At 40.6% G+C, this 136,568-nt stretch overlaps 22 protein-coding genes and 1 long non-coding RNA gene across 34 annotated transcripts; 10 read left to right on the forward strand and 13 right to left on the reverse strand.

Moving 5' to 3' along the window:
• Positions 1-2,063: 2,063 nt before the first annotated feature.
• Positions 2,064-5,125, forward strand: LOC115763414 (protein ref(2)P-like). Of its 2 annotated transcripts, XM_030705970.1 has the most exons (3): positions 2,064-2,319; positions 2,734-4,074; positions 4,497-5,125. In XM_030705970.1, the coding sequence occupies exons 2-3, from the start codon at positions 3,897-3,899 to the stop codon at positions 4,988-4,990; spliced, it is 672 nt and encodes a 223-aa protein (XP_030561830.1). In that variant the 5' UTR covers positions 2,064-2,319; positions 2,734-3,896; the 3' UTR covers positions 4,991-5,125. The 2 variants fall into 2 exon arrangements, with proteins under 2 accessions (XP_030561830.1, XP_030561831.1); XM_030705971.1 differs by lacking the exon at positions 2,064-2,319 and having other exon boundaries at positions 2,686-4,074.
• Positions 5,126-6,676: 1,551 nt separating this feature from the next.
• On the forward strand, positions 6,677-8,029 carry LOC115763335. The gene is made up of 3 exons (XM_030705841.1): positions 6,677-7,117; positions 7,175-7,397; positions 7,475-8,029. Exons 1-3 carry the CDS (start codon positions 6,821-6,823, stop codon positions 7,771-7,773), a joined length of 819 nt encoding a protein of 272 aa, XP_030561701.1. The 5' UTR covers positions 6,677-6,820; the 3' UTR covers positions 7,774-8,029.
• LOC115763334 (protein ref(2)P-like) lies at positions 7,860-11,145 on the reverse strand. The gene is made up of 3 exons (XM_030705840.1): positions 10,607-11,145; positions 8,278-9,915; positions 7,860-8,213 (listed from the first exon to the last, which is right to left on the reverse strand). Exons 1-3 carry the CDS (start codon positions 10,782-10,784, stop codon positions 8,065-8,067), a joined length of 1,965 nt encoding a protein of 654 aa, XP_030561700.1. The 5' UTR covers positions 10,785-11,145; the 3' UTR covers positions 7,860-8,064.
• A 1,170-nt stretch (positions 11,146-12,315) lies between these two features.
• LOC115763572 lies at positions 12,316-12,932 on the reverse strand. The gene is made up of 2 exons (XM_030706191.1): positions 12,664-12,932; positions 12,316-12,370 (listed from the first exon to the last, which is right to left on the reverse strand). The coding sequence occupies exons 1-2, from the start codon at positions 12,930-12,932 to the stop codon at positions 12,316-12,318; spliced, it is 324 nt and encodes a 107-aa protein (XP_030562051.1).
• A 941-nt stretch (positions 12,933-13,873) lies between these two features.
• Positions 13,874-15,586, reverse strand: LOC115763420. The gene has a single exon (XM_030705978.1). The coding sequence runs from the start codon at positions 15,229-15,231 to the stop codon at positions 14,035-14,037; it is 1,197 nt and encodes a 398-aa protein (XP_030561838.1). The 5' UTR covers positions 15,232-15,586; the 3' UTR covers positions 13,874-14,034.
• Positions 15,587-15,791: 205 nt separating this feature from the next.
• LOC115763602 (ethanolaminephosphotransferase 1) lies at positions 15,792-23,007 on the reverse strand. Of its 3 annotated transcripts, none has more exons than XR_004017920.1 (6): positions 22,411-22,848; positions 22,266-22,334; positions 21,561-22,183; positions 21,322-21,502; positions 16,818-17,294; positions 15,792-16,753 (listed from the first exon to the last, which is right to left on the reverse strand). XR_004017920.1 is itself a non-coding variant. In XM_030706229.1 (6 exons), the coding sequence occupies exons 2-6, from the start codon at positions 22,486-22,488 to the stop codon at positions 16,983-16,985; spliced, it is 1,263 nt and encodes a 420-aa protein (XP_030562089.1). In that variant the 5' UTR covers positions 22,489-22,759; positions 22,896-23,007; the 3' UTR covers positions 16,048-16,982. The 3 variants fall into 3 exon arrangements, 2 of the variants coding, with proteins under 2 accessions (XP_030562089.1, XP_030562088.1); XM_030706229.1 differs by adding an exon at positions 22,896-23,007 and having other exon boundaries at positions 16,048-17,294; positions 22,411-22,759; XM_030706228.1 differs by having other exon boundaries at positions 16,048-17,294.
• Positions 17,473-18,173, reverse strand: LOC115763604. The gene has a single exon (XM_030706232.1). It carries the CDS (start codon positions 18,114-18,116, stop codon positions 17,682-17,684), a length of 435 nt encoding a protein of 144 aa, XP_030562092.1. The 5' UTR covers positions 18,117-18,173; the 3' UTR covers positions 17,473-17,681.
• Positions 23,008-23,193: 186 nt separating the features above from the next.
• LOC115763600 (centrosomal protein of 104 kDa) lies at positions 23,194-28,888 on the reverse strand. 3 transcript variants are annotated; one of them, XM_030706227.1, is made up of 8 exons: positions 28,687-28,888; positions 26,604-26,771; positions 25,509-26,547; positions 25,133-25,247; positions 24,075-25,072; positions 23,873-24,018; positions 23,710-23,811; positions 23,194-23,648 (listed from the first exon to the last, which is right to left on the reverse strand). In XM_030706227.1, exons 1-8 carry the CDS (start codon positions 28,724-28,726, stop codon positions 23,506-23,508), a joined length of 2,751 nt encoding a protein of 916 aa, XP_030562087.1. In that variant the 5' UTR covers positions 28,727-28,888; the 3' UTR covers positions 23,194-23,505. The 3 variants fall into 3 exon arrangements, with proteins under 3 accessions (XP_030562087.1, XP_030562085.1, XP_030562086.1); XM_030706225.1 differs by having other exon boundaries at positions 25,133-25,271; XM_030706226.1 differs by lacking the exon at positions 28,687-28,888 and adding an exon at positions 26,904-26,980.
• Positions 26,992-28,382, forward strand: LOC115763603 (cytochrome b561 domain-containing protein 2). The gene is made up of 3 exons (XM_030706230.1): positions 26,992-27,295; positions 27,443-27,635; positions 27,697-28,382. The coding sequence occupies exons 1-3, from the start codon at positions 27,122-27,124 to the stop codon at positions 28,017-28,019; spliced, it is 690 nt and encodes a 229-aa protein (XP_030562090.1). The 5' UTR covers positions 26,992-27,121; the 3' UTR covers positions 28,020-28,382.
• A 170-nt stretch (positions 28,889-29,058) lies between the features above and the next one.
• On the forward strand, positions 29,059-30,019 carry LOC115763448 (probable dolichol-phosphate mannosyltransferase). The gene is made up of 3 exons (XM_030706017.1): positions 29,059-29,211; positions 29,266-29,476; positions 29,549-30,019. Exons 1-3 carry the CDS (start codon positions 29,108-29,110, stop codon positions 29,957-29,959), a joined length of 726 nt encoding a protein of 241 aa, XP_030561877.1. The 5' UTR covers positions 29,059-29,107; the 3' UTR covers positions 29,960-30,019.
• Positions 30,020-30,093: 74 nt separating this feature from the next.
• On the reverse strand, positions 30,094-36,694 carry LOC115763447. The gene is made up of 10 exons (XM_030706016.1): positions 36,625-36,694; positions 35,147-35,263; positions 34,850-35,082; positions 33,489-34,782; positions 32,957-33,062; positions 32,099-32,898; positions 31,315-32,041; positions 31,055-31,245; positions 30,522-30,997; positions 30,094-30,461 (listed from the first exon to the last, which is right to left on the reverse strand). The coding sequence occupies exons 2-10, from the start codon at positions 35,215-35,217 to the stop codon at positions 30,238-30,240; spliced, it is 4,122 nt and encodes a 1,373-aa protein (XP_030561876.1). The 5' UTR covers positions 35,218-35,263; positions 36,625-36,694; the 3' UTR covers positions 30,094-30,237.
• Positions 36,695-37,461: 767 nt separating this feature from the next.
• Positions 37,462-45,163, forward strand: LOC115763442 (protein lev-9). 3 transcript variants are annotated; one of them, XM_030706008.1, is made up of 16 exons: positions 37,462-37,673; positions 38,084-38,386; positions 38,458-38,637; positions 38,699-38,890; positions 39,792-39,968; positions 40,399-40,581; positions 40,634-41,424; positions 41,481-41,688; positions 41,749-42,674; positions 42,727-42,834; positions 42,887-43,203; positions 43,269-43,414; positions 43,474-43,588; positions 43,644-43,762; positions 43,821-43,980; positions 44,036-45,163. In XM_030706008.1, exons 1-16 carry the CDS (start codon positions 37,622-37,624, stop codon positions 44,964-44,966), a joined length of 4,908 nt encoding a protein of 1,635 aa, XP_030561868.1. In that variant the 5' UTR covers positions 37,462-37,621; the 3' UTR covers positions 44,967-45,163. The 3 variants fall into 3 exon arrangements, with proteins under 3 accessions (XP_030561868.1, XP_030561867.1, XP_030561869.1); XM_030706007.1 differs by having other exon boundaries at positions 41,481-42,674; XM_030706009.1 differs by lacking the exons at positions 40,399-40,581; positions 40,634-41,424; positions 41,481-41,688; ... (6 more) ...; positions 43,821-43,980; positions 44,036-45,163 and adding an exon at positions 40,048-40,280.
• A 607-nt stretch (positions 45,164-45,770) lies between these two features.
• Positions 45,771-56,463, forward strand: LOC115763609 (monocarboxylate transporter 13). The gene is made up of 5 exons (XM_030706237.1): positions 45,771-46,132; positions 51,371-51,479; positions 53,651-53,878; positions 53,944-54,070; positions 54,127-56,463. The coding sequence occupies exons 2-5, from the start codon at positions 51,374-51,376 to the stop codon at positions 55,652-55,654; spliced, it is 1,989 nt and encodes a 662-aa protein (XP_030562097.1). The 5' UTR covers positions 45,771-46,132; positions 51,371-51,373; the 3' UTR covers positions 55,655-56,463.
• An 89-nt stretch (positions 56,464-56,552) lies between these two features.
• On the reverse strand, positions 56,553-58,557 carry LOC115763612. 2 transcript variants are annotated; one of them, XM_030706239.1, is made up of 4 exons: positions 58,400-58,557; positions 57,664-58,143; positions 57,293-57,524; positions 56,553-57,165 (listed from the first exon to the last, which is right to left on the reverse strand). In XM_030706239.1, the coding sequence occupies exons 1-4, from the start codon at positions 58,479-58,481 to the stop codon at positions 56,952-56,954; spliced, it is 1,008 nt and encodes a 335-aa protein (XP_030562099.1). In that variant the 5' UTR covers positions 58,482-58,557; the 3' UTR covers positions 56,553-56,951. The 2 variants fall into 2 exon arrangements, with proteins under 2 accessions (XP_030562099.1, XP_030562100.1); XM_030706240.1 differs by lacking the exon at positions 57,293-57,524 and having other exon boundaries at positions 57,082-57,165.
• Positions 58,558-58,600: 43 nt separating this feature from the next.
• LOC115763610 (guanine nucleotide-binding protein subunit alpha homolog) lies at positions 58,601-61,967 on the forward strand. Its single transcript, XM_030706238.1, has 6 exons — positions 58,601-59,554; positions 59,996-60,134; positions 60,199-60,404; positions 60,965-61,096; positions 61,162-61,301; positions 61,370-61,967. The coding sequence occupies exons 1-6, from the start codon at positions 59,168-59,170 to the stop codon at positions 61,728-61,730; spliced, it is 1,365 nt and encodes a 454-aa protein (XP_030562098.1). The 5' UTR covers positions 58,601-59,167; the 3' UTR covers positions 61,731-61,967.
• A 614-nt stretch (positions 61,968-62,581) lies between these two features.
• LOC115763381 (ras-related protein Rab-30) lies at positions 62,582-64,253 on the reverse strand. Its single transcript, XM_030705919.1, has 2 exons — positions 63,932-64,253; positions 62,582-63,754 (listed from the first exon to the last, which is right to left on the reverse strand). Exon 2 carries the CDS (start codon positions 63,721-63,723, stop codon positions 63,046-63,048), a length of 678 nt encoding a protein of 225 aa, XP_030561779.1. The 5' UTR covers positions 63,724-63,754; positions 63,932-64,253; the 3' UTR covers positions 62,582-63,045.
• Positions 64,254-64,513: 260 nt separating this feature from the next.
• Positions 64,514-69,555, forward strand: LOC115763400 (RNA-binding protein 39). 2 transcript variants are annotated; one of them, XM_030705945.1, is made up of 6 exons: positions 64,532-64,606; positions 64,672-64,768; positions 67,181-67,323; positions 67,392-67,787; positions 67,875-68,439; positions 68,510-69,555. In XM_030705945.1, the coding sequence occupies exons 2-6, from the start codon at positions 64,715-64,717 to the stop codon at positions 69,146-69,148; spliced, it is 1,797 nt and encodes a 598-aa protein (XP_030561805.1). In that variant the 5' UTR covers positions 64,532-64,606; positions 64,672-64,714; the 3' UTR covers positions 69,149-69,555. The 2 variants fall into 2 exon arrangements, with proteins under 2 accessions (XP_030561804.1, XP_030561805.1); XM_030705944.1 differs by having other exon boundaries at positions 64,514-64,768.
• A 358-nt stretch (positions 69,556-69,913) lies between these two features.
• On the forward strand, positions 69,914-87,614 carry LOC115763599 (trafficking kinesin-binding protein milt). Of its 3 annotated transcripts, XM_030706223.1 has the most exons (6): positions 69,914-70,278; positions 72,292-72,547; positions 72,626-72,835; positions 83,312-83,590; positions 83,660-85,244; positions 85,309-87,614. In XM_030706223.1, exons 2-6 carry the CDS (start codon positions 72,379-72,381, stop codon positions 86,384-86,386), a joined length of 3,321 nt encoding a protein of 1,106 aa, XP_030562083.1. In that variant the 5' UTR covers positions 69,914-70,278; positions 72,292-72,378; the 3' UTR covers positions 86,387-87,614. The 3 variants fall into 3 exon arrangements, with proteins under 3 accessions (XP_030562083.1, XP_030562082.1, XP_030562084.1); XM_030706222.1 differs by lacking the exons at positions 69,914-70,278; positions 72,292-72,547; positions 72,626-72,835 and adding an exon at positions 77,331-78,711; XM_030706224.1 differs by lacking the exons at positions 69,914-70,278; positions 72,292-72,547; positions 72,626-72,835 and adding an exon at positions 81,238-81,748.
• A 1,781-nt stretch (positions 87,615-89,395) lies between these two features.
• Positions 89,396-91,779, reverse strand: LOC115763578 (protein tyrosine phosphatase type IVA 1). The gene is made up of 4 exons (XM_030706197.1): positions 91,652-91,779; positions 91,425-91,591; positions 89,670-89,801; positions 89,396-89,591 (listed from the first exon to the last, which is right to left on the reverse strand). The coding sequence occupies exons 1-4, from the start codon at positions 91,757-91,759 to the stop codon at positions 89,480-89,482; spliced, it is 519 nt and encodes a 172-aa protein (XP_030562057.1). The 5' UTR covers positions 91,760-91,779; the 3' UTR covers positions 89,396-89,479.
• A 2,409-nt stretch (positions 91,780-94,188) lies between these two features.
• On the reverse strand, positions 94,189-94,331 carry LOC115763579. Its single transcript, XM_030706198.1, has one exon. It carries the CDS (start codon positions 94,329-94,331, stop codon positions 94,209-94,211), a length of 123 nt encoding a protein of 40 aa, XP_030562058.1. The 3' UTR covers positions 94,189-94,208.
• A 10,449-nt stretch (positions 94,332-104,780) lies between these two features.
• LOC115763577 lies at positions 104,781-106,154 on the forward strand. Its single transcript, XM_030706196.1, has 2 exons — positions 104,781-104,936; positions 104,997-106,154. Exons 1-2 carry the CDS (start codon positions 104,850-104,852, stop codon positions 105,990-105,992), a joined length of 1,083 nt encoding a protein of 360 aa, XP_030562056.1. The 5' UTR covers positions 104,781-104,849; the 3' UTR covers positions 105,993-106,154.
• Positions 106,155-107,372: 1,218 nt separating this feature from the next.
• LOC115763576 (cdc25-like protein phosphatase twine) lies at positions 107,373-109,440 on the reverse strand. Its single transcript, XM_030706194.1, has one exon. It carries the CDS (start codon positions 108,998-109,000, stop codon positions 107,693-107,695), a length of 1,308 nt encoding a protein of 435 aa, XP_030562054.1. The 5' UTR covers positions 109,001-109,440; the 3' UTR covers positions 107,373-107,692.
• Positions 109,441-129,347: 19,907 nt separating this feature from the next.
• On the reverse strand, positions 129,348-133,420 carry LOC115763480. The gene is made up of 3 exons (XR_004017912.1): positions 133,078-133,420; positions 129,603-129,756; positions 129,348-129,544 (listed from the first exon to the last, which is right to left on the reverse strand). It is a non-coding gene; the product is annotated as an uncharacterized LOC115763480 (long non-coding RNA).
• Positions 133,421-136,568: the final 3,148 nt, after the last annotated feature.

Genomic DNA, 136,568 nt, shown 5'->3' on the forward strand with positions numbered 1-136,568 from the left:
AACCTAGCTTTCGACCGATCGTTCCTATGGCAGATGTATGATATAGTGGTCCGATCCAGCCGGTTTTCACATACATGTTGATACTGATCAACAATATATATACTTTATGGGGTCGTAGATGTCTACTTCTATGCGTTACACATTTCACGACAAAATTATAAATCACCCTTAATACTATATACTATAATACTAACCTTTATGTAAAACTCAACCTAACTTTTGTATAGTTTAAGTAAAGCTAAATAAACATTTTATGATTTGGAGATTAAAATTTGAATATCAAAATTAAGAGCTTTTGGTTATAGCATATTTATAGTTACTTCAATATTTTAAATCAGTTAGGAGTTTCAAGAAGTTCCAGCAGAGTTCAACAATTTCACAGGTATTTGTAAACAAAAGAGCTGATAATGTGAAACTCATCTTTTTGTTTTACTTTTTAGTCTTTTTATCATGAAATAAAAGAAAAACTGTTATCTTAAGTATGTATCAGGTACTTCATATATCATACATATCATATAGGTATATACGTAAATCTTGAAATAAATGAAAAACTTTTATCTAAAGTTTATATGTGTGTATATTCCAACAGATTAGTCAATATAGTCGTACAAACTTATCTCTCAATTGTAAAACTTTGCAATTGGCCGGATCGGAACACTATATTATATTAATATGACCCTATGAAAATTTAGTTTTTCGATGGTTATTTTTTTTTTTTAGACAAGCTATCTTAACTGTTGCGATTACGAGTTCTCTCATGTCTTATGAACATCTGGCTTTATCATATAGCGTTTTTTTTTAGAAAGAACTCACAATTCGCCCACATACATATCTGAAAAACCGTTAGCCATAATTCTACGTGATTATTTAGTTCTCGGCGTGCCGTAGATATTCTATATATACGTTGTTATATAGAAAACTAATCTGTAATAGAATTCATACACACGACTCAACAGTAATAACAAAAAAATATTATTCATTTTATCTATCGCTGGAATATCATGCAAATGGTTAATTAAATTCCTAAATTCGATGCGGTTGTTTTTGTGTTGATAAACTTAATTTCTGCTTTGTTAATTAACACTTTAATTGTCATAGGTTTAGCGTTCATTAAAGATTTAGTTTTAATCGCATGCACAAACCTATTCACGGGGTTTTTTTGTATATAAAATATTTAAATATATATGTGCACTGAACACAAACAATAATAATAAATTTCGTACTTTTTGTGTCGGGGGGATTCCGTATCTGAGAAATGCAAAATGTTTGCTGTTCGCTTTACAAATATATTTGTTTTCGATTTACAAAATATCTTTGTTGACTTATTGGGCCTTTATTTTGTTTTATTTATGAAACACTTAGCACACTAATGGACCTTTCGAACGGGAGTGTCAACGGAACTGGCCGACAATCAGCTGTAAACTGAACGATTCTCGCTGCGTTCTCTTTTGCTGTGCTGCTTCGCGCTGGGACTTTTTTGGAGTAATGACGTCATGCAGTTTTATCTATTTCACATTGCCACGCAAAACAATCAGCTGTTAGCCGAACGTTTCGCGCTGCTCTCTTTCTGCTTGTTGTGTTGTGCTGCTTCGCGTGGGTACTTTTTTCTTCTCTGAAATGACGTCATACAGTTCTATTCACACTGGCACGTAAGACAAGCAAAAGTGCGCAAAGCAATGAGTGAGAGCGAGGCACACTCTGCACATGCATGCACACATATGTACATATGTATGTATTTGGGCTGTAAGGATTTAAAACTAACATACATATGTAAGTATATTAAGAAGAAGCATCAGCCGCAACGACGTTGTGCGCCGAGCGAGATGCGACTTCATACTGATCGTTCGGCTTTCGATGCCGGCGTTAGGCTTCCACTCTCAGCAGTTCTACTCTCTCTGGGCAGTGGTTCATCAAGTTTCGATTATTTGCCTGTTTGACGTATCTACATACATGTATGTATTGTATGATTAGTGGTATCACTTCGTAAGCAAGTAGGTGGCCAGAGAGTGATTTGGCAAAGCCAGTATAAAAGCAGAGCCTGCTGCCGTGCGATTGCTTACACAAAGAACGAGTGCGATCCAATAGACGACAATATAAACTAAAATTACAAAACAAAATAATAAAAAAAAAAAGGTTTAAATATGCCTGAGGGATTCCTAAAAATCACCTACCACTATGCACCAGCTGGTTCAACGAAGAAGCTGAATATATTTGTACCACTGCTATTCGATCAATTTAGTCATTTGCATTCAGAAATTGAGAGGTACCTGTTTGAGGAGCGCGATCTGCCTGTTTGCAATTTCAGGATATATTGGATTGGTAAATATTAACATACATACATAGAGCCGATGATATAATAGACAAAATGCGAAATAAATTAAGTGCACTGTGTGCCAGCTACATGTACTTGTATAAGCACAAGTGTGTGTCTTAGCTGTGTATATGTATGTGTGGTATGTGTGTACATCTTTATCAAAAGCCATGTTGTGACAAATTTGAGTTTTGTGTGTACCTAAACAAACTTTGTACTAATGCACGCCCACACATTCACTCATATGAAGCGAATGATCCATTTTGTTTGATTCTGCACATAAACTAGCTTTGTATCAATAGTATTTTGCTTAACATAGCAACATTTGAATTTAAACTACATCACGGATGTATTTCTATGAATTTCGCAATTGTTTTTTTAAAATGGGAAATATTTGAACTTTTTATCTCTCTCCCGTTTAGATTCGGATTCTGATGAAATTGATATCTCCAATCAACGTGACTACTCAATCTTCTTGGCAGAATGCAAGAAGAATATGCATTTGCATATTGCTGACTGTGGCATCTATGATGATCCCTCAAATTTCATTACTCATGAGGGAGTAGAGTGCGATTCATGCAAGGCTTGCCCACTGATGGGTTTTCGCTACAAGTGTATGCAGTGTCACAGCTTTGACCTGTGCCAGGCCTGCGAGTCGGCACACAAGCACCCGGAGCATTTTATGGTGCGAATACCCGCCAACCAACAACGGAACTAGTTTTGTTGATGCCTGGATAACTAACTGGTTCCGGTACCAGTTCGCGCAAACAACTAATGCACTTTGATAGGGATGCAGACGCTTGCCAGACATTCTGACCAACATCCTACATTTGCACAATGACAATATATTCATAAAATGATCACTTGCATATTTTCAATTTCAAAGTACAAACGACGGACAAGTGCGGTTCACCTGTTTTCATAGACTGTGTCAACAAATAACGATCCAATTAAAAAGAGAAAACATCAATAGCCTGCAATTAAATTTACTTGAAAAAGAATAAAACCAAAACAAAAACCATAAAAACCAGCGATGCCGTTCTATTGCACAAATCATATGGAAGAGAGAAAGCCAACGCAGTTTCCTGCAGAGTAAGCGAAGTTGTTTCGTTACAGTTACAATGCAATGTCTGGCAGGGAGAATGAGATGAGCAATGAGTGAGAGCGAGGCACACGTATGCGGCATCAGCCGCAGCGCAGCCGCAGTTGTGCGCCGAGCGAAATGCGGGGCTTCGTATTGATCGTTCGGCTTTCGAGGCCGGCGTTCGGCTGCCACTCTCAGCAGTCTTACTCTCTTCGGGTCCCTTGGGGTTTCCTTGTAGCGGCTTATCATGTTTCGATTATCGTATCTATGTAATGTATGATTAGTGATATCACTCTATAAACAAATAGGGGGCCTCAGAATGATTTGGCAAAGGCACTATAAAAGCAGAATCTCATGCCATGCGAAAGTATATACGAAGAACGAGTGCAACGCTATAGACGACATAGACAAACAAGTAATAGCAACTAAAGTTATTTACAATCGCTGTCTACATTTTCTAACATTCAAATAAAGTATTTAAAAAAAAAAAAAGTTGTTAATATGGCTGAGGGATTGTTAAGAATCACATACCACGGACTACCCTCTGGTGCAACGAAGAAGCTGAATGCATATTTGCGAATGCCATCAAATACTTTGGCAGATTTGCGTCGTGAAATTGAGACGTACCTGTTCCAGGAGCGCGAACAGCCCGTTTGCCATTTCAGGACATATTGGATTGGTAAATATTAAACCAATATACACACATATGCACATAGAGCCGATGATATATATATGTACATACATATATGACGAATCAAAATGCGAAGCAATTAAGTGCAATGAGTGCTTGTGAGTGTGTCTGTGTGAGTCAGCTGTATAGTATATATGTGTGTGTGTGCTATGTGTGTACGTCTGTATCAAAAGCCATAAACATACACACATGCATTTCACAGACCCATTCGAGTTTTGTCACACACATTCACACATACATATGCATGCTATAGTGAATATACACTAGATATATGTAACAAGAGGTTATAGTCGGGAGCTCCCTAAATTGAAGAAATCGAGTCAGCTAGTCGGGAGTGCTCGACTTGAGATATCCTGTTTACAGGGCTGCCAACTGCAAACTGATTTAAACTTCTTATCTCTCTCGTTTAGATTCAAATTCTGATGAAATTGAGGTCATCAATCAGAATGACTATGAAATTTTCTTGGCTAAGTGCGAGAAGAATATGCATTTGCACATTGCTGCCTGTCACGTCGAACAGGAAGATGTCAAGCAGGCGCCAGCGCCGAGTCCGGCTGTAGATGATCCCACAAACTTCATTGTTCATAATAAAATACAGTGCGATTCCTGCAAGGCCTGTCCACTGGTCGGCTTTCGGTACAAGTGCATGCAGTGTCCCAACTTTGACCTGTGCCAGGCCTGCGAGTCGGCACACAAGCACCCGGAGCACTTTATGGTGCGGTTACCCAATAACAACGGACCGAAATATATTGATGCCTGGATAACTTATACCATCCTTCATCGTCTCTCAGCCCCTCGCCACCGTGATCAAGCTACAGTTAAACTGATAACAACTAACGAAGAAGAAGAAAACGCTTCCATACTTGTCGCTAATTTGCACTTTGATAAAGATGCAAACGCATGATAGACATGCCTGTAATGAAGCCCTATAAACCAACATTTTTACAATCTCAATAAATAATCCCACCGCAGACATGCCAAACAAGTAAGAGGTTCTAGTCGGGAGCTCCCGACTAGGGGATACCCTGAGCCCTCTTCTTCCAACATCAAATGCATATATATATATTCTAGTTTAGAAGCTATATGTCAAGTTTGGTGACTCTAGCTCTTATTATTTACCAAAATTGCCAAAAAACTGGATATCGATATCGATTCTTATCGATTGCTTGGAAACGGACTAAGTCATCGATTATCGGAAAAAAAACTCGATCTGTGCGGGAACTAGGTGCATCTACATCTAGCATTTCAAGTCTCTAGCTTTTATAGGTTCTGAGATCCTTGCGTTCATAAATACGCACGGACGGACGGACGGACAGACAGACGGACATGGCTAGATCGACTCGGCAATTGATGCTGATCAAGAATATATATACTTTATGGGGTCGGAGATGCTTCCTTCTGCCTGTTACATACATTTGGATTTTGCACAAATACAATATACCCTTATACCCATTTTTAATGGGTTCAGGGTGTAAAAATAAAAAATAATTAAAATGTAACTCATTAGCAGCTCACTTTTAATTTATATATATTAAAAAATAAAGAAATGTATTTAATGACTATCTTCCGAGCCGATTACAGGTAATGAAAATAAAACAATCTGTCTTTCGCTAAACAAACTATTTAAATTCACGTCACGTATTTCTATGCATTTCGCAATTTGTTGTAAAAGGGGAAATATTTGAACTTTTTATCTCTCTTTTTAGATTCGGATTCTGATGAATTTGACTTGACTTGCATTTGCAAGTTTCTCCCAGCTTTGTCGTTATTTTTGAGGGAAAAGTATGCAATTCATGTGGGGCATGCGAGTCAGCCAACAAGCACCCGGAACTGGTGCCGGTACCAGCCGTGATGTATGTCCATTTCAACCGGAAACAACTAATATAGAAGAACCTGTTGCTGCACTCTTAACTCGTTTGCACTTTTTGCACATTCTGATCATTCATTGTCTGTGATAAAACCCTTTAATCCAACATTCTTACAATGTCAATAAATTCATAATTCATCTGACCGATCTAATTAAAAGATGCTTCATTATAGTTACCGTTATGAGAAAACATCAATTAGCTCCACTTGATACATAGTAAATTCATACATACATACATACACACATATACAGTTCTGTTAACATGCTGTTCTGATAACATTTAAAAATAATGTTAAGCTAAATTATAACGGTTAACAGCTCAGGGAACTAGCTTATGGTTTGCGGTTTCTCGTTTATCAGCCATTCGCTTTTGGTTAGAGTTTCGTAACATTGAATGATATGATTCATACGAACCGTTTTAAAGTGGACCCAAATAACTGTGCTCGGTTTTCGTGCCTACTCACTTGTCAGCTGGTGTCCGACGGCAAATTGCACGACTAATTATACAAACCGGTTTACAATGCGCCGAAAATAACATGATAAAATTTGTGTACTTTTGCCAATCGGCAGCAACAGGGGGCTGCTGCCGCCTTTTACGCGCCAAGGTGAAGCACGTGCAAGCAATAGCATACAGCTGAGTCATGCTCCATTTGATTTGAAAGTTTTTGCACACAAAGTTCCCCGAGATCCGAGCCACCCAGCTGTTCGCAGTCTGCGTTCTTTTAAACGTTGTCTGGCATTCGAAGCGCGCGGTCGAACGGAGATCCCCACACAACAACAAAAAAAAAAAACTAATCTACACAACGTGAGCAGCGCACGTAGATAGATAAAAGTTGTTAGACAATAAAAGTTGAACATAACGGAAATATGTTGAATAAAGTTATGCAAGGCTGTAGTGCGTCGGGACTGCGGGACGTTTGCGAGAGCACGAATCTGCTGGACTATATCGGAACAGTTGTGGATCAGATCGAGAATAATGCTACAATTGACAATGCAGCGTTTGGGCTTGACAAATTGGATGCATCCTCGGCGAGGTTCTATTTTGGCTTCTGTGCCCTCATCTCACACGTACTGCTCGCGGGGATTACGCTGGTCGTGGTCCACAAATGTGTTTCCCTAAAAATGGTGCATACCGCCGGACACGCCTTCTACTGCACAGTTGCCGTAAGTATTATTTATTAACCTTTGAAAAATTGAGTATTTACATATTTGCCTCGTCAGTTTGTATTCCTACTGGGCGAAGCTCTGCTTGTGCGCCACAGCAGAGTCTTGGAAATGTGGCTGGGCCTATTCAATGTGGATCTGCTGCACAGTGCTCTCGGCCTGCTGGCCTTTGGCATCGGTGTCGGCGGCGTCGGCATCAAGACCTGGCAAAAGCGCGAGCGCAAGCGAGAAGATCCAAGCGCCACAGTAAAGCATTTCCGCAGTAATCACGGATTCTTTGGTAGGTGCACGCGAACTCGCAGCTGATTTACATATTCATTCTCTCTCTCTCTCTGTCTCTCTTCCTCTCGTTCGCAGGCATTGTCGGATGTGCTCTGCTTCTCGGCTGCGTTCTCAGCGGCCTGCCGCTCTATTTCTATACGAATAAATCGCTGCAGATCATTCATCGCTTCTGTGCTCTCAGCAGTTTTGCAACACTAATGATTTCCCAGATGTTCAGCTACAACACTGGCTTTGCGCGTCGCCAATGGAAAGCACAACACATCCGGCTCTTTAAGCTGTTCACATTTATTGTGACCATCACGACGATTAACTACGAATTCAGAAGATTTGTGCGCGAAGTTTTAACGATTATCTCGGAAAAACTCGGCTATTAATTTGGGCAATTTGGTCATCGAATACATTTTCATTGTTTAGCACATATAGTATATATTTATAATTTTTATTATTTGTTTAATATACGATACCATTGAATAACATAGTTTTGATTAATTGCCACATACACATATACACATACATACATATACTATAGATTATATATATCCGCGTAACTTTCGTTTGGTATAATAAATGATAACAATTCACCAGAAATAAACCAAAAAACTGAGAAATTCTGCCCAAAACAATTATAACTTGTCGATGATTAAAATGGATAATTTTTAATGGAATTAATTGCGACCACTTTGCGATGTGTGCATTATGTCCAATGCGGCAGGTATGTTACCCTCCACCGACTCCAGCAACTGCGTCAGCCAAGCTCCTTCATTGCTAAAACCCATGGCCATCATAGCGTGTACGGCGGCATTAATGCGTTCATCTGTGGGATGGATCGATATTTGAATTAATATCGTTTGCATTCCAAGTCGGAAATGGTTACTTACCAGTATGGTATATGGGCACCTGGCGCTTCTCCTCGGGTGCTGGTGGATTACCAGTTGTCGATGTTGAGGTGCTGTTGGTGGACACACCTGTAGTTGAAGTCGAGGTGCTCACCGTATTCACCTGTGAAGTTTGTGTATGTGCAGTTGTCTGCTCGCGTTGTTGCTCCTCGTTGACGTGCTGGCGCAGCATTTCACCCAGTTGCACAAAGTCGCGAACTGGTGAAACTGTGGCATCTGTTAGGACAGCGTTGGTCGAGCTCAAGTTAATCAATGCATCCGAGTTCGAAACGTTAGCCATCGGCGAAGCACTGTTGTCAATCATTTGCCAGTCCTGGTCTAAGCTATCGGAACTGCGCCGCGCCTCTGGCTCTGCATTTGTAGTTGGCTTCGGATCGGGCACAGCCTCTGCTTCTGGGACAGCAGTTGCTTTTGGAACAGTTGGTGTTTCACTGGTCAATGTCTGGGATTCACGACGTTCAAGAGACTCGGCTGCCGATGTTGGTGGTGTTGCCTGTTTGTCTGGGTTCTGTGCGGTCTCTGCGCCAGGTTCGGACTTTTCAGAAGCTGTCGAGCCCCTGGAAGCCATCGAGGTATCGGCACAGCCAAAAGCAGCTGCCTCACTCGGGTCTATCATTTTAGCAAACATTTCGCTAAAGTTGTTCAAGATTTCAATGCCAGCACGCATATATTCCGGATTAACCATCTGGGCAAGGCTCTCCAGATTGATTACCGGGGTTGTTGGTGTGCTGTTTACAGTTGGAATTTCCTGCGTTTTGGGCTGCTCCTTGGGACTGCGAGGAGCAGCAACGGGCTCTTCTGCATTAGTTGTTTCCGGCTCAACTGATGCCTTTACTGGGATCTCATTCGACTCAGTTGTTTTCTCAGCATCTTGAGCCCCTTCTTTCATAGCGGTTGCTACAGTTGGCTCCTCTTTTGGTAAGGCGGTCTCCTTCTTGTCGTTGGCCTCGGGAGCTGTGGCGGCGGCGGCGGCAGCCGGCGTGGCACTTATAGTAGGCATTACGTGGCCCTCTGGCAAATTCATCATCATTTCCATGATGTTCGAAAATACGCCACCATGACGACGAGCATGACGTCGCTCGCGACGACTCTCTTTGGGCGAATTCGGAGTAGTAGCACAAGGCGGAGCAGTTGCGCAAGATGGAGCTGCCTTTGCCGTTAAATCAGCCGGGGGATAGGCCCATGCAAATGGATTCATCATCATGGGGTCATCACGGCAGCGACGGCTTGCGCGTCGATGAATCCGCGAGCTGGTACCAGGACCAGTTATCCAGGCATCAATAAGCCTCGGTCCGTTGTTAGTGGGCATTCGGGCCATTAAATGTTCCGGGTGCTTGTGTGCCGACTCGCAGGCCTGGCACAGGTCAAAGTTGGGACACTGCATGCACTTGTAGCGAAAGCCAATCAGTGGGCAAACCTTGCATGAATCGCACTCTACTCCCTCGTGAATAATGAAATTTGTGGGATCATCTTCAGCTGGAGCCGAGGCTGGCGCCTGCTTGGCATCTGCCTGCTCGATGCGACAGGCAGCAATCTGCAAATGCATATTCTTCTCGCACTTAGCCAAGAAAATTTCATAGTCATTCTGATTGATGACCTCAATTTCATCAGAATCCGAATCTAAACGGGAGAGATAAGAAGTTTTATTTACCAATATTTTCCTTTTTACAACAAATTGCGAAATGCATAACAATACGTTGTTTTATTTGCATGACCGGTAATCGGTTCGGCTGTAAGTGCTTAAATGTATTTTTTTGTTTCTTTTATAGCGGAAGAAATTAAATTTTATTTTTTTTCGCAGCCCTGTAAACAGGGTATCTTCAAGCTGAGCATGCCCGACTAGCTGACTCTGATTATATTTACAAACAAAGCTAGTTTATGTGCAGAAACAAAACAAAATTCTTAAGCAAAATGAATCATTCGATTTTGGTAGTTTTTATTTTCGCCAACGAATCTATTGTTATCAGTATATTCACTATTGTGAATCACACTGGGTGGAAGGAGGCACCGATATGCATACATATGTATGTCTGAATGTGTGTGCGTGCACTTGTGTAGGTACACACAAAACTCAAATGGGTCGCAACATGGGCTTGTGAAATGCATGTACATATGTGAACTGCATGTATGTATGTAAATTGCATGTATGTATATGTCTTTTGATACAGATGTCCACACATAGCACGCATACATATATACTATACAGCTAAGGCAAACACGCACACACACATGGGCTTATACAAGCACACATTGCATTTAATTTATTTCGCATTTGACTTGTCTATTATATCATCGGCATGTTAATATTTACCAATCCAATATGTCCTGAAATTGCAAACGGGCAGTTCGCGCTCCTGGAACAGGTACATCTCAATTTCACGACGCAAAACCGCAAAAGTATTTGATGGCATTCGCAAATATGCATTCAGCTTCTTCGATGCACTAGCAGGTGCATCGTGGTAGGTGATTTTTAGCAATCGTTCAGGCATATTGAACTCCTTTTCTTTATATTTTATTTGTAACTCAGAAAATGTAGACAGCGACTGTGCGTTTTAACTAATTTTAGTTGCTATTACTTGTTTTGCAATTTTTGTCTATGTCGTCTATTGCGTCGCACTCGTTCTTTGTGTATACAATCGTACGGCAGCAGGTTCGGCTTTTATACTGGTTTTGTCAGTCGTGTGCGGGACACGAAGGTTCTTGAATATTCTTCGCTGCACAAAAATATTGCAAATCACTCTCTGGCCACCTAATTGTCTATGAAGTGGTACGTAAAAACGAATAGTAATGCCAAGCTGGTCTTAAGTACAACGATTTTTGGAAATCGGTGTATGCTTTTCGTGCTGCCAACAGTGTTGGTTAATTGCAAAAAAAATACTGTACGCTGGGTGCATCGGATCAACCCTGATGTTTGTGTTACGTGAGTTTGTTGGCGCAATTTTTAAAAAGTAGCTTTACTTAATTTTCATTAATTTATATATCTTTCAGGAGATAATCTATGTGCAGGTTTAAGTTTCTTTTAAATTTATATTTATTTATATTTCAATTAACCGGTCCAGGTTACTTGATTCAAATTGTGGACATCAAATTTCTACTCATAAGTCGTCCGTATTATTTTAAACATATTGAATTATATATTGCATAGATATTTGAAAATACGTTTTAAGGCTATCGAATGAAAAACCAGAAGTTGAAATCAGCGTTTTCTGCCAGTTTTGCTTCCGTGTTGTGAGTCTTGCAGCTGAAATTATAAATCTTTTTAAAGATCAATGAAAATCACCCAATATTTTTTATAATTAAGCCGATTGGATGGCAATCTCCAATTTACCACAGTTCCGAATAGAATTTCCAAAATCCAAAATTCCAAAAAACGTATTCGTGCGGCTTCTACGTAGGGCTTTGAAATTCAGTTTGAAGAAATTGGAAAAAAAAATCGTTGAACCGCATTATCCACTGAAGATGCTTGGATGTGAAACAGGCTCCAAATTATTTTTCGTAAAGATCTTTGGTAATGTCGGCATTTATACCAAGGATAAATGAATTTTCTATTCAATTTATACAATAGATTTAAATTTTCTTAACCGCAGAATCTTACAAAATATGTAACAAAAGTAAGTTACAACAGCGTCTAAGCGGGAGAGCAAAAGTAACTACCAGTCTATAGCTGACCGGCATTGATACGTGTACTCTGCATAATAGTTAAAACAACATAATTTTAATAAATTTTATTGTAATACTTTTATTAGCGATACAATTTATCATTCGTCAATCTTTCTAGTTTAAAAGGATAATAAAGACGATCGCAATATTGAATTTTTAGGGAACCCCTTTTTTTTAGAAATTATATATTTGTATCGATGCCCAGTATTGGGTAATTGCATAAAGTAGGTCGGAAATCAACCCTGGTGGTCGTTCACAATTAGTTCGATGGCGGTATTTTCAAAAAGTTCAATGAATTACAATTCAAATAATAAACTTGCAATTGTTTTAAACGTTTTAAGTAGTATATCTTATAGCGTTTTAGATCTGCGTCCGCCGGAACATTTGCAGAAGCTGCAGCATGTGCGACTTTGTACTAAAAAAGAAAAAGGTTAATCAGCTTCATTACATTACTGAAGCATTCAATTATCATACAAACCGGGGTGAGCTTGGCACATCATCATTGGCGTGTTGTCGGCTTTCGATTTCCTTTTTTGACGCAGGCATATTTACCACTGGAGCTGTTGTCGCATCTGTTATATTTTTTTCAGCCAAGGTCTCAAAAATTTGTCCAGATTCTGGTGATGCTGGCTTTTTGGGCAGCGCGTTACCTTAGAGAAGACACATTTAGTTTGAAACTTTTTGATTTGTGTTCCCTCACTTAAATACTCTTCCGCAAGTAGATCCAACCAGGATGAATCATCGCGAGCTGGCAATCCAATTAGAAAGCCATCTAGGCGCAATTTGAGATTTTCCTCGCCCTTCTGGCGTTGATCATAGTTAACCTCCTCCAACTGATAGCCATAGTCCCCATAATCATTGTACAAAAGCTCAATTAAATCGCTGGCACTGCTGCGCGCCTTCAGAGGCTTGGCCATGGCCAAGCCAATAAATTGCAGCAAGACCAAGACAAATAATCGATTGGTAAATTTGCACATTTTATTTGGTAGCTTCGATTCGCGTGCAGGACCGTTGGCGTCTGACAGCGGGCGATGAATGAGCCACAAGTCTGGACTTGAACAGAAGAGGAGCCTTTGCCTGATGCTAACAAAAACCCGATTGTGTTCAGTTCAATGGCCCAAAGACTTCCGCATTGTTGTGGGAATGTGAGAACCTTCATTAGAGCAGCTTTTGACCGCAGCCTGAACAATTCAATGCACATAAACAAACGCAAACTATGCAAGTTTTCATCTTATTTGTTCAATTGTGCCTTCACTTATAATTGATAGTTGCTTAATTATGTGTACAAACAACTCTAGCCTAATAACCTAAATTGAAAGAAAAGCGCGAGTCATTGTTAAACGTTCTAATTACTTGTAATAGACCAAAGGCCGGGGTTTGTTTATTCTATGTATTAACGGTAAATTTGTTGTGCCATGTTTGTGCTGTGTGTGTGTGCTTAGCCTTGGTCATTGACCCTGCTCAGCGGTCACCACAGAATGCACCTATTGCTCTAGCCAATTCTCACAGGAAGATGCTGCTATCAGAAACTTGAAATTGCATTTAAGATTTTTTTTACATTTTTCTGTTGCTCTTTTTTTTTTTGTGAGCAATGAAAACAGGTTTTTCAAATGAACATTGCAACGTTGCAAATTATGGCTCTGGCCTTAGTGAATGCATTGGCTGTTTTTATTATTATTGTTGGGCCCCTTGATGTCATCTAACATAGCATTCAATTGGGTTTATCCTTCAGCGCAACGTTTTACCGTTACACTCACATTTAGCACTCTCTCACACTGGCTTCCGGCTACATACACCCAATGTTAACAACAACATTAGCAATTAACATGACAGCTTGGCGCTAAATTTGAATTTCAAGTATTTTTTTTTTATTAATTGTGTGTATGGTTAATGTTAACATTAACATTAGCAATTAACATGAACGTTTGGCGCTAAATTTGAATTTCAATTTTTTGTTTGTTTATTGTATTGTGTATATGTTTGTAGCTTAAATCTAATGCTTTGTAAAAAATCGCATTTATCGTCATGTTTAGCCTAATATATTCGCTTTTGCTTAGCAGTCTGGAAAGTAACTCAGTCTCAGTAGCCCTCGACCTGGCGACAGGCGCCGTAGCTGTCACGCCGTTGTCCCTGCGCACATAATGCCTGTCCGTCACGCAAGAGCGTCTTGGAATTGGCCAGAGCATCGCCAAGCAGCTGGAAGCTTAGCACATCCGCATCAACCAAGTGCTTGGGCAGTATGGGTGTGGGCTCATCGTCCAGCTGCCAGTTGCGCGGATGTGCCTCATTCACAATGTAGGCGGGCACATCGATGGGCGGATACAACACGTTGGCCTGGGCGACATCGCTGCGATAAAGTGGAACACTGATGGAGCGTGCATTGGACCGGGCGACGGGTTCAGGCGTCAAGCGATTGGTATCCAAAAAGCTGTCACCACGCAGGGAGCGTGAATGGCGATAGTACTGGGATCCCGCCTGGTTAAACCCCTCCAGCAGATTGTTGCCAGCGCTGCTGCTGGCACTGGCGGGCACAGGTGGCAATGCCTGGATAAGCTCTGCTTCCGCCTCAAGATGATACGGCTTGATCAGCTGCGGCATGGGAATCAGCTGCGGGGGCAAAACATCTACCTGTTGTCGATGCAAACGCGGCTGCTGCTGTTGCTGCTGCAGCTCTTCACTAGCACCAGAGATGTCGACATGGTAGGGCGTGCGTCCCTCAATAAACTCGGGCAGAGCCACGCCCAATGCTGCCTGGGGCATCTGGTGCTGTTGCTGCTGCTGCTGCAGTTGCTGCTGCCGCTGATAGAAGGACTTCAGGGCAGAGGCATCCGCATGTTTACGCTTGCCATTGCTCTTTGTGGCGCCACGCAAGGATGATTTGGTCAGTAGATCCAACAGGCTCAAACCCTCCTGCGGTCCGGGCGGTATCAGCACAATCATAAAGTTCTCCAGATCGGCTCTTATATTGTACTGTCCCTCCTGCCTCTGGTCGTAGGTGACGAGACGCCGACGCAGTCCATCCTCAGCTCCAAGTGGCGGCTGCAGTGAACCCACCTGTGGCTCAATCAAAGCTGCCTCCGCTGCCTGAGGCGGCGCCACAGCCGGAAAATGTTCCTCCTGCATGGCAGCCGGGCTCGGACTTGGGCTCGGACTCTGCCTGCTGCTGGTGGACAGCGACTCGGTTGTGCTGTCTCGCAAATAGGGCGCCTGCGACGCCAACGCCGTTGCGCTGAGCAGCATCAGCAGCAGCAGCAGCGAGAAAGTCTTTGCAAACATATTTGAAACAATTTTCTAGAGAATTTAACAGCCGCTTGACGTGTTCTTCGTTCTTAACACTCGCGCTTCTGCCTCGCAACTGATTTCAAGCTGGCGTCGCGAGCTTTAACATCGACGTCGACGTTGGCGCATGCGCAACTTTCATATTCTGCAGCAGCGACGTCGACGTCGCTGCTTTGTTGCTTTCTTTTGCATCTGCCTCTGCTCCTTCTCCTTTTCGTACTCGTTCTCGTTCTGGTTTTTCTGTCACCGTTTTTGTTGATTGTTTTGCCTTTATTTATTCGTTTGTAGTTGTGACTTTTTGTTGTTGTCGTACCCATTTCGTATGCGTGACTCGCGTGCGTCGACGTCGACGTCGCTGCTCGCTTACACCCGCGCTGCTGCTGCCGCTGCTGCTGCTGCGCGTAATGTTTGCTTCTCCGTTATTGATAGCCATAGGCTAGTACGCTTGAGGGGGCGGCAGGGAGTGGGGAGGGGGCGGCAACTCTTACGTTCTCAGAGCGCGCGCACAGTGGGCCGTGAATTAGATTTTCACACCAATTAGGCAATGAGGAAGTATTTTGATGTCCAGCTAATCGCCCGAGCACGTACTCAAATTGATCGCCGGATTGTTGACAGCTGCGCAAACCTGATTGGCAGTCGTGTGGACTCGATTAGGTGCATTTTGTGCGCATTAACAATTGAATAGCAGAAGATATGTTTATTTACGAGATTAACAATTTGAATGGAAAAGAACGGTGATAATTTGGGTATGTTTTGCGGTTTGGTTTCTACTCTGCAAAGTGACTAAAGGGTATTCGCCAGTCGAGCTCGCTTGCTTGTTGGTCCATCTAATTTTTATTAGATTGCTTCTAGAAAAACTATTCGCAGCACTACACTCGTTAATCGCGTTTACTAAAATATAGTTTATTATTATTTTTAAATGTTGTCTTGTCTTTTGCACAGTTTCAGGGAGGGGGAAGCGACATTTACAGTTAAACATAATTAATTCAATTTGTGGCGAATACAGCGACCACATATTAAGTAGTATACATAATTATGTGTTTAAATAATAATTACATAGTATGCGATAAAATAATTAGAGGTCTTGGCGGTTGTCTTAATTAAACATGTCATGTCTGTCGCATTCGGCTAGAATTTGTTGTATTTTTGTGTGGGCCTCTGGTTTAAGCACAATATAAAATATAACAATTACAAAATAATTCAAATAAATTAAGCACATTCAAGCTATGCCATTATACTAGAATTGAAAGTCATACGACAATGAATATAAAACATTGGCATATAAATAATTTAATAATTAGATTGTTTACAGGGAAAACGATGCGAGGGTATTTTATGACCGAATCAAGCCTTTAAGAATTGTGTTTAATCTTAAATACAATTTAAATGTAAGATGAGTGTTGATTAACGTGCAAATGATTCGGATAGTTCTCCCAGTTGTAAGCCAAAACCTGTTCCAAGGAGAGTGCTGCAATTAATCGACCGATAATTATCGATTACACATTTAAGATGGAATACTCTGGGATAAGCGAGTTTTTGTTTTCCAATAAACATTAATAAAAGGAATAGCTAAGTCAATTTACAAGTATATCCAGATAGTGTAACTCAAGGTCCTTGCTACCCGAGCATTTGGTTGAGAAAGCGTTAAGTAGCACAAATATTTACGTAGAATCTCACATCGCACACAGGGTTCGACAGCCTCCCGGATAATCGAAACACAGCCAGAAATTTGACCAAATGTGTTTAGCCTAATCCTGCTTGAGTGCTGTCGTCGGAGCCTCCTTGCGCTCCTGCAATGTCTCCTCGGGATTCGTGGCCTGATACTCCACTCGTTTGTGCACAGTGAAGCAAACGCGATTGAAGTGCTCGCACATCTGATTCACCACGCTGGCGCCGTAGTGCCAATGCGTCAAGGTGGTCACAATGAGCAGCGTGTAGAGCAGCGGCCGCTCCAGCGCCGGAAGCCACAAGCTCACCAGCATGGACAGCACGAACATGGGCGTCTGCCAGTGCCAGGCCTCGGCGCGTGTGACAGACATTTGGGACACAATCAGACGGCACTGTAAGATGCATAATTGAAATGGATATAATTAATATTAATTAAAAGGAATTTCACAAAAGTGAGGCAGCATTCGGAGAGCTCCCCAAGTGCTTGATCTTATCGAGGAAGGAGAGCAGAACCCTGAGATAACTGAGGCGACAAATGTCTCCTCCTGGCTCAAGTAATAGAAAGTGTCAAATAGATAGCCATTTATTTATTTTATCTTTGATTTAATTTGATTCCTGAATTGCCGAACTAATATAGATATATTTTCTTTATGTAACCCCCCAAATAAATGTCAGTTTTTACTAATTTTATATAAAATCTGACAATGAATTTCGTGAATAGGAAAAGGAAAGGGTTGTCTTGTCGTCCAAAGTTTTGGAGCTCCTTTTCCAGGCTATGCTTAGCGGGCCATTTGATTGGCAGCTTGGATCATCTTAATCAACGGATCACCTTCGCGCGGAAATACGAAGATGCCGCGATCCTTTTTCAAGTAGCGAAAGGCCCGATGCTGATACCAGCCATAAATTTGATTCTCTGTCAGGGGTTGGGCTGTGGCATGCTTTGGCACATACTGTTTTTCGGCGTCGGTGTCCTTTGGCTTGTCAGCACCGTCCACGTTTCCTTCACTCGGACTATCCCGATCGAACTTTTCATGCATCCGTCGAATCTCCTCATCGGTGCAGTTGAAGTACGGCCAATCGTGCCGGGCATAGAACTTGAGAGTCAGCGGACGCTCAGCATCTGTTGCACTTATCGGAGACCTGGTGTGGCCAGCATCCTGTCCACTACGTTTATCCTTGGCACAGCGCCGACCGCCACAGCAGAACGGTGGCATCTTTTCAAAATTTTCCTTTTGTGTGTGTTATTCTATGTGTCTCAGTCGATACAAAACGAAAATATGACAGCATATTTCCAGGTCTAAACGATCAAACTTTACTCTTGACATATTTATGCGCTTAACCCATTGGAAATGACTTAAAATAGTATTGTTATTTTTTGTGCAAATCATGTAAAAGCAAGTACCTTCCTCCCATAGAGAATATTCATTCTTGATCAGTTGCTGAGGTCAATCTCAAGACCTAAAAAGCTAGACATTTTGAAGGGACGTCCTTCTAGTGCTAGACACACCAAAATTCTAGTATAGTTAATACAAATCATTTATGTTTGATTCTTTGGATAACCCATTCCCAGTCTCAAAATATAAAATATTTAAACTAGACACATGTTGACTTTCTGCGAGCTGCATTTGGTGTTGGTAGAAGTTTCAGGGTATTCAAAAGTCGGTCACTTATGACAAGAACACTTTTAATTCCTTGCTGAACACCATGTCTACATCGTATTAAATCAAAATTCATAATCCGTAACTACAGTCGAGAAAGGTCTGTTCTCCCAGGTCTGTTACAAGTCGAGCCCGTGTATGCCACATTTGTTTTCTAAGCATAGGCAAGTTACATTTGAGCAAATGCTTATCAGGATCGAAGATATCGCATTATATATACGAAGTACAAATATATATTCTCGATCAATATTAACACCCAAGTTAATTGAGTTCTCGTCAGGAAAAGTGGCACATAATTATGTTGGAATCAGCCGGATCGGAGCACAATTATTGAAAAAGGATGGGAAAGATTGGTCAAAATTAAGTTTTTTGGTCTAAAAAAATTGCCATTTACTAGATTCACTATGCTCCCCACGTAAGAGCAAATGTTTAACAAAATCGGACAACTATATCATCTAGCTGGCCTTAAGAAAAGTCAGTCGATGGCCCTTCTCTTTTTTACTGTAATGTAAAATCGGATTGCAAAAGCGGACATCGCATTGTTATTGAATATCCAAGACTTTAAACAAGTAAGAGGTTCTAATCGGGAGCTCCCGACTAGGGGATACCCTGAACCCTCTTCTTCCAACATCAAATGCATTTATATATTCTATTTTAGAAGCTATATGTCAAGTTTGGTGACTCTAGCTCTTATTATTTACCAAAATTGCCCAAAAAACAGGATATCGATATCGATTTTTATCGATTGCTTGGAAACGGAGTAAGTCATCGATTATCGGAAACAAACTCGATCTGCGCGGGAACTAGGAGCATCTACATCTAGCATTTCAAGTCTCTTGCTTTTATAGGTTCCGAGATCCTTGCGTTCATAAATACGCACGGACGGACGGACGGACAGACAGACGGACATGGCTAGATCGACTCGGCTATTGATGCTGATCAAGAATATATATACTTTATGGGATCGGAGAAGCTTCCTTCTGCCTGATACATACATTTGGATTTTGCACAAATACATAATACCCTTATACCCATTTTGAATGGGTTCAGGGTATAAAAAGAAATGCAATTAAATTGTGAGTTTTGGTCTTTTGAGCTGCACTCAACTAATGTGTGGCTAATCTCAGTATATTTTTTCGCAATATACTAAAATATCAAAATAGGTACGTATAAATCGTTAAAAAATGCTAAGAAATTCATATCTGAAGCCTCTTTCTTGTAGTCGCTTGGTAAGCTGTTTGCTTCGATTGCCCTTAACCCTTAGCCATTAAATTGGTTTCCAGGATCAGCCTGATGAGCGGATCAGCTTCGCGCGGAAAAACGTGAATGCCGCGATCCTCCTGCTGGTAGCGATAGGCGCGATGGTGATACCAGCCATAAATTTGATTCTCTGTCAGCGGCTGTGCTGTGGCATGCTTCGGATCGTACGTTTTGGGCTTCTCTGTTGGCTGGGCACCATCTGCATGGCCTGGGCCTTTTTGATTGAACTTTTCACTTATCCGACGCAGCTGGTCATCGGTGCAGTTGAAGTATGGCCAATCGTGACGGGCATAGAACTTGAGGGTCAACGGACTCTCCGCTTCCGTGACGGTTATCGGGGACTCTGCCTGCTCATCCCCATCCTCTAATTTTTGCGTGGCACAGCGCCGACCACCACAGCAAAATGGTGGCATATTTTTAAAATCTTTCTTTCAAGTGTTTTCCCTTAAGGTGTGCTCGTTTTTTGAGAGAATGTGTCACTGAATTCAGTTAGCCTAAACTGACGTCTGAAACTTTGGCTACGAAATTGTCACCAATTTGTATACACTTGTCAAAGCTAATCCAATTGGTAAGGGTATATTGGTTATATACTTAATTATATGTAATAGGGCCCATTTAAGTACTCGCTTGCCTATGGCAGTTCAGGTTATTTCCCTTCTGATAGCTTTAACATCAATAAATATCAATTATCAAATATTGGGAAAAGACTTTATGACTTTGTTATCAGTTTGACTAAATTTGATCGAAATCTAATAATTAACGACACCTGACCGATAGCTTAAGACTTGAAATTGAAATACCTTAAGGTAAATATTGAGTTCTGCTGTTATATGTGTGTTTATCGGAATTATCTTTAGACATACAAATAAAGTTGTCACAACTCGAATGCTCAATATTACACAATGTTTTCCATATTCAAGTCAAGGAGGTCAAAAACGGGTTATATTTTCTAAATAATTTTCATCCCATCTATATTCAAAATTCATTTAAGATATTTCAGCTTTTTGGAAAAGATATCTCTCGATTAGCGAGTTCTGCTTTGAACTGCAGATTTTTAATGTAATTCTTTAATTTCTGTTGCTTTTAGTTGAGTTTGTACTCAAATAACGCATCACGAAATACACCAAGTTAATTCCATGAAAATAATATTTATTGTTGCCCATCGCTGAGTTTTGACTACCTTATCAAAACTAGTTGGAAATATGTATTGGTTAATCTAACCAGCCGGACGGACACCAAAACAATTAAAATGTTTATCTAGGCAATTATTCATATACTCGTAATTTTCATTTTTAGCTGAAAAAACCCCCCAAATGACGAATAGACCAACGCACCCTTATATCTAACATGAGTCACTGTTTATAGACGATAGCAGCGTGGTGATTGGAAGGCAGGTTGGTGGCAAAAATTGTGAGATCGGTAATGACCCACATTGTGCTTGCCAAGTAGTTCCAAAAATAACATTCTAAATGATATGTGTGTGATTAGGCAACAGACTTACGCTAACGTTGGAGAAAATTGTGCCGCTTAGCATGAACATGGCGCGCGGATCCCTTTCCATAATATCGTTGGGCGACAAAAAGGGCCAGAGCAACAGCAGGACAAAGTAAGTTATAAATGGCCACATCGGACGCAGCGCCTCCCATGGCGACAATAATCGGCCGGTGCGCTGAGCATACGAGCTGTAAATAACCACGGGAATATATTGTGGAGCACGGCGTTTATCGATTTGAGACTCACTTGTAGACGTTGATAATTACGAGAGGCAGATTGGCCATGGCACTGACATGCAGTACTGCCTCCATGACATTGCCCAGAGGAATGGTGCCCAGGGCGCCCAACGATAGCTCGAATTTCCAGCGCTCGAAGCCCATCCACCACGTAAACATGTACATGGCCGTGCTGCCCCACATGCTGAGATCATAGCCCCACGGTAAATACAATATGCCCGTATTGTATTTCTCCCAGTGCGACACGAAGAAGTTGAAATAGACCGTTAGGCAGACGTAGTACATGCGCATCGGGCGCACTGAGTAGACTCTGCTCCGGCCAAATATGCTGTAGAGGCATGTGGGTATAATCATGGCCGTGTACGAGTCTAGGCCATGATCAAACAGCTCGCCCAGCGGCCCGGACAGGCCAATGCGACGCGCCTGCTTGCCATCAATGCCGTCCAGGGTGTACGCAACGAATATATTGATGGCGGCGCATAGCCAAACCCATGTTGGAATTGGCGTTGTGCCCTCCTCGCCCGAACTGGCCTCGAAATTCCAGTCGTAGTAGGAGAGCAGCACCAGGTTCATCACACTAAACAGGAAGCCCAGGAACGTCATCAGATTGGGCGCAAACCAGCGCGGGAAGAACTGCAAGCAAAGCGTCATACATTATTTGAATTATTGATTTTTTGTTTTTGCTGCTATGAATATGAATATGCGAACTACTCACCTTGACAAGCCAATCCCAAAAGGGATGCATTACATATTGGCTCAGCGGCGATGTGTCTATGGCGCTGTACTGTATCCATTAATAAAAGAAAGGCGATCGCCATCATTATGGATGTCGTTATTCCCCTCCCGCCCCTAGCGTTTACCTTGTAATTGTCAAAGCCATCGATTTGCTCCCGCGTCAGGTATCGCCAGTCAAGCAGTTGCTGCCGTACGTCCTGCATCTTTAGATTCCAATTGTTGGCGTGGGTAACGTGCACGTGCTCTGTGGGCAGTCTCTTATGTGTACATACGCATCAACTGAATATATCCAAGCGGGGAAAGAGACGACGACGACGGCGGCAGAGCCACTATCGCAGTTGTTGTTGCGACAATCGACTGTGGCTTTTACGTTAATTGTCAATGCTCAGCGCATCGTTAACTGGTTTGCACAGGAGAACTGCTTTCACAGGCAAGCACCAATCAAATGGCCAATTTAAGAGCGTGCACAATTCGCTATTTTTTTCAAAAATACAACAACAAAATATTACTTGCCGGCTGTCTTTTCACGCATAAGGCACACGCACACACGCACACACGCACACAACTTACACGCATTTATACACACGCTGTAATACTGACGCACACTTACACAGATACACTCAGCTGGCTTGGGGGTTGTTTTGCAACACACTTTGACGCAATCACCTATTTAGAGATGGTATTTATGTCTATTAACTTAAATATTTCTATATATTAAAACTATTATTAAATATTCGTCTATTAATATTATCTATTGATGGTTATGCTTGTTAGGAGCCAATTGATTGCCTTGCGATAAGCTTGCTCTTAATGCCACAGTGCTGCCAGATCGGCCAAGAATCGACGTTGTTATCAGTGCTCGATAACACCAAGGGCTCAAATATATCGAATAATTAGCGGACTTTAAATTCATATTTAAAATTACTCTCGATTGGCTTTATTTTTATGTAGGACGTTTGGAAATTCGTGTTATGTAAAGTTAACAAATCACATTGCGTAGAAAACATATAGACTTAAATAAAGTGTAACAAAATATAAAGCATAAGTAATGCTGGCGTTAGCCAGGTCTCATAACAAAATTTGCTCTAAATGCAATGTATGTAATAAAAATTGATTTAAATTACGCTAATGGCCGTTGGCTTGTGATAAACTCGCTCAAAGTTGTGAATATTCCCTAATGAGAGGATGGTTATTGATGACTTTTGTCCTAGGATATTTGTTTAGTTTGCTTTCTTTAAATTCCGTTTACGTATATTGCCTGGACAGCCGCCTGCGCTTAGGAGATGCAGCTTCCAACCGCCATCCAAGGGCAGATGTACATCATCATGGCAAAGTGGACAGCGAGCGGCGCCCGTTTTCAACTCTAAAATAAATCAAATACATATCCTTTATAAATAACAAGCTGACCGAGATAAAGTACGTACCGCGGCAAAAGTCCTCCATCTGATGCAGTTCATAAAGCTGTTTATGCACCGACTCCGTGCAGCGAGTGCACACCACATAACTATCCTTGGCTTCACATTCCGCTGTAGTTCGAGTTGAAAAATTGTAGAATGCGCTTATGCTAGGGATCACAATAAAACTCACTTGTCAAATGGTAGTTGAGTGCAGCTACCTCCAGCACCTGACTGCATTGTGGGCACTTGGTGAGAAATGGACAAGCCTTCCAATAATGCCGATCTAGTTGGCCCGCATCGCTGCCAGAGCAGCACCAGCCGCAGAACGGGCAATTGCTATAATGAATGTTTGGGCAATTAATGAAAATAATTACATCACCGGCTGTACTCACATTTTCGGTGTTGCCTCCTCAGTAGACTCGGAGTTAGTGGCTGATCCCTTGCGCGAGTTCGTTGCCGACTGCATAGAACGCTTCAGTTGCTCGTTGTACTGCTGCTTGCCATTGCAGCTTACATAGCCATTGTCGTTCGCACCAGCCCCACCGTTCATGCTTTTCAATATGCGAGATGCATCTGTGCTGGTCGAGGGCTGCATGAAATCCGCGCCATTGCTTGGATTGTAGCCGTCAACGTATTTACTGCCTTCGAGTAGCTCCTGTTTGCGTTCCAAGTCCAGTTTATCAAACTCCGTGAAGAGCTGACGATAGAGCAGGTTGCGTCTGGTGATGTCGTCGTCTGGTGGTAGCTGCTTACGCACAAGTCGGGGATTTACTTTGTAGACAAGCAGCAAAATGCGTTCAGCCACTTTGCGTACCGGCTCCGCGGGATGATGTATGCCGGAGCAGCCGCAGTCGGACAACGCGCGACAGGTTAATCCGCTGTGCTTATCTGAGCTTATGCCTTGTGTATGAACCAGCTGTTCCAGCATTTGCAATCGGCTCATGGCCAAACGCTGATGCGTACCAGAGCCAACGCTACGCGATAGCGCTGGCGCCACCAGGTTTTGCTCGGTCACCTGCGGACAGGCGGCAATACTGAGTATTGTGTGCTGTGCCAGCGTGTGCAAACGGGCCGAGGGATCACCCGACTTGGCCAGCAGCTCGGGCAGCAGACGATCTACGCACCGCGCCACCTCGTTGGGTGAGACACGGCCTGGCACATATTCAAGGAACAACACACGAACTGTTTCAGTTGCCTGGCTAAAAACAGAGTAAACAGCATCTCGAACGGCGCGATGCAGCAGAAGCGCAGCGCTGCGTGCCACCTTGTTTGGACTGGCCGCATGCTCATTGCCCTCCGCTTCCACTTTTTCCCGCTCTTTGAGAAAGTTGCGCAGGCGCAGCAGACCATCCTCCCGATCCTGAAACTGGCGAGAGTAGAACTGCTCAACCTAAAAAAAATCGATACAGAGATAGTTATTATGAACGTACGGCAAAAGGACAAAGCTTACCAGTTCACTGCCAAAGACCAGGATGGGCAACGCTGCCTGGCGACGCTCGCGATCGTTGAGACGCGAGCGACTGCGATTTGGGTCCGCTTCGAGCAGCGCATTGCCCTGGCACTCCCTTAAAAATTCATTAGTATTTGAGCTAAATGGTTAAGGTAACGGAACGACAACGTTTACGGGAAAAGAGAAATGAAACGAAACGAAAGCACCAAAAACATCGATGACGATTACTCTTACGGTCTTTTAAATGGCGGGTCTATAAGTGTTATGATTATGTTGTTCGTTTATACCTCATGCCGAATCATGCAACATTCTCGCTATTCCTAACCACAACAACAACAACGACAACAACACTAGCTACAGTTTGCTTAAAACTTACTGCCTCAGGGTGGGAATAGCTCGCTCCTCGTAATCCTCGTAGGAGTTGCGCGGTGCACTTTTATTGCGCCGTCTCAGCGATCCTTGTCGACTGGACATGGGTGAGCTGTGCCGCGATGCCATTGGCAGCCGGGGCGATTGGGGCAACTCGTCGTGCGACTTGGCCAGCAGATGCACTGCAGCAGCCGGCGCGACAACGGCGCTCACGACATCATGGCTGGAGACGTCAATAGGTGATTTCTCAAGCTGGGTACTGGTGCGTTTCGGACTGTTGGCAGCCTCGGCCAGAGCATGTGCCACATCCTGCAGGCTAGGTGCGGGCGGCAGACTTGGTTTGCCGCCCGCATAGATTTCGCAGCTCTGATCGTTTTGGCTAAGTGCCCCATCGGTTTCGAGCAGCTTATGCACTTGCAGCTGCTTGAGTACGCACGCGCGATACATTTCGATCTGCTCCTTGCGCAGCTTGGCTGCGCTAAAGTCTTCTTGCTGCACCGCCTGGCGCTTGGCCAGCGCATATCGGCCCAGGCGCTCGCCTGCCGTTCGCAGAGCCGTCATGCAAAGCTTCAGCTTGCGGGCATATTCAAAGCGTTCGGAGCTGACCGCCTTCAGCTTGCACTGCTCCAGCTCGCGTATGTACTGCACAATTGACTCTTCCACGTACATTGAAAATAAAAGGTCATCACACACGGAGGCGAGAGCCAGTTCACCAGTGGCGGTGTCTATAGGCGGCGTCTCGCTGGCCAGATGCTCGTCACCATCGTTTATGGCAGCCGATTCCAGATCCTCACCGAGCACATTGACCGCCATGAGCGCAATCTGTTGACTATCGTTGAACTCATTGCAATGGGCACCAATCAGCCGCAGCTTCAGATGCGTGCCACGCCTTGGATTCACAGTAACGCTCTGGAGCTCACGCGATTTGTAGTTGGTGTTCGCATTGTCGGCGAGGGCGACAAATCCAAGAAAATCAAAATACTGCGAGGACGGAGTGCTGGGTATCGACTTTGGAGAATAGTGTAGCCAGAGCTCCACCTTTTCGGCTGCAATCAGAAACAATAATTTGTTATCCAACATTGTTAGCGGGCTCTCAACTCACGTATCAAGTACTGATGTGCCAAGAGCTGAATGCGATAAATCTTGGCAGGTTGCTGGAAACGGAGAATGATGTCGTGCGTGCTTAATCCGCTGTCCACGGCACTGCGCCAGCCGTGCACCGTGGGGCCATGTGTGTTTAGTTCGCTGGCCGGGAAGCCGGCGTCCTCGTCTGGAAAACAAAACAGTGGCAACAATTTATTTGGATAAACAGTGTTGGTTAACAACGTTTACTGTAAGCAACATCACAACAAATGTTAACTGTTATCAGCTTGAGCAGATGTAAAACTAAGCCGCAACTCACAAACAAAAAAAAACATTCGAATGACGCTATCATTCAGGTACACACATCTACACATATACGTGGCGCTGGCGACGCGTCGACGCTCCGTCTTATCATCTGCCGCACTATTATACGCGTAGCCGAGGTAGCTTTGCGCTAGTCGCGTCTGTAGCCTGGGCCGCAGCACATCGAAATTTGTCTAATAGAGTTTGTAATTTTTATCGGGCAAATTAACAAATATGCCGCAAACTACAAAATTATCGCCGATGTCATCCGCATGGCTGCAAATTCAAAGCATATTGAATAGCATAAATCATATGCTGATCTTTCTAGTAGCTGTCTTCTTCTTCACACTGGCCCGCAGTCTGGACTTTCAGGACACGGCCATGCACATGTTCATGACGGGCATCGGTGTAAGTAACTCAAGACTTTATCAATATCAGGCTTAATAAATGTCCACTAAGTCTCCTGAAATGGCCGTTTCATGGTTATCATGTCGCGCGCTCTGCTAACTGTTAACTTATCATTGATTTTGTAACCTTTATACCTTTATTTTGTAGTTTCATGTACTGATTGCGCAGGCATTGATGTCGCACTACAAGCTAAATCCGATAACCCGCTGGATATCGCACAAGAACAAGTCGCGTTTCCATGGCCTGCTGCAGCTGGTCGGCGGCTCAATGGTGTTGCTAGGCGCCCTGGGCAAGTTCTCCCAGAAGGACGTGCACTTCAATACCTGGCATGGCCGGTTCGGTGCGTGTGCGCATAAATTTAACGGTTCAGTGAACACTTCTAATATTAATTGACATTTCAGGTGTGGCCGCTGCCTTCGGCTGCGCCGCGAGCGTTGTTGGCGGCCTGGTTAACTTTTTCCAGCCCAAAATGGTGTTGAAAGTAATGCCAGCCTCCGAGCTGCGTTTTCGTCATAATCTGTTTGGACTCGTCACCTTTACGCTGGGCATGACCGCAATTTACCTCGGCTACTACTCAAAGTTCTTTACGCGCTATGTGGATCATCAGTTTATACCTGCCATGATGTTGGCCACCGCACTAGTCTACCTGCTGACCATAATTGGACCCCTGGGCTCGCTGCTAACAAAGCTTAGATACAGACGGCAAAGAAATCATCAGCAGTAGCCAGAAGTCCACGTAAGAAGGGTTTCGAAATGGTGGTGGAGGTTATGAGGCTAAAATGGGATGTCCCGGCGTATGAGTAAAATAAATAAAACAAACTTTGTAAAGCTCAATGAAAGCAATTCGAAGAACTGTCAAGTCGGTGCGCTTGGCCGGCTGCCAAAATTCTTTGGCTGCATATTAAATTATATATATGTGGCTCAGACGCCAGACGTATTATGACAATCCGCAATCGGTCATTATAAAGATATATGCTGACAAAACTGTGATTAAAATGCATTATTACAGATGGAAAGTAGTTTGTCATGGATCTGTTTGCAACGCTTTCAAGTATCTTCATACAAAGCATAATTTACATAAGATAAGATATACAAGTTCTATGTCTAAATAAATAAATCAAATAAAAAACATTGTTACCATGCATTTACAGTTTTATTGTACTTTTGAATGTTGTTTAATTAGGCGTTGCACTAGGCGTATGCGTGTTTTATCGATTTCTCAAGTTAACCCTAATGGCGCGCTAGGCTCGGAACTGGACTAGCCCAGCGGTAACTATAACTGGAAGCACAATGTAAATTAAGAGAAATAATACAATGAAAAACAATCATTAAGAAAAGTTGGAGAAATGAAAAGCACAATTCTACAGAGCTTATGTTTTGGACTTGTTTACCTGAGGCGAATACCACATTGAATGGTATTTTCTTGGCCATTATGTAGCAAGAAACACTATACAACTTCACGTGCACACATTTACTTAAATGCAGTCAGTAGTATGTTGCGCGTTGCCGTGAGCAGCGTCAATTGCTTGACGCACAAACTAAGCGTAAATTAAAGAGCGGTTCATACCGAATCTGCGGCCAAACGGCGTTTGCACAGTTGCTGCTCTTGTAGCTTATTGATAACGGTTATCGATAAATATCAGCTGCTTGAAAAACGGTGTTTACCAACACTACTATCTGTTTCGGTTTTAATTTGTGTCGTTCATTTGAGTTCCATTGGAGGCTTAGCGAACTAAATGAACTATTTTACAACCGGTTCGCTCTTCGACCGAACAACTCTGTTTGGCATGTTATTTGTGTAAGCAAAACAAAATGCCAACAAATGGCCACAAATACAGCATTTTGCTGCCAACATACAATGAGAAAGACAATTTGCCAATTATTATATGGCTTATTGTGAAATATATGAAAGCTAGGTGAGCACATGACATACTATTTAGCTGACAACTCGACTAAAATTGTCTTTCCAGCGGCTACGAGTACGAGGTGATTGTTATTGACGATGGCAGTCCGGATGGCACATTGGACGTGGCTAAGGATTTGCAGAAGATCTATGGCGAGGAAAGAATTGTCTTACGTCCGCGCGCAGGCAAGCTCGGCCTAGGCACAGCCTACGTTCACGGAATTAAACACGCCACCGGCGACTTTATTATTATCATCGACGCCGATTTGAGTCATCATGTGAGCATAGACTATAGCCATGACGTGTTACGTGGATGGGGTACAAATATTTGTTTGTTTATTTCGTTGCAGCCCAAGTTCATACCCGAGTTCATAAAGCTGCAAGAGTCTGGCGACTATGACATCGTTTCCGGCACACGATATGCCGGAAACGGCGGCGTTTACGGCTGGGATTTTAAACGCAAGCTCATCTCGCGCGGTGCCAATTATTTGTCCCAAGTGCTCTTGCGACCCAATGCCAGCGATTTGACGGGCTCATTTCGGCTGTATAAGAAACCGGTACTGGAGAAGTGCATAGCCAGCTGTGTATCAAAGGGCTACGTCTTCCAAATGGAAATGTTGGTACGGGCTCGCCAGCATAACTTCAGCATTGCCGAGGTGCCGATATCCTTTGTGGATCGCATTTACGGCACTTCCAAGCTGGGCGGCACGGAGATCATTCAGTTCGCCAAGAATTTGCTGTATTTATTCGCCACAACCTGAGCAGAAATTACAACAGACGAGAACAACAATAAAGCTATATACAGAGATGACTTAATGAAATTTGTATTTGTTATTTTTTTGGTTATTTGTTTAGCCTTTTGTACATGTGGTAAGTTTTTAAGAATTTTACATACAACTAATGAACTATGCATGAGAAGATTCTTTTTTGTGATATTTATATCATTCGGAATTATAATTTCTTTTCATTTGTTTCATATATGTATGTTTTAATTTGAATAATGATATCTAATGTTAATTGATCCAGGTATCTGACCCCATTAATTACTTAAGTTGAAAACTTTGTGCTGGTTGTCGGGATTGCCATATAAGGTGCCACAGTCATCCTCCAGGGCGTTGGCAGTGCTGCTGCCACCATAATTCTTCAGCGCCAGCGTCAGCAGATCATTGCGATCTCGGAGGGCCAATACTACGAACGCACCGTTTGGCAATATCTCGCAGGTGCTGATCTGTGCCGGGGGCTTAAAAACAGCCAGGGACTTGGCTGGGAACAAGAGCGAAGAAGTTAGGCAACAGTGACTTGGAACTCGACCAGTTTTCTCACCTGAGCTCAACTCCCACATGCGTATTGCGCTGTCGCGGCCCTCCTTGTCGAACGACAACAACACTTTGCCCAATGGATCCAGTTTCAAGTATGTGACAGGCGCATTGTGTCCAATTAGCGTACACTTGCAGTTGCCCGTAACCAGATCCCATATTAATATCTTGGCATCCTCCAGGCCGGCAATGACACAAGCGTTCACTTGGGATATGGCCAGGGCAACTGTATTACAGCTGGGCTTCCATTTCTTGAACAAAGTACCGCTCTGCAGATCGTAGACCACAATGAAATTCGGCGTTGTTGGCTCGTTGAGTTCCTTGGCTACCACACACACATAAGAACCCTCATGCGTGATGGCTGACAGCGAGGTGACAAAGTCATGATGCGGAATTCGCAGATCGTAGAGCAATTTACGTTGCGATAAATGCCAAACGAGCAGGGGAAATGGCTTCTGCGTCTCGTCGCCGCAAACCAAAATCCTAAAAAGAATGCAAATTTTTAGTCAAAGTTTATGTGGTCGACAAATAACTGCTCACCGTCCATCGCCGGAGACTAGCAGCGAGTTCAGGAAGCGATCCTCGCCCGCCTTAAAGGTGGTCACACAATCGCCCGACTCCAGATTCATTAGATTCACATACATGCGATTGCGTGAGAGACAAACCAGGTGGTTCTGATCGTGCAGGCCAAAGTAGGGCATCTTCTGGTTCATCACGCCCTTTAACGTGACCTGCCGAGAGTAAAATTGGATGACATCAACAAAGTCTCCAGATGATGTTATCTCAATAGAAAATCTTACCTTAAACTTGCCCTCGTCCAGGTTGATGACCCGAATCTCGCGACGACACAGCACAGCTGCCTCGTAATTACCAACTGGACACATGGCCGTCGGCTGCGGTATGCCCTGAAGTTCGCGTATGCGACAGCAGTTCTTTACATCCCAGATGCAAATCTCGGCACGCTCTGTACACAAGGACGCCACATAGCAGCCCGGTTGCGGCAGATTCATGAGCACATCGTAGCCCCGGACAGAGGCTGAAGCGGCTGGGCTGGAATTGTCGCCGTCAACTGGTCCCTTATCATTGTCATTGGCATCGAGATCGGCGTTGAGTATCTCGAGAAAGGCAAACTCCAGCTCATTGGTATACTCCCACCAGGAGCGTATTTTCTCATCGTCTTTAAGCTCAGACGACTCCTTGAAGCGCGTCTTCAGATAATATTTCATAAGTGTGTAGAATTGCTGGCCGTCATAGCTGAGCTCGTGGAGGTATCGCACCAGGAACTGCTTTAGAAAGTTGATATGCACATAGCCCTTGGATCCCTCCTGGCCAGCCAACCACTCGGCATGCAGAATGTCATGCATTAGATGCGCCGGCCCCGTTGCGTGCACCTTATTGGCTATCCACTGCAAGTCCGTAAAGTAGAAGCAATTGTAGAGTATATCGATTTTGTGCGCCGCCGGCTTATCCTCAATAACCGCACAGAAGTGATGATAAGGCAGTTTTAAGTACTTCTGGTAGTTGTAGCTGAAAATTGTACGTATTGCATTTAATGTGGCCATCAATTGGAGGAGGATGTCTTACGTTTTTGCGCCAGCGCTGCCCTTAAACTCGCTGTCCTGACGATCGAAGTAGTCCCGTAGCGCTTCATGTACCAGCCACTGCTTCTGCGCATACCTCGCCAGGACGGCGCGCCCGAAGCTCCTGTCCGCTATTCTTATATTCTTAAGACCTAAAAGCATTGGTCCCATCAGCCAACAGAACTTGGACCATATTTTGAAGACGACCTGCGCCTCCAGCTGTGTGATCTTTTGAAAAACTCCCAAGCAATCGCTCTCGCGTATGCCCCAAGGCGAGAGACGCACGATCAGAAGCAACAGTTCCACCTGGTCGGCGGCAAACTTGCTCTCCAGCACCTGCAGTATCTTGCTGGATATGTCGCCGATCTCGCTGATCGGCTGCGACACATGGCCCAGCCAGGCCAGCCACCAGAGCGACTTCGCATGGTATGGCGTCTTGCCGTGCAGCGATTTCCAATCGTCGGGCAGTTTGAGCGCCCCGTTCGCCGCGTAGAAGTCGCCGCCGCCGGAGCTGAGTATATCGTGCCACTGGCGCTCCGTGAACTGGCGCAGACGAAGAAAACAACGCTGCGGTATGCCCAGCTGCGCCAGCGCGGCGAGCATATCAAACGAATCACCGCTAGCATCTTCGTCCTCCTTCTCGCTGACAGTCAATATCAGCTTGCCGCAGCTGCCCAGCTGCATCGGCAGCCAATCCAGTGCCACATCGCACTGCAGCTCATCCAATCCATCGATAATCAGCACAAAAAACCGCTGCTGTCTTCCCAAAATCTCCCTTATAACTCCGGCATAGGCTTCCAGTGTCTGTGGATGAGCGTACAAATTGGAACTTTGGCTTTGTGCTAATCTCCGGTCTACTTACGTGTGGCACCTGACATTGTTGGCCCGTCTCGAGCACCGACATCTGATTGGCTATGGACCCAAACAGCGAGCTGATGTCCGAGGAGCGTGCGCTCAAGTTGGCATATCTAAGGCAAAGAAACATGTATTTTGCTTGGATTAGAATTACAATGCACATCAGGTCTTCAACGGGTCGCAGACTATTTTATACTCTTGCACGAAGTATGGGGATCTATTCTATGGGGAATCTCCAAGAAAGTTGAGCTGATATTATTTGAGAAGATTCATTCTGAGTGGGAAATGGGGATTGAAGATTATATCTTCCTCCCAACGGATTAAAGTCATAATTCAAAGATCTACCTACTTAATTACTGAATTTGTGTCTCTTCACATACGTGGTCGGAAAAAGAAGCGGAAACCTTTTGACCAGCTGGCGGGTCAGCTTCAAGATCGTCTTTAAATATCTATTTGGGATATTTATTTACATACTTGGTGACAAATAATTCATCTCGGTGGACATCGCGTTGGGTTTCCCTTTCATTCATTCGACTCACCTCAGTACCAGCTGTGCCTCCGGCTTCCAACGATGCACATTCTCCATAATCTTGGACACGAGTACACTTTTGCCGCTCCCTCGGGCACCCGAGATGACCAATGGCTGTGCGGTTCCATCGCGTATGTAACGCTTGACATCATTCATGATGTCAAAATTGGCCGAATTCTGAGCGAGCAGCTTTGAGTAGTGGCCAATCAGCTGAATCTCTTCGAGCAGGACGCGGTCCACGCCCAGCGTGTTGTAGGGTATGCTCTTTTGCTGATGCTCCTCAAAGATGCCCGCCAGCGATTTGTCCAGCAGGTTTTCAATCACCGCAGACAGTTCGTCATCGAGGATGTTCATGGTGGGCAACAGCCGTATGAGATTCTTCTCGCACAGCTGACTCTTGAGCTCCGCATAGATGCGTGTTATGCGCCGCAGCACCTCGAGCTCCAGCTGGGTGGCGTTATCCGGGGCGCGTGAGTAGTGGGCACCTGTTTGTATCCAAATGCAGCGTTTGGCCAGCTCCTGACTCATCAGCACCGTGTTGTTGATCTCCTGCTCGACGACAGTTGTCAGATACGAATCCTTGACGTCGTCCGAAAAGAGACGCAGCAGCACGGCGAGCAGCTCGTTTAGCTCGGCATTGACCTGCGTGGAGTAGGGATCGATCTGCTGCGTATACAGCCGATGGCACATTGGCTGATACGAGTTATCAATTGTATACCATTTCTCCAGCAGCAGTTTCTCTGCGTCGCTGGCGGCGCTCAGTACCGAGGTGAAGTCCTGGCTCTCGATTGTGAGCGGCAGCATGGGTGTGCCCAGGGTGGAGCCCAGAAATAGCACGGGTATGATGTAGGCTCCGGTCGCATGGCGGGTTATTTCACACAGGCAATTGGCTGCCTCCTCGTGACCGCCCTGTGCCTCCAGCGGCGTTTGCGTCCAGCGCTTGACCTCCTGCAGCCTTGAGAAGTCCTTTTTGGGATTGCCATTCGCCTGCTCCAGCGACGCCCCCGTCGCTGCCGCATCCTTTGCCGTCGACTCGCTATCGTGCACATCGGCAATAATAAAGTCGAATCCTTTGCTTTGGCACTTGCTTTTAAAATGTTTGTACAGGCTGTAGATGACACGCTTGTGCTTCTTGTACTCGGTGCTGTTGTCGGCCAGTATATAGATGACAATCTTCTTGTCGCGCTCGATTTTGCGGCCGGGAGGAGGCTTGCCCTGCAGCATGCTCAGATTGCTCATGCCCGGACTAACATTGGCCACATCGCTAGGCGCCTGCGCCCCCTGCGGTGTCGTGCTGTTGGAGTCTGCAATTATCGAGAAGCTCATGTCACAATGGACCACAAATATATTTGCTGCTAGCCAAGGGCTCACCCTTCTCTGATGCAATGGGCTTCGGCTGAGGCATCTGATGTGGGCGCTGCTGCTGCTGCTGCTGCTGCTGCTGCTGCTGTTGCTGCTGATTGCCATATGTGTCATTGATCTGCGTCGCCTCCGGCAAAGCCTCCACATCGGCCAGCGGCGCTCTCCTCTCCTTGATGTCGTTGGCATCGTGTGTTAGCAGCGCCTCCTTTTTATCTGCGCCGGCTTCCTCGTAGGGTGGGGAGCTGTAAAGCAATCAACATAATGGTCTGAAGGAAATTTCGGGCATGAATTGTGCAATAAACGTACTCATCTGATTTCTCGGATGAGCTGTCCTTGTCCTTCTTTTTCTTCTGGCCGGAGCTGCACACGTTGCCCATGGTTAACCTTTTAACCTTAATTAAGTTAAAATTAACTATTTATGTCCTGCAATTGAAAAGGAAACTTAATTATCCTAACAAGTGGATAAATTGTGCAGAGTGTTGTCAACTTCATTGCATAAAATTAATTAATTGTTGCCAAGTAAATATGTTAATTGCAAATGCATTTTTAAGTTCATTTGCAGCTTGGAATTACGATTTACAAAAATTCTTAGCTCCACTTTTTTTTCATGAATTATAAGTATTTGTTATTTATATGCAGAGTATCTCATGGTGCTTGGGTTCCCGTGGAGTGTCCCCATATCGATTTACATCGACCTGCAGGGATGTGGCATTTGAAAAAGCCTAGGCTTTCATTTTACGCCAGGTACACACTGGTAAAACAATGGAGGGGGGAGGGCAAGCAATTACGCACAGGCGGCAGCTCTTTTTTATAACAGCGCAAAATGCATACAAATATGTATTTCAATATGTCGTTAAAGATTTCCTTTTGTTTCAGCCTAATTGTCGTTCATTTTTCGAGTATTTTGAGTCTTTCACTTCCACAACAGGTCAATGACAAAAACAAAAAAAAGAGAATACTTTGCGTCCTGTGCGAAGAGAGGGCAAGAGCGCAAGAGGCAGAGAGAGAGAGAGAGAGCAGCAAAGAGAGCGAAAGCTCGCTCACCGAACGCATGCTCTCTGCTGAACTTTTATAGAGATTTTCTGCGTTCAAATTGGCATTGGCGTTAATCAAGTGGCCGCCTTATGGGTGGGTGGGTGGTTGGCTGGCTGGCTGGCTGGTTCGTTGCTCTGGTGGTCTGGCCTGGTCTTGGTCTTGGTCTGGTCTGGTCTGGTCTTGGTCTCGCTTTTTGGTTTGGATTTTTGTGTACACGCTTGAAAATTGTTGACGCGCAAGCGGCTGACCTCTTGCGGATTCAATGTCTTCTGCGCTGCCGCTGGCAGCATATAACAATTTTTTTTTCTTATGGTTGAATATTTATTGGCTATCAAAATATTTTCAATCGTGCCACCTTTTTTATTCAGTTGCTCTATAAATAAACTTGTTTCAAATACACACAGCACTCAATACACATGTATGAACAGACATACACACATATGTACATACATATGTATGTGTTTAGAACATTTTGTTTTTTATTTGGCTCTTGGATTCGACATTTTGTCGCGCATTTGTCGCACTTTTTGAAATCTCTCAATAGCAATTAATTTGTCCAAGCATTCCTTGAATAGTAATAATAATGTTATATTTTTTTTTTTTGCGCATATGTCACTTACACTGCTCGCATATGTGTGCGCTTTTGTGTGCTCATGTGTGTGTGCGAGAGGGGGTGGGGGTGTGCTTGTGTGTATGCATCGCTTAGTTGGTTTTTTGATTTATTTTAATACACAAATTCTGGCACTTACTTTTCTTTACGCGCTTTCCGCACGCGCCCCTCACTCCCCGCCGTACACCGCAACCAAAACCCGAAGCCCAAACCCGAAGCCCAAACCCGAACCCGACCCGAACCCTAACCCGAACACAAAGCGAACAAATTTAAAACATTTCCACCCACTGCACTTGCACTTGCCGTTATTTGTTTTTGTTTCACTTTTTTATAACACAGCACTCTCAATTAATTGCTTAATAAAAACGCTCGCCGCACATTTACACTAAGACATTTTCGGCAACACACAAAAAAAAATAATATTGTTTTTGTCCCCACCCCACTTCTTTCGTTTTCGCGCTTCAGATAGTAATTTTCCCGTTTTGTGCGTTATGCTCCGTGCCGTGCGTCGTTCTGCCTGTGAGCGTTGGAAAATTTCTCGACGAAGAAACGTGTGGCGAAAGCTTTTCAAGCGAAAGCTTTCACGCTCTCCCACGTTCTTAGCGAGGGCTGCATTTGAGGTGAGGAAAAGTGTAGCAGCAACTGGAAAAGGGTAGCTAAAATAAGTGTTTGAATCTGACCGTTAAAGTTGGCGGGATAGAAAATGTGAGTTATTTGCAAAGAAAAGCTCGAGCACAAATAAAAGATTTGAATTTATCTAAGATCTTAATTTTCATATGTCTAGAATGAGAGAATGCAACATTTGTTAATATCCAACATAAACATGGCATTCGATGCTTTCGGAGTGTTTAGCATGGACACAAACCCGCAACTTAGCCGGACGCATCCTGTGCCTGTCAAAATGGATGCTGCTCTCGCCTCGCGTCGCACTCCGAGAGCAAAATGTCCAAAATTTCAGCAGCTGAGCTGCATTTCGCGTTGTTTCGCCAAAGTGTGCAGTCTGCAGTTTTGTAAACTCCTCTCAAAATTCGCAATAAATTGCTATAACTTATCAAAATAGCACACCAAATTCTACAGATGTAAAACCCAATTAGGAAAAGAAAAAAACAGAAACAAGTTAAAAAACGGTTTTCAAAATGAATCGTCTGCTGCTGCAATGTCTGGTGACCACGATTCTGGTCTACAAAGGTGAAAACTAATCTGTTACAGTAGCAAATTGTTGCAACAATTACAACAAATACTTAATTCGATTTTTAAATAATTAAATTATATGCTAAAAGTTAGCTGACGGGAAAAGCTGAAAAATGTATATGCTGCTGGTTATATAAGCAGGTGCTCAATGCGCAGGCTCCGAATGCTGCCTGGACAGCCCGACCAACTGACGGACTGACTACGTCAACCTAAATGGGTCAATGTTGTCGAGGACAAGTCGGGCAGCAGAGCCTCTGCTTGGGAGAGGCAGCTGAGCAAAACAGAGAGAAGAGAAACGAGAATCAAAACAAAGGGGCAGATAATGGGGCTGGTTCAGTGACATCTAGATACTTGTTGGAGGAGTGTGTCAAACGCCATATTCAACGTTTATTTTACGCTTTTTGCAGTCATCTCGGTGCCCACCAGCCAGACAACCGTGGTGAGCGGACAGACCACCACGGAGATACCGCAACAGGATGATGACGACGACGACTGGGACGAGGGCGACGATTCGTTGGAGTCCGATGATGATGGGCGCGTCTATAAGAATCCGCGCAATTCACCCTCCACGGAGTGCCCGCGGGATGAGGAGCAGGCCACGCTGTTAGGCCAGAAATGTTTGCGCAAGTGCTCGTCGGATGAGGATTGCAAGAGCAAGAAAAAGAAATGCCTATGCGATGGCGTCTGCGGCAATTCCTGCATCAAGCCGGGTGAGTCTGCAAAATAATCATATCTTAATGCCAAATCAATTGCTCGCTTATAATTTGATCACCTGCCGTAGATCGTGAATGTCCAGAGCTAGCCCAACCCAGTCTGGGACAGGTCACCGTTGCCGGTCGTCATTTCGGTGCTCGCGCTTCCTACTCCTGTCCACATGGCTACCATGTGGTGGGCCTGCAGAGTCGCCTCTGCCAGGCCGATGGCAACTGGGCCGGCGCCGAGCCAGCCTGCAAGCAGAACAGTAAGCCCAGCCAAGCTATCCCAACAAGCAAATCCTTATGGTTATCCTGCATTTTCCATAGTCTACTGCCTGAAGCCGCCGCAGATTGAACACGCACGCAACTCGGCACTGCCCGAGCAGGAAACCTTCGACCTGGACTCAACGGTTCAATACCATTGCTATACGGGCTATGTGACCAACGGGTTTCCACGTGCCAAGTGCCTGGCCATTGACAATCTGGCCAGCTGGTACGGACCGGACATACAGTGCGAACGTAAGTGCATTCAAATCTGGAATTCTTAAATATAATAATATAAAAAGTGCAATTCTTATTCATATTTTTTTCACATTAGTTTTGGTTGCCCAAATGAGTTCGAATTTTAAATTTATTTTTAACACAAAAAAGAATGCGATTGCATTAACAGTAGAGATTTTTTATTATTATTATATTATTATTATTATTATTATTATTATTATTAAATTATATAATAAAAATAAATATAAAAAAATAAAATAAAAAATATATATAATAAAAAAAAATATATAATAAAAAATATAGATAATAAAAAAAAATATATAATAAAAAAAATATATATAATAAAAAAATATATATAATAAATAAAAATAAATATTAAAAAAAAATATATATAATAAATAAAAATAAATATTAAAAAAAATATATATAAAAAAATATATATATATAAAAAAAAAATAAAATAAAAAAATAAATATAAAAAAACAATAAATTAAATAAAAAAATAAATATATATAAAAAAAAAATAAAAAAATAAATATTTAATAAAATATATATAATAAAAAAATATATATAATAAAAAATATATTAAAAAAAAATATATAAAATAAAAAAACATATATAATTAAAATATATATAATACAAAATTATATATAATAAAAAATGACATACTAGAAAATTATATATATAATAACATTAATAGTTCAGCTCCCTCAAAAAAGCAATCATTTTTACACTATAAAATCGAGTCTGATCCTTCAGCTAGGACAATCCCATCCTGTCTAGTCTGCATCCTCTCCAATTTCGAGCCTCTGCTATCTGTGCAAATCTGAAGCGGGTTTTTCCAGTTTCCATAAAATATAACAACGATTAATGTTAATTAAATTAAATTCAACCTGCTTTACTTTACCTCCGTTTCCAGCTCGTTCCTGTGGACAACCTCCGGATCCCGCCTATGGCTGGCACGCCGGCGAGTGCTACACCTATGGCTGCAAGATAACCTACAACTGCGGCACGGGCTACGAGCTGGTGGGCAAGCACGAGCGCTACTGTCAATCGGATGGCTCCTGGACGCCCAAGGAGCTGCCGACCTGTGTCTGTGAGTATAATGCGTCCATTTATCGGCCGGTAGATATTATAATTTATTATGTCTTTATAATTTATCAACCCCCAAAAAGCGGATAACATTAACGCAAATCTAACTACGACCCAACCAGGCCCAATTAGAGCTTCCGAATAGTTTGCAATTTGTTCCGAGCTCAGCTTTTCCGATGCTCCTAGCCAAAATTGTTAATATTGTCGTTCTTCATTCAATAATATAACGAATTGTTCAAATTTTATGCAAAAAAAAGTTGTTGTTGTTGGCCCACAAAATGTTAATTGAATAAATAAAAGTTACCACAAATCTTGAGAATAACTTGAAACCAAACCCGAGTTGTTTTATTTGTTGGCGGTCCATGAGATTTGTGATAGCTTTTAAGCCAGCCCCCAACCCCGCTTCTAATTTCCCCTCATCCTTGTCTTCGCAGTGGTCACTTCTGTGGTCTGTCCTACGCCGGAGAATCCCAAGAACGGCAAGGCTACGTACACAACCTTGGCCTACAACTCGGTGGTTAGCTATGAATGCCGTTATGGCTACACCCTGGTGGGCGAGAGCTCCAGCCGCTGCGGAGCCAGCGCCAAGTGGAGCGGCACCGTGCCCAGCTGCAAGGGTACGTACTTGCAGCTCTTGTATATGGATATCTGTTAGCCAGCTTCTTGCAGAGATCAACTGCGGACATCCGGGCGTGTTGTATAATGGCTGGATCGAGAATATCGAGGCGGGCACGGGCCTGGGCGCCAGCATTATCTTTCGCTGCCAGCCGGAAATGTTGATCAACGGCTTGGGCTCGAGTGTCTGCCAAATCGATGGACGCTGGCGCAATGCCCTGCCCGAGTGTCTGGCGCCTTGCGTTGTGCCCACCATATCACAGGGCTTTGTCATACCCATTGAGATAACAACCGATGAGAATGGGACAACGATAGTCACGCCCACGACGACCACAACGCCATCGCCCACCCAAATTGTGGGCGGCGTGGAGAAGGTCAGGCACGGCACCGCGCTGGAGGTCAAGTGCGATGAGAACTATGAGTTTCCTGTCTCGCTACTGAGTCCGCCAACCTGCAACAATGGCACCTGGAGCATCATACCACGTTGTGTGCCCGCACGCTGCAAGAGCATGCCCAAGCCGCCGAAGCATGGCATGGTAATGGCTCCCAAGACGGAGCACGGCATGAAGGCGAGGTTCAAGTGCAAGGATGGCTTTAAGCTGGTCAGTCCCGAGGGCAAGGACATAACCGATCCGCACGACTATGTGCTTACGTGCTCCTTCGGCAACTGGACCGGCGAGACGCCCAAATGCGATGAGGTCTTCTGCTCCTTTCCTGGTTACATACCCAATGGCAAGGTGCTGCTCGTCGGCAATATGGGACTCTACGATTATCGGCCGTATGTCAAGAAGATTGTCAACAACAAGCAGATTATGTACGACTGCGACAAGGGCTACGTCCTGGAGGTAACCAAAACTCATTCCTTACCATTCCTAATTCGGTTTCATGACCATTTTTTCAGGTGGGCCCGCCTGGCGCTACCTGTGTGGGCGGCAAATGGCGTCCACTGGATCTGCCGCAGTGTCTACTTGGCCAGCATCCGCGTTTGCGCTGGAATCGTCGCCGCCGGCGCTCAGTGCAGCTGCGCCAGCTGCGCTCCGTCTATCTGCTGCGGCGTCAGCGTCAGCTCCAACGCCAATTGGCCGAGCACAAGGATTTCGCACGGCCGGGTGAGTTCGGAGTTCGGAGCTGCTTTCATGTGAATCCCATCAGTAGCATTTTTTTTACAGCTGGAACGGCGGGTGAAAGCAGGGTTAAGCGCAGCGCCCATCCCAATCCCAATCCGTCGGACATTGATGTGGCCTACTCCAAGTACTATCAGAAGATCAAGGAGCGCTACCTGCGCTATGTGCGCAAGATACTGGGCCACAATCGCCTATACAAGCAGATGCACGTCCAGGACGGACGCTGGTACAACCAGTACAACAATCCGGAGCTGGTCATGATGCGCAAGGCCACCCACAAGTGGCGCAATGCAGCCGATGGCGAAGCCGACCTCGATGACTATGGGGACATGAACGAGCATCGTGGCGGTGTCCTCACCTTGCCCAACATAAATCAGAGCTCGCGTCATCGCTCGTCGCCCAGTTCCAATGAGGCACCAGCACCCGACACCAGGAATACGACACGCGCTTTAATCGAACAGCTAAAGTCCCAAATCGTGCGTCGTCGCCGCAAGCGCAGCGGCTCCACGGCGTCCGCGTCCTCGTCCGCCACGCTGCCCGATGCCGACCTGGATACGAGTGATGGCGGCGAGGTGGGCAAGGCTGCCGGCGGCAAGCGGCTACGTGGTCCTTGCGAGGATCTCGACTGGGATTCGTTTGCTAATATAACCACGGTGCGACCGGGTAAGGCGCCGGGCAGGAGCTCGGTAGGCATTATGCTGCATCTGGAGTGCAATGCGGGCTTCAAACTGAACATCAAGGGCGAGAATGCGACGGCTCGTTGCATCCGCGGCATCTGGAAGCCGGATACGCCGAAGTGCATGTCGGCCCCGTGCCTGGTGCCGGCAGTGGAGCATGGCAAGTACTACAAAGTGGAGCCGCACACCAAGCAGCTGAGCGATAAGCCCTCCCTGACGCCGCTCTCCACCTACGAGGAGATCCAATCCAATGAGTTCATAACTCTCGAGTGCGAGGAGGGATTCAACATCCAGGTTAGTTCATGGTCTTCCCACAAGCTGCCCTTATGCCATCGCTGACTTTCAGGGATCCGCCCAGCTGCGTTGCGCCCATGGCTCCTGGTCGGTCAACGCCTTCTCCGAATGCACCTCCCTGCCGTGCACGCTGCCCAACATACCCGGCGTCATCTACGAGGCAAGTTGGCCAATCTTCCAACCTCCCAATCCTTACTCACATTTCTGCACAGGGCGGTTATCGAGCTGGCCTCACCATTGGCCATGGCAGCACGGTCAGCGTTCGCTGTGAACTGTCCACCAATGCCAATCCCATCGAGATGTCTTGTCTGAAGGGCGTCCTAACCCCTCCTAGTATACCCTGCGAGTCGGGCTTGCGCAAATCTCGGGAGGAGCTGGAGCATGCCACGCCCACGTCCACAGCACACACGAAAATCGAGCACGAGCTGGACGAGCTGCAACATCTGCACGATAACAACACGGAGGATCACGGAGATGAGCTGAAAATGTGCGGCCATCCCAGCTTGACGGACGGCGCCCTGGTTTACAAGTGAGTCGCAATGCCTCCGGCTCCGGTCGAGACTCAAGTAACCACTTTCCAACAATCTGCTCCAGAAACGCCGACCATGCGGAGATTGAAGGCGCCTACGAAAGCGGCACAGAGATATTCTTCAATTGCATACCCAATGCCGCCGGCGATCGTCAGACCTGGCGCATCATATGCGACAACGGGCAGTGGGTGGGACGCTCCTACAACTGCGGTAGGTTCGGTTAATCTCGGATCCATGAGCTCCACAATTTTCAAATATCCATTAAACAGAAAACGGCACGTGTTTATTCAAAAACAACGAAGCGAATGTGGTCAGCTTTTACAATGATCTGGAAATTAGAGAGGACGTCGTGGAGTTTCCTCCAGGTGCTACCATTATATCCAGGTGCGTCCCATTGACCAAGCTGGACGCAGCTAACTCTGTGCAATCCATTTTCCAGATGCGTAGACATTGGCAAGTTCTCGATGACAGGCAGCCACGACCGGACCTGCATCCACTCGGAGTGGACCAACACGAAGCCCGTGTGCTCGGGTCTTAATCAGGAAAATGATTATGCGAGTATGTATTATTTTCAGCAAATTTTTGTTGCCGATCATAAAACTTACTTCGACCGCAGTGGAGAAGGCGCCCACCATACTGTTCCGGCATCAGAACGGACCCATCGCCCAGAGCAACGATGGCAAGCTCATCGTATATCCGGGCACCACGCTGCACATGGAATGCCTGTGGATGCGCCGCTTTGGTAATCCCAAGTGGAATGTCAGTCATGTCTACAAGTGGGTATCAGCTGGATTAGCGCCAAAAGTCATTTAATTTATCACGCTATTCCAGAAACTATACCGAGGGCTGGGTGACGGAGGCGGATGAGGGGCGAGATTCAACGCTGGAATATCGTCTGAGCATATTCGATGCGGTGGCCGAGGACTCCGGCACCTACTCCTGCATGACACCCGCCCGGCATGAGCATGCCGTTGAGGTGGTGGTCAAGGAAATCAATTGCCCAGAGATACCCATAAGGCGTGGCTTGATAGTCAATACGAACGATACGAAACTGAGCACACGCGTGCTGTTGTCCTGTTCGAATGGCAACTCGTTGATTGGCGCATCGGAGCTGTTTTGTTTACCCAGTGGCAATTGGAGCGCGCTGTTGCCGGTTTGCGAAAGCGTGGAGTGCGGCGATATACCGCTGATGCCGAACAATGTTAGCTCGCCGCGCGTTTCCGTGCTGTCGCGTGAGGTGGGCGGACGAGCGGCATTCTCCTGCTCCACGGGTTACGGATTGCGCGGCCCATCTGAGGCCATCTGTTTGCCTACGGGCGAATGGGCGACACCGTTTCCAACATGTGTCGAAGTGCAATGCGATAATCCTGGTGCGCCGCAAAACGGTTACGCCCAGGGCTCGGCACCATATCGTGCCGGCGACGTGGTCCAATTCAATTGCAACCCGGAATACATGATGCAAGGTCAGCCAATAATTGCCTGTCAGGATAACGGACGCTGGTCGGGCGGTTTGCCCAAATGTGTGCAGGCCTGTTCGTATCCGGGCACCGCGATCAGCGGACGCATGTCCTCGGTCAAGTTCTACTATGCCATCGGCGAGAGCATTACCTTCACCTGCGACGCGGGCCTCGAGCTGCGCGGCTCGAAGGTACTCAAGTGCATGAAGAATGGCAAATGGTCTAGCGCTATACCGACTTGTGTGGCAAACGATGCGCCCGCCGGCGCCGTCGGTACCAATAAACATTTGGCAACCATGGGTTAAGCGATGTTTGAATTGAGTTTAAAATCAAAGTGATACTAATACATATGTACTTACTAATGCACATTCAAGAAACAGACACGAGTATACTAATTGTGACATACTTGCAATTCAACAATAATTGTATTTGTAATGGTCTTACGTCGTCATTTTACTATCAATAAATGTTCAGTCAAATAAAATACTAAAAACAAAACCAAGCCCAGTTGGCGCCAAAAATGTGCTTGTTGCCTATTGATATTCGATAAATGTTTGGTTCACAGTTCATCTGATCCAAACATCGTGATGAGCGATTTTCAGTTCAGTTAATTTGACATTGACATTAACATTTACTTTAACATTAACAGTGTTATGCGTTTAAAGTTTTTTAAAACTTAGTGTATTTTATTTTCAAATATTGTGAATTTTTCGTTATACTAACAATTTAAAAACTCTATTTATGAATTCACTTAAAAGTTGACGATTTTGAAATAGTTGCATTCGAATATCAACATTTTGTGGTTCATGTATTCTACGAAAAATACATTTATTATATTCCGAACAGATTTTTGTATTAATTATGTTAAATAACAAATCCATTTATATAAATAGCAATTCCATTAAAAACAGATGGAGTGACTGCTTAACATTTAAAATGTTGCACCTAATTTTTTTTAAAATTTGTTTTTATTTAACTTATTGAATGCAAGCATCTTTTCGTTCAACATTTTGCTGTTTAGCATCGGTTCAGGGTAACTAGTTCGTTCACTAACGGAACTGCGCTCTGCTAAGAAACGCGAGCGGACGTGCGTTCATTTGTTTTTCCACGTCCGAGAGTGTGGCACGTCGTGTGGGTGGTGTGCGCGTGAACGACGACGGGAACCTTTCGTTTTTCGCGTTTTGTTTTTGTATATATTTCAAACAAAATACGTCTATAATTGTGTACATAGTGTAGTTAATTTACATAAATTAATTAATTTCAAAAATCGCAACAAAACTGACCCGATGTCATGTAACAGCCAAAATCCAATAAAAACACAAACAACTTATTCATTATAAAACGTGCAAAAAACGTGCGTTAGTGTGTGTGTGTATGTGTGTGTGCATGTGAAGGTGTATGAGCAAGTGTGTTTTTGTATGTGACCCGCCTGCTCAGGACGAATTTATATAGCTAAACAATTAAATTTAAGGTAAGTTAAAGCAGAGATTGAAATGAAAGACGAACAGCTGACGCATACACATATACAAAAAGAACAACAAGCACAATAACCTGCGATGACAGGCAGCAGCAGCAGCTGCAAATAAAAAAAAAACATTACCTTGCCTGAGCCCCAACCCCTTACACAGGCCCCGGCCCCTTTTGGCAGCAGCAGCCAGCGATTCAAGGGCGATGAACTACAACAACAAATATATATTAAGAAGCAGAACAAAAAGCAAACTCACAAGAGTATGACAAAAGCTTTTGAGTTCGTTTTGTAATTTGCTTTGAATTTGCGCTGTTGTTTTTGCTGCATTTGCTTTGCACTATTTTTGAATTTGTGGGCGTTAAACGACGTGATAACAACGGTACCGATACCGTATTAATAACGCTAAGAAAATAGTATGATGCTGTTGTTGTTGTCGTTGTTGTTGTTATTGTCAATGTCAGCCAGCCACCAGCCACCACTCATACCGTTTTTCTGCCGCTGCTCTTACTACTCTGTTACTGCATGTCTCAAGCACGCAGGCCCCGACACGCGCGCAACAGTAGCGTTCGCGTTGGTGTTGTCGTTGGCGTCGACGTCGACGCGTCGTCATTGGCATAAACAGCATAAATGTCAGTGTGTTAGTAGGGGCCGCTATGCCTTTGTTGTTTCTTTTGCTGGTGTTGTTGTTTGCTCGGGTGCTACATATGTATGTATGTGTATGTATTCACGTACAGAAATACGTATCTCAATACAAACATATACTTGTTTGCTCTTATTTCGTGCGCCTTAAAGTGAGTAGTGAGTAAATTAGGTCAATGTTGCCATCTGACCCTATGCCTTGCAACCCAATTTGTTAGTGTCATTCGCAGCAGACAGAAAAGGAGACGAAAAGGAGACATTCAGACGAAATTCGGCAAGAATTTACTGTTTATTAATATTGCGTTGAGTTGTTTTCGCCCTATGCAACATACAACGACGTTTACATTATTGCCGCCCAGACTATATCTCAGTTATTTGTTAATAAACAATACAACTATGACGCATTGGCACGTACAAAAGTCATTAACATGTAGGCCATACTCTAATACATATACATATGTATATTTGCTACTGCTGATTAATATTTACTTGGGGCGCGGTCAGGCCGGCCGAGCATTGCTTATGCAAACATCTGGAGCCCGGCAAATACGCATTGTTTGTTCGCTGCTTTGTTCAGATTGAAAATATTACTTTCTTTAAAGATTTGAAGTAATAATTTGAGTATTAATTACGCATAGAGATAACGCATTAAATAAATCATAAAATGTTATCGATAACATAGCGATCACATAACCGTTACGTTTGCTGTGGTGGTGGTGTGAGTGAGTGAGACAGATAGAAGTTTAAATCATCAATCACAGGGCACACTGACTGTATTTCTGCTTTTTAGTAAGCCACATCTTTTGTTCTTGTTCAACTTCTTCTTCTTCGGTTTCTGCTTTGTTTATTGTTCTGCATGCGGACAGCTGGTCTGGTGGGGCCATTGCACTGACCAACAACAGTATGTAAACATAATTGTGTTTGACAGGCGTTGCTGTTTTTTGTTAATTGACTGCGCTGTTATCGATAAAAGCAGCATGCAGTGCGCATTTCCTTTTCTCTCCCACGCACTTGTTTTTTTTTTTTTTTTTTGTTAATTTAATTTGACGTACAATGCAGACAAAAGGCAATGCCGACTCATTGTCGTCGCCATGTCTGCGTCTTTGTCCGGCAACCGCGCTACCTGCACTTACCCTGAAACACAGCTAGACTCTTAGCTATCACTAATGACCTGTCTCAACATTATTAATCCCCCGTACGCCTTGTTGCCTCTGTAAGCGGCATTTAATGAACATTCCTGGAATTTGTAACGGGAAGACAAATACAGTATCTACGTACACATATCCCAGCACCATAATAAATGTGGTTATCTTGTACTGCGTGCATCGGCAGGGTAGACAGCTGGTCAGCTTATCTGGTTTTTCATTATTTTGACGCGTTCCGAATTGTTTGCAATGCTCTCTGTACTGACTCTGTGGCAGAAGTGCTGTCAATGAACACGTCATTATATGTATAAACAATTTATATATACATATGTGAGCTGGGCAACAATATACTAGCAAACAGATATTTTTTATCAGCAATTAGCAACAAGTGATTGAAGCGTAACGCTTTCCCCCGTCTTCATCTCAACCGAAACGCAATATGCCGGAAACAATGGAATACAGCATAATAAAAATATTGCTCATTGCCAATTGTTTGGCCCAAGGTCAACTTTCTGGAAACATGATGTGAAAGTTTCGAACTTGTCTCTTATTCTCGGCTGATTAAATAATTCATAAATGTGCGCCCTCGATTTTGATGTGAGACCACAGCACAGCTGTTTTATGTCTCACAAGTTTAATTTATTACTACATGGAATATGCCCGGTTACCGATTCGCTCAAATTACAAGGCGGACAAGTAAAAAGCAGTGTGTACCTAATAAATATTTAAGTAACAGCTGTTAATGCAAAACAAATATCGAATGCCGAAGGCCGAATCAGAAAATCATCGAAAATCAAAGCCAGGCTTAACTGTTACGTTTTCAGTCACAATAGTTGGTCATAGTAAACGATGTTGAGCTTTACTTTTTGTTGCTATTAACTGTAAGTTTGTTAAATTGCCGTTGTGTTTTTTCTACAGTTATGTAGAACAACAATCGAATACATATAAATTGAGCACAGATAAATGATCAGCATGGTGATCACTGGGCGTGAAGCCTCCCATCGCAAGCACAATCGACAAACTGGCATAACAACAACGCAGTCCACACGTCCACACACACACACACGTACACCGCGTGTTCGTTTCCATAGAATATACATATACAAATGTACATACATACATATGAGCGTAATTGTTGCCAATACGTTTCAATTTGAAGCGCCAATTGAATTTAAATTTGTAACATTGTTTTGAGGCAAATTCTGTTTAATAAGTGCCCAGGAAACGACCTTCAATCTTGGGGGCAATAAACGCGCTGATTGCGTTGTTCTCAATTCCAAGCAAAAGTTCCATTATACATACATACATACGTACATACTTAAATAATATAAAAATTCACAAAAAATAAACAAACAACGTTTTGCTCATATACATACATACATACATACATAAGCAATAAGATAACTATTATCTAGACCCTACAACTATGACACAATTGAAGTTATCTTGGGATCGTGCAAACCGCTTGACCCTCATAGTATGCCAAAAAGAAAAAGAAAAACAATTAATAGTAGAGAGATTCTTGTCTTTCTGCTTCCATCTAGAGATCCTAGATTTCTACAGCGTATAAAAATTGCTCACAACTGTGAAATTCGCCTTGTTTGTTTTGTTTTTCATTCTCGAGAAATCGTATTTCTATCAACAATGACGTCATGATCCCCAGCTGAAAAAGCCTCATCATTAACGACAAATAACAACGCAAAAAAAACACAAAATATTTACACACAAATAAATTTCTACAAATATACATACATACATATATACATACATGCATACATACATATGTGCATATATAACAGAAGTGGAAAAAATTATGTTATACGCCTCTTGTATGATCCTCGACGCAATTGGATGAATCATTCGCCCGATGAGGAAATGAACGAAATGAACCAAATTTCTACGCTCTGCTCTTACTGCCAAAGGGTTGGGGTGGGATGAAATAAAAGCAGGGCCTCGGATTGTGTAGACTTGCGACCCATTTGCTAGTCCAATTGGATTTTGTTCCCGGCGTCAGATTCCCAATTCCGTCTGGGCTTGGACTATATTAATGACGGAACATGTTCTGCCATTTAGCGTGCAATTACTTTGGCAGAGCTATAAACCGAGATTAGATGCTATAAACAACACGCTCGGCTCAGCTAGCCGCAAGTTTGTGCCAGGCTACAAATGCATACATACATATCAACTAGTATATAAATAAATCTGGGTGCCAAATATAGAAATCAATCATATAACATATGCTTTTGTGTGAAAGTTGGGCGCGTGTTTAATTTTCTATCGTGACACGAATTTTTTGACATTAAACCCAATTTCATGCGTGTGCGTGCATTTTCGTTAACACGGAAACTTGTGAAATATATCAAATTTGGGATAGATAATTAAATTTGCTTGAAGTGATAAAAAAAATAAACAATAAGCCATATAATATAAATATAAATATAAATATAAATATAAATATAAATATAAATATAAATATAAATATAAATATAAATATAAATATAAATATAAATATTAATATTAATATTAATATTAATATTAATATTAATATATATAATATTAATATATATTAATATTAATATTAATATTAATATTAATCTAATATAATATAAGAGAAAGAGAAAAGAGAAATAGAAAGAAAGAGAAATAAAGAGAAATAAATATAAAGAGAAAGAGAAAGAAAGAAAGAGAAGATGAAGAGGAATAGGAAAGTAAGAAATAGAATAGAAGAATAAAGAGAATATTAATATAAATAAAATAATAGAAATATAATATAAATATAAAATAAAGAGAAATAGAAAGATAAATAGAAAATAAATATAAAGATAAAGAGAAATAAAATAAAAAGAAATATAAAAAATAAATAAATATAAATATAAATATAAATATAAATATAAATATAAATATAAATATAAATATAAATATAAATATAAATATAAATATAAATATAAATATAAATATAAATATAAATATAAATATAAATATAAATATAAATATAAATATAAATATAAATATAAATATAAATATAAATATAAATATAAATATAAATATAAATATAAATATAAATATAAATATAAATTTAAATTTAAATTTAAATATAAATATAAATATAAATATAAATATAAATATCGAACGTACGTGATTTTGAGACGTGTATCGTGTGGAAAAAAACCGACACGCGCCCATCTCTAATTCATGTGTATTTCATGTTTAAATATGTGTTCTCGTTTTGTAAATCTCCTGCCTTTCGCTCTATTCTTAGCATTCCCTATACACAATAAATGCTATCGTATTCAACATAAATATTCTTACACAGTAAAAATATTATAAATCGTAACTATTTCATTTAGAACAAAAAGTTAATGTTCAATTCATAACAGAAATCGTTTTTCCTGCTCTCGAACAAAGACAATAACAACAAAACTATTTTTCCTGCTCACTCTAACTCTTCTTCTTACAGACCATGCATAAGGAAAAAGTAATAAGTACACAAAATGCAAATGCAAATAAAGCAAACAACAAAGAGCATAAGATAAATGGAGCGACAAAAGAAAAGAGTGATAAAACAGGTCAGTAATCCACGAAAGCAATTCAAACCAAAAAACAAGCAATTATTAAATGTTATAATAGACAATAGAATTTATAATTTTTGATTGATTGAGAACAAGTTAATGGGCACATAACCTCAATCGATCACGTCAACAACTTGTCAACTATTTGCTCAGACCCTCTTGGATTCTATACTATTTTTTCTAGAATGATATATGGCAATCTCTGACGCATTAGGCATACATATATAAATATTAGATTGAGCCCAAATAGGCCGCATTTAGTGCAACTCTGGGGTACAGTCACGCCAGTGCTTGATTAGGTAAACCCCACGAAGCTGTACCCAGGTCTGCGCCATGGTCGCCTCATGTCTGATAGGAACTACGAACCATCCGCCGCGATCGATCCACATCGACTGTTACCATTTAGATTGTCCGTATCTGAGTTAATAATTTGCCGGACTCTGACAACCCAAATCGCTACACAAATAACGAACGCATTGTATCATATATCGTTGACCCATTCCTTGGTAGTTGTGGCACGTTTCGCCGGCTTCGGCCATATAAATGTGTCGCTATCAGCTATTCGCATTGGCATTCGCGTCCAGACACCAAATGGAGCACTGAACCCGCCTGTCCCGGGCCAAAGTGTGAAAGTGTTCGATTAGAGATAAGATATGCCTGATTTTGGGTTTAAATATAAATACCCAAAACGCCGGACACTTGAAAGATGTTTGCAATAGGCTTATAATCATTTTTAGTACGACACGAAAGGTTTTCTCAAATAAGATTGAGTATATTTTTTGAGAATTGTAAAAGACCCCAAATGTGGTAGGCATAAAGATTTTTTAACTCCCGATCTAGATAAAAACGGGAAAGAACTTTATACTTTTTTTCGGAAATAGGCGAAGGTATCAAAACGTGAAATATGTCTTTTATTTTAATTTTTTAGTACTTAAAAAAACCAAGCCTCAAAATCAAATTTTAACAACAAAAACTGAGTAACTTGTTTTGATTGTGGTAAATAAATATATATAAATATGTTATATTTATAATTTCAAAACTTTTGTTCTTGTGGTTTTCGAGATCGTCCTGCTCAATAATATATACATTTACACAAAACTAAAATACCCGTTTCAATGGGTACAGGGTATAAGAACGCACTTTCGTTTGTATTTTGGATATAGAAAAGTGACATCGTTATATATAGAATAGTCTGTCAATTTATTCCGTAAACTAATCAAAGTAGTTTGTGATTATCTCTTGCAAGACATCTTCCAAGTCAGATACTTCCTAGTAGAGAGCACTGTCAAGAGATGAGAATTATTCCCAGGAATGAAAAACATTTCCGTTTAACGTAATATCTTAGCCCAACTCTGCTATTAAGGGCGTGACTATGCTTCCAACAATGAAAGAAAACCAGTATTACTCCCAAAAACTAATTGTTTCATTTATGAGCATATCGTAAAACCAATTTGTGAGGTATTTAAACATTGGGACCCTGATTAAAACCTCAAAGGGGAAAGGTAAAGGAGAAACAATTTTCGTACTCATTCGAAAGACCTAAAGAAATACCTTACCTAATCTGAATTTTATTTTGTACTCTTCAGTAAATCGGAAAAAAGCTACCTTATAAAAAGCTGTGACTTATATATATAGAAGGCCAAGGCATATAAAACTTTATATCGCTTAAATATATGTTTAATCGGTAGCCGGTTCAAACCATGTCCGTTGAGCTATATAAAAGCGTCGATCTCAGAGCTCGAGATCGAGGAATAAGTTCATTCGATTATTTAGTTAATTCCCTCACTTGTGCAACATAAATATCACTTGCATTTACGAAAACATAATAGTTGCACTTCATTTTAAGTTTTTCTATACCCTGAGACTATTGAAAAAGGGTAAAAAGATTTGGAAGATCGAAGCATTATGACGATCTAGCTATTTCCATCGATTTGGCTGTTAGTCTAGACCATTTGTATAAATATGTAGTATATATAGATAAAGAAAATAAATTAAATGCTCTATTAATGTTCTTAAATTTTCAAAAAGATCGAAGCATAAACAACAGAGTAAATTAGGAAAGTGTGGAGCTAGTGTGGAAGAAGCGTGGGTCCACCTTTTTTCTGTCTAAATATCATTTCTCACTTGTCGCAATATTTTCTCTCATTCCATGTTTTTGTGAACCTCAGTTAGCCTGCTGAGCAAGAAGGATGACAGCGGCGAATATGACCTGGTGCCGCCCGATGGAGGCTGGGGTTGGTTAGTTCTCTTTGGCGCCTGCCTGACGAACATACTCATACCCGGCACCATTAAGAGTTTCGGTGTACTCTTCATCGAGTTCTTGCAGGCGTTCGAAACATCACAAACGCAGGCCTCCTGGATACCGGCATTATGCTACTTCCTTTACAGTTCACTAGGTAAGTGTGGAGTTCATGTGTTTGTCAATCTTCCGATTGTTTAATACGTCTCTGTGCTTTTCCAGGTCCTATTTCGAGTATTCTCTCAGTCAAGTATTCCTACCGCACGGTGACTATGATTGGTGCGCTCTCCGCATCTCTGGGCATGATACTTTCCTATTGGGCATCATCCGTCGGCTATTTGTACATCAGGTAAAGTTCAGATAGAGTTCATTCCATAATTGTTTTTATCACACTCGCCATTCCAGCTATGGCGTCCTCGTGGGCATCGGCGCTGGCCTCTCCTTTCCGCCCACTGTGTACATTGTCACATCGTATTTCGTTAAGCTGCGCGGCCTGGCCAACGGTCTCTGCATCTCGGGCAGTGCTATTGGATCAATTATATTGCCGCCCGTGCTGCGTTGGCTGCTGGAGACTTATGGCTATCGCGGCTCCTGTTTGATCATGGGTGGCGTCACGCTGAACGTATTGGTCGGTGCCCTGTTCTATGAGCCTGTGGAGCAGCATATGGTGCGTGTGCCGCGCGCTCGTCAGGCGCTGGACGATATACCCGAAGAGGAAGACATTGGCATTGTGATGAAATTCGAGAATGTGGACGAGACGACGGCGCGCAATCAGGAGCCGATGGCCGAAAAGCAGCTGTTGCCCTACAACTCACCGCCATCGCCGCTCTATCTGCCGGACGATGACGACGACAAGCAGCAGTTTGTGCGCAGCGCTTCGGCCGCTGTGGTCCAGAGCTATGCCAAGCCCGGTGATGAATTTCAGCCACGGGCCAGAAAGATCAGCACGCCAGTGCGACTGCCGCAACGCAATCAGACATTCACGCCCGGCCAACTGAACTCGCAGTCATCTCTGTACGCCGTGCCCGAGGGCCGTTCCAGTTCGAACAAGCTGGCCATGAGGAACAGTTCGCGTAATCGTCTGTCCAAGCGATCGCCGTCCACTAGCAGCTTTCTGTATATCAGCACGCCATATCATGGCAGTACGCTGTCCTTTCAGCCCAAGGAGTTCTCATCGCATTTATCGCTGCGTTCCGCTGGCAGCGGTGCTGTCACAGGCGAGTCGACACCCCAGGATGCCGGCGCTACTAATGAGACGGAAGGCAAAACGCAGCAGAGTCAGCGCAGCAAATTTTTTGACCTAAGTCTGCTAAAGGATCCAATGTATTTGGTCATACTCATCTCGAACTCGACGAACGCCATCAGCTACACAAATTTCATCATCCTTCTGCCGGCCTTTGGCCTGGCTAGACAATTTGACAAGTCGCTATCTGCGTATCTGCTGTCGGTGGTGTCAACAACGGATCTGATCGGCCGTATTGGCGGCTCAGCGCTCTCCGACATGGGCTTCATACCCAAGACGTGGTACTTTGTGGGCGGCTTGTCGGTTTCGGGCATTTCGCTGGCGCTGCTGCCGTTCGCCTACAGCTACGGTGGCGTGTGCTTCTGGTGTGCGCTCTTTGGACTCGCATCGGGCATTTATGTGGGCATCACAGCTGTCATCATGGCCGATATGCTGGGAACGGAACGCCTGACTTCGTCCTACGGCATCAGCCTGTTTGTCAACGGTATTCTACAGTTGGTGGGACCACCGCTGTGCAATTACTGGACCGAGGCGGTCCAGGACTATAATCCGCTCTTCCACGCGCTCGGCCTGACACTGCTCGCCGGCTCGGCCTTATGGGCCTTTATGCCTTGGATACAGCGCCGCAAAGCCAAAGAGGAGGAGAAGCTGGAAGCCCAACTCGACGAGGAAGCCGTCGATGGCTACTAGGCCGGCTTTTACACACCACGTACAATTACAATTAGTTGTTAGGCTTTAAATGCGTACAAAGAGAAGAGAAGAGTAGTAGAAAATAGAAAGTAAAAGAATTGCGGTAGGATGGGGGAATCTATCAGAGGAGTTGATGGAGTGAACGGATTATATGTTGGAGGACGTCAAATGGCATTGGAAATTTTGGAAATTGTTAATTTGTTTCTTCCATTAGCTTTTTTGTCTAACTGTTAAGTCTTAATTATTACATTGTATAATTATTACAATTATTGTTTACTTAAAATCAATTCATAGCCTAAGCAAATAACAAATGAGAAATGTCTAGCAATGAAAACTTAAGAAATGAAAATATTTTTTCTATAAATATGCTAAAGAAAAAAAAACTCAAAAAAATCAGTAAAACCAACTGAAATATAAAAAAAAAACACCGAATCGTTTTTATTAAAGACTTGCAAGTATACCCCGGCCTTGCCTGTGGTAAAATAAATTCTCTCAAAGATCTTTGAAAATGAGATTGAAACCGATCGGTAAGCCAATGTTGTCAAAATTCTTTTGTAATGCTTTGAATATCAGTTTGAAGCAAATCGGACCAAACCTTAAAACAAGAATAATGTTGCCAGATTTAGATGCCAAATTGATCTAGAGACCAAATCATGAACAAAGAGTCAAACCACGTGAAAATCGGATGGGTTAAGGGAGTGCAAAATTTTGAGAGCGAAAAGCCAGTCGGCTGGCGTGTCGTTTGAAGAGCGAAAAGCCAGACTAGAAATATTATATTGTTTTTGGTCTTGGTATTCGATGCCGTATTGTGCATGCGGCGGCTCGACGCTGGGCTCAGGGACAGTTCTCCAATTGGGACAGTGCCGTCTAGAGCACTCTTATTTTTTTAAATTACATATTTATGTAAATTACATTTAATTTCTCATGTGAAAGGCAATGGCTAGAATTAAAGTTATATGCCCGTTAATAAACAATATATATGGCCGAGATTCTAAAGATAACTGTTTTTCCTGGTTATCAGAAAATTGACAAGAATTTACATACATTGCTATAACTTAAACAAAATTTGTAGTCGTACAAATGAACATTACCTGCAAGAGTATTTAATATTTGTATTACATGTGTAGATGCGAAAATATGAATAATGATACATTTTATATAGAACACGTTGTAAAATTTATATTTGATTATAGTCCAAATAACTTTCGAAGCACAGCTAAGCTTTAAAACTATAAGTTTCTGTGTGTTATATGCGATTATAGTGATATATAATATAGATATGCTTTTTGTTTTGGCACTAAGTGCTTTTGGTTTTTGCTTTCAAGAATCCCTTGGAGCGCAAAAAGCGCACTATGAATGGTGTGGCGCCCAGCGTGATGCTTATCCGAAGTGGAGCGAACACTTTGTGAACAGCGTACGCCGTCACAAAGGTGCTGCCCACAGCTATTTTTTCCGCTATTACAGAGGACTCAATTCCAAGGAATTCTAGAACCGGCATCATATTTATTCCGCTGGAAAATTAGAAGAAAATATGGGCATCTAATTAGTTGGGCAAGCTAACAATAATGGTGAGATGCTTTGGATATTTGTGCTGTGAGCGGTTACGTGTGGATGAGCGCATTCGATTAGTTGTCCTACCTGGAGACGAGCACGTAGAAGCCACCCAGGGATAGCAACGAGATACCCACGTGAAATGCCACAATGGTTGCGCCGTACTCCTTAAAGGCTCTTTTCAATTGCTCCTTCTTGGTCAACTTCTCTGTCTGCAGCTCGGCGTCTACAGTTGACTTTGCCGGTTCGGGTGGTGCTGGTGGCACCAAGGGTGGCTCCGGTGATGGTTTTGCTTGTGTGCTGTAGCATCGCCGGAAGCCTACGGAATTCGAGCAATGCATATGATATGACATGCGTATGCGTGTTAGCTAGAGCGCATGCGCCCGACATGCAACAGGTTTGGTTCGATTACCAAGTGCAACAAGTGCCAGCATAAGTCAGCAGATGCCTTTTCTCACCTTGGCTGTTGCCGGCGACCGTGGCATTCTGATCGTAGGTCACCCAATCAGCCCGTGTGCTGTCGCGCAGTGCCCGATAATGCGAGCTGTGCAAATTCTGCGAAGTGAACTTGTACTCCTGAGACCACTGTCCCCCGGGCATGTTCAGGTGCGAGAACTTGTGCATGCCGCCAAACGGAGTCGGCACGTTGCTCTGCATGACACCATTTAGGCTAACGGCTCCAAAGCAATCATACGATTGAATATGTGGATCCTGCACAAACGAAGCTTCCTGCGACACACTCAAGCTGTTATCAGTGGTTATATCAATCATGGAGATGGGTGCATGGGACATGACTATGATATTGTCCGAAATATCCCTTGAGCGTTGAGGCGAAAAGCGTGTTGTCTCCGCGGCGTCTACATTATTTGGCAGCGGCAGCGCGGGGGCTGGTGCCGCGCAGTTCAACGCCTTTGCACTTGTGTGAAAGGGTTGGATAGCTAGATGAAAGAAAGCATATTATTAATACATACGTATATAATACACAATATGCAAAAGTATTGCGCAGTTTGGCCAGGGTACAAAATCCAACCGAGCCTTGTATATACATTGCGAGTTAATTGAATTAAATCTACTTTCGCGTATGTTTGCCTATTATCTGCAGACCAATCGCCACAGTGAACTTGCCCCGCAAAGCAATTTTAATCAATTTAAACTCGTTGACCTCTAAGAATATAAATGTTTGAGGGAGCTTACCTGTGTACTTTTTCAGGTACTGAATGCCGCCTGGTAGACGTGAGGCACACAGCAAAGATGCTTTGCTGGTATTAATAATCATAGTTAAAATATAATTTTCACCTTGGATTGAAGAGAATTAAACGACAACTTCACCGCGACTAAGCAAAATACAATAAACAGCTGCACGATAGTAACAGGGTTGCTCAAGACTTGTCACATCGCATGCAAACTATCGTCATAGATATCGATAAGCATTACGAATATCGATGGTGTGATATCGGGAATACAACCCTATTCAGTCTTTTGGGAGTGAAAATGCGAATTTATTTACAAAATTTGCCAATACGAGAAAAAGAAGGCGACGCGTAATAAAGAAACTTATCACTTTGTCATCGACGCGAATACCAGATGTTGTAGTGCCAGCGGAACGCAGAAGTGTGTGTGTGCAATGCCCGCGGAGAGAAAGACACAGAGGAAGAGCGCGGCGCTGATGTTGTGGTCAAGATATGATTTGGCTGCAACTACGACGTCCAAACATCGACCAAAACAATAAACCCCGCGACCAGGCTAATTTTAGAGTGCGTGCAACAAAAACAATAACACTAACATACAAGCGCGAGGCAATCAACAAACACACCAACAATAATATCAACAACTGAAACGTACAGCGCGCGCGACTGTGTGCGTGCTGTGTGTGTGTGTGTTAGTGCGTGAGCGTGTGTGTGTGTGTGCCTGTGTAGAAAGTGCGCACGTCAGGCGTTGGCTGTCGTCGCAGCAGTCGCAACCATGTCCAGAATAACGTTGACCACGTTAACACATAACAGCAGCAGCGGCGGCGTCGGCGGCGGCATTACAAGCAGCAGCAACAACAACAGCAACAACGATACACGCACCGGGACGCTGACGCACCTTATGGAGGAGCACCAGCAGACGGTTAGCGGAAGAAGCGGGACATCTGCTGGCCCCGGCGGACTGTTATCGGATGGAGCGGAAAGGCTGCGACGCCAGGGCAGCCGACTGCAAACATCACGATTCGCCTGTATGCGTTGCTGCGGCAACTTTCTCACCTATCTGGTGCGGCTGCGCAGCACGCCCGAAGAGCTCGAGCAACGCTACAAATCCAAAGAGATTGATCGGTTTTTGGAGAAAGAGAAGCACACGTTTCGGCGGCAGGTAAGCCACTTTTTTCGTACTATAACGCTGCTACATTCCGTTTAATTAAGTAATTAGTATTAATTTGCTTGGACCGGACCCACACGCACAAATACACACACACACATACACCATTCATCCGGTTGTGTCGCCCGCATAGGCCGCCCAGGCAAACAAATGAAACGCCAGACGAATTTTCACTTTTCGTTGTTGCTGTTGTTGTTGTTGTTGTTGTTGGGCTTGGCTCTGGGTTTTTATTGTTGCATCATTTAAGCAATCATTACAAAAAGTCTTATTCACACAAAAGGCATTCAATTAACAACTTCTTTGTGCTGCCGCTGCTGACTCTTGTTGCTTGTGCGTGTATTTTTATCGGTCAAGGTTTCAATTTCGCACGTACCTTTGTATTAGAGTAAGCAATCAGTTAAATCAATTGACTAACCGTGACTCAAACATATCTAGGTAAAGCTGCTGCTCCTGGGCGCTGGCGAGTCAGGCAAATCCACCTTCCTCAAACAGATGCGCATCATACACGGCGTCAACTTTGAACCTGAGCTACTGTGCGAGTACCAACATGTGATATACCAAAATGTTATAAGAGGTATGACCTGGCACAATTCTTGTTTGTTTTGCATCAATTTTAAATGAATCCATTTCTTATGCAGGTATGCAAGTCCTTCTCGATGCGCGCGAAAAGCTGGACATATCTTGGGGCAATGATGGACGCGAACAGGATGCCCACGACGCCAAATCAATGGAATGCAATGCAATAGAGGCAGCTAGATTCGTAGAATATGCGCCGCTCATAAGGCGCCTATGGCAGGATCGTGGCATAAGGCGCGCCTACGAACGACGACGCGAGTTCCAAATTGTAAGCGGCCCAATAAACCCATAGTTAGTTTAGTTTCATTAGCAATGAACCCACTAGAAATGGGTAAGAAAGGGTGGTATGAAGTCGTGCAAATGTCTGTAGCAGACAGGAAGAGGATATACACTCTGGATCAGAGCATTAACAGCCGAGTTACCATTTAATATTGAAACAGAATTTTGAAAGCTTTTATCTACTTCCCGTAAATAGTGTGGGCTTGGATATTTTTGGTTACACAGATTTTCTTTCATTTCTCCAAAGCTAACTAATAACAATAATAACAAACTTTGGTAACTTTGAACAAAGTTCATTTAAATGTGGGATGAAATGAAAATAAATTACATCTTTAAGCTTTTCCCCGTGTAAACAATAACTCGGTCAGCTATGCTGTGAATTGATAGAAATATGTATAAAAAGCATTACAGTATATATATGTGCACATTGAATTCTTTCGATTATTTAAACAATATGTGCATTCATTGTTAATGATTATACCCCCAGTTAATCAAACGTTTATTGACACAGAAAACAAACATTGTTCTTGTTAACTTTATACCTCGCAGAGCGATTCGGTCAGCTATTTTCTAGACGAAATCGAGCGGCTAGCGAAACCGGATTATGTGCCCACCCACAAAGATATACTGCACTGTCGCAAAGCAACCAAAGGTGTTTACGAGTTTTGTGTCAAAGTACAGGTAAGCTGCAAAGAGAATGTTCTTGTCTCATCGATTTTGTATTAACAACTGCATTTTTATTGCAGAACATTCCATTTGTGTTTGTCGATGTGGGCGGTCAGCGCACACAACGTCAAAAGTGGACGAGATGCTTTGATACCTCTGTCACTTCTATTATATTCCTAGTGTCCAGTTCGGAATTCGATCAGGTGCTTGCCGAAGACAGGTGAGTTCTGAAATGAGATAAACAATTCAGAGTGGGATGTTTCATGTGTACTTTGCTTTTTTTTTTAGGAAAACCAATCGTTTGGAAGAATCCAAGAATATTTTCGATACGATCGTGAACAACAACACGTTCAAAGGCATTTCAATAATATTGTTTCTAAACAAAACTGATTTGCTTGAGCAAAAAGTACGCAATCCAGAGACTGATATACGCTGGTACTATCCACAGTTTAATGGCAATCCGCATTCGCTTCTGGATGTCCAGAACTTTATGCTGCAAATGTTTATGAGTGTGCGCCGTAGCAGCAGCACCAGCAGGATCTATCATCATTTTACCACTGCCATAGACACACGCAACATCAATGTTGTGTTTAATTCGGTGAAGGATACGATACTGCAGCGCAATCTGAACGCTCTGATGCTGCAGTAAGAGCACTCGGCCACGCGGCCATCCTGATCACAAACACGAATCTCACGCCAGCTCTGACAACACCGTCTACCATTTATCAAATCATATAAATATTTATGTATTTAAATATAAATATACCATATACAGAAAACGAAAGTGCCAGGCTGTCAGGAATGTACAATTTTGTGAAGGGCCGACCCAAATTGTTGTTTACTTTTTAAAATGGTTTAATTATTCATAAATTTTGTATTAAATGAAATTATTATACTAATTTTTAGCATTTACATGTATTATGTATTTTATTTATGCATAAATGTATATAATTTATTGTGTATGTGTTTATTTGTGGCCTGCTAACAGACTCTAATGCAAGCTGAAAACTAACCTGGAAACTGCAGCTACAGTTTTACAAATAATTATACTATTATTATTATAATTATATTATCTTTTTTTTTTTTTTGATTATCCTGTATAACTTTGCCTTTTTGTTCCGACATGACATTATGCAAGTAAATTTACCATATAAAGCCAATACATGCACATACATATCTATATATATATATATATATATATATATACCTTTATATTTTTAGAGTTGAATGTCGAATATACACATATACAAATTGTATGTTAGTTTATACAAAAGAGAGAGCTTAAACTAAGCATGCATTTTTCTCCTAGAGAAAAGTCAGCGAACGACAAATGTACCAATTAAAAAAATATAAATATTTAATAAATGAGAAACAATTATATATTCAAAGATTACACAGTGTGTTGTTTATTTCATGTTTTATACACATTCCCTGTATCTTCCCATCCACTCTTTTGTTATTCATAATGAAAATGCACAATTAAAACTGTATTATGGTTTATTTAATTACAAATAGGCTTATTCCTTTTGACGTTTTCGGTATTTATTTCATATAGAACTACGTTAATATTTGGAATGTCATAAAATCGTCTTATACACTATACAAAATCATTTGAATTGCATACACTTAAATTATTGATAAAAAAGAGTGTAACAAATACGCATTTGCATAAACATATAAAAAATATTGTAAATACACCAGTAATACTCTAGATAAATAAAAACAAAATGTGCATTGCATTGTTGATATTATCAATAGACATTAAATTAAAGCACAAACTGTGATGCATACGATCCAGACTCAGACCCAGATCGATTATAACAAATAATATATAATACTAAAAAAGAAAATCAGGCTTACTAAAACTACACATCCAAAGGAGTTTAACACAAATATTTAGCATCCATAGTCATTGAGTTGATTTCTAGCTGATAGCTGCCGCCTGTCTTTGCTGTCGTCCCTGCTCAGCCGCCTTGACTAGAGTTGTTGCCGGTTCCAGAGCTGTTTAGGCCTCCGCAGCAGTTGCTCTGCGCCGCCTTGGCACTCAAGCTACCCAGTCCAATGGAACCCCCGCCATCGGCCTGGCGCTGTGCAGCCGCAGCAGCCGCACTGTTGCCGTCCTTGCTACGAGCTTGACCGATAAGTTCGGCGGCGATTTCATAGAACAGACGCTCAACGTTTTCCGCCTCTTTGGCGGATGTTTCCAGGAAGTACATGTCATGTTGTTTGGCAAACTCCTCGCCTATTTGAGTGGGAATTTCGCGATCGTCGCGATCTGTCTTGTTGCCCACCAGTATTTTTAGCACCTTTGAGTTTGCATATTCTTGTATCTCTCTCAGCCAGTCCGGCAAACAGTCAAATGTGGGCTGGCAGCTAATGTCATAGACAAGTATCAGCGCGTGCGCCGATCTGTAGTAACTTTGTGTGATGGAACGAAAACGCTCCTGTCCGGCCGTATCCCAAATTTGTAGCTTGATCTTTTCACCCTCGACCTCAACGGTTTTAATCATAAAATCTACGCCAATTGTAGCACCCTGGCCGGGCGGAAAAAGACCCTGAGTAAACCGTCGCACCAGGCATGTCTTTCCAACGCCTGCATTGCCGACGAGCACAATTTTGAATAGGAATTTGTAGTCCTCCATTTGAAGTCGAATTCAGCTTGTGATGCGTGCGCTGAAATTTAAAGACACACAAAATATTAGTATACATAGTTTCCTCTATTATTTAGACACACCTAGTCAGCGACGCGTAACGCGTTTATAAAAGTTAGCTAGTATTGGGGGATGGTTTGGAGGTTTGGTTTGGGTTGGAGTTTCACCCGCAGATGCAACTTACGCAATTGCCTCTCACCTGTAGCTTTATTGGTTGCGCTCCGCGCACGCAATCTACGTATACAGTCTAACGGTCGCCCTTGCCACCAAGGCTTCTTCTGCTGCTTTGTGGCTAGTGTCAATAATTTGGACGCTGATGACTCAACAATTACCACTGCCAGCAGGGTAAGCTTTTATAGATGTGGTTTTTTGTACTGCGTTGCGCCATTCAATTCAGTTGGCACCTGCGGGATACAGCTTATATTTGTTCAACACCCTCAATTCGAAAGGCGCTAAATGCTTGTAACGACATTAATTTTGCAAAGCTAAAAATTCGCTGCGTATATGTAAATATAAACAAATCGATTAATATGGTAGCGATATGGCAACGCCATTTTACAGTAAGCCTGTAACAATATTCGACAAGTAGTCATTTAGTAATTGAAATTCGAAAATAATCATGCGCGTATGAATGAATGGATAATATACGTTTATTATATTTAATATTTATTATTATTCATAGTCAATTTGCAATACATTTATCGGGTCGATTTACAATATATTTATGCACAGAAGTATCGATAACGCTGTGGATATCGATTCGTATTTATTATCAACCCTGCAGCAACACAACATAGCCAGCCACGCTGTAGAAAAAATATTAAGATTAAAGGAAAGTTTGATTTAATTTACAAAATAACAAAAACGCAAGTTCGTAAGTGAGTCTTCGAGTTGCCCTGGGTAAACCATCAACAATTTTGGTTTTTTCAAACGTGCCAGACAACAACTTAGGGCGTTTTTCCCCGTCCCAAAAAAATTCAACATGGCCGAAGACTTTGACGTTGAAGCAATGCTGGAAGCACCCTACCAAAAAAACGTAAGTACACTAATCGACTATAATTTTTAACGCATCATATTAATTAAGAAACGGTTTGTACAAAATATTTAATTCTTGCGAGAGTGGTATATCTTATGAATATTTGTATACTTTTCTAAATAGACACCATCAAGCGCGCCGTATGTGCACGCATTGTGTGCGTTCGCATTTATGTATATACATACATATGTATGTATGTATTCGAGTCGTCTGACACTCACACATGCAAAGTTTGCTTAACACCTTTGTGGATGTGCTTATGCTTTTACGTATGAATATGTGCGTGTGTGTGAACACTGCATCGAAGTGGCAGTCGTAAATCGATTTATAACCTTAATTCCTGAAATGCAATCGAATATCGACAGGCGTAGGGCACTGCATCGATTTGCCACAGTCGGCCTGTCGGCGTTATCGTCTCTCTGGCAACTTCTTATGTTTTATAGCCAACTACCTTGACGCCCAATTAAACACCCACGTGCTACAGTGTATGTGTGTGTGTGCCTTGTTTGCTTTAGTAGTCGCCTGCACGTTATATGGAAAATCGCAGTCGAATCCGACGTCACCTACAGTTTTGTGCGTGTGTGTGTGTGTGCGTGGGCTACGGAACTGTTATTATTCTGATTATAGAGTCATTTTAATTTCTTATCTTTTAGTGTTTGAGGGTCGCGAATCAAAGATATGGAACATTGAAAAGCTGTGTTATTTTGTAAAGGGAACACAAATGTTGAAAATCCTGATTAGGCTTTATCAGAAGTGTTTAATCCATATATTATGTTACTGTTGTATAGTGTGGTATTCCAGATATAATGAACTTTACTTGATTTAACTTTATTAACATTTATTAATGGCAGTCGTCTTATCATATATTTTAAAAACTTATATAGAATATCCAAAATGAAATTGATAAGTTGTGCATATAGACAAATATTATATATGTTAGCACCAAATTTCCAAGTATGTTCCTCAGTTCAATTAGGAATTATGTCTGAAATTATCATCTGAGTGGTTGCTCTACTTTCTCTCTATCTCTTAAAAACAAAAGCAATGTGCAAAAAAAAAATATCACACTACCAAAAACGAAAATAATTAAAAACAAAAAGCGAGAATAATTCTTAAGGGTGAAATGTCTTTGCAGAAATCGTTTAAGCTCAATATTGTTGCTAGTGATTGTTTTGGTCATTCTAAACACAAAAAGCTGGAGACCATTTGGTAAGTTTTGAATGTGCCAGAAACTGCGAAAAAAAAAAAAAGAAAATAAAAACCAAAACATATCTAGGCATTTGTTTTCTGTATGATTTGTTTCTGTTCTTTTTTTTTTTAAATGAATTTGTTTTAAACTGCTAAAAATCAATGAAAACTGAACGTGCACTAAATTTCAGATAAACTCTACCTATTGTCTGGGGCAGCAGGCAGCACTACTACTACTCTCACTCACAGACAGACAAGAATGAAAGAATCACAAGTCCACTTCACTGCTCTTTCAGGAGTCGAGTCTGAAATGCCCAAAAATAAAATAAATACAAAATCGTATAAAAATCACTGAAAATAAGAACAAAAAACAAAAACAAAAAACACCAATATCAAAAGCCTAAACGTAATAAGCAAACTTAAATTATTTCACTACACATATCTTATAACTTATTACTCTATGTATATGTATGTCCATATATAGACGAGAGCGCCTGCGATGTGTTGGCCAGAGTCTTTAGAGTCAAATAAGAGCCAAGGCAACCAAGTCAACAAACCAACCCACAAACCAACCACTAGCCAGCGCTAATACCCAAATATCGAATCGAATCGAATTGCAAATATGTGTGGAGACATTTCGCCGAGGTCTACTTATCTGTGTGTGTTAATCTGCCTACCTATCAGTATCAGATATATGCGTGATATATGTATATATCATAGGTATATATATCTATCTTCTACAATTGTGAAATCGAGCGCAAGCTGTCGTCTGTACCATATTTTATCTTTTATTAATCGCATATGTATTACTACTCTTACTACTGCTCTATTGCTCTAAATTGGCAATGATCTGTAAAGCGATCATTGTTGACTTAAGCATTTCTATTTTATGTACTTGCAGATACCAAAAATTTAACTAATTTACTTTGATTTGCTTTCTCTTATTCAACTACAAAAAAAAAAAATACGAAAAAAAAAACAAAAAAAACCTCAAAAAAAATTTTAAAATGAATACAACAACCACAACCAACTACAACAACAACAACAACAACGTAACGTGCGATCAACAACGAACTAAACGTTATGTGTGTTTGTGTCAAATGTCCCCAACAAAACATGAACAAATGAAAATATCCAATTCTATGTATGTACATTATTGCTTGCGACTTCCAACTCCCATGTCCACCAAACCAACCAAATACCAAACCAAAACCCTATCTGTAGAACGTCAGTGCGGGCAGCGCTGGACGAGGACGCGGGCGCAGCAGCGGCAGCGACAGTGCTGGCCACGATGACAACGATGAGGATTACACTGAAAACGGACAGCGCTCCTCGAATGGCAACAAAAAGCGCAGCCATCGCTCGCGGTAAGTTCACACATCATTTCCCTACGAAACTGGCCAGCCTCATTTAGCATATTTTTGATGCATTGCAGTAGTCGTAGTGGCTCGCGTCACAAGCGCTCCAAGGATCAGGAACGTGAAAAGGAGCGTGGCACTGAACGCAGCAGCTATCGTGACAAGGATAGAGACAGAGAACGTGATCGAGAGCAGCGGGATCATCGTTATCGCGATGCCGCCAAGCGCAGCAGTCGCACACGCGATGAGCGCCCCAGCGATGACAGACGCGGCGGCGGCAGTGGACGCAACGATCGTGATCGTCGTTCGCGCGATCGCCGAGGCGGCAGCAAAACTTTGCAGCGCGATGCCGAGCGCAAGCGCAGTCGCTCTCGCGACAGGCGCCATCGCAGTCGCTCCCGTGATCAGCAACGCAAACGCATGAGTCCCATACGTGAACGTCGGCGAAGTCAGTCGCGCTCCAAAGACACAAAGTAGGTGGAGAGGGGCAAATTGTGTAAACAATCTGTATTGCACAGAATGCAAATTTAGTAATTTATTTGTTTTTATTTCGGTTGCAGTCGCCGTCGGACCAGCTACTCACCACGACCATACGGTGGACGCGGACGTGGTGGTGGCAGGTCGCCACCGAATGGCGTCGGGGATCGCACACCACCCACCGAGCTCAGTCCTGAGGAGCGCGATGCACGCACCGTTTTCTGCATTCAGCTGTCGCAGCGAGTGCGCGCACGCGACTTGGAGGAGTTCTTCTCCAGCGTCGGCAAGGTGCGCGATGTGCGGCTGATTACGTGCAACAAGACTAAACGCTTCAAGGGCATTGCGTACATTGAGTTCGAGGATCCCGAATCAGTGGCGCTAGCGCTCGGATTGTCGGGCCAACGGCTGCTGGGCGTTCCCATAATGGTGCAGCATACGCAGGCCGAAAAAAATAGACTGCAAAGTGCTCCGCCACCGTTCCAGCCCAAAGCTCACACAGGACCCATGCGACTTTATGTTGGGTCGCTGCACTTCAACATCACCGAGGACATGTTGCGTGGTATATTCGAGCCATTTGGCAAAATTGATGTTATTCAGCTGATTATGGACACTGAGACGGGTCGTTCCAAAGGCTACGGCTTTATTACGGTACGAAAGACTTACTTTCCATGTTAGTTTTGTAATTGTGTAAATATATAAATTTCTATTTATCGTGCAGTATCACAACGCTGACGATGCCAAAAAGGCTTTGGAGCAACTGAACGGCTTTGAACTGGCGGGCCGTCCCATGAAAGTGGGCAATGTTACGGAGCGGCTAGACATGAATACTAGTTCACTGGACACTGATGAAATGGATCGCAGCGGCATAGATCTTGGCGCCACAGGACGTCTGCAGCTCATGTTTAAGCTGGCGGAGGGCGCCGGTCTGGCCGTGCCACAGGCAGCGGCCAATGCGCTGCTTGCCACAGCGCCGCAGCCAGCACCGTTACAGCAACAACAGCAGACACCATCCATAGCTACACAGTGCTTTATACTGTCCAACATGTTTGATCCGCGCACCGAGACAAATCCCACATGGGACACTGATGTACGTGAAGATGTTCTAGACGAATGTGCCAAGCACGGTGGTGTGCTACATATACATGTGGACACGGTTTCACCCACAGGCACCGTATATGTCAAGTGTCCGAGCACAACCACAGCGGTACTGGCCGTAAATGCGCTGCACGGACGCTGGTTTGCGGGGCGTGTTATTACCGCGGCGTACGTACCGGTAATCAACTATCACTCCATGTTCCCGGATGCTATCAGCGCAGTCGACTTGATTGCATCGACCCGCAAGAATGCTGACGATTGATGGGCCAAGCGATAGATTTGCAACTATATAATATATTGTTATTATTCGTTAAACAAAAATTTTGTAATAATTTTAACATTTTTTTGAAAGACTCCGAATTTGGGTAATGGCCCTCAGTTAGCTAAAAAAAAAAAAAAAAAAAAACAAAAAAAAAATGGGCACATCAAATTACAATTACATAATTAAATATTTATATATTTAATGTATGCAACATAAAATTAGGCATTCCTAACACGCCAAAAAATTGATTTGGATTTTAATTCTAAACTTTTTGCGACATCCCCTTTTCAATTTATATTTTACCCCCTTTCAAAGCATAATTTAGACAGCGCTACATAATGTGAAATGCTATGTAAACAACAAACAAAACAAATATTTTGTAGACAAAAATATAAAAAGAGAAATAAAAATTCGATTCGGTATTTTCTGTGTGTTTAGTGCTATATGTCTTTGCTTATAAAACTATTTGTCCTGATAAACTAATTGACTTATGTGATGGAGGTGCACGCCAATTCCACTCGCATATGTGGAAAAATCGCGAGTCTCATTTTCAGAGATCTTTGAATTCACTTGAGGTGCGCTTCACATCAATCCATTTCCATTTCTCTCAAATCATTCGAGATCTGTTTTGACACTTTGCAGAACTTAGCTTCCTCTGAAAATTTATTTTCAAAGCCCGTAATATAATCAAGATCTTTGTACAAATTTATTTGAGTTTTTTCACAAATTTCAATTCAAAACTTAAAAACTTTCGGTTATCGGAAGCGAATAGTCGAAATCACGAGAATCTGCCATTAAGAATCATCGATACATTTCAAGAAGCACTCAAAATTATCGAAATATGTGCCATCTTTAGTATGCGCAAGAAATTGGCTGCAGCTGCAGAAAAAAACGAAATTTGTTAGACCAGCAATTATTTAATTTAGTTTAAATCTGATGTGACTATACGAACATAGGCACATATTGTATATTTTATTATCCAAACGTGTTTTATATGTTTTATTTTCAATAACTGACGCGCGCTTGTGCAGAGAAAAGTGGCATGTGGTTTTCGTTTCGATTTTAGTGTGAAACCAGCCACAACACATCGAAAAAAAAAAATGGCAAACACATGCACAACTACAACAAATGTAGGTATTATCCAGCTACAACATTGTGCTGGACATGAAAATTCAATAATTCGTGCATTGTGATAACTAGTTTAAGGTTACATTCAGAAAAATTATGAAATATTAGTAACATTCACACACTTATGAATGAGTGCGCCAGTGCTGAGCAAATGATGACAGTGTTTTATAATCGCGCATTTTTTAGTGGGCGCGCTCCTCGGACAAACACAAACACACACACACACAGGCACGCATAGGCATACGCATAACACATTCCTGCACCCACACAGCCCATTTTTGACCTCCCCTACGGAGCAGCAGCATCCCCCATTCCAAGCTGTTGGCCAGCTGATTCACGTTCAGGCCTTTTGCAGTGCATGCGGAACTCTTAAAATAAATTCGTTTCACAAATTACAACGGTGTCGTCTAATGACCCTGCCCCACTCATGGCGGCGACGACGACGACGTTGTCATCTAGCAGCGCTGCTTATATAAGTGTACGATAAATGTTTGTGTGAGTGCGTATGCCAAAAAAAAAAATTGAGTGTACCGTGAAAGCAGCCCGAAAGAAGCGAGAGAAAAAAAAACAAATTGCAAACAATTTAAGAACCACAATTAGAAGCCAACAAAAGGAAACAAAACTTTAACCAAATTTTTTTTTTTTTTTTTGTTGTATTTTTATTTTTTTGGCAAGCATCTCCAACGCTGCAACCATTGACGCCGCGCACGCCTTTGGCTTTCAAATTTATTTTAGAGCATTATGCCATCCATCCATTTAGTTTCGCTAACAGCAGGCGCTGGTAACGCGCGCTTAACAGTGGACAGTGGACAATAACAGTAGAACAAAAACAGTAACAACAACAACAACAGCAAGCAAAAGCAATTTGCTATTTTTTCAATTCCGTTTCATTAGCTTCGCTGTTGGCATCGCCGGCTTCCATTCACATTCACAAATTAGTTGCTGTTAAGTCTGTTTGTCATATGTGTCTGTCTATATGTAAATTTTTGCTCTCTTATTACGCAATGCAGTTGCAGTAGCAACTGCGCTAAAAGCAATCGCCAAATTCGCTTGCTGTTATCGCAATTATCGAAAGCGTTGTGTGCTTGATCAAACGACGACGGTCAGGGAATACCTTGGCTTTGTACCTTAGCGGTTGGTTTGCTTATCATGCTGCAGGCGTCGTTGTCTCTGTCGACGTCGCCGTCACATGCTTCCATTCGACGGCCTTTGTGCGTCAGCGCCATCGACTTGCCCTGGAAAGTGCTGAGCGGCGGCTGTAGTGCAGTTTTTCGCCGCGATTTTGCTTCCTTCGGCGACATTTTGATTTCGCTTGTTCGCTTTTGATGTTTTGTTTACAGTTTAATTACATGCTGTTGCCCCCGCTTTCGCCTTCGCCGCGTTGCGCTTTATCGCTGCGCTTGCGAGACGCAGAGGTGAGGTTGCCGCGATACGTATACGCCGCGATTGGCACGTAGTCTGTCTGTCTGCTTTTGGCCATCTCTTTGACTCGCAGCTCTTAAATTAGAGGCAACAACTGTTACCAATTGAGCTCGAGTTCTCTTCGCGCTGAAGACTAAGACACAAGTCGAGTGGCTGAAGAAAAATCAGTTAACGCTTGATAATGGTAAATGCTGCATGGTCTAAATCGTGGGAGGAAACTAGATTGAATATTTTGAAAGAGCTGCTTCCCTTTAAATATTCAACAATAATTATAACAATAACTGTTATACGCAAAAATGTTTAATTTGTTTTCACGTGTTATCATTTGTAACGGTATTCGATATGGAATCTGCCCGACTGCGGCCTGTAAAAATATGTGATAAATTAACGCGAAAATCCTTTGACGTTCACTTATATTTATAGTATTAATAATCATCGCTTTGACGTTGACTTTATCGGCGGACCCGAACGGCAGATAAGCGCTTCATAATGAAAACGCGCCCAGTTAGGCGCTAGGTGCTAGGTGTTAACTTGTTAGTTAGTTTCATGTGCTTGCAAGTCAATTAATAAGCCAGTTTACATTTTATTTGCAGCAGATAAACTGACTGGATACTGACGAGCCGAACGGCGGTTATCGAGAAGCCAGATTTATAATTACAAAATAAGAAGTTGCAACATTTATGCTATCCGCAACATTGGGGGCCAATGGCGGCCCAATGCCGCTCAGTCCCTCGGCGCAGGCGACGCTCAGCAAGCATTTGCCCAAGCTGCAGACGAAGCGTCTCATGCAACAGGCGGCGGCGTCGTCGGCCAACAAACCACAGACCGCCGATGCCAGTTGCCTAACTGGTAAGTTGTGTAATTATTTGTACAGTTTGTTAGGCGTTTGCTAATGTATTACTTTATCACACACACACACATACACAGATTTGTGCAGCAGCGAGAACTTGCCGGAGGTGGAAATCTTTTCATTGCTGGAGGAACAAATACCCAAATATAAAGTACGAAATGATTTTCTCACCGATTTCTCGGGCTATGCGAATGAGGATTGGTTTGTGCCAGCGCCAGCTCTGGCAATTCCAGTCGAGGGTCTCGGCTTGACCAAGGAGCAGACTAGAGAGTGCCTCAACTATTTTCGTGAGTACCTTCTTATCAATATTATTACACCTTAAGATACCCAAACAAGTGTCTACGCTATAAATAGTTACAGCGTCAGTTTAAGTATTTATCGGCACTTGGCATGAAAAGCCTATTGTACACTTCCGATTATCCCCTATATAAATGTATATATATATACCCTTTTCTTCTAGCCCAATGGCTATGGTTATACAATAGCACTTGGGTGTATCAGAAGAAAAAAAGGCAAATGAGAATGTGCGTGGCATCATCTTGTTTTAAAATCGCCTTTGTGTGATTTGTTTTTTAAGTTTTATTCATTTTTAAATATCTAAAAAATTGTTTATCTGTTTCGCTTGAGACAAAACGCAATTTTCTTTTATCTGCTCGACGCAAAGCAGATATAAATAAATTCTATATGTATTCCACTTCGGTCATATTGACGCCAACAAACTTGTGGCAAAGTATTATTTATGTGTCTTGGCAGAGTCTGCAAAGAATTTGACATATACATACTTTCTTTTTTCTTTTCAATTGTACCCTGAAAATGAATTTTAGTACAATATTTGCATTTGAGTTTATTATTGTATGCGATAATTATTTAAAAAACGCGCCAAGTTTCGCGTCTTAACTTAACACTTGTTTTCAGTGTTGGCAAAAACTCCATACTGATATTGCTATTTGGAAGTTTAAAAAAAAAAGTTAATGTTTAGTTTCTGATTTATGTACATCAATATTCGTCTGCGTTAATATTAAACTGAATCAATTTATTGCTACTCAAGTTGAATCTTATAATTAAATGCATGTATTACACACGAAGTGTCAGCTCAAATATGTCCATTTTAGTGTGAACGGCGTTGGTCACACTGATTTTGCCATTCACCTCAACGTTTGACATTCACACAACGCACAGCTGTTTTTGGAGCATTCGCCAGCAGATGGGGGCAATTGTCCGCCTTTGTCATTCCGCGTGCGTCGTCGGTGTGTGTGCATTTCAAAAGAGTTTGCCAAGCTACGGCGACGCGCCGCAATAAATGAAAAGTGCTAAAAGAAATTCGTAAGCGTCGTACGCGTTTTCTTGTATATGCAATTTAAAAATATACACACGTTGACATTGGGCCAAAAATTATGTCGGCCTGCTAAAATGATTCGGCGTGTGGCAGTGAAACTGTGTGCGTGCCCCAAAAAGCATAAATAAATTGTAAATGCCAAAAATGTAATAATTAAACAAAAAAAGTGAGGCACCGAGCCAGCCCAAACATAGTTGCTATATTTGTGTTATTTACTTGTGCAAAAACAGCAGCTAAACGAAACATTTGGAATTTCTCCAAGTGCTTCGCCTGCCGACTGGCGTCATGCAACTGTATTTATTTTTAGGACAACTATACGCACACAGCAACAACAACTGAGAGCTTTGTGAATTATGATGAGACCAATTTGTTGCTGGTGTGTGTACAAATTCAATGAATGGGGTCGAAATTCTCTGTGTGTCAGTGTAGAAGTTGTAATTCATACCAGGGCATGGGCAGGGCCTACGTCTGTTACGTCTGTTAGCTTAACATGCTTCGAGTTGTACTTCTGGATGCCATTCAATGTTTCCCATTTGCCTGCTGTCGTTTACATAATCGTTTTTCCATGTGCCGCTACTCTGTCTCGCGTATGTTGTCTCCGTCTACAGCTGATAAGCTGAAAGCGCTCAACAAAGTCGTCGTCTATCGGAATTTACCGTATATCCGTCAAAGACGAGCACAGCTGATTGGTTCGTTTGTCCATCTCGTCTCTTGCGTGGCTTTTGTCATTTTACTATTTACCGTTGCGCACTTCAAAATGCCGCTTATCCAGTGCCAGTTCCAGTGCCAGTTCCAGTTTCAGATCTTGCGACTCGCCCGCTTCCGTTCGCTTCTGGGTAGCTGATTAATAATTATCAGCAATATTGCTGCACTGCTCTGCCATATATCGCATCAATCAGACGCTCTTGTCACCTGTTCGTGTGAGTTTATCTTTGCGTTTAACAGCAAAAAAACGCATTCCGTTGGTTACTCATCAAGAGAGAATAAACCGCAATGCATGTCGTTGTTGTTGTTGGCTATTAGGCACGTTAAATTGCCGATCATTTCCCCCAGACCCAGATAGTTGGCCATTTTATTGGTGTTAAGCTGCCGGCGGACAACGGCAAACAATGCGCAAAGTGGCAAAAATTTGTGTCAGCTGTGTGTGTGTGTGTTTATGTTTGGCTATAATACGGATTATGTCCGTGGGGCCTGCGAACACCTCTTTGTCAAACACAAATAAATGACGGGTAACGAAGTGACACACTTTAATTACGTCATTTCACAACACTAAGACTCGAGCGAGCCAACGGTCTGCCATTTTGTGCCTTGCGTCTGCGTGTGTGTGTGTGTGTGTGTGTGCTCTACTCTGTGTCACTGGCCTATTGATTAGGACATTCACATAGCGGGTCGCAATTACGAGCATAAATTGTTGCCTATGTTATTAGTCAACACACATGTACTTATACCACACTGAACTTCCTTATTAGTGTTGACTAGCGCTTGTCGATGCAGTGCTCCTTTAGGTTGTTCGGCTACAGTTTGACCATATGTAGAAGTATTTAGTTGCGGCTAACTTTTGCAAATAATTAATTATCTACAACTTTTTTTTTTTTTTGTGAAAGTTGATGTGAACCAAAAACATCAAAATTACAACGTTTGTCTTATTTAGCTGCTACTTAATGCCGTTTTCATTTCATTTTCGCGTGCGAGCGATTGATTGGCATTTTTTTTTTAAATTTTATTTTGATATTTGCTTTTCTTTATTAGCTTATATTGTGTGTATATGTGTGTGTGTGTGTGTGTTTTTTTTTTGTTATTTATTCAGCTGTCTTTACATAATTGCAACGCCGCCGGGCCTTTAGTTTGTCAATCAGCCAATTAGCCCATCAACCTAGGCGATTCTTAAGCCCCGTTGAAAATGTTGCTTTTTATGCTTTATTATCAATGCGATAACGAATTTTACATTTACCACCCACTAATGTCGCCTCCGTATGAATGCGTGTGTGCGCCTTAATAGTCGAGGCTTACCTTTAAAGCTTGATTCATAAAGTTGTATACATATAAATATCATTTGCGATGCATGTCGATGAACCTTATGCAGGCCTCTCCACAATTCGTGATGCCTTTCAATATACTCTGTTTTCTGTACCCTCTCTCTCAGTATTTGTTGGAAGTATTAATATTATGCATATAAAATTCTAAGAAATAGTTTCTGTTTTCCTTCAATTCAAATATCACGCCTTGCATTAATTATTTCTTAAGCTTATGTAGCTTACATATTTGTTTTCTTCATTATTTATTTTGTAATTTGTAGGGTATTCAAAGAGCTTAAAAGCATCTCTTGCTTGTGCATCTCTAACTGTGCTGTTGATTCATTTGAGTTTTTAGTGTCCCGTGATTGCCTTACACATTTTTATATTAAATATGTGACGTTCCGAGACTATTGACGAGTTATTATACATAAACAAACTTAATAAAATTGCACATAAAAAATCGTTCGCTTAAGTGTTTCTATAATATTTAATTGAGGGTTGGAGGTTTTGGATAGAAGTATTATTTGAAAGTGGGCAAAAGAAAAGAATATTGTGTTTTTGAGGTCAGGTTTTAGCTATTATCCTTTTGGGTTAGATCCCATTTCGGCAGTCTACAAATTTAGTGTTGTAAAAGGAATTGTAAAAAAAGAAACGTTAATACGTAATATATATGAAACTTTGATGAAGTTCCTAAAATGAAGCACAAATATTGGCGATAATAAAAAGAAGGGTAGTTCGTGTAGGTACTTTCCTTTTTTAAAGACAATTACTTTTCGTTTTAATAGCTGGCGTGACGAAAAGTTATCCGTGGACTGTGATTTGTTTGGATTTTTTCATTTTGTGCTGGTCATCTCTCACCTGAGCAGTTTATTTGGCACAAGCTAACGGCTGTTTGTTTCTAGCTCAGCTCGATTTTCTTTCACTCGTCAGAGCATAAATTATGATCTGATAGTTATTAGGCGCAGCTTCAGCCTTCAGCACATGCTCTTAACTTAATGTTGCATCATTTCCCCATGCTACATTCCGATGTTCCACGTTCCACGCTCCACGCTCACCTGGTCATTATTACATCCTCTGCTCTGCTTAGATCTGTTCTATGCCGAAGCCCACACAGACAGAAAGTGCTGGCCATGGCCAGGGGTAAGGCGCTTCTTTAATGCTGGCTGCTAATTTGTAAACTTGTTTTGTAGCTCGACATTTTCCTAGTCGCCAGCTCCAACCATTTCCCAGGGCCGGATTGCATTCCATTTAGTTAGTCGTTCGGTCCACTCTTGTGTGTGAAGTTGAGTTTTGGGTTTTGAAATATTTTCCACGCGCATTGTATGTAAATGTGGCAAAAAAAAGCGCCAGTGTTATGTTGTTGAAATTGGTATTTTATTGCTAGACAATGCCCAAAAAAAAATGAATGCATATTCGACTACTCAGAAAGTGTTTTGATAAGCAAAAAATAGACCAACGATAAGTGCGCTTTCCTATGAGACACAATAAAGATAATGTGCTTTTGATTATTGAGTCAGTTTAGTGCGAGACTTTAACCAAATGCGCAATAATTATTGTTGGGCGGAAGGACACTGACATTGCGTTTGCCAACACTGTCGGCGGCGCAGGCGCTCTGTTGTCGATTTGGACAATGTTGTGACAATTGTGACAACTCATACACAACTATTTTGCATGCAAATTCTCGGCGAATTGTTGATTGTGCGCGAAACACTGACATTCGCTTGAGTTATATGCATTTGCCAACACTGGCTGCGGCGCAGTGCTGCCACCGCGCCAGGCTCTGTTGTCGATTTTGACAAAACGTGACAACTCACACACAACTCTTTGGCAGGCCAACAAAATCAATTGCTGCATACAAATTCTCGGTGAATTGTTAATAGTGTGCGAAAATAAAAGCTAACCAAGAGCAAATCTTGTGTTCAAAATAAACCAAACAATGCGCTTGCAACCTAAACCAACAACAACATTAAAATGTCACTACTCAACAACAACAACGACAACGCTCTAAAGAGCAAGAATCTACAACAACAACAACAACAACATGTGAAGCTGGCAGCACTAGCTCCAGTGCTGCCCATCATTAACGAACTGGTGCTGGAACCGGAAGATCCGGATGACTATCAGCACAACTTTGCCGCAGGCCTCGAGCCGGAGCTGGACTTGCTGAACAGCACTTCGAAGCTGGCGAACAGCGCCAGCAGCAGCTCCCTCTCCTCCAACTGCAGCTCCAGCAGCTCCATGTGGACAACCACGTCGACGGATTCGGGGATGACAATCAGCAAGCAGCCGTCAAATGCGAGCAAACACTTTGAGAACACATACAAGCTGCTGGGCAAGCAGCTGGAGATCAATTGCCAGCGCACCGCGGACAAGCTGCAGCAGCTGGACCCACAGCTCGATAGCCTGGACAGTCTGAGCGGCTCCTGCGCCTCGATGTCCGCCATTGTCAATGGCACGGAGCCGGCGCCCACGCGCCTCGAGCTCGAATTGGAGGCCGTCGAGCGCATGCGCATCATTGTCCAGCAAATGAAGAGCACACCCAAGGAGGCGACAGCGAACGCCTCTGCGCCGCTGCTGGCGCTGCTGCACGACTTTGCGGCCAAGGGTCAGCCCCAGGCCAAGGACGCCAGCACACCCGGCACGCCAGTTCCCAGTCCCATAACGGGCGCCCTGCCCGCGGATGGGCCCAACTTTGAGCTGCCAACGGAGCTGCTGCAAACGGCCAGCTCCTGGGAGCTCATGTACTACGCCTCCAAGAATGTCGATGGCCAGAATTGTCTGAAAGTTGTGCGCAGTCTGTTGACCAACAAAGGTAAGATTCAACCAAACCCTCCCAGGCCAAAAAATAAAAATAAAAAAAAAATGATCTAAACTAAAGTCACAAAACTGATTTTTACGACCAAGAGAATCAGAAACAAATTTCAAAAATTTTATTTTCAATTTATAATGGAAAATATATATTTTCTTAGTATTTAATTATTTGCCTAGAAAGCTAATTTTAATTAATTAATTAATTAAAGTTAATTTTCTTTATGCAAATTTGGCATCTACGAAATACTTTTGCATAAAAGATTTGCACAAACCAAAAATTAGGCTGTGCTTCTTGCTAAAAACTAAGTGACTAACTTAGTAAAACCAACTAAGTCGTAGCACTTATAATTTGTGGACATTTGGCTTAGAACGACCTTTAAAAAAAAGTACCTGGTTATCTGTGAAGTGCAGTTGCAGTTACCTGTGCAAAAGCACCGCAAGTTAACTTATCTTATCGCTCGTTTTATATTTGTTGTTCGATTAATGTTTTCTCAATTTATTTTAGTTTTTTACGATTCTATTTGTTTTCCATTGTTTTGTGTGGTCGACGTGTGAAGCAGCACGACAGCAGTTTTTCGCATGTTTCTTTTCTTTTTTTTTTTGTTTATCTCTAATTCCCATTTGTTTGCAAGAATTTCAGACTTTGTGTTTGGTTTTTTTTTATACCCTGAACCCATCGAAAATGGCTAAAAAGCAGGGTATAATGTGTTTGGGCAAATGTATGTAACAGGCAGAAGGAAGCAACTCCGAACCCATAAAGTATATATATATATATCAGAAGCTATAAGAGCTAGAGACTGCAGGTCCTTCTGGTGTCTGCGCAGATCGAGTTTGTTTCCGATAATCGATAACATATACTCCGTTATCGATCTGATCAAACGTGATAGGTTGCTTCTAAAGTAGTATAGTATAATTGGAATAGGTGGGTTCAGGGTATTTCCTAGTCGGGAGCTCCCTCTTACTTATTTTTGTGCTGTTTCTTTTAATAAATGCCGCCGTAGTCTTGTTGATATTTGCACAAATCGTTATCGATTTTGGTACAAACATACCTTATATATATATATATATATAAATAACAGCTTTTAGCAAGTTAATTTGAAAAACTATTAATGCTACGAGCACATGATCTCATCTCATGAATCGCACTTTGGGCTTTTTCATTAGGGCTTGCAAGTTTCTGCTTTTTGCTGCGCTTTTTTTTCGGCTCAGGTGCTTCAGATATGACTTGCTGATTATCAAGCTGAGCTGCAGATCATTGTTGCTTTTTTATTTTTTTATCTATCTATTAGCAATGAATTGGACAAAGCCGCAAAGCCCTTAGTTCGACATTTGCAATGGACATCAAATTCAAGTCTAAAGTCATTAAATGAATAGTTTAATGACCGATGATAATTAACGGAATATTACCAGGCATTTTATTTGCTTGAAAATCGCTTTTCTAATTAAGTTAAGAAAAAAGCAGACATACAAGATTATGTGAGGAGCTGTTCCCATGGTCCGAAGACTATTATCCAAACTCTTCTAAAAAAGAAAAAAACATATTTAGACGAGAACTAATTGTGTTTTCACGTTTTATTTTCGGGTCCAAGGCACGTGCTTTAAAGTATTTAACAGATTAGCTGGACTGGAAACATTTGGGCAAACCCAACAATTCTAAAAACTCACAAATTTTGAGCACAATTTCTAATATGCCTACTTTCGATTCGTTCCTCTTACCTGTATTTAGTTGGGCCTAGTTTTCCAGGGAACTTTATTATCCTAATACGCGGAAATTTACCCGCGACGAGTTCCTAAATCTATATATGAATGGGATTAGGTTTAGGTAGACCGTTGCCGTTTTCCTTAATAAAAATAGGATATGAAGAATGTTATATGACAGATAAATAAATAATCGCAGCTTATTGTAAGCCAAGTAAAAAGTAAAAAGCTTTGAAAAAAGCAAAAAATAATTGCAATATGTCTTGCCCTATAATTAATAGTTTTTTAAGTACAATATAGCTAAATACTTTTTTTACCGACTCTTTAGATCTAGCATAGTGAAGCTAGTAAATATCGGGGCTGGTCAAGATAACGTGATAAAAAGGTTTTCATATAACTTCATTTACGACCCATCGTTTCGGTCAGTTTAGACGAATTAACGCTATATTAACTCGACGGTTAATGCTGATTAAAAATAAATTACTTAATGCGATCGGAGAGGTCTCCTTAGATCCGTTAAACCTCTTAAAGGGTATGAAAAAGTTCATATTAGTTCTTATATCTCGCCAAGGGTATGTGAGCGATAGATTTGTTTACGCTGGCAATGCTATCAGGTTTCTCTCACTCTCTGTCTGGTGGATGCCAACTTAACAGAATAGCCACAGTTTGTACATAACAGAGCAATAACAGCGCATTGGCTGGCTCTCTTTACGTGTGGATGTCATCTTTGGTGGTGGATTCCAATGCAGCCAACAAGACCCACAGAAAATAAAATTCACTCTGAGCGTTCGTCGTGTATCTGCTAATCCGCAAATTACACAATTCGTGCCAATTGTAATGCTTAAAAGACTCGAAAGTATTGTCAAAATGTTAACGAGAATTTCAATCAGTGCTCTGTTATATTTTCGTAAATAAAAATCAAACAAGAGAAGCGCGCTGTTTCGATAAAAATTGCGAAAAAAAATAAACGTAACCCTCCTCTGGGCCGTCTAACAACAAGAACAACGACATTTATACACGAATTGTGTGCTTGTGTATTGCGAAGCGTCTGTGTATGTGTTCGTGTGTGTGCGTCAATCTGTCGACTACGTTGCTCCGTCACGAGTTTGGAGCGCCGTTTGCTGCCCGTCTAGCGTTTTTTTTTTTTTGTATACTCTAGAATTCATTTGGAAGTTTTAGCATTCGTTAATGTCTCACAACCTTTGGACTGGCCACAGCCTTGTGGCTATTGTGATTACCAACAGTGTTGTTGTTGCTGCCGCTGCCCAGTGAAGTGAAACCCTCGTGAAGTTCGCTGCCGAAAGTAGCGAAAAACCAATCTGTTTGGATATATTTAGCACGTGAGTTTTGACCATCAGCGTATATTTATTACTCGTATTTCCCGTAGAACCGGCAGCTGTTGTTGCATTACTTTCCACCAAACATTCATGCTGCTCTTCCTTTCACTCGCGTTGTCTTAGGGAAAACGCCTTTTACTTCCAAGCTGAGCGTTGCAGCCTGCAGTTGCCTGCTGCGCTGCCTCTGCCTCTGCCGCTGCCGCTGCTCGTTTCTCTGCCTCAATCCGCTCTGCTGTTAGTGTATGTGTGTACGTCGCGTTTGCAAGAAGTGGCTTTGAATTTGAGAGTTTTAAAGTTGCGCTCATGGCTATAAATATACATAAGTAAATCCAAAATCTTGTTTAAAAGTTCAAACTAGATTTTTACATTGAAACCATTGCGCAAAAACGATATTTTGCGCACATTCAGCGTGCGCTGAGTGGGCGGCGGAGAGGCCAAAGAGCAAGAGAGCGAGAGAGCGCGCGTGAGCGACTGTCTCATGACAGTCTCAGTTTCTCTGGTGACTTCAGACATTTCACATTAATTAAGTAATTCATTTAAGTGTTTCGTCTGTAATTGACAATGCGTTTGCAGCTCAAACTAAAAAAGAAAGAAAGAAAATTATAAAAATAGCAAAACTCATGTGACATATGGAAAAACAACGAACGCAACCCCAAAATGCCGCTTGAGCTCTAGACTCAAAATACAGGCAACAACAACAAGAATAACATCAACCACCAGCTAGAAAAACCAAATGCCTTGGCAGCAAAATTTACAATGAGACTTTTCATTACATAATACGAAAGAGAAGCAAAACTAAAAAAGAACACAAAATATTTAAATATTGTTAAAAAGAAATTCGAAGAATGTTAAAACTGCAGCGTAACTAAGGAAGTATTAATAACAATAACAATAAAGACTAATTTCGGCCATGACACACGTAAACAATGCCGAAGGCGCAGCAAAGACAGGGTGGCAATTGCGGCCTGCTGTCAATGTGGCGCCTGCTGCCGGCGACGACAGTGTGCATCGATTTTTAGCCACTGAAGAGAACAACAGCAGCTGCTCTCATGTGGATGCTGTTGTTGATGCAACGGCAAAGAACTGCCTAGAGGAGTGCTCGTTTGTTGCGTGCCAAACGAGAGCGACGAGCGATGGTTGGCGCGATGACTTTTGCATCACTGAAGATGAACTTGAGTACGAGGATGAACTCGAGCTCTCAGCAGGTTGTAGTGCAACAACAGCATCGACGTCAGCAGCGACGCCAGCGCATGAGTATGGTCTGCTGGGCTTTGGGTTGGGAGAGCGAGAGCAGCAGAATGAGCAATTGCTTATGGAAGGTATTCTTGTTTTGGTATTTTTTTTTTAAATTACGCAACGATCCTGCAGCCCTATTAAATCGATATGTCGATATTTAAAGCCAGACAATCAGTTATTGATTTTGCATCCCTGGTAATTCGATAACTTAAGTCTGGTGCACAGATTTAATGTTAATTCGATGATTATTGTTAAAGTATTCAATTTTATATATTTAACTTATTTTTATTGCATTTCAAATGTTATCTAATCATTTTAATTGCCTTGCAGTTCTATGTGGTAACCGTGTTAGCCAGATGACTCGCGCCTACGATGACATTGAAGCCGTGACGCGTCTGTTAGAAGAGAAGGAGAAGGATTTGGAGCTGACGGTGCAAATTGGAAAGGAGCTGCTCACGCAAAATAATGCATTAGAGGCGCGTGTTACGGATCTGGAGACAGATCTAAAGTCCGCCAACGATGATCGCGCCCAGCTGCTGCACGAGCTGCACAAGAAGAATGAACTGATTTCGGTGCTAACAAACGACGCGGACGATGGAACCGATGCGGGCAAGTAGCTTAGTTGATAAGTTGAGGAGGCATATGAATTAATAGTGTACTATTTTGGGTAACCTATAGACACGCCTACCATGTCCAAATCAATAACCCTGGACCTGCTGCAGAAGAAGGTTAACTCCTTGCTGGATGAGAATAAGACACTTAAGAGCGAGGCCACGCAGCTGGCGCACCAGACAGATGAGGTGGAGGAGCACGAGCGGCGGCTGATGGCGGACATAAGTGCCCAGCTGAACGATGCCAATTCACAGTATGATAATCTCAGTCTGGAGCTGGAGCGGCAGCGCGAGGAGAACCGATTGCAGCACGAACAGATTGTCAGCCTGACGGCTCGCCTGGCCGAGGCTGAGATGCGTCTGCATCAGTTGACCCAAGACAACGACGAGCATCTGTCGCTGCTGCATGTTACCAAGGAGAATCAAAATGCGCTCGCCCTCGAGCTGGTCGAGTTCAAGCAGCGCTATGAAGAGGTGCTTGCGCTGCTGCACTCTGCCCAGGATCAGCTGAAGCAGCAGCGCAAGCGCTCGCAACCGCAGGCCCGCAGCTCGTTCCTGGGCGGCCTGGGCACGAACGGTGCCGCGGCTGCTGTCGCTGTCGAGTCACTGCAGTCGGAACTGATGGAGTCGTCGCTGTACTCGGAAAACAGCCTTGACTCCGGCATATCGGGTGATAGCCAGCGCTGTGCGGACCGCATTGGTCGCATGATGTCGCAGCTGCCCGGTGGCATGGCGGCCAGTCTTGGCTCAAGCAGCATATACGGCCCGCCGCCATACCAGCGGGCCTTCGACACGGTGCGCTGCGCCAGCAAGAGCGGCAACTACCTGGACAGTGGTAATGTGTCCATGACTCAGTTGGGCGCCATGTCCATGAGCAGTGCCTCCGGGCCGCGCATGGCCTCAATGGCCTACCCGGCGGGCTCCTATTATCGCGGTGCTAGCGGCGGCAGCAGCAACTCGCTGGGCCTGAAGACGCTCTCAAGTGAAAGCCTTAACTCGCAGTCGGACGACGGATATCCGGCGCAGCCATCAGGTGTGCCTGGCGCCCCCGGTGCCAAGGAGCTGGAAGCGGCTCTCAAGCGTCTTACGCCCGCCGAGGTGTTGGCTCGTCGTGCTATGCTTTCGTATGCGCCAGCCGGCACTTATAATTACGATGAGCCCATGCACGGACGAAGCGGCATTGCGGCGGGCGGACAAGCCTCTGGCCTAGCATTGCCCATGGGTGTGCGCACGCCGGACAGCATCATGTCCACGGGTTCGGGTTCGTCTGGCCTAACGACGCACCAGTGGCGTCTTCCAGAGAAACTGCAGATTGTCAAACCCATGGAAGGCTCGCAGACGTTGCATCATTGGTCGCGTCTGGCCACGCCCACGCTTAGTGGCCTGCTGGAAGAGCGACCGGGCGTGACCATACGCGGCGGGCGTGGCCTCGACGATCTGGGCATGCAGGTGTACACGCTGTCCGACGTGGAGGAGGACGTCAGCGATGAGCTGGGCCTGGGCAAGCAGTTTGAGGCGCCTGGCTGCACCTACACCTACACGAACAGCATGGTCATGCATCCGGATGATGGTTTCGTCAACGACTTGTCCTTCCTCTCCCAGTCGCAGATGTCCTCGCGCATGGCCTCCACATCGACATCCAGACAGCCAAGGTATTACCCTCGATAATTGTATTTTTGCATTTGATTAATTGCATTTTTCTTCGACTTTAAATAGTTGTCCGGCTACGCCTCGCGCCGGGATGTCGCGCAAGAACTCCTGCTCCACGTTTTCGGTCAACTTGGGCCTGGCTGGCATGCTGAATGAACGCGGCATCAAGGCAGTCACGCCCAGCGCACTTAATACGCCCGCCGGGCCGAACTTTTCGCCGACCGTGACACCCTGCAACAGTCCGGAGGGTTCGCCGCCACGTGCCCAGTCGCCGGAGCCGTTGTTCGGACTCTTGTCCTCGGGCGCCGATCTAATAAAACGCAAATTGGTGGGACCCAGTGATCTGCAGCTGCAACGCAGTCTGAGCAAGCAGCAGCACCAGCAGAAGGTGATGCTGTCGCACCTGGAGCGTCGGGCTCTGCGCTCGCTCAATCTGATCGAGAAAGTGGAGAGTATCGGCCTGGAGAACATTATCAGCGCACAACGCGGTCTCGGCACGGGCATCGCCAATCGCAGCAGCTCCCCGCTATCGCAACTGAGCAGCAGCAGCAGCGCCAGCGGCGACAGCCTCCAGAGCTTGCACACCAGCAGCAACAGCATCGTGGACGACATTCACTTTGATCGCGCACAAATTAAGGGCGTGCTGCATCGCGGCCTGAAATCGCCGACGCCGGCAGCAACATCGACGGCCACAAGCATGGCTGCCAGCAGTGTCGCCAGCAGCGCCTACAACAGCGAGGATAGCGATGACCAGGGTATTGTGCTGCAGCGGAAGCCTAAAACAAGCTCGGCGCCAACTGCAAAAATGACAAATCCTGCTGCTGCGGCGTTGGCGACAGGGGAAGTCTCGGCATCTGCCAGCGAAACACGCCTGAAGCAAATGCAGCGCCAAAAGTCGCGACGTAACCTTAAGAACGGCATGGCCGCCCAGCGACCCGATCTGGGCACCATTGCGGGTAGCGGAACCTCCAGGCGTGTACGACCAGATCTTGGCAAGGTCTCGGACAGCAGCAGCAGCGGAGCAGGCACAAGTGACGCCAAGAGCAGCGACAATGAGTCAAAGACGGCTCCACAGAGCATCACCCAGGCATTTGTGGGTTCGGTTAGTTCCTTGTTGTTTGGCCGCAAGGGAGGCTGGCTGTAAACACAACAAAACACACACACAGATACACACACACACACACCCACACAGATACATTTAGACATACTACATATACGTATGCAAGAAAGCTCTTTAAAGCTAAACGCGCCTAAGCATGATTTCATGAGGCAAGCGAGATAATTAGAATTCGCAGCAAAGCCACACGCAAAAAGGGTTTTAAGTTAGTCGCCGCCGCTGCCGCCATTTTGTTGTTGACTGTCGATGTTATGCAACACTGGCCACGTGGCCCGCTGTCTTAGTGTTTGTAGCTGTGATTTGTAAATACTTGTAGTAAAATGTTTAAATTTAGTAGTTTATTATTAATTAAATATTCACTTGTTTTGCTTGTGCAACGGCGGACAATTTGAACAGCAACAGAAGCAACAGAAACCCAGCATATCCTACTACGGTCGTCAGCAAGATTAACTATATATATTATTTTTTGCCAATTTTGTATTTATTTTCATGTATGTGTTTACTTACGTAGAATATTAACATTTTATTTTCTCGATAATTCTCTGTATAAACTGAAGAGCGTGCGAAAAGCAAATGTACATAAGAATATTTAATTGAAAGTGGATTCGCAAAAAGGTATATATATTTTTTTACACATGTATATATATAGTTTACGTTTTTGCTTTCCACTTTGCCGACTCTTACGTATAATCACAAAATTCAACACTGTCTTTTTACTGCTTACATTTTCGGTGCTTTTTGTGCAGCCATACAAAAAAGAAAAACAAAAGAAAAGAAAAGAAAGTATGTCCCAACATAAACAATTTGTTTCTAGTCTTTACTTACGACTCTGTTCTCTCGTTTGGCTATGCTCTAACATTTTTCGATGCATAGCTTCTAAATGCAGTGCACTAAACAGGGTGTAATAAACATTTACTTTAATGTACTAGTTTTACTTTTGAACAACTAAATTTGGAGTTCGATTAACAGCGCTGTTAGCTAACATTCGGAACACATGTTACTAGATCACCTTTGGCTAACGGCGCGTGCGCTCTGTTAATGGGTTTTCTATCACAACAAGATTGAGAAAAAATTTGGAATACTTTTGTATTATTTAGTTACTTTAATTTTGGAGACATGCATATATCACGAATGAAGTTGTAATCAAGAGCAACATATATTGACGAAATTGTACACGCTTTGAAAATTTAGGTTTATAGTTATAAGAAATTATATACACAAAAAAAAAAAAGCAAAAACAAAAACAGCATCAGAGCAAAAAACAAATGTAAAAGATTTTAGTTTTAATTATTATCAAAATATTTATTTACTTATGCAAAAATAAAGAGAACATCGTTAAATAATAATTGACTTCTTTGAGTCCCTTCCACTTTATATAGCTTGGTGAATTCTGTCAAAAGGCTTTTACTGTCAACTTATCATAATTACCAGGGAGCTGGGAACACTAGATACTCTTAAGAGAGTCTGAATCTTCGATACCAGGAATGTCTTATCGATTCTCCACGCCTCCCCCTTGGATGTACTCGTAATATTTTGGATGTCTTCATTAAATTTAGCAAGCGACGACCAAAATGCATAATACAGATATTTATTTCTTATAAACCAAGTTCCGAGCTTCTCAATTCAATTCCTAATAAATTTCAAGGAATTTCAGCGCCAGCTTTGGAGATGAGCTCAAAGTGAAAAAAATAAATTTCTAGCATTTCAGTATACAAAAAAAAATCAATTAATATTCTATGCGAAATGGTAAATTTTTTATATATCGTTTTTATTCCATTGTAATGACTAACATTTTAAAAAATTACAATTCAATATTGGATAAATTAATTGTAAGCATATAATTTTATAATTTCTGCTTTATCCTGACTATAATTTGTTAAATTTGTTATAAGGTTGTTTCATTTCATCTTTCATGTTCATTTTCTCAATTTTCTCTTTAAAGTGTTTTTTTTTTATTTATTTATTTTTTTTATATATATTTTGCATTTTGCCGTGTTTTTGTGTATTTGTATTGCAACTGCTGCATATGTATATCGTTTAAATGTATGTAGTCATTAATGTAAAAGTTTTAATAATGTATATTGTATTTGATTTAATAATATAAATAGTTATCCAGCGGAGCTTGGTATGTTACAGAGAAAAGGAGAAGCGTATATAGGACCATTACCATTCCATATTAAGCACATCAAAAAAAAAACATGAGTTCGCAATATAAAATCCGAGTACGTAAATAGTTTACAGCAATTAAAGATAATATATTGATCGACTTAATTTATTTACTAGGCTATGTATTCTTTAGACGTTCACGTTCGATGCTAACTCTCAGCCAGATTTTAGAATATATTCATTTGTTTTCTCACTATATGTTGAGTCGGTTGGGCGCAATTAAACTAACCATGCGATTAAGTACATCATTTGCAGACCGGTTAGTTATAAGCATGACTCCATATCCATACTGTTTATATATATATATATATATATATATATATATATCTGTCTATGCCGAGTCGTGTTGCTGCTAAACTTTAGTATCTTATTAAATTTATTGTTGTACATGCTCGTTTGGCTATATATTGCAATAAAATATTTATTATTATTATTGCCTATGGTGCCTGACCTTTGATAGTTTGTTCAATTTATTTGGATTTGCTTTTCTTTTTTCTTTTTTTTTTTTTTTTGGATAGGTACATAATCTACTATTACAGATATTAATAATGTTACTTTTTCACTATGATGCCCTGCTACAGCCATTTCATGGGTTTTATGTGGGCGTGAAATAAAATTAGAATTGCGTGTGTGTTTTTGCTTGTGGGGAGTTTGTGAAATTAAACAAATTAAATTACATTAATTAATACATACAATAAATACAATTTGATGCCAATACAAGAATTCGTTTATAATTACTGGGCTGCGATTTGCAATTTGTTGCGTTCAATTCTAATTTATAGACTGTTTGAGGAATTTTGCAACTAAACAGTTTTACAGTTGGGTTTTTTTGTTAGCTTGGGTTGCCTTTTTGCTTTTTAATATTTTTTATTATTATTATTACTTTTTTTTTTTTTTTTGTTGAAAAAATGAACACTTTTTATCTGGTGGGAATATACATATGGTTTTGGAAATCTATTGCACAGAACATGAATTTTTGTGGCCATTTTTGTGCTTTAGCCGCGCCTTCGGCTTGTATCTTTCCAAAAATGACAGTTGCTTGGCATTGATGGCGCCGCGTCGCTTACTGCAAAACAACAATTGATTAAAAAATAAATATATCTATATATATATATATATATATATATATATATTGTTAACTCACTCTCTAATCATTTCAACAGCCGCTTCATATTTCAAGCCCAATTCGATGAGTGCAAGTGCTACCAAAACGGGGGCACGTCCCAGACCAGCCACACAGTGCACGGCAACGCAAGCCTCGGGATTCTGCTGGTATCTGCGATAAGAAGAAATATGATAGATATTAAGACCAGATATTAGATGAACAACATTCAACTTGTTTGGATGTACAAATTTGTTACATTTATTGTGCCAACAGAAAATGCTTGCCTTAATTGTTACAAAAAGCAACAACGAGAGGCTACGCTTACCGACAAGTTTCATTATCAACGAATGCAGTATTATTAAAAATTGCTGCTGCTTCGCTTGTATCTGTTTCATTTGCAGTTAGGGGCATTGTATCTGTATCTGTAGCTGTGACTGTAGCTGTAGCTGTTGCTGTAGCTGTTGCTGCTGCCGAGAGACTGGCTCGGGTTGTGGCTGCTGTCATTGGAGCTGTTTTTGGTATGTGTCTGAGCGAGAAACGCTTATGTCTGTAGTAGGATAGTGTGGCGCTTGAGGACTTTCTAAAACTAGCCAGTGGATAATAGCACACAAACCAAGAAACGAAACGGAGTACATACATTTACACACATATATATGCATAAATATATATATATATATATATGGAAGGTAAGTTAAATTGCATACCGAAATTAAATTGAATTAAATCGATTATCGAGTGTGAGAGGGCAACAAAATTACATGGCAAGCTAATTGTTTAAATGTATTACAAATAATATATATACACATGTTTGTATACAAATGAATATAAAGGATAAAAATATGTCTGAGCCTAAGCGACGACTACGAGATGGTTGGGCATGGTTCAAATATCATATATATATATATATATATACAATATATACAATTTGTTTTTTGAGAATTGTTTTGTATGAGATTTAAGGCGCAGCTCTTGATATGTTGTTAGCAGCTCAGTTCAATGATTTTAGCAATCGCTTTTCTTATGTTCAGCTCGTTTTTCAGTGTACAAAGCAACAAATAATACTGAATAAATTGATACAAATCAACTTTGGTAACGTTTCTTATGTATAATAATTGATTTTGCAAATTAGTCCTAATTACATATTGACGAGCTCACAGTATCTAACCAAACCATTTATATGATTCCCAATTCAATTTTTTTTAAAACTATTTTTTCTTGCAAATCTAATTGAAGTATTCAAAAGAAGTGTTTTAATCACGTTGATAGCCTTTCGAGTACTTATTTTCTTTTGGTACTGAATAAAACTATTTATGAAATCTGTTACAAGAACATCTACATTACGACCGATCGTTCCTGTGTCAGCTATATAATATACTTATCCCAACCGGCAGGTTTGGACTCATGTACTTTTGGCAAGAGAACAACGGACCTAAAGTTTCAAGAGTAGAAGCTTTACCACTGAGAGACAAGTTCGCAAACAAAACAGACAGACGGACATGGCCATATATCTGATGCTGATTCAGAATATATATTTATATACTTTATGGGGTCGGAGTTGCCTCTATTCTATTCATGTCATGACAAATGCAAATGCCATCTAAGAAAATTACAAATTTGTAGATCATATAAAGTGCTTGGTTCGATACCTCTCGCCTTTCATATTGCCAGCATATTGAAAACTGCAAACATTATGCGAAATAAACATGTGTGTATAATTAAAATATGATTTATGCTTATTTAACAAATGGAAATTCGAGATTGAGTTTACATATGGATATGGTGGGCATTACTTACTTGTCCTTCAAAACCTCAAACCATTCGTCAACGACCTGCTGCGGCGGAAAGGTGCCGTCGTCAAAGGCCAGATCCTTGACAGTAATGCCTTGGGCTTCCAGCTCATCGGTATTGTAGCTGGGCTCGCACACACGCACAACAGTGTTAACATTGTTCTTTTTAAGCTCCTGCAGGGCAAACAGATTCGTTAGTTGATTTCGACAATGATTTGGTTATTTGTAACTCACCATTATATAATGATTAATTGTTATGTCTGATGGTCGATCGGTGATTAGGAACTTCATGCCCTTATACTCAATAAGAGCAGGTGCTGGGCGCAGATCTTTTTGACGCATTGTGATGCTTAACTTAATTAGCTTTACGGATCAGTTAAACTTATAGCTTGTATAATTACAGAATTTAATTGAATTTTTCTTAAATAATATATTACGCGCTCCTAATTAATTTTCTTTTTTTATTTTTGTTGTTGGGACTTTGTTACAATATGAATAATTATTATGTTTGATTCGACTTTCGGGAAGTTGCTCGATTTTATTTTGTTTTTGAAAATTCAGCGAACTGGTTTAGATGTAGATGTTTTAGAGGCTTGTTTAAAAACGTGTTGTAAAAAAAATATATATAAATATAATAAGATTTTTGCAGGCTTTCAAATACTACACTAAGCACACAGAACAAATGAATTGTTTAAGTATAAATAAATAGCTCAATAGTTAAGTACAATTTTGGATATCTTCAACTTTTGTGTGTCTCAACCCAAAAGACGTCTATTTTCAAAATTCCCTGTTAATATCGCAGCTAACGCGCGAATCTATCCAAAAACTTATTTATTTCGAGTGCAGCTGCTGCTTCTCGCCAATTACTTAATTGTTGTTTCCAAACTTTTCGTTGTGGCAACCAAATTTTAAATGTGTCTCCTCGTGATATGAACTCCGTTCAGCCAGAAGTTGTATACTTTAGCTCGAGAGACTCTCTCTCTTTATCCACACTCTGTCTGTCCACGTTTCGAATCTGATTTGGCGTCCCGTCGACTTCCGGGCAGGTGACAGCGTTGTCTCAGGCTATCACGGCCTTTGTTTTTGCGTTGTGCTAACCTGCATGAAAATAATCATAAGTTAATAATCAAAATAAAAACAAATTCTAGTCAATAGTGATTGATTAGAAGCTATCGCCACACCAAGCCACAGTCATTAGTTTATAGACAGTTCTTGATTTAACTTGAATTATATCAATTGTCAATGTAAGAAACTTGAAAAGAGTTTCATTTGTTTTTATATTTGTATTCTATTCAATTGGTAAAGAACTTGGATCAATTATATTCAAGTAAAAGTTTCAGATAGTTTTCAGATAAAGAATGAAAAGTGTGTGAAACATTTGGTTTTCACGAAGTTGTCTTCTTTTGCAACAATTCGAAAACTAGTTCGATCAAGTTATAAATTGAAAGCAATTGGTTCTTCAATTGTGAGTTAGCAGCTGGTCAATTAGCTTGATTAATACCAAAATGTGCTGTTCGCCTTAATTTATGTTTTTTTATTTCATCAAGTTTATTTAAATTGCTGAAAATTGCCACGGACAAAATTGAGCTAATTCAGCCAAAGTAAACGCAACTAAGGACTTTCGCAATAACATTAAATAGTTCTTAATTCATTGGCGCGGCAAAAGGTTAGCGCAGTTCACGCGAATGACCTTTGACACGTTCAATTATGCTCTTTTTTATTTCGGGGCTTTCGACTTACTTTTTATTTGTGCTGTGCTTGGCAGTATTCTGCACTGTCTAGATGAAACTCCATAGATGTGGGAACAGGTCTAACCAACTGGAAGCAGAATTTGAGCAAATATAATAATAATTAGTACAGTTAACGTCTTTACGTCCTTTTTATGGAACAGATATATAAGATATAATGTAAATACGAATAATTGCCAAGTATACAAATATTTTCAAAATGCTTTGTCTCCGAATGTTTCTTTTTAAGAAACACATACGGAATATCACGCCGTCAAATATAGATACAACAAAATAATATTCTATTATATATACACTACACATATATATATATGTCAGGCATATCTGTTCTACATAGATATATGTATATGGTTACATACATACATATATGTATCTAATGCATAGATAATATCTTTGGCAAATATTTGGCTTTTATTCAGGTTTTAAATAAAAGCACACAAACAATTCTTGTGAAACTTGGCATAATATTGATAATAATGGAAAAATGCTATATACATATATACATGTATATATATATATATCTGCATATATGTATGTTGTACGTCTGGAAGCGTGGAACTAACTAATTAACAAGCCGTTGGAAATGATATAGCTTTTTATTTGTACTTGCAGCATTATATATATATATATATATATATATTTTGATGTGAACTGTTTAGTCATTCTGGGCACATGATTTTGTACTTTCGCACATACATAAGGAAACTTTCACTTGTTTCTACCTTTGGCGCAATGGGAGCACAGAATCACGCGCAACGAGAAAGAGAACTGTATATCAGCTGTTTACTTGACTTGATTTCTTCTGGTTATTTTTTTTTTTCTTACTTGACTTATGCAATGTATTTTGTTTTGCGTCTTTGCAAAAATGACGAACACACACGTATACACACAGGGAAAAACAAATATACAAAAGAAAAACAATATACTATGTGTGTGTGTGTGTGTGTGTGTGTATATATTTACATATAGATTTGTATGGACAATGACGGAGATTTGCACTAGTTCGAGTTTGGCTGAATATAGCACCAAATCGTAATCGAATCTTAATCGCCTGTAATGCGGCGCGATAAAATCTCGATTAGATATCGACAGGTGTCAATTCTAAGACGCTGATCGATTACAACACTGAGCAGACACCAAATGCTGCGCGATGAGCTCTGTTTCATCTTTTGCTATCGACTGAATACTGCCAGCCAAAACGAATCCCACTGCCGCTTACTGTGAGAGCCGTTTGCGGCCGACGAGAGAGCGAGAGTGAGAGCGCGAGAGTGAGAGAGTGCAGACATGACGCACAACTCGACTGAACGAACACGAACGAGTATTAGCTTGATTTGTTTTGTTTGCGCTCATTCTCGAGAGTCGAGTAAGTGTTTGCCAGCTGTCGAGTATTGTGCGCTCACCCTCTCGCTTTGACGCACAGTTTTACTCTCGCTTTGCTATGGAATGAATATCTGCATACATATGTGTGTATGTATGTACTGGATGTATGTAACATACGTTGTACATATATGCACGTACGTACGTACATTGCTCCCGTCTCGGAGCCACATTTTCAAATTCTGGCGCAATTTAAAGGCTTTCAAAGCATCTGTCAAACTAAGCGAAATGCATATTATAAAAATATATTAGTTTGTGTCGTCAAATATTGTTTAAGCTGCGTAAAATAAATGCACATACGATTTTTGGCAAAGTTGCAAACATTTGACATTCAACAGAAAGTCGGCATCGTGTCTCGTTATTTGTTGTGAAACCATGACTCAACACGTCGTGTTCGTGTTAAAAGCACGTAAGCACGACTTAACAGAAGTTTAAGAAATACTTGTTGAAATATTTATATCGTCTCTATATACACATGTAAGGCTAATTGTCTTGACTGTAAGAGCTGGGAAGCTACAATGTTAACTGTAGTCTCCTTATATGATGAAGACGGACGCTAAGACAGGGTTTTGGGAAATTCCGCTCACAAGTGTGGAAAAATAGCGAAACCCATTTGTATGAACCTATTTTTTTTTTTTACCAGTCGATGGAACTCTGACCCATTGTTAAGGAACTTTGCTCTAATTCATTTGAGAGGTGTTTCACACTTTTTGGAAAACCATCGCTTCTGGTGCAAATGAGGGTCAACGACTTGGAGAATAAAGATTCGAGTTTAAATTTATTTTCAAGAAAATTTTTGATAATTCATTTGAGAAGTGTTTTACACTTTTTGCAGAACCCCAGCTTACTCTGAAAAAATACGCATCAGAGACTTTTGGACAAATTGGCTAAAATTTTATTTTCTAGTTTCAGCGTTTTTGGAAATTCCACCTGAAACAGTGGTAAATTGGCTTAAAGCGGCTGCATGACCCTTTTTTTGTAAAACATCCGATTGGTTTTCAAATTATTGTCAAAAATCGTTTTGGAATGGGCAAAGTTTCGAGCATGGCAGACTTTTGTTTCTTTTACGTTGGACTTGGGATATATTTTAAAATAGGCATTTAGTTCCTGAGGTAGATTTAAATTCTCCATGAGTGGAAACTATAGAACTTATGTCTAAAAAAAAAACAAAACATGCCACGGGCAAGGCCGGGGAATTCCCACTAGGCGCATACATATATTTCTATATGTGCTATGAGATCGAAGATGCATCTTTAAAATCGAAAACATTTGCAAAGGTGAACCCAAAACATATATCAAGATTAGGAGTATAGAGAACGGCCTACTAAAACGTATTTATTTTCGATATATTCATGTTCATTTTGTGTTGCGTTATTCCAATGCACATATTTTTAAAATTTTATAAAAAGATTAGTTTTTTAAGTAATTTGTTCGGTTTGATCGAAACAACTACAAAGTAATAAAACATGAAGAAAGTTTTTCATAAAATAAATCAATAATTAAAGCTCTATAAACAAACAAAAAAATTGCTATTTATTTGTCGTTCCGTTTGAACCGGTATCGAAGTATCTCATAACAACTTTCGAGACAAGGTCAATGTTATTAAAGAAAAATAATAAACCAACTTGCGGCGTTTATATTATATACAATTATCTGATGCGTGCGACAATAAACAGTCAAGGTCAAACCCTGAAACTGTTGCAAATGTATCTATCCAATTGAAACCAGTTTAAACATATAATACTGCAGTAAATGAGCACTTGATAGGTCTTAGGCAACAGGTATTACACCCATTTGCAGTGTAAATTGTAATTTATTACATTTCCTAGCTACCCAACGAGCTGTTCATTCGTTCTTTCCCCTAAAACAATGCCCAACCCACGCTTCAGTGCACACAAGTCTACTGTTGTCTCAATGGGAGACCTTATATGTATGTACATATGTAGAATATCACATCGTATGCACAATATGATGTATATACACATATGATATATGGTTATATGCTTGAATTCGGAGAGCATTTTGATCGACAACCGTGTAAATCAATAGAAATCACGGGGAACGGAATAAATTGCATTTAAATAACAAATAACAGTTCTTTTGTCTAACAATTCTCAAAGGAAATTTTGTTTTATCTTCCCATTTTCGTCAAATCTACTGTTTTAGTATTCTGTTAGCTAAACTTGTTTTCAATTACGGGAACTAACACATTGATACATCGTTTCTTAAAGGCTGGGACTAAAAAATACCAAAATGTATTAAATATTTTTTAGAACCGCACTTGAAAATGTCAGTTCAATCTGGTTGGCAACGTGACGACATTATGGAAAAAGTGTCTCCAAATTTAGTATTCTGTTAACTTAATTTGGTTTCAATTACGGGAACTAACACATTGATGCATCGTTTCTGAAGGGCTGGGTCTAAAAAATGCCAACATGTATTAAATACTTTTTAGAGCGGCACTTGAAAATGTCAGTTCAATCTGGTTGGCAACGCGATGGCATAACGGAAAAAGTGTCACCATGTTTAGTATTCTGTTAACTAAAATTGTTTTCAATTACGGGAACTAACACATTGGTACATCGTTTCTTAAAGGCTGGGTCTAAAAATACCAAAATGGATTAAATACTTTTTAGAACCGCACTTGAAAATGTCAGTTCAATTTGGTTGGCAACGTGACGACATAACGGAAAGAGTGTCTCCCATATTTGGGTACGCTATATTTCAGATATGAGGTACTCTATTCGCTAACTAATCTTATCTGTATTTATAAATATGCACACACATTGATATGAGAATTCCAATAAAATTTTGTTAAGAGGCAAGGAAGGAAATTTAAACGAAAATCAATGAACGAACTTGAATTAAATTTGAGACAACCGCAAGACGGCAAAAAAAAAACTTTAATAATTGAAGTGGACGAGATAAAGAGAAAACGGGAATGCAAAGATATGAAAGAGCGAGAGCGAGAGAGACGAAAGGTTGCAAGCTTTTGCTGGCAGTCTCTGAAATTGAGGATAAAGTGAGCAGAGCTGAGAGTTGACTGCACTCCGGCCAGACAAGTCAATGCCATTGTGAAGCATGTCGCTGATAGACAAACATACAACAACAACAATAACAACAACAACAACAACAACAACGACACAAAGGAAACAGCAGGAACCCAAGAAATGTCTACATAAAAGAAAACAAAAAGGGGGATGTACATGTATGTATGTACATACACATACAAAGACAACGAATTGAATGTGCCTGAATGTTAAATGTGGCAAATGATAGTCTGGCTTAAGGTAAACTCTAGCCTGAAAGGTTTTCAGCAACAAAACACAGTTAAATACTCTGACAAAATGTTGAAATTCGCAGACGGAATCTGTCTACTACTTGTTTATGATATTTCAAAAAAAAAAGAAGTATTGTAAACAAATTAATTAAGCAATTTGATACGCATGTCATTTAATATGTGGAAACGTGCCTTCTTTAATATGGGATAAGACTTAGGCAAGCCCAGACATCGAATCATGTGTTAATTGATTTAAGTCTGCGCACCGAAAGTCCAAAGGCCAAACAACAACAGTAATGAAACAAAAGGACATTCTCTTTAATCCGAATAGCTTATACTACCCAGAAAGTTGTTTTCCTTAAATCTTCTACCAGCTGAGCGAGCGGAAGCCCCAGGGATTTCCTTTTATGTATGTGAAACATGCATCAACTTATTTCTCACGTGGAGCATTAGAAAAGAATTTGTGCTCAAATTAGGAGTAGGCAGGAAATCTGTATACATATATATATTCATATAATATAACTAATAAAAGCTGCTTTTGGTCAATATAATAAAAAATAAATTACTTTTCGACCGATCCTATGGCGGTTTAATTATATCCTGGGCTAATGTTGACAGGATTTGGCTTATTATATATATATATGAATTATTAAAATGTTTTTCATACTTTTATTCTACCGATTTTTCTCACATTTTCATAACGTACGTGTCTGTAACTAGTCGATTTCTAGGTATATATACATAGGTACGTAAACCTTACACTTAGTAAATAAACAAATTAGTTTTATTTAAAGATATTTTACATTCTTTATAGCTCTTTTTATTAGCTTTTTTTCTTGGATTAATTTGCGTGCGAAGCGTACAAGCAATTCTGTATATATAATCAAAGAACAAAAATATATTGAGCACACCTAACTAAAACTAGGACACTAAAAGTTAACGAGTCTGGTCCGAATTATTGATTTTGCGACTGTCTGAGCAGAAAATTAGTTGCTATAGGTGGGGCATACCCAGGGTAAACACAAATGTCTAGTCTGCCTTTTAACCTAATGGGAGGCATCGTTAGTCAGGATAAGGTTAGCTTATGATTAAGACAAACAAATTTGTAAGTACATCAAGTTGAGTGGGGATATCTAGTTCAATTTGCTGAATAAGTTCACTCGTTCATTTTCTGGCCGTGAACTAAATCGGTCATTTAGTTCACTCGTTCAGCTATTCAGTCGGTCATGAACCACGACTTCTGCTCAGCTATTCAGTCGTTCACTATTCGCTTAGTTATGCAGTCAAATCAAAAGTGAAATTAAAATCCCGCTATCTTTTATGTTTATTATGAACTGAACATCTCAAAAGAATTTATCGTTCAGGAACGGCTGAGCTGCTGAGTTGCATAGAACGCTCATGAACGAGTATCAAGAATGTATCGTTCATGACCGATTGAACGAGTACAGAATACATCATTCATGACGTTCATTTAGTTCACTAATCACTGAATAAGTTTAGTAGTTCATTTTAATGACCAGTTCAATCGAACTTGGTCTGAACTAAACGACATAACTCTAACATCAACCAAGTAAAATATCCTTGAGTTAAATAGGTAAACTAACAAATCGTTTTGAGTCTTGTGCCCACACAATAGAATGTGCAAAGTTTCGAGAGTAAACTCTCTCCCATACCGTCGGAAATGATAAAAAAAAAATCATTCAGTTTCTTCTTCGTTTTCCATTTCATATAATACAATTTAAGTAAATTGTTATTGTTAACTCCTTTCTCTATTATAATTTGAAGTATCCCCTCAGATACTTTTATCTTATCTTATTTAGACTTATTTCTTTAGCGTTTTTATATGAGCTTATCATTTCTATTCTATTCTAACTAACTATTTCAACTTGAAATTGTAAGTTAAGAATAATTTGAATTTTTCTCAAGAATATTCTATCTTTAGTTACGCCTTCCTCTTCAGCTTCGCGAAAATATCCACCATGACCAAAATCTAAGAAAAACATCTTCCATGACGTCAATTGATCCTATTTTAGCGAAAAACACAATACTTTGGCGCTTATCGATTTTAATGCCAAAAACATCATTCAACAAAAACCAGCTGGTTATAAACGAAAATGAAACATTTTCGCATATACCGCAGCCTTTCTCCCGCCCTTTGAATAATATTACACTGCACTACATAAAAAGGATAAAGGAAAAAGGCCAACAATAGTTAAGAACAGAAAAACTTCTTTGTTATTTTTGGAGCATTGCAGAAAATTTAAATGCAAAATGTAAGTAGTTCATTTTTTTTTTTGTTAAACTATTTTTCTTTGTCTAAATTTAACATTTAATGCTTGATTTTTAGTTATCAAACTGTAATAAATATCTTTTTTTTGCTAGTTTGTGTATATATTAAAGAGCTACATTTTCGTTTGCGTTGTTTTAATATAATATCATTCCATACAACATATATGTTGATATATATTTACTTTTTAAAATCGATTATATTATGTATATATATATTATAACAAGCTTTTGAGACATAACATACATCATCCCAACTGGTAGCTAATTCAAGTACAACTAAATAAGAACTATACCAAACTGAAATGTTTCCCTAACGCTCTTTGTCGCATTTTGTAACATTTTTATAACCTGCTTACATTGAGAAAACGATATATGATTTACATTTCTTTGAGCGACTACCAGTTTAGATCTTACTTGTTGGACACTTCCACCAGGGCATCTAGCTCTGCCACAGCTTTAGCTACAAATCGCTTAAATCCAATGAGAATGGGTAAAACGTGTCTAATGTTCTTCTCTAAAAATCTTCGATTGAACCTTGTCAAACTCCACTAACTCATCAAGAGGTGCAGACTTGCTGGTTTAGACGCAGAACCACTTATTTAAAGATCATCTATAGCTTGCCCCATTTTCAAGTTCATGCTTTTTTCAAGCATATCTCGCTAGAGAAACCAACTTTTGTGAAGTTTACCTAGAGGCATTTCGCTTTATGTATACTATTCCGATCCTTCTTAAGAGCACATTTTTCACAGTGAAGAAGCAGAGACTGCTCGAAGCTGTGATCAGAGTATATCCTAGCGCAGTCTTGCTTCTATTAAGATTGCATATTCGGCAGGAACTGCTGATAACGATTTGCATAAAGTCTAATAGCCTTTGTCCACAGTGCTGATGAAATGACACATTTCCAAGTTTCACATATTGGTGTTCCATTGGCGAAAGAACCAGTTCTTTAAATAAACAGCTGATCGAATTGCTTTGATCACATCAATACAAAATTCGATAAATCATCGCAAAAACACGAACTGTACGGGCCGATATTACACATTTCTGAAAAATGTGTAAAATGTGTTTGCTTATGGAAAAACGTACAGGAAAATGTGACATTTTCAAGAATGTGTAAGAAATGTGAACAGTGGAATAAGACTATAACTTGAGACAGTTATTACACTGTGAAACAAGTAAGAGGTTCTAGTCGGAAGCTCCCGACTAGGGGAATATATATATGCATCAAATGCATATATATTCTATTCTAGAAGCTATATGTCAAGTTCGGTGAATCTAGCTCTTATTATTTACTAAAATTGCCCAAAAAACAGGATATCGATATTTTATCGATTGCTTGGAAACGGAGTAAGCTATCGATTATCGAAAACAAACTCGATCTGCGCGGGAACTAGGAGCATCTACATCTAAAATTTCAAGTCTCTAGCTCTTATAGGTTCTGAGATCCTTGCGTTCATACATACGGACGGACGGACGGACAGACAGACAGACGGACATGGCTAGATCGACTCGGCTATTGATGCTGATCAAGAATATATATACTTTATGGGGTCGGAGATGCTTCCTTCTGCCTGTTACATAAATTTGGATTTTGCACAAATAGAATATACCCTTATACCCATTTTTAATGGGTTCAGGGTATAAAAACTACAAAGTTCTTACTCATTTATCATCAGAGTAAATATAATCAAATATGGTTTTATTTTAAACTGAACTAAACCCTCAATTCTAAAATGAAATCATTTATTTGAATCGCTTTCAAGCACAGTTAGTGCCAATACTATTTAATATACATTAGGTATTAACTTTAATTTTAAATTTTAACTATTTTATATTAACTAACCTTGTACCCTTCAGCCTATTATACAGTTGGACTGGCTATCGGCTAATCTTTTGTTTTTTTGCTGTTGTAGCTCACGAACAAAGCAATTATTTTGGTGACGTCTTGAGTCGACAAATGCGTCAGCTTTTATCGCATTCGCCTCAATGCTTGAGCAGAGACGTTTGTGTGTGCGTGCGTGTGTGTGTGTGTGTACATTTATTATGATTTGTTTGTTTCGAAGAAAATACTCAACGAACAAGTTGCGGTTCAAGAGCTCTGTTAATATATCTACGTGGCATGCACATGCTCGAACCCTTTGCAAGGTTATCCAGTCGAAATTTGTCGTCGGTTCTTGCAGTTCGCCTTAGCTGGGAGCCAGCCACAACATTTGCCCCAACTATATTTAGACTTGGCTGGTGGTTTCAGTGTCATATTATTCTAGCTCTGTCTCAGCCCCCCACCCCAAACCGCCTCTCACCATTTGGCAAGCAAATAACGGCGACTGACGTTGTAAGTATTGCATGTTTTAGTCGCCTTTCTCTTCTTCCTTTTTTTATTTTTAGATATGACATGTACACACTGGCGAAATTCGCACGCCTTCCGTAAACGTGACAATAATTACAATAAAAATATATACATATTGAGTATTTCTTGCAATTGTCAGAACCATAATTGGTAAATAAATATTTTACAAAATTGAAACATTTAATTAAGGATTATTTCATTTATTTGTTATATGTATGTTGAACAAAACTGGCAGAAAGCGCGCAAAGAATGAAAGAAAGAAAGACAAAGGCAACAAAATAAAAGTGTTTGATTGGGTCTGTCCGATCACATCCCCCTTTAATTCAAGAATAAATAATACAACAAATCAACATCCATATCATTGAACTTGCTCAAGGAGAAAACAGATGCAGAAAATATACAGAACGGAAACTGAAATCAAACATGCACCGAGTAAAGTTAATTCAGTATACGCTATTCTTTTGGGTTAACGGTTATTTGAATTACAATCAGCTGTTGCTCACCCTCTCTCTCTCTCTCTATCTCTGGCTATGGGAAGATGAAGAGGGGCCAATGTAAATGTATGTACGTTTATGCCTTTACTGTCGTGCACCTGTTAATGTGCTAGTTGTATGAATGTTTGTGCATTGACGCAATTGAAAAGAGAATTTTTATGTAAGAGTTGTTTGTATGTATGATGGAGACAAGATGAAAACAAACGGGAAATGATATCTGTTTCTCTGCACAAATATAGGCTAAAAAATACTTTAAATTTAGTATTTTGCGCATTGCACATACCAACAAGTAATGCTCGCAGTATAAAAACTGTTAATCAATTGTGTTTGCGGACAAAATGCGTAACGCGTCCTTAATTGTTCAGAACAAAATTCAACTGATTCGATTCCGATTTTTTTATCTTTGGCCCAACTCAGATTTAAGTGAATCTTTTTGCGTCGCGATTTTGTTTGGTGAATGTTCTTCTTTTTTTTCAGTTGGCGTTGATACGATAAATTTGTTTAAGCATTTAACAGATTAGATATTAGTGAACGTTCTGACGTACATACATACATACATATAGAGCATGTGCATATCTGGCTTAATGCTGTTCTCTCTTCGCATCTCTTCAGTCTGTTGCTTTTGCTAGTCGTGTCCCAGTTTTACAGTTGCACTACATTTCACCATAACTGTAATCGGGTCAATCCAGTGCAGACATATACTTTCAACTGTGTACATAAATACGTACGTCCGTACGTTTACAGGCAATTATGTCAATAATTCACAGGCCAAGTGCCCAAAGTATCATTAAAATATCAACTAATCAAACAAAGGAGTCATTTCAGAAAAAATCGAATGTCTTTTGACTCGTTCCCATGCCTGTATTGCATAGGCAGGCACAGGCTAAAGTGCATGTGAACAAATGATACACACACACAAACACACTTGCACTTACCAGGCTGGTCAGAGAGAGAGCGAGAACGAGTGAGAGTAAAGTTCGATTGCATTGGTAAAGAGTATTCAAAACAAATGTATTTATGTAAATAGTTTAGATAATTCTGTATATTATCCAGACGTTGACATACGATTTATAATGTATATATAAATACGTATAAATAAAATTCTCAGACTCCCATGCCTGTCTGTACAGTTTTTAGTTTATCTTACGGCCTAAATACTTTGACTTTGGACTATTTTCGACTATTGACTTTTTGTTTATGTACTTACCACAATTGCCATACACATTTGAGTATAACTTTAAGACTTTTTCGTTAGCTTTCGGGTACGATAAATGGAATTTCACGCACACACAAACACTTTCACACAGAGACGAACGCAATTGATTTTGTGTCTTTAGTTTGACTACAGTTTTGGTTCGCTGCTGCACACTGATTAGAAATGTTTTATTTTTAATATAAGTGGCAATTTATAGCTTGCAGGAGGCATTAACACGACGTTTGGCTTATTGCTGCCGTGGTCAAATGTTGTAACCTCAAATTTTTTCACGAGATGTCAATGGGACACAGACGAAACTCGGGCGGAGAGCAGCACTTGGTTTAAGACGCACTCACTGTTAAATGTAGTTGTGTATATCTGTATAATTAACTATTACGCAACTAATTTTAAATTGAATTAGTTGATTATAATTGGGGACAACCGCAAAACCCTTAAGCACGAATATTTTTTGTTAACAGAAATCAGTGTTACCAAAAGTGTCTGATCAAAAAATATCAGCCTGGCAAAAAATACTAAAAGTACTGAACTCGCGTCACTGTGGAGCATTTCTGTTAAAAGGAGGAGTATTCATTGACTTAGCTTTTTTGTTTATTTTTAGTGCTATTTCGTGTTTTGTGGTGAAATACACGTAAAATGATAGAAAATTGAAAATATAAATATATACAATTTGAATTATCTGTAATGTTTAAACGCAAAGCTGAAATTTCAGAAGCAGACAACGAAATGGCGACGACAGCATCAAAAACAAGTGCCACAACTCCCGTGCAGGTAGGTTATAAGTCGGCTTCTACATATGAGATTTTAAAAGATAACTTTATATTGTCACAGGGGGACTTTATCATTGGCAAGGAAGAACCCCTCAAGGACTACATCAAGCTGATCGAGACCCGCGTAACAATAGATCAAATAGTCGACGATGAGGTCACCAAAGATAACTTCAATAGAATCGCAAGTGCGGCACGTGACGTCATCTGGCAATTGTTGTTCAGCGACGAGACGCCCGACGCTGAGTCACAGAAAAAAGCTGGCGAGTTGCTCGAAGAACTGAAAAGTGACGTAAGCTTCTATGGGCCCTGGACCTACAACGAGTGGATAGTCAAGGTGCGCGACGAGCTGCTGAAAAGACAACTCCTCGACTTCTGGCGCGACACTATTGTGCGCAAGCAGTTGGGTCCCTGCTGGTCCCGCGACTCGGATCTGTTTGACTGCGACGATGAGCCACCGCTGGAGTTCTATGCGCATGCCGGTTGCGTGGCGCCCTTTGCAGCCAGCCTGAAGGTGCGAGCTGCAGAGAAGGCGGCAACAAGCGGCGACGAGGAGGCCAGCAATCAGATCGAGCGTAACTCAAATAATGCGACAGCCTTGACGGGCGACTTTGAGGCGCACATAAGTAAGACGGAGCCGCTCATCGACTATCGCGACCTGATGAAACGCTATGTGCTGACCACTGTCATTGTGCCGGATGAGATACACAAGAAGAATGTCGAAAAGATTGGCCAGGCAGCGCGCAATGTCGTTTGGCAGCTGCTCTTCGAGGGCACGCCCACGGATGTTGAGTACCAGAAGGCCGCCGAGCTGCTGCAGGAGTACAAAAGCGATGCTGGCTTCTATGGTCCATGGGAATACAACGATTGGATTGTCAAGCTGCGCGATGAGCTGCTGCAGCGCAACATGCTTACCTTCTGGGGTGATATGATTGTCAAAAGGGAGCTTGGTCCGTGCTGCTCCCGAGATTCAGATTTCTTTGATGGCGATGATTCCGTGCCCGTGGAGTTCTACAACAAGGCGGGTTTCAAGGCGCCCTTCAACATGCCGCGCAAGTAATGCGAATGCAATCTCTATTGGTAACTTTTCATTTTAGAAAACATTTCCAAATTGTAATAACTATTAGGCTGATGCCAATTCTCATGAGTGTAGCTTATGCAGCAATTGCATTTTATAAATTGTTAAGCTGTTCTTTTGAATAAACCGGCAATTCAAATATTATTGTTAAACAGATCATCTCGTTTGCTTGACTGTAGCTCGTCCCGGCTAATGAATTGTCATAGATAAAGCCATACAGGATTTATAGGCAGCTTGTTGTCGCTCAACAGATTTAAACAATATTCATTTGAATGCCGCCCACCCATAAATATATTCGATATGTCCCATTCGCCTCGCTGTCGGGTGAAAGTTGGCACTTTCTGCTGTTGTTGCCGCTCTCTTGTGTGTAATATACGTAATATTCCTCAGTTGGCAATAAATAACATGTATTTTTTCCGAGTCGCCCAACATAAAATATGTCTGCTATCCGATTTTCATGTAGCGCTCCGGAGAGCTGTTGCACCGCACACACTCGGGCAATATTTCATTTTTATTATCTCACTCTCTCTCACTCCGCAGAGGCCTCTGCAGCAGCCGCAGTCGCAGCCAAAGGCGTGGCAAGCGAAAGTATTGCAAGCCAAGGTGTTCAAATGAACACATATTTACCTTCAAATGCGTTTAGACTATTTAAAAGCTAAAACAAAGCCCATTTATGTGCGATATCTTGAAGATGAATTGCCCTTGCAGTCATATTTCCGAAACCATCCATTTATTTCAAATTCTGCTCTATTCTATATCGGATGCTCGAAGACTAGGCAGCCATATAGACGTAGGGCATAGATGTGGAAGTAAAGTTATAGAAAATCATTATCTTCGACCGATTGTTCCTATGGCAGCAATATCATGAGGTATGTCAATTTGCAGAATTCAAAATGGAGCTATATGACATTGAAGTTCGAGCGTGACAAGACTTGGTTCCCGTCTAAAAAACTCTTAAGTGCAGTCAAAAACATAAAAAGACAAAAGTATTCTAATTTTCGAACAATCCTTAATCTGACAGTGCTCCGAGAAAAACGTGCCCAAGTTTCGTTGGGATAGCTTTAAGGATCGAAAAGATCGCATAGTTGGAGACATAAATTCTTCTGTACAGATTATAAAGCTAGATAAATGTATAATTTATGCTAAATATATTTTCGATTTGAAATTATGTTTGAAATAAGCTCTATATAATTCCGAAAATAGTTTTGCTGCAATTTTTCCTTTTTTTTTTTTTACACAAATAAGTTTGCTTAACGATTACTTAATTTTAGATATATTTATACCTTAAGCGAATTTGTCGAGACTTAGGAACTGTTTGTTTCGTTTACAGTCTTGAATCGCATAATTTTATTATTATATTAATATAATTAAATATAGGGAAAATTTGAGAACTAAACTAAGTAAAACGCCAAAAACACAAAAGAAAAAAAAAAGTTAATTAAATAGGAATTTTGTTGCACTGACTAGAGGACATTTTGAAAACATTTTGGAACCGTCAACAATAAAACCAGAAATCGAAAATCAAGTTTAACAAATACAAGAATTCCACTTAAACACAACTTGGACAACGCAACTAAACGGAACTTAAAATTTGCGTCCTTTGGTTAAATTTTTTCACCTATCCACTTATACCTATATATTTTTTGGGGGAGAGGGGGCGGGGTATTGATATCAATTTTGGATCACTCGGCGTAGAGCAGCCGGGAGCGCGACTTACGCAAGGTGCGTGAACGTTTCGATGAGCTGCTGCCGCTGCCGCCGCCGGCTTCTGCTCCGCCAATGCCGCTGTCGCCACCGTCGCTATCGCCGCACTGCCAGGACTTGGTCTTGGCGCGAAACAGACGATATTCCTCGTTGTGGGCCGGCGCCAGCATGGGCACATAGTTGCAGGGCTCGCACAGCTCCATGTAGCTGGCGAAGAACTCCTTGTAGCCATTGTGCAGCAGGTAGAGCTCCGGATAGTCCAGCGAGGGATAGTTGTGGGTGTGCACATGGCGATCATTGTTGCGCAGATAGCGCAGCAGCTTTGGGCCGCGCTCCGAGGAGAACTCGCAGTGGAACACGTAAATGCGGCGCTGTCCGGCGGACTGGTCGGCGGACTGGTCAGCTGCCTCCGTTGGAAAGGCATCCTTGATTTGGGCGCGTGTGTAAAGATTCAGTGCGCCACGTATGTGACCGCCATTGAACTCGTACGGATAGCGACAATCGATAATCTGGTAATGGCCCAGCAGATCGGCGAATTCGCCGCGCATCAGACGGGCCAGGGTTTCGCATGATATTGTCTTGAGGTCCCGGTGCCGCACGCCGGAGAGCAGCACGGGCAGGGCGCACGGCTTGCTCAGATCGCCGATCAGTGCCGGCTCCTCGGCCAGGGCATTCAGTATGTCCGCATCATTCATGGACACGACTTTGCGCATCTGGTTCGTAGCGGGCGGGTGCGGCAGTTGTGCATCATTCGGGCTTTTGCTCTGCTCTGGGGGCGTGGCATCCAGCGAATCCTGCTGAGACATGCTCAGGCAGCGACGTACGGAACGATTCTTAGGCGTTGCCTCGTGCTCGCTAGTCTTCAGCTGGCCGCTGATCAGTGCATCCAAATCGCCAGGCAGCTTGGCCAGCGGCAGCTGCTCCAACGTTTCCAGCTCAAACATGGCCATGTATTCGTCATCCAGCGAGTTGCTGGAGTCATAGCTGGACGAGACGCTATTGAAGCTGCGCAGCGTGCTGGACTTTGGCGTGCCGCCGCCATCGAGCAGCGTGTCACGCATGTTCTGCGACAGCTCGGTGATCGGCGAAAGGATGCTCGAGTTGCCGGAAGTCTGGCGCTGCAGCATGCGCTGCAATGGCGACTCGGTGCTTAGTTTGCCATTCGCCTTGTAGCGCTTCGCCGAGCTCGGCTTGGTGTTCTCCAGATTGTCGCGATCTGTCGCCAGCAGCTGTTCGTGCTCGTGCCCGCTTTCCTCCAGCATCAGGCTAAGCCGCTTCCCCGCCATGCCGCTTCAGATTCAGATTCAGATTCAGCTTCAGTTTCGGATATCGATTTTGCTTAAATGTTTCCTGCAACGATCCCGATTGCGATCTTAACTTTTTTTTTATGATCCTTTGGCAATTGGATATTCTATATTGAATGTGTGCACAATTTTTAATGGCCTCTCGATTGGCGGCGTTTCTTTCGTATGCTGCTTCTCTCTGATTTTCGCGCTCTCTTTGCCCGAATGTCACTTATCGTTGGCGCCGTTTTCATCTTTCTCCCCACACATACACAGGCATACACGCGCGCACGCACACGCACACGCGCGCACTTGCCGAATGGTAAACAGAGCGCGTTAGAGGTGGGCGATAGTTTGATCTTGAACTTTCATTGTTTTAGTGTCAGCTGGTTTTCAAATTCACCACATTGAATTGATTTGTGCTTTGTGAGAAATATAAACATCAAATTTGAAGTAAATCTTTTTGCTGTTATTATTTGATAGGAATTCAAGCAATCACTTGTCTAGACCCAGTACAAACGGGGCATTAAGATAGTGAATGGAGTAAGTTCTTGTTCATAAAGGATAAGGTGCAAGTGTCTCTTCGGGCTTGCACAATAAAAAGTTAACATGTTTTTTATTTTCACCATTTCAGATGATATCGTGGTCAATAGCAAAAGTGTGCAGATTTCGTGGGCGAAAACTAGTTTTAAGGAAAAGCAACAACCATTAGGAAAATGAACAACCAATCTTAACTATACGCATTAATTACAAAAGAAAGTTGTGTCTAATATCTCACACAATGCGAATGAAGCGGCCATTTCTTAAAGTTTTAAGTGTTGGCAAAGTCTACGAATGAATTCCAATAGAACTTCAGTTACTGCTAATAGGAAATACTTAAACCCAAAGGATTCTTTTTTGTCTGTAATATGATATAATGATCCAAACACGAAGAGTCGCATTTGCGACATATGGAACCCCGATTAAAGGCTTTGCATTTATACTATATTTTATACATTATGTCTTCCTCGAAAAGCACGTTTGTGTCATTTGGCCAAGTCCCGCCCGTACAGTTATTTACCAGCTGGCTGTCATTTTAATCGGCCACGTTTTAACCTCAGCTGTCAGCTCGGCTAAAGCGCCGCTTTTGTCGCCGTTTCCATCGCCTTCGATCTGTGGCTGGATGTCATTACCAAATTCAAGCAAAGTGCTGTCAAAAGATAATTACCGTTTTAGCTTTTGCACAGACAACCAAATGACGCCAACGCAACAACAACAACAACAGCAACAACAACAACGTTGAAACCAGTTTGTGTTGTTGTCGTGTTTTTGGTACATTTCAATAAAACCACTAAAATTGTTGATTAATTTGCAAGCTTTTGATACAGAAGTTGATTTTGTTGGCTTGCAACAGAAAAGCAGCCGACTGACAGATACCCTGTGTTCGTCTGCACTTAATCTTTATGGGTTTTTAATTTAAATACTTTGATTCGGATTGGGCACTATTTATCGATAAAAACAACTGTTTTTAGATTATAGAAACGTTTTTTACTGTTGTTTTTGTATGAGTATGAGTATTTTCATACTCTATATGAAAATGATAATTCATTTATAATTATGTCAAGCTTGGTGCCAGATTTTTATTGTCATCTTGATTCTTATTGGATAAAGCATTCGGATAACAAGGATAACATATTCTGATTTTGTGACATGTGCAGATACGTGAAATATTAGTACACATTTTTGTAACAACCCATAATACCCTATTCGAGCATATTTATTTATATAGGGGAGTTTTTTCTGACTGTCAGATTGGTGACCAATCCACAGCCCAACATTTTACTGCAACTTCTTTTGGGTCGAAAGTAAGCACTAAGATACGACTTAAGGTGCAGGAATACGATGGTAAAAGCTAGTATTCAGAACTTCAAAGCAACTTAGCCATATAATTATGGAATTGAAAAGTACCTTCATTGGCCTCTATGGCTTAGAGTTCCAAGCGCCGTACAAACGAGCAAGAAGTCGGCCGTTTAAACTCGGCAGCAATTGTCAATTATCTATATATATAAAACTGTTTGTCCCGACTGACTCACTGACTTACTGACTGACTGACTGATTGGTGATCAACGCACAGCCCTAACCGTAAAGCTAGGAAGCTGAAATTTTCACTGTTAAGACGGGGCTTCGGAAAATTCCATCCGCAAGTGTGGCAAAATGGAAACGAAAAAAACGTTTGAATGCACCTTTTTTGTTTACCATCCGATTGGCCTCAAATTCATTTTATGTTGAAATTCATTTGTGGGGTGTTTCACACTTTTCGAAAAACGCACTCCTCCTTGGTGGAAATGGGTGTCAAAGTTGGGTTACGTTTCGTGTACAAATTCATTTCCAAAGATATATGCAAAAAATCCTTTGAGACGTCTTTCACAATTTTCGCAGAATCCAAGCTTCCTCTGTGGAAGAGATTTTTCAAAACCCTACTCAAGAATGTAATGAATAGGTTTTTTTTTAGCGATTATGGAAATTTCCCCCGCAACTGTGCAAATTTGGCGGAAAGTCTGCTAATTTTTTGGTAATTATATAAATTTATTTGATACGTTTTTTGCAAAGTTCAATGCTATTGGATAGAAAGTGCGGGTCAGAGGTTTATTAAACCAAAGTTTATTTTTCCGCTTCAATATTCTCACAACAAAAGATTTGCTTCCTTATTCGATGCACTTTAAACATATCTTTTAATGGAAGCTGAGATCAAGATGGTTCGGGTGGATTTCAATTTTGCACGGTCGTGGAAATGTAATATCTAAAATGATTAGCGCAAAACTTTTCACGAGCAAGGCCGGGCAATACTCGCCAATTATGCAAAGCCGAAAAAAGTTTACTTTCAACGAAAATTTAAAACAAAAGCTTAATAGAAAATATTGTTTTATTCATTTGAGGTCTCCAATAAGCTGGAGGCAAGGTTTCAGCTTAGTACGGACCGTTATGGCTAAATTAAGCCGAGATTATGGCTAAATTGAGAACTAACAACATTGACTAGTATCTTTCGTTATTTGACTTTCAAAAGTGTCTGCTGGGAATCTTGTAGAGTAGATTTTGAAATCGAAACTCAAACATTTCTCTTAAGCCTCACTTACAACACCAAATTGACAGGCTACTGGAAAAGTCGAAACACACACAACACACACACACTCGCACACACACACACACATAGATACGTGTATTGTGTATGGGGCCAGTTCATGCCTGTCTGCCACGATTAGTGGCAACAACTGGCAGCTCCTAAAAGCAACTTTATTGGCAAATGGGGCGAAGACGTGCATCATTTTATTATAGCATTTTTTAAGCACACGTCTGTACATATATGTGTATATACTATACATGGATAGGTATATATATTATTTTATTTTATTTTGTTGTTGTTGTATTTTTTTTGCGCTCATGTGCGCGGCGCGTACAATTATTAATTTGATACGATATAATTGACATGTTGGCGATGCCAAAAGGAAGCACTAACATGAAGCCGGAGCTGGCAACGAGCTAAGCCAGAGCGACGCATATTAACGCCACACGTCTGTGGCCAGAGACCGGGCCACGACCGGGACGGACACTGGATCTTGTCCACGTCCCGTCCACATTCACGTCTTCGTTGGCTGTCTGTCCTCCTGGCTGGCTGGCTGGCAGGCAGGCGTGTAAATTGTTTTTACTTAATCGTTGCAGACACAAACGCACATGTTGCTTGCAACAGCATTTGCCGCTTGGTTGTTGGCTCTTGGCTCTTGGCTCTTAGCTGTTGGTAGTTGGCAGTTGGCTGTTGGCAGTTGGTAGTTGGCAGTTGCCGCTTGGCCGATCTCCTCTGATATCTCTGTGGCTCGCTTTTGGTAATTGCAGTTGGGCCTGTGCTTCTGTGTTACCTGCATAACCAGCGCCAATCTTTAGACGTTCGTAGAAAATTGTTATTGGTAGCTAACTTGTTGCTGTTGGCCAACTTAGTCGGTCAGACATGCAAATTTGTGTGTGTGTGTGTGTGTTGTCTAATGTTAGTTGTTTGTTATTTTTTATGCAAATTTTCGTGTTACTTTTCTTGTTTTCCTTTTGACAAATTGTCTGTTAGACTTAATGATGGAGCGTACGAGTAGTTTGGAACGTTTATGCGCATAATTGTGCGCTTATGCAGCCGTCTTCTCCGTCTCCGTCAGACAACTGACAATATGATACATATGTTATATGCAGCTATTCTTATGTGGCCGGCCATTGAAGGAGTTGTAAAATGTAAATGTTATGGAGTATGCCATTTGTTTGTTATTTGCTTGCCGCATATTAAATGAAAACCTCCTTGACTTGTCTAGTTCAATATCGTATATGGGCAGAGTCCGTGCACCCTTCTGCTGCAGGAGGCACTCATTTAAATGTCTTCCTTTTTTAAGCTACAGCTAATTTGTATAATTTGGTAATTTTCTTTGAATGATCAAGTCGCCTGACTGCAACACGTTCCCCTTGCTGGACTCAAATTGAAAACAAGTACAGGGAGCGGAGCTGCCCACTGATTAAAAGCGATCGCTTTAAGTATAATGTGGACGAGGAGCAGCGAGTGTTGCGATCTGTGAGTGAAATAAATGGCTTCATAAAATTTTGTAACCATAATTTGGTTGAGCACACGAAACAGATGGAGGAGAGTAAATTGTTTTATCAGTCGATAGTTTGTTGGCCTGGCCTTGTTGTTGCTTGATTTGGTTACGCCCCTGCCCCGGCTGCCTGCCGCCCCTGCATCTAGATACATGGCCAATAATCAGGCGGACGGAAATGTGTCTGTAGGCACAAAGTGTGGCCATTAAGCAATACATTATAATTAACTGAACAAGCCAAGGCGAAACGCGTGGAGTGAAAGGAAGTGGAGTCGAGCCAAGTCCAGTTCAGAGCGGAATGCAGCTGCCAACGGAAATTGTTGATAAGAGTCGTATATAGTATGATAACATCATCAATAGTCTTGCCTGGAGCCTATGCAATTATATAAATTATATGCAGCAGTTGAGTTCGTTTAAAATTAAATTAGTATAATGCCATTTTCTGCTGCTCTCCCTTTGTTGGGTTACACCTAAAGTCTATAATCTGTCGGCTATACCAACTTGTTCATAATTGCCAGTTTTTCACCGTCCTAGTCACACCATATCGCATGCTTTGTCGGCTTCTGCACATCGCTTCTTACTATATGTCCACTAATTATATAGTTCGCCTCGCTGGCGCATCTGCCAGTTAAACACTTTGCCAGGGGGTAAAGATTTTGATGATGATGCCACACAACTTCAAATGATAATTGATTCAATATAAATTCTCCATCATTTGGCAAGTCAAGGTGTGTTGTTCACACTACATCCTACTGAAAGACTTTTCATTTTTGAGGATGTATCCGGACTTGCTAGGGTTTTCAATAGAAAGTGAGCTTTGTGTAGGTATTAAAGCATAAAATTGTTCAAGATACATGCTAGTTATCCGCATTTTATGAGTTTTTGCTCATCTATTATGAACATAGCCAACCTCTTAATCACATTGTTTTGTAAGATATCTTTAAAATCAACAATAAAGAGGGCTCTTATCGGGGGTGCCCGACTAGGAGATACCCTGACCATAGCGTAAAGATGATCTTACTAGGTTCCAGCTTCCTTCTGCGACTGCTCTGCATCTTGCCTTGGCCCCATACTATGGGTAATACTTCCGCGACCTTCTTCGGGACTGCTTGTTCGTTCTGTATCAATTTGGCATCCAAATGTTTGTTAATGGAAAAGTTTTTTTCGTGGAGGGAGGGGCATCTGTTTCGAAAGTCTTCAGATATGCCAGGAACATAGGAAAAATCATGTTGAAAATTTCAAGTATCTACATCTATTGAATTTAACATCGAACTATCATTCATACAGACTGACGGCCGTTCGGATTGATAGAAAGACAGACAGACGGACATGGCTAGATTGTCTTGGCTTTTAAAGCTAATTGAGATTAAGTAAACTTGACGGGGAACCCAATGTCAACCTTTGAGCGAATATTCATATGGAAGCTATATGAATAGTTAAACGAAGTCATGCAGACGGATCGATAGGCAAAGTACCTGGGCGTCATCCTAGATAAGCGTCCGACTTTTAGGCCACAATATATGGTTGTAACTGGTTGTTGTGCAATACATCCAAATTCCCCCTGCTGTATAAAAGGGGCATTATTCAACGAAATACGAAACCCAGATCTGGGGAATGGCTGCTATGTCGAACCGAAAACGAGTCTAGACGCTTCAGTATAAAGCCCTACGGCTAATTATCGATTGTGATTGGTACGTACGCGGTTAGACGTTTCACTGTAACCTGAATCTGGAAGCTTTAGAGCTCCGAATCAATTGCCATTCTAGCCTATATAGCGATCGGACTCTCTCTGAAGCTTGTCCCATCACCCGGCTGAAAAGCTGTCAACATCTTACCCTGCTGCAGTAATAACAAGTGAGAGTGCTCCATGACTATGGGATACCCTTAACCTTCTTCTACTTCATCTACATCTTAAGCTTAAAATTGTCTTATTGTGAGATAAAATATTCGTATATCATCAAAGAGACAATATCATTAAAATTTTGGCCTCAATTGGTGGGTTTTGTTTCCAATTGACTTTATTATACCCTGAACCCATTCAAAATTACCCATTTTGGGTAATATTGTATTTGTGCAAAATCCAAATGTATGTGGCAGGCAGAAGGAAGAATCTTCGACCCCATAAAGTATATATATTCTTGATCAGTATCAATAGCCGAGGCGATTGATCCATGTCCGTCTGTCTGTCCGTCCGTCCGTATGTATGATCGCAAAGATCTCAGAACCTATAAGAGCTAGAGACTTGAAATTTTAGAGTTTGTTTCCAATAATCGATAACTTACTCCGTTTCCAAGCAATCGATAAAAATCGATATCGATATCCTGTTTTTTTGGGCAATTTTGGTAAATAATAAGAGCTAGAGTCACCAAACTTTACATATAGCTTCTAAAATAGAATATATATATGCAGTTGATGTTGGAAGAAGAGGGTTCAGGGTATCCCCTAGTCGGGAGCTCCCGACTAGAACCTCTTACTTGTTTTATATAAAGATATGGGACGGAGCCGTGCGTGTGATAATAGCTATAAAATGAAAGATATTTGATGTGTATATACTATTCTAGGAGTTACATGTTAAATGTGGCACTAGTTCTTAAAACCTAAAGATGTCGTAAAAAAAATAAAATAAAAAGAAAAGGTTTCGATATCGATTTTCATTGATTGCTTTGAAGCGGGATAAGTTATCGTTTATCGGAAACAAATTAAGGCTGCGCGTCAATAGCTCTTCTAGTCCAAGATATGATATGTTGGTTAGATTCTAATTTTTCATGTGCACAATTATCCAAAATGAAGGCCGGGTAATACGCTCTAGTATAACTATAAAAATTCAGCCTGTTTCATGCTAACGAAATATATTTTGGAGCCAAAGCTTATTCAATTTTCTGAATTGGAAAAAAAAGAAGTAAAGATGTCAAGGAGTGTCGATGGTATGTGGGGCACAAGTTTCTTAAGCTCAAGACTTCGAATTTGCAACTATTTCAAAATTGTTAAGCTACGATCACTTAAGTCTACAGAACACTGGGGCTAAAAACCTTTTTTATATAATAAAAATAGTTTAAGCAATGGACTAAGAGGGGTGTGTCGAGGTGTAAATTAGGGGGCTATCAAATATTTCTCTCTGTATCAAAGTTCTTGGTTAATATCTTGTATGCCAATATTGTAAATACATATACATTTTGCTTTTTTTTCGTTATTTTATAATTTTGATCAGCGCCTTGAGATCTTATATAATATTTTGTATTAATATTCGAAGAGTCTTACGTGCTATTATCCGAGATTGTGTAAGAGCTTAATTAATTAATTTGTGCTAGTAAATTTTCGTAGTTGGGCTCTGATTCTTTTTAGTCTTCTGGTGGATGCTTATATTATATGAATATGGTTATATTAATTTGGAACTTGTGGAACTCGGGGCAATAATGATTGATGTACCATTTGAATCTTATTAGTTTTGGGTTATAATTGATCTTTCTGAAATGCTTATTTTCAACTTTTTTCTAACTCTGGCTTATCAAAATCATTAGCAGCAAGAAAAATGACTAAAACAAAAGGTAAAGTGTGTAATTTTTATGGCCACACACCACACACACACCGACACCAGCTATGCTTATACACACACACACACACTCACACTCGCAGAGGTAACACAATTTAACACCGCCGCCAATGTAGCCATCAGGCGGCATGCAATGTTCGGCTAACGAGCAAAAACAACTACAACAACAACAACAACAACAACAATAACAAGAAGAACAAGCATTACTGCCCCTGCCGCCGTTGTGGTAATCAATTTTAAAATTTATGACAAAATTTGCAGCTTTAAATTATGCCATTAAGCACGGCATGTAACTCATATCGTCAGGCGGCGTCGCGTTGGCTTGAAACAAGAAAAAGCTGAAGGAGAAACATGTTAACTGCTTTCTTGCAACTGTGTGTGTGTGTGTGTTGTTGTTGTTGATATGTAGGTGTATGTGTGTGTTTATGTGTGTGTGTGTGTGTTTGTGCCTGTGCATGCAATGGCGTTTGCATTATACGCTCGTATTTCGCCACATTCAACAACGCGGCAGACTTGACGGGTGCCATAACTCATGCCCCGATGCCGGAGCCAGTTGAGAGTCCGACTCGGACTCCGAGTCCGAGTCTCTGTGTGTGTGTGATGGAGACGGAGCAGCAGTTGTTGCAATTACAACTGGACACCACATGCTACAGCTGCCATGTGCTCATGTCTGCCATGTGTGCGTGTGTATGTGTGTGTGTGTGTGTGAGTGTGTCGGCGTGTGTGTTAAATATTGCAATTTATCACGCAAATGCGTTTTTCAATTTTAACATGCCGCCAGGCATCATAAAAACGTTACAAACCTACAATATGAGCCAACACACACACACACACATAGATGACAGCAACAACAATAATACTAGGGGAAAGAGTGGGAGGGGGGGGGGGGGTGTTCCGTTGTATACCCCACAAAAGGGAAGTGGCCAGTCCCATAGATCTAAAGCACCACACGCTGCCCACGTTGATGACGGCTCACGTATCGTTTATACACAAAATGTGGAAAAAGGGGGGAAACGAAGTGGAAATGGGTAGAAGCCAAGGTGTACGGCTGTCTGATGAGAGATGGTTGATGGAACACGAGAAGTGCATTCGCCAATGTTGCAGCAGCTCCACTTAAAATAGTCAAAAGTGCCTCAGATGACGTCTATGAGATGGCCACGAATCAGACACGCAATGCTCAATCTATGGAGACGTTATAGTTAGCCAAAAAGTTGAAAAGACCCGTTGGGTTTTATTATAAAGAGTGCTAAATTGATATTATTTTATTTATATTAGTAAAGAAAGCATGCCTGACCCCATAATTCAATCACGCAATGTGGAATCGTATAATACAATGCAATATATACTTATAATAATATGATTATAATATTATATACTGATAGGTTAGCTACTTCTTAATATTTTTATGTTAAAAATACTTAACACGCAATATCTTTCTACACAGAGTGAAAAAATCAAGAATTTCGTACTTGCATCACGTAAACCCGGTCATAAAAGTGGGATAAGACCGGTAACACTTGATTCAAGTATGAAATTCTTATCTCAAGTAAAACTTTTTAAGTACGAAAATACTTGAATCAAGCTTAGTTTGTTACGTTATTCAGCCTTATTACCCTCAATTTACGAACGGAATAGTATTGAATTAAATTTTAACGATTCTTAAAATAGGACCAAAATGTTCTAAGAACAATCCCAGTTTGAGCTTTAGTTTATATAGTTCTTCATTCCAGAGCTCACGCTCTTAAATCACGCTACATTTATTCAAGATTCAAAATATTCAAAATACTTGTTTTATTCACATTTTGGTCTTTAATTAAGATTAATACATAAATGTGACTCTATGAGCGCCCAATTTCTTATGATAATTTACACTTTTCGAATTGCAAAACATTGTTTATCGATCTTAGGAAGAGCAGCTAATTAGTCTGCACTGATATAGGTTTTGCACTATCTGCCGAGTATTTGTTGAAAGTTTAAAGTCGAGAAATCGTCATGATACTCTGCAAAAGACAACTAGTGGGTTATCAACATAAAACGTGACTGTCGCTACATTAAAAGCTGTGATAATTGCGAATTGCTACTGCAACAAATTTCGGCTCTATCTTGAGATAACCATAGGGAGAAGAATTATAAATTTCAAAGTTGGCTGACAGTGTGACACGTGCGGTACATATGCGACACATGATGCCTCTATCTATGCGTTACACAATTCGTGACAAAATTAAACTATGCTCACACGAGTGTATAAATATGCTGTTTATGCTATTGCCCGAAAAGGTGCACTCAATTAATAGTTGATTTGCTTTACAAGGCCCAATTAGCTATGCACAGTTGGCCTCAGCTCGGCTCGGCTCGGCATCAATGTCCATCAGACTCTTGCCCCTTTTGGCATTTGAAAATGTTAATAACAGCCATGGATATGGACAGAGGACACGCCAGTATGGTAACGAAGTTGTTAACGTGGCCGGGTCCATGCGTTAGCCGGGGCACTTGTCATCTGGTTGTTCAACTGTCGATTGGCCAGAGAGACATTCGTTGCAGATAGCGGTCTAAATAGCTGGCCATGTTGAGGCTGGTTGTGCTGCCATTTAATCTTGCAGTCAGCGCCTGGGGCTCGAGTGTGTGGCGTCCATTAGGTTATGCGCAATTTGCAAATCAAATCAACGACATTCGTTTAAAATGCGATTCATTTCATTGGTCTTGAGATAACGAGCTAATAGACTCCGACTTTGAGCGCTTGCATGCGATCTTGTAGATTAATAAATAATAAGCGATAAGAAAACGGTTCATCTTAAAGTTTATATTATTCAGTTTGCTGTTTTGGCTATTCAGAAATCTGATCTCATGATTTCAAAACAACGGGTGTGGCAATGATGACTAAATACTTTGCTGTCGGAAAGACAACTCATTTTAAAATATATTATATATTTTGTTTTATAAGTCGAGATCAGTTATCGCCTAAACGAAAACAAAACAAGCATAAACGTACAAATATGTATGTATGTATGCATGTATGTATGTATGCATGTAGGTACATTGATACATCAGGGGCGTCACTAATGAAGTTTGTTATACAATTTTATGACGCTCTTAAAATATTGTATTTTAATGATTAGCTAAAACAGCCCGAGGCGTCAGTTAATGTATTCGCACTAAATGTAAAGTGGGCGACGAATTTGCATTCAAATATCATTAATAAACATCTTAAATAATTATACTTATTAATACTTTAAAGCAACCCAAAATATTTTTCACATTCAAGTTTGGTTACGATTTCAAATTGCTAACAAAAATATTTGCACATTTACAAATATCTAAAATTTTCTTTTAAATAATCACGCAAAAAAACGCGTGGATATTACGTGTGAATTCGAGGTGTTCAAATGAATTTGAGCAATGACTAATGAAATGAGTTTGAGACCAAGCTTCAGTCAGGAGAAACAGTTTTCTTTGTAGAGATTATCAATAAATATGGCAAACTATAAACACTAGAAAATTGTGTGTAAAATACGCGTGGATTCTATGAAAAGTATGAAAAATCCGTAATGAATTTGAGCAATGACTAATGAAATGAGTTTGAGACCAAGCTTCAGTCAGGAGAAACAGTTTTCTTTGTAGAGATTATCAATAAATATGGCAAACTATAAACACTAGAAAATTGTGTGTAAAATACGCGTGGATTCTATGAAAAGTATGAAAAATTCCTAATGAATTTGAGCAATGACTAATGAAAATGAGTTTGAGACCGAGCTTCAGTCTAAAGTAACAGTTTTCTATATAGAGATTATCAATAGGTATGGCAAACAATAAACACTAGAAAATTGTGTGTATATAAAGTCGCAATTTTTTAATAAATAGTCCAAGATATATATATATATGGCTTAGCTTAATTTAATGAATTAGCAAAATTCACAACTTGACAGTCAATTTTGAAAGACTAACAAAATCTGCGAGGCGTGCCTTAAATAAATATTAATTTCCGCTAGCTTATTGCTTATTGATAAATTTAAATATTAAATTAACGCAATATTTAATGTCAACAAATTTCGCAAAAGTCGTAAAGTTTCATAAGGAATTTTTATGTGAAACGCAATGAACTGCGTGTTTTGTTATTTCGTTTCGATATATTGTTTGATATTTATTTATAAGAAGCGGCATAATTTTGGACAAATTGAAATGTGTTAATATGAAGCGCTATGCATAATTTATAATTTATTTATGCAACCAAGAAGCAAGAACTAATGACTAAAGATAAACAGAATACGGCAAGAGGTTACGACAAGCATGTTTGTTTTTATACCCTGAACCCATTAAAAATGGGTAAAAGGGTATATTGTATTTGTGCAAAATCCAAATGTATGTAACAGGCAGAAGGAAGCTTCTCCGACCCCATAAAGTATATATATTCTTGATCAGCATCAATAGCCGAGTCGATCTTACCATATCCGTCTGTCTGTCTGTCCGTCCGTCCGTATGTATGAACGCAAGGGTGTCAGAACCTATAAGAGCTAGAGACTTGAAAGAGACTGTAGGTGCTCCTAGTGCCTGCGCAGATCGAGTTTGTTTCCGATAATCGATAACTTACTCCGCTTCCAAGCAATCGATAAAAATCGATATCGATATCCAGTTTTTTGGGCAATTTTGGTAAATAATAAGAGCAAGAGTCACCAAACTTGACATATAGCTTCTAAAATAGAATATATATATGCATTTGATGTTGGAAGAAGAGGGTTCAGGGTATCCCCTAGTCGGGAGCTCCCGACTAGAACCTCTTACTTGTTTTTTTTTTTGTTTTGGGCTTTATTTAAACTAACATCCATGATCCAACTGTCGAGAGTCATTTGAATTTGGCTAAATTATCACAGCTGTTTCAAAATTTATGTTAATTTATAGCGAATTGTAAATAAGTGGCAAGGCTCACGATTTTGCTTTGCCAGCAAGTGAACAATAGATTTCATATTTTATGAACTTAAGTTTATTGTGGATTTCGAATTAGTTTGTCGTGCCTTTGACTTGATCACATTTAGTTCAATGCAAGAGTCATTCGGCATTGTTGCCTTTTGTGATTGAATACATTTTATTGCTTTGTATTCAATCAAATTAGATAACAATGAATATGATTTGTGTCGCTTTAGATGTGCACAATGAAAATTAATGCGGAAGCTTACACAATGAATTTCATGGCGGCAACGGCTGAAAAGCTAATCAAAACTATACGAATATAAGTATTATTTAAATTGATTTACATGCTCGTAATGGACTCTTACCCAATGCTTTTTTTTTATCATTGGGAATTTATTAGGTTGCTTCTTGTAATCAGCATAATCTCTTTAATCATACCCTTGTAAAGTAAATTATAATTTTGTCATGAAGGAAATCTCATAAAATATGTATGTAAATATATTTTCTTAAATGGAATGATCAGTCGAAAACTCTTTTGTCAAGATATCTTGACCAACCAGTACATACGTTATAGTTTAATAGGAAGAGTATCTTCAAAGTATCTTTACTTTTTCAAAGTATATTCACCAAACCAAGCAATTACAAGCTTCACCATTCTCTTTCAATATCTGTGAAATCATAAGCCATTCCTTTATATTTAACGGCTGAGTTTTGGAAACTGGGACTTTAGAAAGCATCCACTTATGTAATTTTTATACCAACATTTGCAGGATATCCATAGTATTCTATCTGCCGAATGTCTGACCTTAGCATTTATAAATTTGGATTTAAATCTGTTAAGTGTTTTTGACACTTCAGAGAAGAGAACAATAATTTGGTCACGATATATGAACTCATTGTATTTTGGAAGGTGACGATAACCTGAGCTTATAAACCCATGTTCAAAAGTCGTTTGGTTTAATGAGAACTAACGATCGGTCGTAAAACGAGTTTCTTAATGTCTATGAATTTTTGACAAAAAAAAAAAAACAAATACCATAACTTTATTTATGGATTATGGTGCTAAGCCATCATAAGATTTGATTTCGATAGTTCTGGTTTTAATGATATATGTTTAATTTTTTGTTTGCAAAGTGGGAAATAGTTGATATTTTACTCATTTAGAAGGTAGCTTAGGCAGGTAAATGTACCATATATCAGGCGTAGAGAATGTGTATAGGGTAGACTTGATCTTTTTATTCCGGCCAGAATCGTTTGAATCTGATGATTATCTTATTTAGATGCCATAGGAGTATTAAGTCGAAAAATTAGTTTTTGATAGAACACTTATTCCACAGATAAGTCAAATTTGAAAAGCATCTTTGTTGTATGTCTGCAAGGGCATTTAATCTTCGGCACACTGATTTTCCTTAGATAATGTAAGCTGACAACTTTGTATACCAACTGTCCAACATTTTTGCGGGCGAAATTTGTCAAATCGCTGAGACACGTATTCATTAAGTTCTTATGTAGAGCTTTGAAAATAAGTTTGATGCAAATCGAACAAAACTTTAAACTTCGTTCAAGAAATCTTTAATTCACATTTGTTCCAAGCAAGCTTCGATTCTGCGAAAATTTGAGACACATCTCAAGTGATTTTTCATATAGTTCCCAGGCAATGAATTTGAAAACGAAATGTCGTTCAAGCAAATCTTGGACCCCCATTTCCAACAAGGAGAAATGCACTTTTGGAAGAGTGTGAAACACCCCTCAAATGAATTTGAACAAAGATCTGTGAAACTGAGTTTGAGGCCGATCGGATGGTAAACAACGAAGTTTCATACAAACGTTATTCGCGATATTTCCATACATGTGAAATTTCCCAGAGATGGATGGAAAGGTAAAATTATAAACAGCAAGTTTTCATTTTGTATCGTCGTTAGTCTTTCACCTGTATTGCGGCTGCTTAATCGACAGTCTTTTCCACTGATGAATGATTAGGTGGTTTTATGCTAATTACTTAGATGTTGTGGATTGCACGAGCCATTTAATTTATTTTATAGTTTTGATGATGGAATGTTGGGTATTTGATTTGTTTTATCCGTGCTGACCATCATCATATTTTAGTTGATTGCTTTGCATAATTTTCAATGCGGTCAAATTAATTAGCGTGGGCTGTTGTAGCTCTTGTTTCTGGTGGATTTGTTGTTCGTGTTGTTGCTGGTGTGTTAACAATTTATTTATGTAAAGTTAATTCGGTGCCAATGCAAGAGTTGTGGCTTATAAATGTAGCTGTCAGTTGTCATAATTTATAGAATACCTGTCAGTGCCGAAACACCTCCGAACACGATTTCCCATTGCTGCTGCCGTTGCCTTGGTCCAAAAGAGGCCCGAAATGTATCGTAATCATAGCGTCAACATTTTTGATTTATGCACACAGTTTATTTCTCAAACAAATTTTTTTTGTTTTTTTTTTTTGGGCACGCTCTTAAGCTCATGGGAGCCCCAGAGCAGACGGCGGGCTGCACTCAATGGCAATAACAGTTAACAGAGGCCCGTGGAGCCAACTTGGGTAGCTAGTCTGGCGGATAGGTGAGGCCCAATGGCTGTGCTAGTAACTTCCAGTTACGCGACAGTTGATTATGATTAAGTGCCAAGCCAAAAGCCATAGCTGAATATCATATTCCGTGTTTTGTCATAAATAATATTAATACACTTGAAAAATAAGCATACGTCGACTAGTAAATGCATCTTTTTAGATGCCAAAGAATCTTTTTGAGAAGCGTTCAAAAAATGTGCAAAACTGTCTGTTTTAGTGATAAAACTAAACGGTGTTACCTCCATTGACTTGCAATATAATAACTCAAAATATGTATCAACAAATTATATATACATGTTTAATAAACGAGCAATATGTTAAATTTGTAATAGGATAACATGCTCTCACTTTTATACCCTGAACGTCGTCCTCAGAGGCTTTAAGAGACTTCATGCTCAAGTTTGTTATTAAATCATCGATAACTAGCCCCGTTTCCATGAAATTTTTGAAAACCATTAGCAAAATCCAAATTTTTGAAAATATATCAAAGCTTATAGAGACAATTTTTTTGGTATGTGGACTTTTCGTATGGTACACATATTTTCAGAACATTTTTTCACTATTTGAAATATCCTTTTGTTTATATTGTATTGGGCTTTTTCTTGTTGGAAATTTCATTGCGATCGGACAATATTCACCGAACTATTCAAGAAAACATTTCGCATATTTGAGCAGCAAGCAGTGTTTGAAGAGAACGAACGAAATTGTTTTTTTAGGGTATCTCTTAGTTGGTCACTCACGACAAAAGCACTCTTGCTTTATTGCTTTTCTACGTTTATTACTTTTAGAGTATTTACAATTCCTTATGCAACAGCCAGCAGCCCCATTTCTTATTTATTATACAATGCACAAATTGTTTAGTCCTAAACCAGCTTTGTTGTTACGGAAGCAGACAAAGCGGAAGTTGTATGCAAATGCTTGTGCAATTGTCACATCTCCCTTTAGCTGCCAACCCTCTCACCCTTTTTCTATCATATTTTGGGAATTTCTGTTCATCCCATCGCCATACAGTCGTATATGGCTTTGCGCAAACACAAATCAAAGCTAAATGGCATACATAAATCAATCAATCGTATTATTGACAGACAGTCAGAGTGCGGCAAACTGATTGACGAGCTTTGTCTTGGAAACCTTGTAGAAAAATGAAAACGAAGTATTTAAAAAATCATTCCCAAAACTTGTATCAGAATAATTTTTGAGACTGCAACTTTTAAGATAAATCTAAGTTTGTTTGTTTTATTAAGTCTAAAGTTCGTTTAAACTAGTTTGATAATATTTCATGAGTCCTTTGTTATCGTAAAAGGTTTGTTATTTATTATCGCAATGCAAGAACTTTTTTGTATATAAATTTTCCAATTTGCGGCAGTGCTTTTGAAGGTATTTTAAGTTTGTAATATATAGTGTATTCTGGAAACCTTAACTTTTATTATTCGAAAACGCCAGCAGCCAGCTGTCAAACAGATTTATGCGCAATGCTTGACATATATTTATAAGCTAGCGGGCATTTCCCGGTTTTGCCCATGTCAACTTTTATGCTTCAATTAACAAATATCAGATTCATCCAGTTTCCATCCGTGAAAAACTTAAATCTTGAAAAAAACTACTATCTTGAACTGTGTTAAGTCCATCGAATAAAGAACCAAACGTTTTTAGTGTTAGTGTTGTGGTGAGAATTTAAAGCTAAAATTTTGTACAGTATATCTTATTGTACCATAGAATATTTGTGTATTCTCAAAAAGTTAATTTCATTAAAATTGTAGTTTAAATTGGTGGACAATACAAGTTGGGTTATTAACTTGATTTATAGCTCTGGGGTAGTAGCGGGAAGTTGGCGATAGGTATTAAATGAAAGACATTTGATATTTATATACTATTCTAGAGTAAACATATAACTTTTGGTGACTCTAGCTCTTATTATTTACCCAATATGCCCAAAAAACAGGATATCGATATCGATTTTTATCGATTGCTTGGAAGCGGAGTAAGTTATCGATTATCGGAAACAAACTCGATCTGGGCAGGCACTATGAGGACCTACATCTAAAATCGCTAGTCTCTAGCTCTTATAGGTTCTGAGATCCTTGCGTTCATACATACAGACGGATCGACGGACAGGCGGACAGATGGACAGACAGACAGACGGGCATGGCTAAATCGAATCGGCTATTGATGCTGATCAGGAATATAAATACTTTATGGGGTCGGAGATGCTTCCTTCTGCCTGTTACATACATTTGCACAAATACATAATACCCTTTTTAACCATTTTCAATGGATTCAGGGTATAAAAATGAGTTGTTCATTAAAACTTTGATCCGCATTTTGCATCCAATTCCAATTTCCGAAGTATTAGCTACTACACTTTCGTTAGCTTATGATTTAGCGTTGCACGGTAAGGCTGCTTTCTGGGAAATTCAATCCGCAATTGTGGCAAAATTGCAATGGCGTTTGTTAGAAACATTTATTTTTCCCAGAAGTCCAGCGTCCTTGAAGCAAATTGGTGTGGAAAATTTGGTCGGTGGTTTCGGGCTAAATGTGTGTTTCAGCCATTTTGGAAATTATGAAAATTTTAGTTCACCATCCGATCCGCCTCTACTAATTTTTAAAGATCTTTGTTAAAATTAATTATATACAATCAAAAGAATGTTAAGCGAATGTTTATTTTCTTATGTTCAAAATGGGCGAAATCTATGGAAAATGGGTGGATAGTTTTCGTTTAAGTTTTGATGGAAGAACTTGGACAGATCAAAAGTGGGAACTACCAGCTAGTGTTTTGTATATTTTTTGTTGATAATTAGTTTAAACAAGACCAAGTAACACAGTCGTAATAGCATATTACTTATAGAAAATACTGTTGTTGGAAAAGATCTCAGATCAATTTGCGCCCCTATTAAACAGTTCACTTAAGAATCCGGCACTGTTTGTCATTTGTTTGCATTTCTCATTAGCTGGCATGGTTAATGGCCACTCTCAGAAGTCGTCCAATTCACGGCCTGCCCACACCTCAATTTGTGTGCTCATTGAGCAATCAAGAAAAATGTTAATTTCAAAATTCCCCAACGGACACATTTGCCGTTTCCCACCCACCCACAACAATATTCACGCTCGATTAATAAATTAAATTGAAAGACACACGAATAAAAATTCAGATTCAAGAGTGAAATGGGTAAATAGTGGCCAAATTATTTTCTACGAAAAATGTCGCGACATGCTAATAAAAATATATATGTACGTATATGTATATATAAATAGATTATTTTACTGTTGACTTGATTTATGCTTGCTCGAAACACATGAATCTAGAGGTTTTGTGTGAGTATTTTCGGGCTTGTGTATTAGCCGCCCGCTAATAAAAATTAATTTGAAAATACTTTTACTCGTGGTATGAGGAACAACGGCGATGGCGTTGTTGAAAAGATTCTTAAGATTCTTATTTATTTGTTTTTCAAATATGTGTTTTTGTACACATTACTTCACTCTGCCTAAATTTAAACATAAATGCTAAGTAGGAGATGTGCCTTATTTATGAGCTAAGCGAATAGAATTTCCTATTCTTAACAAAAAACAAAACAAAATTCAAATTAGCCTCAATGCATTCACATATTTAACCCTGCGGATTATTAGTTGATGAAGTGTTCTTGATTTATGAATATTGTGGCATTATTTTCTTAAGATATGAGTTCATGTCAAGTCAAAATACTTTTCAAAATCCTCAAAACATTGAATGGCTACAGAAGCTGCTCTTATTTACCGTAAGTACTCGAACGAATAGAGGGCCTATAATGTTTTATGAAATCTACTTTATGAAATATTTAACTGACTTTTTGTTTAATGGATATCCATCCAAATTCAAAAGTAGTCTACCTTAAAACTGAGTAACATTTTGATTTGACAATATTTTATTGCCAAATAGTTTGTTGCGGATTATGGAGGGATTATTTACGATTCCCTAAGGAACTATTTTAAATGTTTAAATCTATCTTAAGAAATATTTTGCAATTTATGAAATGTTGTTCGTAATATACATATGTATATATTCTTATATATAAATAAATTTGAGCGAGGTATACGTGGGGAGAGATCAGGTTGGAATTTCTATGCCCACACACAAAAGCCATAAACAACTTAAGTGAAACCGTTGGGGGCCATTAAGTAAAATCCGCCTGCTTATTTGAAACACAAACAGCTGTGCCAACAATTTGTCAGCTATGAATTTATATACATAGAGAGACACGCATATGACAAAGTTTATATTAATAACAAATGAAAATCTCTCTATATATATATAAGTATATATTTGACTACAAAAATGCTAGCACTCATATAATGTCTGGAAAAGACGTTTTCATTATTTTTTACTCAAACAAATTGGGCAGTCCACAGACATTAAGAGTCTTAACCTCCGCACACAATCAAATCATTTTCTGACTGATGTTTTGATGGCCAAATTTTTGTGTCACATAAATTTCGGTTACCCCTTTTTGACAGCGCAGCGCAAAAAAAAAAGGCCACACGTCGCCGCAGATCAAAGAAACTGGGGACCATTTTGATTGTGTTGCGCTATAAATAATGTTAAAATGTTATGTTTTATGATTTGTTGCTAGTGACACAAGTAATTAATTTTGACATTTGTGCTAACAGCCTATAATAAAACGTTTAAGAAATACACGAGTTTTATTTCAAGTACCACAAGATTTGGTCTTCTTCGAAAACAAATATCAAAGTTTGTCGAAAATCATAGAACTAACTTTGGAAAGTTCAAAAATCTTCAATAACCTCTTGTAGGAGACATTACAATTTTGTGTTAACATTTTTAACGTGTCGAAGCAGATTTCTCCAATCCCATTGAGCATATATATTCCGTCTCTCCGTCTCACTTTTTCTAAACAAGCTTGTCTCCAGCAAACTTCGCCAGTCTGTTGAAGGTATGAAAAGGTTTTTTTTTTATTTTTTTAATATATTGAGTAAAGTTACCAATTTCAATATGTTCCTTGCATGTATATTGATCTAAGATCTGCAAATCATAATCATAAGTCATAGAGAGTATTTAGTCTTCGGCATGCAAAAGCTATTTGTTCATTCTTTTTTTAAGGGATTTTAGAAATTGCATATGCCAGTGATGCATTCCCTAAAAAAGAGAAAATATTTTGCAATTTGAATGCCTTAAATTATTTAGCATTATTCTCACAGGTCAACAATTTTTCACCATGACTACAGTAAATTATTCAAATGGAATTGCTAAAATATGCGTAGTGTGTGCAGGTTTTTTGAAAAAATTCCCAAATTTATTTGTAGTTCCATCGAATGCATATACAAATTACAAATGCTGACAGACAATTGTGTTTTGCTTGTGGACAGCTTTTAGTTGCATCTGTGCGAAAATGATTTGAATTTCAATAATTTATGTATGCGCAAAATACTCAAGGGCCGTTAGATACAACAAAGAGCATATCGGTGGAAATTTAATTGTTGTTGCAAGGATAAGTGACAAATGCTCAATATGAGGGTTACACTAAAGAGGTTTTGAAGCCTTTTTTATACCCTGAACCCATTAAAAATGGGTATAAGGGTATATTGTATTTGTGCAAAATCCAAATGCATGTAACAGGCAGAAGGAAGCATCTCCGACCCCATAAAGTATATATATTCTTGATCAGCATCAATAGCCGATTCGGTTTAGCCATGTCCGTCTGTCTGTCTGTCCGTCTGTCCGCCTGTCCGTCGATCCGTCCATATGTATGGATGCAAGGATCTCAGAACCTATAAGAGCTAGAGACTTGATTTTAGATGTAGGTGCTCCTAGTGCCTGCGCAGATCGAGTTTGTTTCCGATAATCGATAACTTACTCCGTTTCCAAGCAATCGATAAAAATCGATATAGATATCCTGTTTTTTGGGTAATTTTGGTAAATAATAGGAGCTAGAGTCACCAAACTTGACATGTAGCATGTAGAATATTTATATGCATTTGATGTTGGAAGAGGAGGGTTCAGGTATCCCCTAGTCGGGAGCTCCCGACTAGAACCTCTTACTTGTTTAATATTAGAGTTGTAGTCTGAGATTAATGAACGCCCGACTAATCGCAGGAAATCTCTGTTAAACATAATAACAAGTTCGCTTGGCTTGGCTGTGTTTTATCTGTAGAAGCCTAATGAAGCTTAACCATCTAAAGATTATGACGCCCCAGCTCAGTGCAATTCCTAAGGCCATTATACAATTGACCAGATATAGAAATCTTGCTGCGGCAGGCAGCTGGAAAGTGTAAGCTCCGATTTTGCAGTCGTTTTTGCTGATTTTGTAGCGTAAGACAAACAATAAAATTAAATAATTACAAGTCGTGAGTGAATTTCACGCGAAACCAAATACTGATGCACACAAGTTGATAATGCCAAAGCCCAGAGACACAGAACCAGACACCAGGCCCAGAAGCACAGACAGACCGACCACAGAATCGGACACTCACATACACACACATATATACCCCGCTGTAGGAGAAAAGAGCTGGCATGGACTATTCGAAATATGCGCAACGGATGCCGATGCCAATGCCGATGCCGATGCCTTGACCAGTGGACAAACAAAGCCAGTTTTATATCGATGACAATGTCGCCAAATAAGTGCCAACAACAGAGCCAGTCCTGGGACACTAAAATCAGACCGAACAGCCCGAAGAGCAGACAATATCTAAAAACCACGCACTAACGCGGCAACAGTGGATGGCGATGTGACCACCGCATTGGAGCGCATTGCCGGCATAAAAGGAACCCACCAAATTCCAGGAACATGTTAAACGATGTCGAGCATTTAGAAAGAGTAATGTACATGGCATGTCGTGCGGCCCAGCCTCTTTCGCCTTTTTATTAGCATCATATCAATGCATATTCGAAATGCATATAGAAATGATGATAAACTTGGAACACAGCTTGTTACAAGTGGAACTTTTAACTAATATTCTAGGTCTCTATTCCAGTTTTGGAAAAACTTCTACTGTCATTTGTATAATGTATGTATTATGAGAGATGAATTATAGAATTACCAAAATTATCATTTTTATACCCTGAACCCATTAAAAATGGGTACAAGGGTATATTGTATTTGTGCAAAATCCGAATGTATGTAACAGGCAGAAGGAAGCATCTCCGACCCCATAAAGTATATATATTCTTGATTAGCATCTGTCTGTCCGTCCGTCCGTCCGTCCGTCCGTCCGTCCGTCCGTCCGTATGTATGAACGCAAGGATCTCAGAACCTATGAGAGCTAGAGACTTAAATTTTAGATGAAGATGCTCCTAGTTCCCGCGCAGATCGAGTTTGTTTCCGATAATCGATAACTTACTCCGTTTCCAAGCAATCGATAAAAATCTATATCGATATCCTGTTTTTTGGGCAATTTTGGTAAATATTAAGAGCTAGAGTCACCAAACTTGACATATAGCTTCTAAAATAGAATATATATATGCATTTGATGTTGGAAGAAGAGGGTTCAGGGTTTCCCCTAGTCGGGAGCTCCCGACTAGAACCTCTTACTTGTTTAGCAATTATTTATGGTAATACAATGAAACCTAGTTGATATCTTAATTTCTGGTCTAATGTTTGTATTAAAACTGCACTTTTATATTATAAAGAAAAATAATTTACAGACACATTCTGCAAGTGTAATTGACAGTTGTGTTAGACAATCCTGGGTACTACTTGAGTATCAAGAACTTATTGCAATCGTTTGACTCCAGCTCCAGCTCCAGCTCAATAATAAAATGCAATTACCAACACATGCTATCTGCAATGTCCGTTGGTGCGTAACTCACTTAATTGATTACAAATTAATAATGCATTTAATTAGCACGCTCGTTGCATTTTATTTGCTCTAATTAAATGATAGCAATGCCTTAGCAATGCAAACATTGAAATAAATTAAATTGCATGGCATACTGTATAAATAAACACACGTTGGGTCAGCTCCAAGCTCAAACAACCTGATTTATGTTCGAAAGCCAGCTGAAATAAATTGCTGGACTCATATTTAGATACAATAGATCTGGATAATGCATGCTCTTGACTCATTTAATCAATAATTCTCAGTCCCAAATTCTAGAATCATCAATTCACTATGTTATAACCGCATTGACAACCTCCTCTGCCATTCATTTCGAGGCACAGCTCTCTTCACAGTCTGATAGACGAGCTTTCCTTGAGGGGCCAGCATTGTGGTATGTTCTCTGCCCCCCCCCCACCCTGGTCAACTGCAGCATGTTGTTGGTTAATAAATTATGGGTCGAAGCCAAAGCTGACTGCAGCTGCTGATGAGTAACCTTCCGCCTGCTTCTTCCACTAACTCTACTGTAATAAATCAAAGGCAGTTCGTCTGCAACTGTCTGGCGTTCTGTCAGACTCTTAAGCCTGCCATTCTGCCCAGTCTGCCAGTCTAGAAGTCCTTCCTGATGGCTACTCACCTGAGTGCAGTTGCAGCCTGCACTTGTAAGCGATGTGAATTTATGCATGGTTTCACATTTCTTCGAGTTATCATTTGTTACCTAAATTATGCATGTTGAGTGGCAGTTTTTGCTGGGGAATTACTTCAGACGATTAGCCCTGGGTAAAGCGGTCAGCATTCGGTATTCAACATTCGGCATTGCTCGCAACAGTCCCTCCATGTACAACATGTACAAATGTACATACATTCATACGTATGTGCTCGAGCATATTGTGTGTGTTTGCTGTCAGTTACCAATTATGGACTTGTGTTCACTTTAGAGATGGACGCGTGACGGATTTTTCAGTCACGACATGCCAAATGCATGAACTGCAAAATGTTGCTAGAATAGTTTTTACACATAAGCTCATTTATTTTCCAAAAATAATGTGTGTTTTTAAGGCTAACTTCTTTCTTCTTCTTTCTTAAAATGACATTTTAGATATACATATATTGAAATATTAGTCAGATCGAACCAAAGGTTAAAAATGTTCCAATAGTTTGCCGCTTTTTCTTTGCAATTACGACTTTCAGAAAATTAAAAAATTTTGTTTTCCGGCTCTCGATTATCAACCTTTCAGTCAGTCAGTTAGTCAGGGATTGTGCTCTACATTTAGGTAGAAAATTGGTTTAAGTTTTTGTAGACTGAGCAATCGTTTTGTGTTACATGTGCACATGTTGTACTCGTCCGTATTTCATGATGAGTATCTTGACAGAGATTATAAAAGCCAGAGATGTTAGATTCAAACTAGTTTTTGCTACAGGAATATTATTAGACTAGCGAGTATACCATGGCCTTGCGTATAAAATAAATGCTCTCAAAGATCTTTAAAAATGAGCTTGAGGTTGATTGGATGGTAAATAAAAAAGTTTCATACAAACGTTTTTCCCGAATTTTCCACACTTGCGGGTGGAATTTCCCGAAGCCCCGTCTAACTAAGCCCCCACTAACTAGAGTTAAAATTTAAGCATTGATCACCAATCAATCAGTCAGTCTGTCTTTCAGGACAAACAGTCATATATATATGGTGTATTCGACATGAAGACAATTATGAAGATACCTCGTCCTAATGCTAACTCTCGCATATGTCCTGTTTAGGGATATCCAGCATTTCGGAGTCGGTTACAGTTATTGGCACGATCGAACTGGCCTCGCACCCATCTCTAATTAACAAGCATTGCAGTTTAGAAATGAATTTGAAGTATCTGTGTATACGAAGAGGTAATCAGTTGTGTTTTGTGTGGGATTAAAGTCACACATATGCATTATTTCAATTATGTAAATTGCCAAAATATCATGACAATCAGGAAATAATCTAACTGATAGATTAACCGTATGAAGCTATAGTATATTATTATTATGCAGCTCCTGACTAATTTGTAAATTGTAATTTCAATATAAGAGCGTCGCATGGGCATTCAAAATGACCGCAAAATTGTTTACAAATTTTGCCATTTATTTTAAATCATTTTAACAGATTAGTTTGCGACGCTTTTGCATTTGCCATAGAACTTGTTTGGGGTTTATAATTTCAATTATAAATCTTGACATGCAAATGCGAATTTTCGCTTGTAAATGCAAAATTAGATGGATTTTCATAGGTTTGAGAAACGACAGCATTTTTCGCAGATAATAATCATAAATTGTGAATACACAATTCTTAATTTAGTTACTTATACTCAACATTTATTAGGCACTTTATTGAATTAAAAGCTTGCTTAGCATTTATCTATTAAACATTCTGAAGAATTCTTCTAGAAAGTACGTTTCTACCCATTTAATGGACAATGGGTAAAGGAAATAACTGGGATTATTGAAATAATAATTAATAACACTATATTCGAGTGTGCTCGACTTCAAGGTTACTTTTATTTATCTTTTAGGTTTTGTGAGCCACGAAATACACTTAACAAGACCCTACTTACTAAATTTAATGTATCTAGATCTGATAGGTTTTGAAATATGCTCCAAAAACCAGGTCTTAAATTGGGTAATTGTACATATTTTATAAAAGTGACGAGCTAAGGTCAAAATTGATAAATCTGTTGTGCGATTGGTAAACGATAATATATATTTAAAACATTTTCATATAGACTGACAGACGGACAGCTCATCGCCTTTTTCAAGAATATACATACTTTATGGAATAGGACATGGACATGCCACCTTCTGTCTGTTACATACATTTGCACAAATCATTACTCATCATACTTTTTAACCATTTTTAATTTCCGTTTTAATTCTGTCAATACTCTTTGTTTACAAACATCTTTGATTCTTAACCAATCTTGAGGAAAATTTCTAAACTAGATCTTATTTTATCAAAGGAATTCATATCTTGGCAAAAAAACATGCGTGAGAACTATCCAAAAAAAATGTATATACTTTATTAGCATAGACTAACAGAGAAGCAAAATGTCAAAATTGGTGACTCTCGTTTTTAGTAACGTGTTATCGACATGATGATGTGTTATCGACTCTTATCGATTACATACAATCGAAATTGCATGTCTATATTTCTTAGGGGTTCTGAGATCGACTAGGCTATGGATGTTGATCATTACATATATAATTTATTTCGTTGGCAATTCTTTCTACTTTCTCCTTTGCATAAATGTGCACGGAACCAATTATTTCAATGGGTTCGGGATATATTTATGAGTCCAACATCTAATTATGTGTTGCAATATAGAATTTAATATATTTTTATTGTTGTTATAAGAATAATAAATAAATAGCAAACTCTCAACTTATGTATCTTTAGATCTGGTATCTTTCGATTTTTATACCCTGAACCCATTAAAAATGGGTATAAGGGTATAGCATCCCCGACCCCATAAAGTATATATATTCTTGATCAGCACCAATAACCGAGTCGATTTAGCCATGTCCGTCTGTCTGTCCGTCCGTCCGTATGTATGAACGCAAGGATCTCAGAACCTATACGAGCTAGAGACTTGAAATTAGATGTAGATGCTCCTAGTTCCCGCGCAGATCGAGTTTGTTGCCGATAATCGATAACTTACTCCGTTTCCAAGCAATCGATAAAAATCGATATAGATATCCTGTTTTTTGGGCAATTTTGGTAAATAATAAGAGCAAGAGTCACCAAACTTGACACATAGCTTTTAAAATAGAATATATATATATATGCATTTGATGTTGGAAGAAGAGGGTTCAGGGTATCCCCTAGTCGGAGGCTCCCGACTAGAACCTCTTACTTGTTTATGAAACAAGCTTCTTAAAGTAGCTTTAATTGTATTGGATTTTAAGATTTAAGATTTTATCTTTAAAATTAAAGTAAATTAGGCGGGCTCAAAATTAATGGTATACGACAGTAACGACTTTGCTACAGAACACAATAATTGAACGGCAGCAATATTATATGTATATAAATGCTTGTTTATATAAATATAAATATGTATATTATATATATAAACAAGCAGCTAACTCAAACGCCTGTGTTAACG

The sequence above is a fragment of the Drosophila novamexicana genome, unplaced genomic scaffold (genome assembly GCF_003285875.2).
Source record: "Drosophila novamexicana strain 15010-1031.04,08,12 unplaced genomic scaffold, DnovRS2.1 tig00000739-arrow-arrow-pilon, whole genome shotgun sequence".
NCBI lineage: Eukaryota > Metazoa > Arthropoda > Insecta > Diptera > Drosophilidae > Drosophila > Drosophila novamexicana.

Bases quoted from the DNA above. Each gene is read 5' to 3' on its own strand.
- LOC115763578 (XM_030706197.1), bottom strand. From the start codon at position 91,759: ATGCGTCAAAAAGATCTGCGCCCAGCACCTGCTCTTATTGAGTATAAG. The intron at 91,592-91,651 runs GTGAGTTACAAA...TTTGCCCTGCAG, and splicing joins CAATTAATCATTATATAATG to GAGCTTAAAAAGAACAATGT. The intron at 89,802-91,424 runs GTAAGTAATGCC...TTCTTATCGCAG, and splicing joins TTTGAGGTTTTGAAGGACAA to ATACCAGCAGAATCCCGAGG.
- LOC115763447 (XM_030706016.1), bottom strand. From the start codon at position 35,217: ATGGGCAACGTGTGCAGCTCCGGCCAGAAGAAAAAGAAGGACAAGGAC. The intron at 35,083-35,146 runs GTACGTTTATTG...ATTGCTTTACAG, and splicing joins TCATCCGAGAAATCAGATGA to CTCCCCACCCTACGAGGAAG. The intron at 31,246-31,314 runs GTAAGATTTTCT...TACTCTCGGCAG, and splicing joins TGGACGAGGGCAAGTTTAAG to GTCACGTTAAAGGGCGTGAT.
- LOC115763442 (XM_030706007.1), top strand. From the start codon at position 37,622: ATGAATCGTCTGCTGCTGCAATGTCTGGTGACCACGATTCTGGTCTAC. The intron at 38,387-38,457 runs GTGAGTCTGCAA...CACCTGCCGTAG, and splicing joins CAATTCCTGCATCAAGCCGG to ATCGTGAATGTCCAGAGCTA. The intron at 43,204-43,268 runs GTGAGTCGCAAT...AATCTGCTCCAG, and splicing joins GACGGCGCCCTGGTTTACAA to AAACGCCGACCATGCGGAGA.
- LOC115763420 (XM_030705978.1), bottom strand. From the start codon at position 15,231: ATGTTTGCAAAGACTTTCTCGCTGCTGCTGCTGCTGATGCTGCTCAGC.
- LOC115763612 (XM_030706239.1), bottom strand. From the start codon at position 58,481: ATGATTATTAATACCAGCAAAGCATCTTTGCTGTGTGCCTCACGTCTA. The intron at 58,144-58,399 runs GTAAGCTCCCTC...TCTTTCATCTAG, and splicing joins GTACCTGAAAAAGTACACAG to CTATCCAACCCTTTCACACA. The intron at 57,166-57,292 runs GTAGGACAACTA...CTAATTTTCCAG, and splicing joins TTCTACGTGCTCGTCTCCAG to CGGAATAAATATGATGCCGG.
- LOC115763577 (XM_030706196.1), top strand. From the start codon at position 104,850: ATGTTTAAACGCAAAGCTGAAATTTCAGAAGCAGACAACGAAATGGCG. The intron at 104,937-104,996 runs GTAGGTTATAAG...ATATTGTCACAG, and splicing joins GTGCCACAACTCCCGTGCAG to GGGGACTTTATCATTGGCAA.
- LOC115763335 (XM_030705841.1), top strand. From the start codon at position 6,821: ATGTTGAATAAAGTTATGCAAGGCTGTAGTGCGTCGGGACTGCGGGAC. The intron at 7,118-7,174 runs GTAAGTATTATT...TTGCCTCGTCAG, and splicing joins CCTTCTACTGCACAGTTGCC to TTTGTATTCCTACTGGGCGA. The intron at 7,398-7,474 runs GTAGGTGCACGC...TCTCGTTCGCAG, and splicing joins CAGTAATCACGGATTCTTTG to GCATTGTCGGATGTGCTCTG.
- LOC115763604 (XM_030706232.1), bottom strand. From the start codon at position 18,116: ATGCCACCGTTCTGCTGTGGCGGTCGGCGCTGTGCCAAGGATAAACGT.
- LOC115763602 (XM_030706229.1), bottom strand. From the start codon at position 22,488: ATGCAGGACGTACGGCAGCAACTGCTTGACTGGCGATACCTGACGCGG. The intron at 21,503-21,560 runs GTGAGTCTCAAA...GGTTATTTACAG, and splicing joins GTAATTATCAACGTCTACAA to CTCGTATGCTCAGCGCACCG. The intron at 17,295-21,321 runs GTAAGTCTGTTG...TGCATCTTACAG, and splicing joins CAATTTTCTCCAACGTTAGC to TGCCGTCTGATTGTGTCCCA.
- LOC115763610 (XM_030706238.1), top strand. From the start codon at position 59,168: ATGTCCAGAATAACGTTGACCACGTTAACACATAACAGCAGCAGCGGC. The intron at 59,555-59,995 runs GTAAGCCACTTT...AAACATATCTAG, and splicing joins AGCACACGTTTCGGCGGCAG to GTAAAGCTGCTGCTCCTGGG. The intron at 60,135-60,198 runs GTATGACCTGGC...TTTCTTATGCAG, and splicing joins ATACCAAAATGTTATAAGAG to GTATGCAAGTCCTTCTCGAT.
- LOC115763400 (XM_030705944.1), top strand. From the start codon at position 64,715: ATGGCCGAAGACTTTGACGTTGAAGCAATGCTGGAAGCACCCTACCAA. The intron at 64,769-67,180 runs GTAAGTACACTA...CCCTATCTGTAG, and splicing joins AAGCACCCTACCAAAAAAAC to AACGTCAGTGCGGGCAGCGC. The intron at 68,440-68,509 runs GTACGAAAGACT...TTTATCGTGCAG, and splicing joins AAGGCTACGGCTTTATTACG to TATCACAACGCTGACGATGC.
- LOC115763572 (XM_030706191.1), bottom strand. From the start codon at position 12,932: ATGTGCAAATTTACCAATCGATTATTTGTCTTGGTCTTGCTGCAATTT. The intron at 12,371-12,663 runs GTATTTAAGTGA...TTTCTTTTTTAG, and splicing joins TTGGATCTACTTGCGGAAGA to TACAAAGTCGCACATGCTGC.
- LOC115763576 (XM_030706194.1), bottom strand. From the start codon at position 109,000: ATGGCGGGGAAGCGGCTTAGCCTGATGCTGGAGGAAAGCGGGCACGAG.
- LOC115763603 (XM_030706230.1), top strand. From the start codon at position 27,122: ATGCCGCAAACTACAAAATTATCGCCGATGTCATCCGCATGGCTGCAA. The intron at 27,296-27,442 runs GTAAGTAACTCA...TTTATTTTGTAG, and splicing joins TGTTCATGACGGGCATCGGT to TTTCATGTACTGATTGCGCA. The intron at 27,636-27,696 runs GTGCGTGTGCGC...TTGACATTTCAG, and splicing joins TACCTGGCATGGCCGGTTCG to GTGTGGCCGCTGCCTTCGGC.
- LOC115763599 (XM_030706222.1), top strand. From the start codon at position 77,871: ATGTCACTACTCAACAACAACAACGACAACGCTCTAAAGAGCAAGAAT. The intron at 78,712-83,311 runs GTAAGATTCAAC...ATTGCCTTGCAG, and splicing joins CAGTCTGTTGACCAACAAAG to TTCTATGTGGTAACCGTGTT. The intron at 83,591-83,659 runs GCAAGTAGCTTA...GGTAACCTATAG, and splicing joins GGACGATGGAACCGATGCGG to ACACGCCTACCATGTCCAAA.
- LOC115763334 (XM_030705840.1), bottom strand. From the start codon at position 10,784: ATGCCTGAACGATTGCTAAAAATCACCTACCACGATGCACCTGCTAGT. The intron at 9,916-10,606 runs GTAAATATTAAC...TCTCCCGTTTAG, and splicing joins TTTCAGGACATATTGGATTG to ATTCGGATTCTGATGAAATT. The intron at 8,214-8,277 runs GTAAGTAACCAT...TCCATCCCACAG, and splicing joins GGTGCCCATATACCATACTG to ATGAACGCATTAATGCCGCC.
- LOC115763579 (XM_030706198.1), bottom strand. From the start codon at position 94,331: ATGAAACAGAGCTCATCGCGCAGCATTTGGTGTCTGCTCAGTGTTGTA.
- LOC115763609 (XM_030706237.1), top strand. From the start codon at position 51,374: ATGCATAAGGAAAAAGTAATAAGTACACAAAATGCAAATGCAAATAAA. The intron at 51,480-53,650 runs GTCAGTAATCCA...TGTGAACCTCAG, and splicing joins AGAAAAGAGTGATAAAACAG to TTAGCCTGCTGAGCAAGAAG. The intron at 54,071-54,126 runs GTAAAGTTCAGA...TCGCCATTCCAG, and splicing joins GTCGGCTATTTGTACATCAG to CTATGGCGTCCTCGTGGGCA.
- LOC115763414 (XM_030705970.1), top strand. From the start codon at position 3,897: ATGGCTGAGGGATTGTTAAGAATCACATACCACGGACTACCCTCTGGT. The intron at 4,075-4,496 runs GTAAATATTAAA...TCTCTCGTTTAG, and splicing joins TTTCAGGACATATTGGATTG to ATTCAAATTCTGATGAAATT.
- LOC115763448 (XM_030706017.1), top strand. From the start codon at position 29,108: ATGCCAACAAATGGCCACAAATACAGCATTTTGCTGCCAACATACAAT. The intron at 29,212-29,265 runs GTGAGCACATGA...TTGTCTTTCCAG, and splicing joins GTGAAATATATGAAAGCTAG to CGGCTACGAGTACGAGGTGA. The intron at 29,477-29,548 runs GTGAGCATAGAC...ATTTCGTTGCAG, and splicing joins ACGCCGATTTGAGTCATCAT to CCCAAGTTCATACCCGAGTT.
- LOC115763600 (XM_030706225.1), bottom strand. From the start codon at position 28,726: ATGGCCAAGAAAATACCATTCAATGTGGTATTCGCCTCAG. The intron at 26,772-28,686 runs GTAAACAAGTCC...TTTGTTTTCCAG, and splicing joins CAATGTGGTATTCGCCTCAG to ACGAGGACGCCGGCTTCCCG. The intron at 26,548-26,603 runs GTGAGTTGAGAG...TTCTGATTGCAG, and splicing joins GGCACATCAGTACTTGATAC to CCGAAAAGGTGGAGCTCTGG.
- LOC115763381 (XM_030705919.1), bottom strand. From the start codon at position 63,723: ATGGAGGACTACAAATTCCTATTCAAAATTGTGCTCGTCGGCAATGCA.